This window comes from Macaca nemestrina, chromosome 1, assembly GCF_043159975.1.
Source record: "Macaca nemestrina isolate mMacNem1 chromosome 1, mMacNem.hap1, whole genome shotgun sequence".
In the NCBI taxonomy this organism is placed as follows: Eukaryota; Metazoa; Chordata; class Mammalia; order Primates; family Cercopithecidae; genus Macaca; species Macaca nemestrina.
In genome coordinates, this window is record NC_092125.1 from 177034692 (window position 1) to 177178870 (window position 144179).

Below are 144179 nucleotides of genomic sequence, written 5' to 3' on the forward strand. Positions count from 1 at the left end.
ATTATGTGCCTTCGTTTGGGCCATGTGCTTGTGTGTGGGTATATATGTGTGTTTTTATTGGGTTTGATATTTGTTGAACTTCTTGGATCTGTGGGTTTATAGTATTCAAAAAATTTAAAACTTTTCCAACCATTATTTCTCCACTCCACTAGGATTTGAATTATATGCATGTTATATTGCTTGATATTATCCACAAGTCACTAATTTTTCATTATTTTTTGTTCTTTTTCACCTCTGTGCTTCACTTTGGGTGTATTTCAGTTGACTATGTCTTCAAGTTTAACCACCTTTTCTTCTGTAGTATCTAATCTGTTAAGCCTATTCAGTGAATTCTTTTATTTAGAATATTGTACTTTAGTTTCCATTGTACTCTTTTTAGAATATTTTTTTCTGAATTATGTTTGTATTTCTCTTTAAATTTTTGAACTGCTTTAAAATTCCTGCCTGCACGTGTTATTTCTGGATGATTTATATGAGCTTATTTTTCTCCTGATTATGGGTGACCTTTCTTTCTTTTCTTTTTTATTATTACTATTATTTTTTTTTTTGACAGATTCTCATTCTTTGTGCAAGTTGGAGTACAGTGGTGCGATCTCAACTCACTGCAACCTCCACCTCCTGGGTTCAAGTAATTCTCATGCTTCATCCTCCTGAGTAATTAGGATTACAGGCACGTGCCACCACACCCGGCTAATTTTTGTATTTTTAGTAGAGACAGGGTTTCACCATGTTGGCCACTCTAGTCTTAAATTCCTGGCCCCAAGTGAGCCACCTGCCTCGGCCTCCCAAAGTGCTGGGATTACATGTGTGAGCCATCACGCCTGGCCTATGGGTCATCTTTTCCTCCTTCCTTGTATGTCCAGACATTTTGATTGGACATTAGACATTGAGATTTTATAATCTCCAATATGTAAATTTTGATGTCTTTTTAAAAAGAATGCTAAGCTGTTTTGAGATCGGCTTACTTTTGAGGCTTGTTTTAAGTTTTACTGGGGTGAACCCAGTACTCTGTAGCCTTTATTCTAGGACTAGTTGAATTCTACTACTATGGTATGAGACTTTTACTACTGTGGTATGAGCCTTCTCAGGTTTCTATCATATGCTATAGGTGTTCAATAATGTCTCGGTTCTTTAGTTTGTTGTTACTTGAATATCTCTCTGCTCTTCTGTGGGATTTGAGAATCGTTCAGCTGGCAGGTCTTCAGTTATTGTTTTCCAGCCTTACGGAGTTTTACTCTATGTATTCAAAACTTAGTATTCAACAACAGACTCAGTCGGTTCCCATGCAGTTTACTGAAAATCTTTTTCTGTGTGGCCCCCTCTGCTTTGGTACTCTGCTACGAAAATTCCAGTCATTTTGGCCTTCCTTCAATTCAGTGAGACATCTGTGCTCCTTCTCCCTACTTCATATTCTGTAGAGTACCCCCAAGTAAAAAAAAAATGGGGCAATCATAGGGCTTTTCTCATTTGTTTCCCTTTCCTTAGGGGTCAGAGATTTGTTATGCTTATTGACCAAATTCTGAAAACAATGGTTTCATATATTTTGTCCATTCTTCTAATTTTTTTTAATGGCAGGAGGGCAAGTCCAATTACTAGTTATCCCATTATGATGGAAGTGGAAGTTTTGTATAGTAAATGTTTTGATAGATATAGGCAAATAATTAATCCAACCACATAGGTCTTACAGTAGTCTTGCAAAAAGACTTTCTAGAGAAAAGAATGCCTCCTTTAAAAGAGAAGCCAAAAGGAGAAGGGGTAGAGGATATTTTAGGCTATTTCAGATAAGGAAATAGCATACACAGAGGCAGAAAGGCATGCTAGAACTATCAAAAATATAGCTGAAGCCTACAATAAGACTTGCAGAGAAGCAGGGAGAGAAATAAAGAGAGATTATTTAGGAGGACATCAATCATGAATATTTTCCTTTTGTATTTAATATAGCAAAGAGGACTAAAAAAGGATGCTTAATTAATTAAGGTATAGGCAGTGATTTGAACATTGTAACTTCTTAATTACATTGTAATTCTAAAGTGATAGTTATGAAAACTGTATGGCAGTAAGGGATGTTTATAATATGTTAAACGAAAACAACAGAATGTAAACATTTGTATAAGTACTAATATCATAATTTTAAAAAATCAGATGCATAAGAAATAACATCATAAGGAAATGTACTAAAAAATAATTGTACAAATGTGGTAGAAAATGAATAATGGTTGGCCAGGAGCAGTGGCTCATGCCTATAATCCCAGCATTTTGAGAGGCTGAGGTGGGTGCATTGCTTAAACTTAGTAGTTCAAGATCAACCTGGGCAACATGTTGAGACCCTGTGTCTACCAAACAAAATAGAAAAATTAGCCAGGCATGGCGGTGTGTGCCTGTGATCCTAGCTAATAGAGGGGTTGAGGAAGAAGGATCATTTGAGCCTAGGGGGGCAGAGGTTGCTGTGAACTGAGATTGTGCTACTGCACTCCAGCCTGGGTGACAGAGCAGACCCTGTCTCAAAAAATATATATAAAAATAAAAATAAAGAATAATGGTAGCTGGGCATAGTGGTGCGTGCATGTAATCCCAGCTACTCAGGAGGCTGAGGCAGGAGAATCACTTGAACCCAGTAAGTGAAGGTTGCAGTGAGATGAGATTGTGCCATTGCACTCCAGCCTGGGCGACAAAGCGAGACTCCATCTCAAACAAAAACAAAAACAAAACAAAACAAACAAACAAACAAAAGAATAATGGATAGTGAATAGCCACTAAAATTTAAAAAAAAAAAAAAAGAATAGTGGATATTGGTATGATCCTTCTCAGGAAAGAGCACAGACCAAGCATAGATGTTTCACTGAATTGAAGAGAGAAAGAGATCAGAAGTTAGGGAAGCTGAGCTGGCTGGAATTTTCAGAGCAGGGTACCAAAGCAGAGGGAACTACACAGAAAACGGTTTTCCCTCACTTTGTAATGTTTTAGATACAGACACACTTTGGAGATATTGTAGACTCGGAACCAGACCACTATAATAAAGCTAGATCTCATTAACGCAAGACACACGAATTGTTTGGTTTTCAGTTATGTTTAGACTATCTGGTAGTCTATTAAAAGTGTGCAATAGCATTATGTCTAAAAAAGGCTCATGATCATCTGAGGTTTCAACAAGTTGTAATCTTCGCTTGTGGAGGGTCTTGCCTCAATGTTGATGGCTGCTGACTGACCATAGTGGTGGTTGTTGAAGAGTGAGATGGCTGTGGCAATTTCTTAAAGGAAGACCAGAATGAAGTTTACTGCATTGGTTGACTCTTCCTTTCATGAAGGATTTCTCTGTAGTATGTTAAATTATTTGATAGCATTTTACCCACAGAAGAACTTTTTAAAAAATTGGAGAGATGGCAGCCATAGCATCCTAAAATGTATTTCTTAAATATCATTATTCCTTACTCCATGGACTGCAGACTAGATGTTTTATTAGCAGGCGTGAAATCAGCACTCATCTTCTTGTACCTCTCCATCAGAGCTCTGGGGTGACTACATGCATTGTTAATGAGAGTAGTACTTTGAAAGAGAGGTTTGTTTGTTTTTTTCTCTCTGAGCAGTAGGTCTTAACAGTGGGCTTAAAATATTCAGTAAGCCATGCTATAAACAGATGTGCTGGCCTTTAGGCTTCGTTTTTTCCATTTATAGTGCACAGGCAGAATAGATGTAACATGAATTTTAAGGGCCTTAGGATTTTTTGAATGATAAATGAGCATTGGCTTCAACTTAAAGATACCAGCTGCATTGGTCTCTAATAAGACAGCCAACCTGTCCTGAGAAGCTTTGACGCCAGACATTGACTTCTCTTCTCTAGCTAGGAAAGTCCTAGATGGCATCTTCTTTCAATAGAGGACTGTTTTATCTACATTGAAAATCTGTTATTTGGTGTAGCCACCTTCATCAATGATCTTAGCTAGATTTTCTGAGTAACTTGCTGCAGCTTCTCCATTAGCACTTGGCTGTTTCACCTTGCACTTTCATGTCCCGGAGATGGCTTTTTCCTTAAACCGCATGAACCAACCTCTGCTAGTTTTGAACTATTCTGCAGTTTTCTTACCTCTCTCAACTTTCATAGAGTTGAAGAGAATTAGGGCCATGTTCTAGATTAGGCTTTGGTTCAAGGGAATGTTGAAGCTGATTTCTTATTTAGATCACTAAAACGTTTCCTATATCAGCAATAAGGCTATTTTGCTTTTGTAACATTTGTGTGTTCACTGGAATAGCACTTGTAATTTCCTTCACAAGCTTTTCTTTTGCATTTACAACTTGGCTAACTGTTTGGTGCAAGAGGCCTAGCTGTCAGCCTATCTCACTTTTTGACTTGCCTTCCTCGCTAAGCTTAATCATATCTAGCTTTTCATTTAAAGTGAGAGATGTGTGACTCTTCCTTTTACTTGAACACTTAGAGGCAATTGTAGGGTTATTAACTGGCCTAATTTCAATATTGTTGTGTCTCAGGGAATAGGGAGGCCAGAGGAGAAGGAGAGAGGAGAAGGGAATGGCTAGAAAGTGGAGCAGTCAGAACATACACAAAATGTATTAAGTTTGCTATTTTATACGGGAATGGTTTGTGGTGGTCCCGAAAGAATTACAATAGTAACATCAAAGATCACTGATCACAGATCATCTTAACAAGTAATAATAATGAAAAAGTTTGAAATATTCTGAGAATACCGAAATGTGACATGAAGACACAAAGTGGGCACATGCTGTTGGAAAAATGACATTGATAGCCTTGCTTGATATAGGGTTGCAACAAACTTTCCATTGCAAAAGTGTACTATCTGTGAAGCACAAAAAAGTGAAGTGCAATAAAATGAGGTATGCCTGTATTCTGTGCTTTGATACTAAAAAGGATGGTGTTGAGGAAATGTCAATGCATATACATATGTGCATACCTACATACATACAACTCTTCCCCTCAGTGCTTTGGTTTTCTACTCTGTAAAGTGGAAATTTTAATAGTATGACTCTTATTTAGTGTGTGAATTAAATGGGATATAATGTACTTACATAAGCACTTAGCAGCACAACCCTTGAACCACATTCAGGGTGTGTATTAGTCCATTTTCACACTGCTGATAAAGACATACCCGAGACTCGGTAATTTGTAATGAAAAAGAGGTTTAATGAACTCACAGTTCCACGTGGCTGGGGAGGCCTCACAATCATGGCAGAAGGTGAAAGGCACATCTTACATGGCAGCAGACAAGAGAGAATGAGAGCCAAGTGAAAGGGGAAACCCCTTATAAAACCATTAGATCTCATGAGACTTACTCACTACCACAAGAACAATATGGGGGAAACTGCCTTCATGATTCAATTATCTCCCACTGGGTCCCTCCCACAACACATGGGAATTACTGGAGCTACAATTCAAGATGAGATCTGGGTTGGAACACAGCCAACCCGTATCAGTGTGTCATTTGTTTTTCACCAGGACCACTGCTGCACCTATGTGGGATATTTATTATGCTGTATTATGCAATATTCCCAGGTCCCAATCACTATGTACACGTAGTAACTAACAGTCATAGTGACTACGAAAAAATGTTATCACACACTTCCAAATACTTTTGGTTGAAAACTACATGTGAAAGAGTTATGAATTTAAAAGTATAGGAATAGATATACGAAGGTAAGGGTTCTTTCTTGCTTTCAATTCTTTGGTAAAACACAATCCTACACAGGAAACAAAACAAAAGCAATGTGGTGTGGTGGAAGGTGCACAGAACTGGGAATAAGGAGACTTGGGATCTTCATTTTTCTCTATCGTAAGCAAATTCCTTAGTCTCTCTGGGTTAATTTCCTTCTTGTAGAATGAGGCTGTGGTCCAAGCTACCACCAAGAGTCTTTCTAGTTCTAAGAGTGGATCATTTTTATGTATTGAAGGAATAATTTTTCTGATGTGCCTTTTTTTATGTGGCAAAGGTGGTCACAGAGGGGAGTGTCGTAGGCCAAACAATTCCTTTCAAATGATGAACTTCAGCACCACCCTAACTCATGTGTCTGAACTCTTTCTTTCTTACCTGGGGATGATTTTACCCCATGTAAAAAAGAAATTGTCATTATTTCTCCCCCCCCCTTTTTTTTTGGTTTGTTCCTAGGACTGAACACAGGCTAAATGTCTAATCAATGTTTATTTGAATAAATGGATAAATCCATGAAACATAATATTTATGTAACATAAGAAAAGTTGTGTAGTGCAGCCTTTATGTATTTAAATATACCTATGCAATACATTTGCACATTTTTAGACATTATGATTTATTTATTGGGGATATGTAATTTTTAACAAAGTATAAGCATACCTTTGTTTCAAAACACTTCTTATTGAAGACTGAAATACAAATATTTTTCGTTTTTCTTTTCTTTCTTTTTTTTTTTTTTTTTTTTTTTTGAGATAGGGTCTCACTCTGTCACCCAGGCTGGAGTGCATTGGTGCAATCTTGGCTCACTGCAACCTCCCCATCCCAGGTTCACATGATCCTCCCACCTCAGCCTCCCAAGTAGTTGGGACCACAGGCACATGCCATCACTCCCAGCTAATTATTTTTGTATTTTTGGTAGAGATAGGGGTTTCACCATGTCGCCCAGGCTGGTCTCGAACTCCACCCACCTTGGTCTCCCAGAGTGTTGGGATTACAGACGTGAGCCACTGTGCCCAACCGAGATACAGACCTATGTTAAAAAAATGACATGAAGAACCTAGGTCAAGGAGGGATTAATCCATATCTATACGTATCACTCTCTCTGTATCTAGTTAGCTATAGCCTCTCAACTCAATCTCTCTCTCTCAACACTTTTTTTTTTCTTTTTTTGAGATGGAGTCTCACTCTGTCACCCAGGCTGGAGTGCAATGGCACAGTCTCAGCTAACTGCAACCTCTGCCTCCCGAGTTCAAGCGATTCTCCTGCCTCAGCCTCCCAAGTAGCTGGGATTACAGGCACCCGCCATCACACCTGGCTAATTTTTGTATTTTTAATAGAGATGGGGTTTCACCATGTTGGCCAGGCTAGTCTCTAACTCCTTACCTCGTGATCTGCCTGTCTCGGCCTCCCAAAGTGCTACAGCCACTGCGCTCGGCCTGACTCAAAACTTTTTCTTCATGTTTTTAGTATTAGTAATGACAAGGAGCGACACACACAGTTTAATAATTTATTATAAATATCACTCACAGAATGTATTAGGTAATCTGTGCTAGGTCTCTCAATTATTCTTGTGACTAACTGCTTGGATGACCACGAGGACCACTGTGCTGTTATTGGAGACTGTGTGAATAGAGAACCCGAGTGGTGCAGCCACATGCAGCAACCCTAAGCATACATTTCTAAAATTTTTATGGACATATTTTTCTATCTCCTCATTTGAAAAATCATAGAGCACAACTCTCAGGTTAGATCAATATCATATCTTAGCATTAAACTGGGAGTCTGCTAAATTATTCTATTTAAGAATTTGATCATTTTAACAGTAAAAATAATATAATAGTAGTGTGTCTTCTCAGAAATTGTTTTCTTTTCTTTTCTTTCTTTCTTTTTTTTTTTTTTTATTAAGAGACAGGGTCTCTCTATGTTGCCCAGGCTGGTCTCGAACTCCTGGGCTCAAAACAATCTACAATCTCAGCCTTCCAAAGTGCTGAGACTCCAGGCATGAGCCACACTGCCTGGTTCAGAAATCTTTTTAAAGATATTTTAATAGAGTCATTTTAGTCTACAAAGAATTTCCACATTCATTATTTCATTGTGTTTTTACATTAACCCAGTGTATAAGATCTGTAATTCTCACTTTATCAAATTGAGAACTGAAGCTCAGGGAGGGATAGCAACTTACCCAAAGTCACACAGCTACTTAGGGACAGACTTAGGATTCTAATTGCTACTTTTAATAATCTGTTCATTATGCTACTTTTTTAAAAAATTAGAAATAAGTTGCATGTGCCAGAGATAATTTCAATGACCTCATAGGTGGGTATGAAATCAAAAGCTGTTTAATGATATTACATAAAAGTTCAAAACAGCAGAAAATCTACCCACAGATTTCAGAAAGGTCCTTCCGGGAAATTGAATTTTATTGTACTTTATATTTTAGAAAATTTTTTTATTATTATACAATTGGTTTATTGACTCACTCATTAATTCACCATACATTTTTCTAGTGTTCATGATTGATAAGGTATTTACCTGAACACTCTGTGACTGGCAAAAATGAGTCAGAGACAATCACTGGCATCATGAAATGAAGTATCTCAGAGTCCACAAATATCAGTAACAGCAGACAGAATGTTACAAATGCCATACCAGAGGTATGAGCATAATGTAATGATAAATTAGCAGAGAAACACAAGAGGCAACATAATTTGAATTATTGTCCACATTAAATAGGTATTACTCTTGTAATAATAATAAAATATTATTTGTTGTTTAAAAAAGAGAGATTATTAATTTCATGTAGGAAAACAATGGTATAAAAGTGGCCATGCCATACTGCCCAAAGTAATGTATAGATTCAATGCTATCCCCATCAAGCTACCATTGACTTTCTTCACAAAATTAGAAAAAACTACTTTAAATTTCATATGGAACCAAAAATAAGCCCATATAGCCAAGACAATCCTAAGCAAAAAGAGCAAAGCTAGAGGCATCACACTACCTGACTTCAAACTATACTACAAGGCCACAGTAACCAAAACAGCATGGTACTAGTACCAAAACATATACATAGACAAATGGAACAGAACAGAGACCTCCGAAATAATGCCACACATCTAATCTTTGACACCGTCTAATCTTTGACAAACCTGACAAAAACAAGCAATGGGGAAAGGATTTCCTATTTAATAAATGGCATTGGGAAAACTGACTAGCCACATGCAGAAAACTGAAACTGGACCCCTTCTTTACACCTTATAAAAAAATTAACTCAAGATGGATTAAAGTCTTAAATGTAAGACCTACAACCATAAAAACCCTAGAAGAAAACCTAGGCAATCAGGACATAAGCATGGGCAAAGACTTCATGACTAAAACACCAAAAGCAATGGCAACGAAAGCCAAAACTGACAAATGGGATCTAATTAAGCTAAAGAGCTTCTGCACAGCAAAAGAAACTATCATCAGAGTGTGCAGGCAACCTACAGAATGGGAGAAAATTTTTGCAATCTACCCATCTGACAAAGGACTAATATCTAGAATCTACAAAGAACTTAAACAAATTTACAAAAACAAAAACAAAAACAAAAAAACTGCAGCCCCATCAAAAAGTGGGTGAAGGGTACGAACAGACACTTCTCAAAAGAAGACATTTATGTGGCCAACAAACATACGAAAAAAAGCTCATCATCACTGGTCATTAGAGAAATGCAAATCAAAACCACAATGAGATACCATCTCACACCAGTTAGAATGGCGATCATTAAAATATCAGGAAACAACAGATGCTGGAGAGGATGTGGAAAAATAGAAAAGCTTTTACACTGTTGGTGGGAGTGTAAATTAGTTCAACTATTGTGGAAGACAGTGTGGAGATTCTTCAAGGATCTAGAACCAGAAATACCATTTGACCCAGCAATCCCATTACTGGGTATATACCCAAAGGATTATAAATCATTCTACTATAAAGACACATGCACTTGTATGTTTATTGCAGCACTGTTCACAATAGCAGAGACTTGGAACCAACCCAAATGCCCATCAATGTTAGACTGGATAAAGAAAATGTGACACATACACAGCATGGAATACTATGCAGCCATAAAAAAGGATGAGTTCATGTCCTTTGCAGGGGCATGGATGAAGCTGGAAACCATCATTCTCAGCAAACTAACACAAGAACAGAAAATCAAGCACTGCATGTTCTCACTCATAAGTGGGAGTTGAACAATGAGAACACATGACGCAGGAAGGAACATCAGACACTGGGGCCTTTTGGGGGTTTGGGGACTAGGGGAGGGATAGCATTAGGAGAAATATCTAATGTAGATGACGGGTTGATGAGTGCAGCAAACCACCATGGCACGTGTATACCTATGTAACAAACCTGCACGTTCTGAACATGTATCCCAGAACTTAAAGTATTGAAAATAAATAAATAAATAAATAAATAATGAAATAAAAAGTGGCCATGGAGGGACAGGCATATATAGACACAAAATTCTTGTTTCTTTGCCCACTGAGTTCACAGGAGAAGGAAAAGAAGCTGCCTTCCCCAGTAAAATTCCAAAAATGCTGTCACCTTGAGAAAATCAGTTTTCAGTTAAGATAAGTAAAATGAGGAATTTTTAGGGCTGCAGGGCACAGGGTGGGGTGGAGTGGGTCTTGGCTCCTATCTTGCACAACTCCCCATTTTAAAGTTGAAGAGGCCAGGTGCAGTGGCTTACACCTATAATCCCAGCACTTTGAGAGGTCGAGGCAGGTGGATCACTTGAGGTCAGGAGTTCAAGACCAGCCTGGCCAACATGACGAAACTCCGTGTCTACTAAAAACACAAAACTTAGCCGGGTGTGGTGGCACATGCCTGTAATCCCAGCTACTCAGGAGGCTGAGGCCGGAGAATCGCTTGAACCAGGGAGGGGAAGGCTGCAGTGAGCCAGGATCGCGCCACTGTACTCCAACCTGGGTGACAGAGCGAGACTCCATCTCAAAAAAAAAAAAAAAAAAAGTTGAAGAGAGTAAGGCATAAATAAGCAAAGATGCTTGCTCAAGATCGCATAATCAATCACAATAGAAAGGGAACTCATACTCAGATCTCCAGACCCCACACTGCTCTCATTGAAATACGTAGAATACCATCTGAGGCAGAGTTAGGTTACCCTTATTAAATGTCTACAGTTGGTCGGGCACGGTGGCTCACGCCTGTAGTCCCAGCACTTTGGGAGGCCGAGGCGAGCAGATCACTTGAGGTCAGGAGTTCGAGACCAGCCTGGTCAACATGGTGAAACCCTGTCTCTACTAAAAACTACAAAAATGTAATCCCAGGTACTTGGGAGGCTGAGGCAGGAGAATTGCTGGAACCTGGGAGGCAGAGGTTGTAGTGAGCCGAGATCACGCCATTGCACTCCAGCCTGCGTGACAGAGCAAAACTCTGTCTCAATAGAAAGAAAGAAAAAAAAATCGACAGTTACGCCTCAAAATTAAATTAACAACACTGGTTATTTAATGTTACCAGGATGATATTTATTATATATATAAGAGATGTCATATATATGTGTAGATCCTCTTGGATCCACTTTCAAAATATATATATGTCTACCCGACATCTTGACACTTAGATATCTAATAGATATTTCAAATGTAGTATGTCCAAAACTGATTTTTTGATCTTTCCTCCCCAGACCTGCTTCACTCTCAGTCTTTCTCATTTCTTTTTATGGCAACTCCTCTATTCTTGTAGTTATTCAGGCTAGAACCCTTGGAGTTATCTTTGATGCCTCTCTTTTTATCCTACTATGTGCCGATTCTGTCAACAAATCCTGTGGAATCTGTCTTAAGAATATATCCAGGAACTGACCATCCTTACCACCTTCTCTACTGTGACCACCTTAATTCAATGGACAGTCATCTCTCTCTCTTGGATTACTGCAATAGCCTCTGAACCACACTCCTTGCTTCTACCTTTGTCCATATCCAGTTGTTCTCAAAACAGCCAGACTGAGCTTTTTAAAATGGTAAGTCAGATCATTACTCCTCTGACTCGAGTCTAAAATGGACGTTCATTTTGTTTAGAGTCAAAGCTGAAGTCCTTTCGTGGCAAAAATATTTATAGCAACATTACTCATTATAACCAAGAAGTGGAAAAAACCAAATGAACATATAAACGAAAATGTGTTGTATCCATATAACGGAATAATATTTAGCATTAAAAAAGAGAATAATTGATATGTGTTACAATTTGGATGAACCTTGAAAATATTATGAGGCCAGGCACGGTGGCTCACGTCTGTAATCCCAGCACTTTGGGAGTCTGAGGCGGGTGGATCACCTGAGGTCAGGAGTTCGAGACCAGCCTGGCCAACGTGGTGAAACCCCGTCTCTACTAAAAATGCAAAAATTAGCTGGGCTTGATGGTGGGTGCCTGTAATCCCATCTACTCGGGAGGCTAAGGCGGGAGAATTTCTTGAACCCAGGAGATGGAGGTTGCAGTGAGCTGAGATCGCACAACTGCACTCCAGCCTGGGTGACAGCGTGAGACTCCATCTCAAAAAAAAAGGAAAGAAAAGAAAAGAAAATGTTATGCTAAGTGAAAGAAGCCAGTCACAAAAGATCACACATTGTATAACTCTATTTATATGAAATGATGAAATGTCCAGAATAGGTAAATCTATGGAGACATAAAGTAGATTAGGAACTCCTTAGGGCTAGAGGGGTTGGAGGAAACAGGGAGTTTCCTCCTAATTGGTACGGGGTTTCTTTTAGGGATGATAAAAATGTTCTAAAATGGATTGTGGTGATGTTACGGGTCTCTGTGAATATACTAAAACCACTGCATGGTGTATGTTATGGTATGTGAATTACATTTCTATATTACATTGCCATAAATCTGTTTTTTTAAAAAAGAGAGTTAGGTAATAGAAAGGAGGGAAAGAACATAATGAAAGGGGCAGCGTATGTTAAGGTCCCATATTAGGAAGGAACTTAGTATCTATGAGTTGATAGATATCATGGTACCTATGATATTAGAGAGAAGGCCAATATCCTTAAGGTGTATGAACAAGTTGGAAAATAAGCTGCAGTTAAATAAGGACCATAGTATGAGGATTTTAAATTGTATCAGAAGTCCCAAAAGAAAGATTTAGAGGGATTTAAGCAAGCAAATGACATAATCAAATTCCCATTAAAAAAATCATTCTGTCTGGCTGGTGTGGGGAGAATTAGAAGTAGGAAAGTGTAGAAACCGGGAGAGCAATTAAAAGTGATTGCAGTGGACTAGGAAGAAAGGATGGTTGAATTACAGGCAGATATAAGAGATGGAGTTTGGTGTCTACTTTGGAGAGAGAATCAATGAAAGTTGGCAAACCGAGTGGATGTAGGGCATGAAGGATATGAGTAGATGGAGATCCCACTTACTTAGATTGAGAAACCCTGGGGAAGAGTCATTTTAGGCGTAGTTCTGGAAACGCTAAACTTGAGATGCGTTTGAAAATAACCAAGTAGACACATACATCAACAGTTTGACAGATGGTTTAGCTTGGGTTTAAATATTGGCTCTGCCATTTACTAGCTATGTGACACTGAAAACCATTATTTTTCATGATTCCTTCATCTGTAAGATGGAGGGAACATAAACTGCAGTAGCCAACTAATAATCCACTGGCTTATTATAGCTTGTTGGTTTAAGGCACAGACTCTGAACCTCCAACTGCCTGCATTTGGATCCTGGTTCTGCCATGACTATAGTTGTATGATCTTGGAGAAGTTACTTTATCTCTTTAAGTCTCATTTTCTTAATCCCAAAATGGGAATAATAATAGCACCTATCTCATAGGGTTGTTAAATAAGATACGCATTAGATAATGCATGAAAAGTGCTTGGGGCTGTCACATAGTAAGCAGATATAAGTGGTAGTTAATGTTATTATCTCACTGGGTTGACATAAAGAGATGAGATAATACATACGAAAGGAACCAGCACGTATTAGATATTCAAAGAATGTTACTAAAGTTTCCTTCCTCATTTTTTCACCTGAATTTTGTCTTAATTAAACTTTCCACTTTTATTTGGACTAGGCTAACCTAGACATTTTCTTAGTATGCCCACCAGTTTAAGATGGGAGATAAAGGTCAATGAACATTGCCACAGGAGGGGAAAATGGAGAAAAGAATGTCTAAGTGGGGAGGCACAATCCAGGTTGGGGAGACAGAACGCAATCAGCAAATATGAACAGTGGACCAGACTGTATAATTCCTGAGAAAAGTGGGGTTGCTTTGGAAAATTGGCTGTTATGAGACGAACCCCACAGCTGTGTGTTTTATCTAATGAATAACAATGAAGCAGGCCTCCTCAAATGACAACACGACTTCAACAGTATCTAAAAGCATCATGCACTCTGCCTGAGACCTTTGTGTGTGTGCCATCCCCACTGGTCCTTCATTCATTCATTCACTTGCTTATTTGTTTATTTTCTAGTTTATTCAACAAATATTTACTGAGCAGCAGGCATCAGGGAGACAGAAGGGGGGAAAAGGCGAATGTTCTTAGCTGAATGGAGCGTGAAATATACTGGGGGAAGACAGGAAAGAAATGAACAAGTAGAATATACAGTGTCAGGCCAGGCGCGGTGGCTCACGTCTGTCATCCCAGCACTTTGGGAGGCCAAGACGGGTGGATCACCTGAGATCAGGAGTTTGAGACCAGCCTGGCTAACATGGCAAAACCCCGTTTCTACTAAAAAATACAAAAAAAAATTAGCAGGCATGGTGGTGTGCGCCTGTAATCCCAGCTACTCCGGAGGCTGAGGCAGGAGAATGGCTTGAACCAGGGAGGTGGAGTTTGCAGTGAGCTGATATTGTGGCATTGCACTCTAGCCTGGGTGATAAGAGTGAAACCTTGTCTCAAAAAAGAAGAAAAGCAGAAGAAAGGAAAGAAGGAAGGAAGGAAGGAAGGAAGGAAGGAAGGAAGGAAGGAAGGAAGGAAGGAAAATGTCAGAAAATTTCTGTGGAGAAAAATAAAGCAAGGTCATCAGGGGAGATGCAGACATGGTGAGCAAAGTAAAGGTCTGAAGAAGGGGAGTACTCCAACAGAGGGAACATTTCGTGCAAAGGCCCTACTCATTATGTCTCTGTCATTCTGAATCCCATTTTTCCATCCTCCAAAATGTAAAGAAATAGAAAAGGTTCACTGGGCTGAGGAAGATAATGCTCTTAGTATTAGTTTCTAGGGCTGCTGTAACAAATTACCACAAATTGGGTAAATTATAGCAACAGAAATATGTTATCTTACAGTTCTGGAGGCCAGCAGTCCAAAATCCAGCAGGGCCACATTCCTTCAGGGAACTTCTGGAAAGAGACCAGTCCTTGCCAATTTCAGCTTCTGGGGGTTGTATCAGCATTTCTGGCTGCATCTCTCCAATCTCTGCCTCTGTCTTTACATGGCCTTCTCTGTGTGCCCATGTCTTCTCTTCTGTCTCTTATAAGGACACCTATCCTTGGATTTAGGGTCCACCTGAGTAATTCAGGATGATCTCATCTAAAGATCCTTAAGCCGGGCACGGTGCTTACGCCTATAATCCCAGCGCTTTGGGAGGCTGAGGCGGGCGGATCACAAGGTCAGAAGATCCAGACCATCCTGGCTAACACAGTGAAACCCTGTCTCTACTAAAAATACAAAAAATTAGCTGGGCGTGGTGGCACGAACCTGTAGTCCCAGCAACTCGGGAGGCTGAGGCAGAAGAATTGCTTGAACCTGGGAGACGGAAGTTGCAGTGAGCCAAGATAGCACCGCTGCACTCCAGCCTAGGCATCAGAGCTAGCCTCTGTCTTTAAAAAAAAAAAAAAAAAATCCTTAATTTAATTACATCTGCAACTTTCCAAATAAGGTCACAGTCACAGATTCTGGCCATTAGGATGTGAAAATATCATCGGGGGGACTACCATTCAATCCACTACACTCAATAAAGGTGTTTTAGTTCTTCTTTGTCCATGTTATGGACTTTCTCATGTTCCTCATCTTTTTTCTCTAAGTTGAAAAGTTGTCTTCGAGAAATGTTTTTTCTTTTCTTGTTTCTTTTTTTTTTTCTCTCTCTCTCTCTCCTTCCTTTCCTCCCTCTCTCTCTCTTTCTTGGAGTGTCTATACAGACATAAGTGAGGGAGATGACTGAGAATCATCTGAGATAGAGACGTTCATGTGACCACAGCCATTAATGTGGTTCAAGGGCAAAATCATGTTGGCATTTGTTTGGGAACTGCAGTGAGTAGGTTAAAATTTCAGAATAATTAATTATTTCTCTGTTGGCCAAACAGGAAATGGATAAATATAATCAATGTTCACAATTTGGAAAATTGAAGAAATTATTCTATTTATCCCTTTTCCCATTCATACCATACACAGCTAAGTTATGTTACCATCCTTATTCGTACTTTCATTTATCTTTTTCTACTTTTTGACAGTTTGAGTCTTTGTTGCAGTATAACATATGTGCAATAGGTACAAAAGCTTTATGTTCACATATTCATCTCACACTGTTTTTACATATCTGTTTAACCGTGTAACCATCATCCAAATCAAACATTCAAAAGGCTTCTTCCCACTTAACAATTCCCTCCCCAAAGGTGACCACTATTCTATCTAGTTCTATCACCATAGACAAGTTACCTGTTTGTGAACTTCTAAAGTGATATAGTATGCACTCTTGTGTAAATTTCTTTTTTTTTTTTTTTTTTTTTGACATATGTCTGAAAGACGCATCCAAGCTCTTGTGTGTGGCTGTGGTTTATTTTTTTCAGTACTGCATAGTATTTCACTGCGTATCACTGTATGATATATATTTATTCTAATTTGTGTTGTTTCCATTTGTGAGTTGTCATGAATAAAGCTGCTATGAACCTTATTGTACAAGTCTTGTGGCAGACATATGTCATCATTGTTGATGGGCATATCCCTAGAAGTGGAATTGTTGGGCCGTCGAATAGACATAGGTTTAGTTTTAGTAGATTTTACCCAAGACTTTTCTAAAGTAGCTATACCAATGAACTCTCCAGTTGGTCCATATCCTCACCATTTGATATTGTCAAGCTTCTAAATGTTAGCCGTTCTGATGGGTATATAGCGGTGTGGAGTGGTATTTCATTGTGGTTTTACTTTGCATTTCCCTAATGACTAATGATGTTGAGCACTTTGTCATATGTGTATTGGTCACTCGTATATCCTCTTTTGTTAACTGCCTATTCAAGAATTTTGCCCCCCCCCTCTTTTTTTGAAAACAACAACAACACATTTTTGGTTGTCTGTCTTTTTCTTATCGGTTTGTAGGAGTTCTTTATTTACTCTGGATATACATCCTTTTAGTGAATATCCTTTTTGGCCATGCATTGTTCCAATCTGTGGCTTACCTTTTTATTTTCTTAATTTTATGTTTTAGGGGTCAGTAAACTTTTTTCGTAAAGGGCCAAATAATAAATATTTTAGGTTTTGCAGGTCATGTGGTCTCTTTTGCAACTACTCAGCTATGCCATTTAGTGCAAAAGCAGCTACAGACAATATGTTTACTGAATAAGCATGGCTGTATTCCATTAAAACTTTATCATTCTTTTTTTGATTATTTTTCACCCATATCAAAATTTAATAATTATTCTTAGCTCACAGATTGTACAAAGACACTTGACAGGCTGGGTTAAGTTTATAGTCTGATACGGTTGGGCTATGTCCCCACCCAAATCTTATTTCAAATTGTAGTTCCCATAACCCCCATGTGTCATGGGAGGTACCAGGTGGAGATAATTGAATCATGGAGGTGGCTTCCTCCATCCTGTTCTCGTGATAGTGAGTTAGTTCTCACAAGGTCTGATGGTTTTATAAGGAGCTTCACCCCACCACTCACTCTATACTTCTCCTTGCTGCCTCTATGTGAAGAAGGACGTGTTTGCTTCCCCTTAAGCCATGATTATAAGTTTCCTGAGGTCTCCCCAGCCCTGTGGAACTGTGAGTCAATTAAACCTCTTTCCTTTGTAAATTACTCTGTCTTGGTATGTCCTTATAGCAGTGGGAGAACAGACTAATATATAGTCCATAGTTTGGCAGCTCAGGTGTATTTAATAAATACAAATTATGAATTTTAATGAATTTCAGTTTATTAGTCTCTTCTTTTGTCATCAGTGCTTTTTTATTACTATTTAATAAATATTTGCCTATCCCCAAATCATGAATATATTATCCTTCACCTTATTCTAGAAGTTTCATTTTATTATTCATGTTTATGTCTATGATCCATCTGGGATTAAGTTTTATGAACAATGTAAAATAGAGGTTTCACATATTTGCTTGTATGTACTTAAGTTATTATAAATCTTTTTCAATTTTATTATGCAACTATGACTTATCTGTTCATTGAAGCTTTCTCTGATACCCTTACCTTGCGCTTGTAACTTTCCTATAGTCATTCTTTCAAGAACTACTTTTTGAAGCCTTATTATGTACCATGTTAGGCACATGGTGTGGTTTGTGTCTGAAGAAAGTTATAGTTTTTTGAAGAAAACAATTTAAACTATACAATGAAATATGATAATATTGCAAGTATTTGTTCACATGTTTTTCTTTCTTTTTTTTTTTTTTTTTTTTGAGACGGAGTCTTGCACTGTCCCTGGACTGGAGTGCAGTGGTGTGATCTCAGTTCACTGCAACCTCCGCCTCCTGGGTTCAAGCGATTCTCCTGCCTCAGCCTCCCAAGTAGCTGGGATTACAGGTGCCTGCCACCACACCCAACACATTTTTTGTTTTTTTCGTAGAGACGGGGTTTCACCATGTTGGCCACGCTGTTCTCAAACTCCTGACCTCGTGATTCGCCTACCTGCTTTGGCCTCCCAAAGTGCTGGGATTACAGGCATGAGCCACCGTGCCTGGCCCTGTTCACATGTTTTTCTAAAAATTAGTCATTTGAAGAAAAAAGCCATAAGCATTAATTTTACTATCTCTAGCACCTAGCATAAATCCTAGCGTAGAAAAGGTGATCATGAAATTTGATGAATGATTAAATGAGCAAGTAAATACACATATACATTGAATATACACATATATATAGTGAGTATATATATACACATATATTTTAATTCAGTGAATACACATAAATGTTTATATATATGTGCCCAACACGCACACAAACAACCTTCCACTCTTTCCTTCCAGATGAACATAATTAAAGTACCACTTCAGAAACCACTAATTTTTTTCCTTTGTGCCTTGGACCAGGCATCCCCAACCCCCAGGCCACAGATCAGTAGTGGTGCGTGGCCTGTTAGGAACTGGGCTGCATAGCAGGAGGTGAGCCACCAGCCAGCGAACAAAGCTTCATCTGTATTTACAGCTGCTCCCCATGGCTCACATTACTGCCTGAGCTCTGCCATCTGTCAGATCATCAATGGCATCAGATCCTCATAACAGCCCAAACCCTACTGTGAACTGCGCTCACAAGGAGGAGAATCTAATGCCCGATGATCTGTCACTGTCTTCCGTCATCCCCAAATGGGACCGTCTAGTCACAGGAAAACAAACTCAGGGCTCCCACTGACTCTACATTATGGTGAGTTGTATAATTATTTCATTACGTATTACAATGTAATAATAATAGAAATAAAGTACACAATAAATGTAATGTGCTTGAATTATCCTGAAACCACCCCTGCCGACCCCTTTCCCTGGTCCATGGAAAAATTAACTTCCAAAAACCCAGTCCCTGGTGCCAAAAAGGTTGGGGGCCGCTGCCTTAGACAGACAAAGTTTATTCACTATAGATTAATGACTAACGTCTTAGCCTTTTCACAAGATGGTGCCAAAGATGAAGAAGGAAGGTCTTGCCCCTCCGAAGCTGATGCCAAAGCAAAGGCTTTCGCCACAAGAAAAAGATCCATATGTCACCCTCTTTCTAGTGACCCAAGGCACTGTGGTTCTTGAAGCAGCCCAGATATCCTTGGATGAACGCCCCCAGGAGAAACAAGCTTACTCACTCTGCCTCATCAGTTCCGCTGACCACTGAGTCTGCTATGAAGAAGACAAAAAACAATGTCCCAATCGAGATGGATTGATGGATAACAGAATGATAGATTCAGAGTCTTGCTCTGTCACCCAGGCTGGAGTATTAATAATAAAGTATTAATGGCAGATTCTGGGGAGTGGGCATATGAATGCTCACGGTAAATTATTTTCAACTTTTCTGTATATTTGAAAGTCTTCATCATAAACTATAAAGGAAGTAATGTGCAAAAACAGAAAAGAAAACAATGATACACTTGGGTTCATTGTGGATGTCAAAGTCAACAAACAAGCACCGATCAAATAGGCTATGAAGGAGCTCTATGACTGATGTGGCCAAGGTCAACACCCTGATCAGGCCTGGTGGAGAGAACGCATATGTTCAACTGCCTCCTGATTTACGTTTCGGATGTGGCCAAGAAAACTGGGATCGTCTAAGTTGAGTCCAACTGGCTAATTCTAAATATTCACCAGAAAAATCATCATTTAAGAATAATAGTAATAAAGACTTGATGGCTCCTATCTCAGACTGCCTGGGTTCAAATCCAGGCTCTATCACCTAGCAGTTAAAGTTACTTAACTTTCCTGTGCCTCAGTAGCCTCACCTGTAAAATGAAAAAATCTTCCTCACAGGAATGTTTGGAATATTAAAGGAGTTAACACATATCAAATAATTAAAGCCTAAAGGTTCAATGAGGACAGGAATTTTTGTGTTTTATTCATTGCCATATCCCTAGCTTATAGAAGAGTGTTTGGTACATACCAGATGTTCAATAAATTTCTACTGAATGAATAACCAATATCTGGATTGTCAAAACTGAATAACTGTTGGCTATTATTTTATGTATGCTATAAAAGTTCTTAATTCCCATTTCAATAATTCCCTATCCACCAATTAATGCCATTTTCACTTTGGGAGCCATGGCACTTTCCTATAATGACACAAGATGGCAGCATCACTCTCCTTTTAAGTTATCAGCCATGCTCTAGTTTGACCAATTTTGGAAATTCTCTGAAGCATTTTTATTTGCAAGTTCCTCCATCCATTCTACTTTTTTTTTTTTTTTTTTTTAATGAACAACATTAACTGTTTGAATTACCATAAGATTACCTCCTAACTGCTCTAATTTCTAGCTAAGGAAAGATTACTACTTGTAAAAAGGTAAAAATGTTGACATGAATCCAAGACTGCTTTCCGGTGCCACTACGATTTTGTGTCCTTAAAGCTCCCTTTCTGTAACAAAAAGTTGCTTGACAAATTATGAAGCCAAATGCTGTTTCAAAGACACACGGTGCAACAATGCTGTTCCCTTCCAAGCCTGTAAGAAACTACAAACAAAATACAACTTCCCCTCTGTCTCTTTACTAAAGACATGAAGCTAATTCTTCAGTCCCTCTAAGTTACTCTGTGAATTCACTGTTGAACAGCAGAAATTTCTGAGCACCTTTCAGTATGAGACCTTGTGGGGTAAAGAAAAAACCTTTAGTTTAGAAATTAAGAGACCTGGATTCTAGTGGCTCTTTAGAAATCTTCTCACCTCCAACTTTAATCAAATCTCCTATCTTTCCAAGATTCAGTTTCCTTATTTCTAAACCAAGGAAAATAATATCTGCCTTACCTATTCAGAAACGAGATCAGTAAATGTAAACGGCATTATAAACTGTAAGGAGTATAACTGTATTATAAATATTATAAACTGTAAAGCATTATACACTTCACCCTGCATGACCTAATGTTAGAATCATTTTCATTTTACCTATGGGGAAAACCAGTTCTATCCAGTTAAGTGAGCTTGCCTCAGTTTTCTCATCTGTAAAATGGGACTAATGAAAGCAACTCCACCTACTTCAGTGAGTTGTAAGGATAAAATAAGATAATAGAGGTGAAAGTGCTTTTAAAATGAAAGTACTTTCACTTGTACTCTCACAAGATTATTAGCTTAAGCAAATGGCTTTTCTTGGATTTCACAAACAGTTCTGAAGGAAACAACGTATAAGTAAATCGTTCAAGAAAATAAGTATTTTGAATTATTACTTTCTGAAACCTCAAGAAATTGCATATTTTAAAAAGACAGGAGTTGAGAGGCTGAAGATGTTATTTTATGTAGGGAAAGATGACTACAATTAAGTGGTTATATTCAAGGTGGTACTTCATAAATGCATTTTAAATAGCTGTATTTAAATGAGGTATTTTGTAGAAATGAAGTGTTCATTGAAAATATTAACATTCAACTTGCCAGACGCAGTGGTTCACCCCTATAATCCCAGCACTTTGGGAGATCAAGGTGGGCAGACCACTTGAGGCCAGGCGTTCAAGACTAGCCTGGCCAACATGGCAAAACCCCGTCTGTAGTAAAAATACAAAAATTAGCCAGGCTTGGTGGCCATGCCTGTAATCCCAGCTACTTGGGTGTCTGTGGCATGAGAATCGCTTGAACCCAGGAGGGCTGCTGCGAGCCAAGATCGCATCACTGCACTCCAGCCTGGATGACAGAGCAAGACTCTGTCTCAAAGAAAAAAAAATTAACATTCAACTAATATTTATTGATTGCCTATTGTGTACCAAGCATTTTCAAATGTACTATTTCATTTTATACTTTTTAACCATCCTCAGAACTAGAGAAAAATGCCAGTCCCATTTAAAAGTTGAGGAAACTGAGGTTCAGGGAGGTTATTCAGTTTGCCTCAGGTCAAACAGCAGAACCAAGGTTTTCTGACTTCCAATCCCCTGCCCCTTCCTGCCTTTTCTCGTGAGTATTACTGTAAATGTTTCCATTCAGTCCTCTGGAAGCATTCGTGATATCAAATCCAACACTTACAGCAGCAAACTAGCAATTTTTGTTTAGTAAAAAACCAGAGGTGGAATATGAATGTAACAGTTTGGAAGAATCTGGATAAATAGACACTTCTTAGCCAAAACGTCTATGTCTTCTTAATTTCAATGGCTTAAGAAACTTAGGCTCTTACCTTTTGACTATACAATTTTATATAAAGGGATTCAGCTACTTTCCTCTTAAATATTTCTACTTTCCTCTTAAATATTTCTAGAGCCAATTCATATCTTTTCAAAACTAAAAATAATTAATTATTAAATATTAGGAGTCAAAAAGAGAGAGAGAAAATTATGAGGTAAAGAGAGATCTTAGAAATGAAAGCCATTTAAGTCTGTTAGGAGGTATCAGTTATGTAAGAATGATGTGCTGTTGTTGCCACACATAATAAGTCAATCTTAAAAAAGCATTTATCCCCGCTGATGTTATAGTTTTTATACAGACCAATTTAATGAACTGGATGTCATTTTAATGTGTGAATTTTGGTAAGTTTGTTTGCCAGAAATTCTAATTACTTAATTACCTTGAAATGACACCATTCTTAATTATCAAGTCTGTTTTGCTGCATTTTATTTGCTGGTAAGATTATTCAACTTTAGGATTTAAGGCAAAGAGGCCTTCAAATTTATATGTCTGGTTAGTTGCTTTATTTCCCATTATCCAAAGAATGATATTGACACTATATTTTATTAGCTGTTCAAATCAGTTTTATAATAACAAGTATTTGTAGCGGTCCCTTGAAAAGTTATCCAAATATAATACCTGTTTACATAGAACTACATACATCAATGAACACTATGATCTTTTAGTTACGGAAAAATAGCCCACAGAGCCTTATAAATGGAAATATAAAACTCTTATTTAAACATCCATTTATTTTCCCTTTTATCTGCTTTTGGAATAATAGACTTTATGAGACACAGTCTCCCTCTGTTGCTCAGACTGGAGTGCAGTGGCATGATCTAGGCTCACTACAACATCCACCTCCCCAGTTAAAGCGATTCTCGTGTCTCAGCCTCAGGGAGTAGCTGGGACTATGGGTCTGCACCACCACACCAGTATTTTTAGTAGAGATGGGGTTTCACCATGTTGGCCAGGCTGGTCTTGGAGTCCTGGCCTCAAGTGATCTGCCTGTCTTGGCCTCCCAAAGAGCTAGGATTATAGGCGTGAGCCACTGCACCCAGCCAGTCTGACTTTTAGAAATATATGTATTCTTAAATTAATAAAAGTCATTTCACAGATAAGGAAAAGCAGACAGGAAACATACAGGGAGGTACCTATAAAATTCATGTAGTCACTATTTCTTTCTTTGGCTTAGGATTTCACCTTTATTTATTGCGGTATCAAGGTCAAGTCTCTCCCCTCATGGAGCTAACAATCTTTGAGGGACAAATTATGACCACTTGCAAGTAAGACAAGCCACTATATTCCACTGCACATGACACTGTCTTATTATTTCACTTTGCAAGTAATCTCATTATTTGCAAAGTGAAGCAATCAGACAGGGCCGTGTCCAGTGGAATAAGACCTTGAGTGTCTACTCAAGGTCTTTTAGAGCTCAAAGGAGGGAAAGATCAGAGAGGCCTGCAGTTTCAAGAAAGCTTGCTTTTAGATTGGAATTCCAAAAGCATGGTTTGGTGACTAAGAATTTCAAGGATAATTATAATTGTTGAGTAGGCAAAGACCCTGAAATCCTGAATTCCTCTTAGAATGTCAATAATTATGAACCTGGCCTTGTTTTGTTTACACTCTTTTAACATTTCAAGAGAAGGTGTTTCTCAATAAAAAGCTATCTCAAGAATCTATCTTCTGAACTACCTTGGCTTTTACCTGTGCTATTTGAATTGAGAGGTGCTGTGTCTGATTTGCAGTTGGATGCTTCAGCTCCAAAACTTCTTGGGAGAGTCAGATCTTCTTACTTCCAGAAGATAGCAATGTTGTCTTTCTTCGCAAGCCCCACTTACTAATTGGTCCCAACTTGAACTTAATTCAGTACACAGCAAATCCTGTGCTAGGTACCAGAGAGATGCCGTGGCGCGGATAACCTACACAGCTTGCTAGTTTTTAACCATCTGTAACACCAAATCAGGCCGAGGTAGGCTCAGGCCTGTAATCTCAGCACTTTGGGAGGTCAAGGCGGGCGGATCATGAAGTCAGGAGTTTGAAACCAGCCTGACCAACATGGTGAAACCCCATCTCTACTAAAAACACAAAAACTAGCTGGGTGTGGTGGCGCGTGCCTGTAATGTCAGCTACTCAGGAGGCTGAGGCAGGACGATCCCTTGAACCCGGGAGGCGGAGATTGCAGTGAGCCAAGATTGCGCCACTGCACTCCAGCCTGGGCAACAGAGTGAGACACCACCTTAAGGGGGGAAAAGAAAACAGTTATAAGCAAAGTGAAGTTAATTCTGTGCAGGAGTCAAGAAAGTACTCAGAGAAGAGGTGACATTTCAGAGGATACTAAAGCAAGAGAAGCACTTTCCTAACTAGAGGAGGAAAGGGTATGCATTACAGGCAGAGCATGTAGGAGAGCAGGGGTGTGTAGTGTGAAAGGATTGTACCAGAAAGGGCAATTGTACCAGAAAGGGTTGATGGTGGCTGCATATAAAGTTATCAAAACCCAAAATAAGTCAGTGTAAGAAAGAACATGATTTGTGTAATCTATCAAAAAGCTACAAATATTTCCATTTCTGGATGCACACAAACAGCCACCTGGAGAAAACAACCATTTATTGTCCACTGTGCCCAGCTCCATGCTAGGCACTATAGAAGATACAAGGGAAGGCAGGCCCTTGCCCTGGAAATGTTTATTCTCTTTCTAGAAAAAAGATTAACTCACATAAAATAATTAAAAATAAGATGCCAGCCTCTAAGGAAAAGTGTTAGATTGTCTGAAACTCAAGCAGGGAGCATTTTAGCTGCCCTGGAATTCCCCATAATAGTGCAAGTACTCTTGGGGCCAGGAGAGGGGTTGGATGGCCTGACTCCTTCACCCAGAAAAAAGGTAATGGCTAACCCTCATAGAGCACTTCCTACGTACTGGGCACTGTTCTAGGAGCTTACACGGACTAACAAATTAAGTCTTCACAACCACTCTATATGAAAAGGAATAGTTATCTCTATTTACATATGGGGAAACTGAGGCACAGAGTCACAGAATTGAAATCCAGGAGATGTGGTTCCACAGTCGTGCAGTCTTTTTCATCTTAGCATTCTCAAAATCTAGCACAGTACCCGGTGCTGGATGTTAAGATCTTAAACAAACAAAAAACTAGTTTTCCTTAAAAATTATATTTTCAGGGTAATACAATTCAAGTCACAACAAAGACGTGAAGGCCTCACGTTTGTAAGGGAGGAAAAATGCATTTTAGTCGTACAGCCCTAACTTTTACTTGACCCAAGGCCAGCAAGAAAATGTTTCTTTTTATTTATATATATTTTTTCTTTGGTGACAATTTGGTGTTTCTGAACGCTAGGGGCTCCCGGTTTCTCTGGTTTGAGAGCAACTTTTCCTTTTAGGACTTTTTTTTTTTTTTTTTTTTTTTTGAAGGGGGTGGGGGAAAATGTGGCCTTAATTATCCTACGTCTTAGGCAGCTTAAGGAAGGGGCTGTGCTTTCAGAATCCCATCCGAGCCAAGTAAGGAGGTCCCTCTTTCTCTCTCCCCCCACGTCTTCTCTTTTTAAAGGACCTCGTGAAATAGAAGTGCAGAAAACAAACCCAGGCGATCACAGCAGCAGCCGCCGCGGCAGCAGCACCAACAGCAGGAGGAGCAGGAGGAGCAGGAGGAGGAGGAGGAGGAGGAGGCAAAGTTGGAGTTGGGGCTGGCGCTCCGGAGTTGCTGGACTCAGCGCAGCTCCCATTCATTAAGGAACCAGCTGCGGAGGAAGGTGGCCGAGCGCCCGCGCTGCCCACTCGCTCGCTCGCGCACTCAGACGCGCGCCAGCCCAGCGTGCCCCAAGCTGCGCAGCTCTGCAAAAGTTTCTGCTCGGGATCTGGCTCTCTTCCTCTTGGACTTTCGAACGATTTGGGGTTGAGATAGGAAAGCAGAGGCGCGCAGGAGGAGCAGAAAACACCACATTCTGCAGTTGGAGGCAGGCAGCCCGGGCTGCACTCTCGCCGCCGCGCCCGGAGCCGGGGCCGACCGGCCACTCTCCGCAGCAGCCTCGGCCAGGAGGCGACTCGGGCGCCTGGGTGTGTGGCTGCTATTGCGGGACGTCTTCGCGAGGCGGGAGGCTCGCGCCGCAGCCAGCGCCATGCAAAACTACAAGTACGACAAAGCGATCGTCCCGGAGAGCAAGAACGGCGGCAGCCCGGCGCTCAACAACAACCCGAGGAGGAGCGGCAGCAAGCGGGTGCTGCTCATCTGCCTAGACCTCTTCTGCCTCTTCATGGGTGAGCCCAGCCCCGCTGTCCCTCGGCCCCTCGGCCCTCGGCGCGCGTCCCAGCCCAGCCTGGGGCCGCGCCGCGCCGCGCTGTCAGCTCCGGGGGGGCCCCCGCAGCCTTCCTGGGGAGCCTTCGCGCCGCCCGGGCCCGAAGCCCCCGCCCTCCCCGATCCCACCGACTTCCTGGCCTGTACTTGAGTGGGTCTGGGCATGCTTAAGCGTTCGTGGGCAACTGTTAAACCAGCTCGATAAAAGTCGTCTCCAGGTTGGAAGCCCGGGCGGAATCCCGCGGAAGGTGTGGGTTAGTCCTTTTAGCGTAGGGGAAGTTGGTTGAGCCGTGCTCTAGGGCCAGCGTATAGCTGGTCGCCCTCCATCCGAGTGAAATGGATCGCCCCGAGAGCCGGGCTCCTGCCTGGAGCCGGGCTGCCTTACCGCGGCTGTGTGTAAACATCCAACCCTTCCGCCTTTGCTGCCCAGGCTCGCCAGACTGGCTAGCCGGCCTTTTCACTTGCTTCTCTCCTGGAGGTGCTCTCCTCGGGCTTGGTGCTGGGCACGGCTTCGGCAATCACTTGAGTGCCTACTGTGTGCCAGGTGGTAGGCGGCTTCACGGGCATCAGTTTTAGCTCGCCCACTCCCTGACTTGGTGCAGCAGGGATGATGAGCCCCATTTCCCTGATGGGCACGTTGAGGCACTGGGAAAGCCAGCTGCGATCTTGTTTGGGGACCACAAATTTAATTGCACTCCCAGAAAGTTGAGGCGATGATCCATTTCTGTTTTCCAAGGTCGTTGGGAGCCACAGCTGGAAGAGCGGTGGGAGTTAAAGGAATTGGAGTGGGAGAGTGAGGAGGATTTATGAACTCGGTAGGGGAGGGAGAAAGCGCTTCACACGAATGAACAGGACTTCCAAGGTTGAAGTCAGCCTAGGATTTTTTTTTTTTTTAAAAGCGAATCATGGTGTAATGGAAAGCGCACAGTACTTGTCATCAGAACACTGCCGCTCTTGCCACTTGCTGGGTGTGCCACCTAACTGCCTCATGGGCCTCAGTTTCCTCTGAGTTGAATGAGTGGGTTGAAGTAGATGCTCTCCGAGGCCCCTTCCTGCATTAAGAACTCGGATCTGGTCCAGGAGCTGTTCTGCCAACTCTGCTAACTGAAGAAACATCTGTGTTCCCAATTCAGTTTCCTTAAAATAGAACTCCTGCACGGAGACCTAAGTCCCCTTTGAAATGGATTTGTCCATGCAGATTTTGCAGACCAGAGACTTCTTAGGCTGGAGTTACACCTCCCTGGTGTTCATGACTCTTGCTGTAGCACTGACCTTATTGTGCAGTGTCCTCTTGATGGTCCATAGTAAAGAAAGATAGGATTCTTAGAGTTTAAAAATAAGGACAGTCCCCTTCAGATAAGGAGAGACAGCTGAAGGTATAATTGTGTTCTGTGGAGGAGTGGAAGGGAAGAAAGGTCACTGTAGTTCAGGTGGCACATCCCATTTCCACATCTCTCAATATTAATTCAACATTAAGATGCTATGTAAAGGAATTGTCACTGGGGGGCCTACCTTCCTGAAGGCAGCTGGCTTATTATCATGCACAGTGTGACAGATTACTACTTAAAGTCTTGTAATCAAGCTGTTGAATTTTTAAAAGACCCTCCTTGGTCCTAGGGGAGTATAAGGAAGCACTAAACACATGGAAGCTGTTTGCTGTAAACTTGACTGGAACTCCCTGTGTTTATTCAGTGTGTTTTGTTGGTGGCAGGGAAAGCTCTTTCTAGACTGCCTGTGCAGGATACTCTCCTACCTCCTACTTTGTGATTAAGAAAGCAGAGCTAGAACATGCTTGACAGCCTTTGTACAATTTCCTTTCCACCCTTGTGATTTCAGAAGGCAGTCCCAAGAGGTGGTGTCTTATGAAAGGGAAAAGGAAAGAGATGTAAAGGAATTTGCAAAAAGACACATCCATCAGCTATAGTTTAGCCAGGGATGTAAAAACCCAAGCTACTCTGTTGTACATAGAAGGTGTAAAAAAGGTGTGTGTGCGTGCATACGTGTGTGGGCACACGCACATTTCAGTTCTTCATTTGCCCCACCTATCTCCCATCCCCCCAAAGCTAATATTCTAACCTGTTGATTATATTTATTCACTGTTGGTCCTATGTTTGAACAAAATGATTTTGTTTATCTCCACGTATTTTATTATAGAGGCACATAGCTACTTGTTTTAAGGGGTGCTTTGCCATTAAAACCATGGCAACATTTTCAAAGTGACTTATTGATCAGTGTCTCCCCTGAGCACAGGCCAATCACAGTATCGCTAATTAAATGTCTCTTAAACACCTTTAATAGGAAAAATTCTTTGCAAGAGAAACATTATTTAGGTGAGATATTTATGCAGGAGAACTCTATCTGGCTTCCAAAAGAAAAATTAATAGTACAACATGTGATTTTAATATTCCACACATCACTGTCCTAAAAAAAATTGTTTCCACTTTTTGCCTAAGACCGTCAGTATGATTTAATTTTTATATAGTTTATTGATCATATGGTCTGGATTACAGAGCACTAATATATTAAGAAGAGAGACAGTTTTCTGTTTCTTCTCCCACAAGAATATACACCAAGCTTCATCTAGTATCTGGAAAAAATAAAAGTTGATGTGCTATGTCAGTGTTATGTAAGTGGAAATATGCAAGTAGTTTAACTTGTTTCACATACCTTTTTAGAACGTTAAATTCTTGGTGAAAAGACAGAAGTCCACTCTCGTTGGAAAGCCAAGACAATCTGGTGTCAAATAACACCAGTGGGAGTTTACCCTTCATTGGACAGCTATCTTTGCAGATTAATTGCTTTTAAATACAGTTATGAATCTTTGCGTGATAGGTTTTTCTGAAATTGATTTTGTTTTCCTTTTAATTAAGTAATGTTTATCACCTCCTGGTTGTTGTACATTGATTGTGGTGGATGGGGTTACAGGAGAGCGACAAACAATTCCCAGGTAAGAAGGGAGGAACAATTATTGTCTTTCTAAGCTCTGTTAGTCTCTTTTTTATATAAATTCATATATACACTCTTTAATGCAACCCCTATGAATAGATTATCTCCGTTTTATAAACCAGAAACCATGTCTCAGAAAAGGGAAGGATAGATTAACAGTGAAGTCAATTTGAATTGATCCCCAATTCTCAGTTTAGCGTGAGTGGAGTCCTTTCCCCCATCTGAAGAATCTTGAAATTGAGGTTCTCATCAGAAAATTCTGAAGCTCAGTTTGCAGAAAAGTTCTGCGTCTCCAGATTTCCCAGTTACCCATTTGCAACAAAGCAGAAAAATAAAGTTGGTCCCAGTCTTCCGGTCAGTGAAACAGAATTTGGGTGGTCAGCAACCATGCTGTTTAATTTGGTCGCTCCACCACGTTTTTGGATGTTTTTTGATTTCCAACTAAATGGTTGAGCTAAAATTCTAGAACTGGTTCTATATATGGGATACATAGAGTCATAATTTATTATTATTTACTTTTAACAGTGAGAGAAGGGCAGCATGGTATCGTGAAAAGAGACACTTAGAAGCTTCAGGTTTCAGGTTGGCCAGTTGCGTTGTGTGGATGAGTTGGTTTTCTGTGTGTCTCAGTTTTTTTCCATCTGCAAAATGATTGTGTGGTTTTATGTCTAATGTTGCCGTTAAACATGCGGTGACCGATTTCTAGTAGAGACTTGACATTAGAGACTTGACATATGCTGAATGTCTGCCTTATGCATCTACTCTGCTGAGCTCTTCATTATATATTAGCTCTGTGAATCATCACGAACTAGAGACAGGCATTAGAGTCTTGTACTGCCACTGCACTGTACAGCTTTGGAGAAATTCATTAAAATTTTCTGAGTCTCAGTTTCTTTATCATTGCAAAAAAAGGGAAGGAACTAGACCAACTTTCAGTGTCCTTCTAGCTCTAACAATTTTATAAGCCTAGGCTGGTAGATATTGTGATGTAGAAACCTACTCACTGCCTCTCGTGGACCATTTGTCATTAATTGAATTGTTATATATGTATGACCAAAGAATTGATGTTGAAAATTAGCTTAAGTTGCTGTTAATTCTGGAGGGGAGGTAAGCATTGCTTTTACTAAGGTTAAGGCAATACCATGAGAAACTGATAAGGTTTTTCCTTGGCTAGATGTGTCCTTTCACCTACTTCCTGAAATTTATATATTTTCATTAATCAACTGGTAAACTGCCTAGCCAACCATCCTACACAGATGAAAATAAAGAAAAGAGCCTCAGTTGGGTACAGTGGCTTACTCCTGTAATCCCAGCACTTTGGGAGGCAGAGGCAGGAGGATTACTTGAGCTAAGGAGTTCGAGATCAGCTTGGGCAATATAGTGACACCTTGTCTCTACAAAAAAATCAAAAATTAACTGGGCGTGGTGGTGCAAGCCTGCAGCTGTAGCCTCTCTTCTTGGGAGGCTGAGGCAGGAGGATACCTTGAGACTAGGAGTTGGAGGCTGCCCTGAGCCGTGATTGTGTCACTGCACTCCAGCCTAGGATGATTTAGTAGGTAAGCCCTGTTGACTTTTCTAGTATGGTTAAAAACTTTTTCCTCACTGTCCAAAATGGTTAGGGTGTTTTTTTTTTGGTCTGTTTGTCTGTTTGTTTTTTTGAGACAGATCCTTGCTCTGTCACCCAGGCTGGAGTGCAATGGCGCGATCTTGGCTCACTGCAACCTCTGCCTCCCGAGTTCAAGCGATTCTCCTGCCTCAGCCTCCTGAGTAGCTGGGACTACAGGCGCGAACCACCATGCCTGGCTAATTTTTTGTATTTTTGGTAGAGACAGGGTTTCACCGTGTTAGCCAAGATGGTCTTGATCTCCTGACTTTGTGATCTGCTCGCCTTGGCCTCCCAGAGTGCTGGGATTACAGGTGTGATTAACCCTTTTGATTGCCTGTCAATTTTAGATTCTGCCTTTACCGTTTCCTGTGCAGTTGTTTGGGCTAGGAAGCCCAGTTGGTCATAGCGTGATGCTAATGAGACCATAGTCAAGGGCTTCTTCCCTGTGTAGGCAGTTATATTTATGGAGAAACCCTGTCCTTTGTGTCAGTTCAATCCAGTACACATTATTTGAGGAGTAATACTTTATTTTAGGGTTGCCTATTGCACCAGTATTTCATAAACTCACCTAACATGGGGCCTATCTGGTATGAAATACAGATTCTTGGACTCCTCTCCAGGATATTCAAATTCAGCTGGCTTTGAGCCAGGACCTGGGATTCTGTATTTTATAAACTCTGCTGGTGATTCTTATCAGGCCAATTTTAGAATCACTATGTTATTTAACAGCTGATATCTTAAGGGCAATTTAATTATGTAGTGGGCTTTTTGTCCCTGTACTGAATGTTCTGGCATTTTCTGCATTGTTAGGTTGTCTCTACTTTTTTGTTTGTTTGTTTGTTTGTGACCAGTGCACTTGTCTTTTTCAGAAAAGGTAATCAAGCTTGCTAGAATTCTTTCGAACGGAAAATTACCTCTGGGGGCAGACCTGAAGGTGTCCCGTGACTTTCAGTGCAAAGACTTGGTGTTGTTTCTAAAGCCAAGAGGCTAAAATCTTTATGTATTTTCTGGTTGTAAACCGAACTCTACGTAGTTGAAGTTGCCAGCCATGTGACCCCTTTGGATAAATGAGGTGTTAATTTTAAATATTTTCTTCTGAGATATTGAAGTTTGTGCATGAGTGCAAGGTGAAGCAGGAATAAATTAGATTCCTAAATAAAGCCTTTAGAAGATAAAATAAGCTTAGCAAAGTAGTGTAGAAACAATACAAGCTTTGGATTTCCCCAAATCTGAGTTTGAATCCTGACATAAAGCTAACAGCCACCTTTTGCCAACGTGTAATTTGGGCAAAAATTATTTAACCTCCTCCAGGCTTTAGTTTCCTCATCTGTAAAATAAACAAGCCTGGTAATACCTGTTTGTTGTGAAACTCAGGTAAGATAATGAATCTAAAAGCATTTTGAAAAGTTCAAAGTCACATTATCATCATCAGGTAGGAATTAAGTTGCTATTGTTCTTCATAGAGTCGAATTTTCATTTTCTTCCCAGTTTTCTTACTCCTCGATGGTTCTATAAAATCCTCTTTTATATCTTGGCAGCAAAGTTGCCTGAACTATATTAAGGAAAAAGATTCTGAGAAGAATCCCAAGAAAACACCAAGCAGAGTGGACACAAATGTTTTCCATTAGCTAAAGGAAAGCAGTGGCAGGTTTCCTGACCCTTTCTGGAAAAGTCAAAGTGCAGGAACCTCAATAGGCTTTGGTGGTTGCATTCTTCTCCTTTGAAAGGGAGAAGGCCATATTATCTTGAGAGAAAGACAGATAGGCCTTAGGAAGGGTGGGAGAGAATTTAGACACATGGTCTGTTTTAGGGTCAGCTCTTACTTATGTCATTCATGTCATTCAACAGCCCAGAGGAAAACCTAACTAAAAAGAACAGCAAAGCCAGGCATAGTGGCTCACGCCTGTAATCCTAGCACTTTGGGAGGCTGAGGCGGGTGGATCACCTGAGGTCAGGATTTCGAGACTAGCCTGGTCAACATGGTGAAACCCCATCTCTATTAAAAATACAAAAATTAGCTGGGCATGGTGGCGCTTGCCTGTAAATCCCAGCTACTCCAGAGGCTGAGGCAGGAACCAGTTGGCAGAGGCTGCAGTGAGCCGAGATCATGCCACTGCACACCAGCCTGAGTGCTAGAGGAAGACTCTCTCTCAAAAACAACAACAACAACAACAACAACAACAACAACAACAACAAAAGAACAGCAATGATTGGAAATGATCCAAATGCTGGTCATCTAGGGGACCCTCTGTATTTGCTGAGGAAGGAAGGCACTGAGCTAGGCTCCCATATTTATTATACAGGCCAATCATGTGATATAGAGATTAGATCCCTTTTATAGATGAGGGAACTGTAGCTCAGAGATGTTAAGTAACTTGCACAAGGGTACCCAGCTAGAAAGCAGGCACCAACTTTTCCAGAACTCTTGTCAGTTTACCTTGCTGCCCCACTTTTCAATGCAATTAATGCACTCAAGGCAGTCTTTTTCATTTCTTTCCATTTCGTTTATTTCAGAGTTTTAACTCAAGGATATTATTGGGCCATGGAGTAGACAGAGTAATATGTAAATAATTGCAAAGCAGCTTAAAGTGTGATGCATAAGCTTCTCTGTAGACATAATAAAGAGAATACCATTGGAGCAATTCCTCATCACCTAGATTCATGGAATCTTTAGAATTTGGAGGTACCTTGGAGATTTCATTAACAACAATACCAAGGTCATTTTTTAATGTCAGTTAGAAAAATAGGCCTTTTTGAGCTGGGGAAGAGAGAGAGCTGTGAGGGGAATAGCACAGGCTTTGGAGTCAGATTGGAGTTTGCTCACTATTATTAGCCATAGAAGCTTAAGCAAGTTTACTTGATCTCTGTGAGGCCTCATAAATCCTCATTTATGAAATGAGATTCTGTGTGCACTCTGACGTGGTGGGGACATGTCTAGTACAGTGCCTGGCACATAGAGACACTCAAGAGGTAGTTGCTGCTGTCATTATTGTCACCACGTCCTGGTCAGTGCCCTTGGTTCACAAACGGGAACTGGAGGTCTTGGTTGGTTAGTTAATTGTTCAGTGATAGTGAAAGAGCAGGACCTAGAACCAAGGTCTTGCCTTTCTACCATTCTGCTTTTCGGATGTGTTCTTGTTGATGTGAAATTTGATATTATTCACGAGGTAGAGTTCTCCGGAGCTCTCTCTCTCTCCTTCCTGCGTCAGTAAAAAAAAGAACAAGAGAAACAGGTTTAACTTTTAATCCATATCAGTGGATGTTGGCTGAGTGAAGCCAAAGACACATGGGGCAAATGTGAAGGACTAGGCAGTGTTTTGATATATTACTTTTCTTCAAACTGGTATTTTTTCGGGAAAGTGCTTATTACCAAGATCACTGCTGAATGATTTGAGCTGGAACAGTGCCACCTTTTTCCAATGATGTATCTCAGGGGAGAAAAAAGAGAATCATGTTTTCGAAGTTTTTGCTTTTTATTCTATTTATTTATTTATGTATTTTTGCTTTTTAAAAGGCTCTCAACAAATTCTTCTTATTCTCATGTGACTGAGGATGAAACAGTCTCAGATTAAACAGGCTTCTCATGGTCATGCATTAATTGTCAGTGCCAATGTTCAAAAGAAGGCTAGGTCAGGTTCTTGAACATTCTCGTAAAACTATTCTTCCCTTAAGTCTGGGTTAAATTATAAATTATGATCTACATTTAAATTCCCAAATTTAAAACAAACCAAACAAAACAACACACATCAGACTCTTTTGGAAACCTTTGAAAGCAACTTGATTTCTTGTGTGCTTTGAAAGTATATATTGCAATCAGGGTATTGGTAAGTGTGTTTTTGAGGTTTGTCACAAATTAACAAAATTATATGCCTAAAGAGTTTTGCAGAGAAATGCAAATCATTGTAAGCGCCTTGTCATAATAAGTAGTGTGCTTTGGTTCCTGTTTATGTATCCCTAAAACACATAATACATATGATTACATTGACACGAAGGAAGCCATTCTCATTGATGGTTTCTTTGTATCTAGCCCCCAAATTAGTTTGTGGTGTCAATCAGTATAATTTCTAGAGAGCCTATTAAGCCTGTGTTTGTACCTGTCTTTCAGGTATAAGCCTTGTCTTCTGCAGATGATTCTTGAGCACCTACTATGTGCCAGGCCCCCGGGTTTCCGTGGCCTTAAGGAATTCCCAGGCTGGTGAAAGGGAAACAGGCTTTCCCCAAATGACAAACACTATGTAAGTGATGACTCTGGAGCCTTAGGGGAGGGCCTATTCTAGCAGCACAGTGAAGAGTGATGAAGCTTGCCTGAGGGTGTGGAGCTGGGTCTTGCAAGATAAATAATACCTCACAAGCCAGGAAGAGGGAGAAAGTATTGCAGCAGAGTGAAGCACAGGTGCTGAGACTTGGAAGCAGGGACCTATTTGGGAAGGGTGAGTAGCTGGAGGCTGGAATGTCAATATTGTGTGTTTGCATTGTGCAGCGGAAGAAAGGAGGTCATTGGAGATGAGGCTGGAGAGATAGGTTAGAGCTAGACTATGAAAGGGGACTGGGTATGGCAGGCAGCTAAGGAATTTGAGCTTTATTTTGGTGAACCAGGAGAGCAAATGGAGTTTTTTCTTTTTCTTTTGGAAGATTTCACAGAGAAACCTACCACCTAGGAGTGAAATTGCTGGATCCTATGGTAATTCCACATTTACCTTTTTGAGGAACTGCCAAACTGTTTTTCATAGTGGCTGCACCATCCATTTTAGAAATATCTTAAGGTGGCAGGGCGCAGTGGCTCACACCTGTAATCCCAGCACTTTGGGAGGACGAGGCAGGCAAATCACGAGGTCAAGAGTTTGAGACCAGCCTGGCCAACATAGTGAAACCCCATCTCTAATAAAAATACAAAAAATTAGCTAGCTGTGGTTGCAGGCACCTGTAATCCCGGCTAAGCAGGAGGCTGAGGCAGGAGAATCACTTGAACCTGGGAGGCAGAGGGTGCAGTGAGCCGAGAGAGCCATTGCACTCCAGCCCGGGTGACAGTGCGAGACTATATCTCAAAAACAAAACAAAACAAAAACTAAACTAAAGGCTAGTTATAATATGTAAGAAAAATACAAGAGTTTTGTAAAAGACCTTTCGAATGAACATATTCATGAAAAGATTGGAGGAGGGAATGAATCTAATCTTATTCGGGTTTGGGAGAGATGACTGGATTTGAGAGTAGGCAAATGGGAGGCAGAGGCGCAAAAGACCAGTGGGGTAGCAACTGCAAGCTGAACCGAGGGTACTGTGGCGGGAGCAGAGAGGGCTGGATAAGAAAGACATGACAGGTATTTCCTGAACTCCAGGTTGGGAGCCTCTGAACTATGGTGAGGCTACTCCTTCTAGAAACACTTTAAATGCAGGATTTATAGGAGATTTACGAAATCCATTAGTAAATGCTTCTTTATGTGCATAGCCTTATTATGAAGACGAGGCTATGAGTTACATTCTTTTGTTGTTGTTCTGGACTTCTTTAATTTCTCAAATGCCCCTTAAAATAAGTGGGCTACAAATCCTCTTGGCTTAGAGAAAGGGTTTTTCCTGGGTTGCAATGGTATTTTTTTCAAAGAGCTTTATTGAGATATTCACATACTATGCAATTCATTTATTTAAAGCACACGATTCATTGGTTTTTAATATCTTCATGGTTAGGTAACCACCACCACAACCAATTTTAGAACATTTCATCACCGCAAAAAGAAACGGTACCCACTACCAATCTCTCCCATTTTTCCTCCGCCTTCCCACATCTTACAGCAACCAGGAATCAAATTTCTTTCTCCATAGATGTGCTTGTTCTGAATATTTCATAAAAGTATAATCATATGTGGTCTTTCGTGACTGGCTTCTTCTGCTTGGCATACTGTTTTTAAGGTTCATTCATATTGCAACATGTATCCTTCATTTCTTTTTATTGTCAAATAATATTCCATTATATAGACATACCACATTTCATTTTTACCTTCACCACTTGATGAACATTTGGGTGATTTCCACTTTTTGGCCATTATGAATAGTGCTGCTATGAATATCCATATAAATTCTTTCAGTTCTCTTGGGACTATATACTTAGGCGTGGAATTCCTGGATCATATAGTAACTCTATGTTTACCTTTTTGAGGAACTGCCAAACTGTTTTCCGTAGTGGCTGCACCGTTTTAGAAATACTTTAAGATTGGGCCGGGCGCGGTGGCTCACGCCTGTAATCCCAGCACTTTGGGAGGCCAAGACGGGCGGATCACGAGGTCAGGAGGTCGAGACCATCCTGACTAACACGGTGAAATCCCGTCTCTACTAAAAATACAAAAAATTAGCTGGGCATGGTGGTGGGCACCTGTTGTCCCAGCTATTCGGGAGGCTGAGGCAGGAGAATGGCGAGAACCCGGGAAGCGGAGCTTGCAGTGAGCCTGGATCGTGCCACTGCGCTGCACTCCAGCCTGGGCGACACAGCCAGACTTCGTCTCAAAAAAAAAAAAAAAAAAAAAGAAAAGAAAAAGAAATACCTTAAGATTAATGCAAATATGTAAGGGAAACAATGCCAGAATTTTCCGGAAGATTTGGAATTAACATATTCATAAAACCACTAAAGTGATACTTTGTTTTTAGAGGGATTTTTCACAAAGAAACACGATTTGAATCAGTTTAGTGGTGCCGCTGGGTTTAAGATGAGTGAGCAGAAAACAATAAGCTGACTGGGAAATCGATGCTGGGTGGTCAGCTAGACCCGCTCACCCACTGAGTAGCGCTTCCACAAAGCAGGCTGTAACGTACAGACTCTTGTCTCAGCAGAAAAAAGGATGGATCTTCAGAATAGCTTGGAAACAGTTAAACATGCAAATAGTAAAACCTATATATCCCTAGGATCTGCTTTACAGTATTTTAAAGGCATGAAACCGAAACCCATCTATTCAGTTCCTGTTTAGGCTGATTTTTTCACCCTTTTCTCCCCTCTGGATATATGGCTGTTGATCTATAGTTGTCATCTTAGGGACTAAAATTACCATGTATCTTTTAGACTCAGGTGCTGGGTGCCAAGAAATATTAAAGAATATAAGACACAAATACAAATCCTGAATAATGAGTTGAGCTATAAATGCACGAAAAAATCAAGTTGTAAGTGTGTGAAAATTAAATCTCAAATATTACAAAAAGGTGAGGAAAAGGGATCCACATTTATTGTTAGGTGCTTCACATGCTATCTCATTTTAACCTTTTTAATAACAGAATAAGGGAAATGTTTAAAACCTGGTGTTGCAGCTGAGACAGGGTAAATGATTTGCCCAACTTCTTACAGCTGATATGTATTGGGGCTGGAATTTGGACTCAAGCTTGACTAAATCATGACCAGTGCTGACACTGATTGAGTGCTAGCTAGGTACCTCTCACCAGGTTAGGCAGCGTGTGTACATTCTCTTATTTGATCCTCCCAATGAGCCTATCAAGTACTTGTTACTATTGTCTCCATTTTACAGAATTGAGGTAAGAGAGGTTGAAAATGACTTACCAAAGGTGGTGCAGTGAGTGAGTCTGAGAGGTGGGGTCAGACATCTGCCTGGTGAGGTCATTCTTAACTACTAGGCCCTACTGCCTATATTCTCCACGTGTTTCTGCATCCCATGCTTTTCTCCATCACTCCATGCTGGCTTTCGCATTGGCAACCCCTGAAGCATCATCCAAAATGAGTTGGACTGGTGGTTCTCTGGACCTGTGGAGGTCTTTTAGGTCAATCATGGGGCATCCTCTGCTATTTTCAGTACTTCAGAAATATCTAGGCATACTGAACTTTCACCAGTGATTAACTTGTCAAGCCTAACTCATCAGCCTCTGCCTAGACTGGTCAAAGTATTAGCATGCTGTGTTTGTGATGTGAATGACAGCTGTCAGTTCACTCTGGTCTTGTTTATTTCTGCTAATCGTAAGATGAGACTGATACTTTTTGTGCTTTGATTAGCAAAAATAAATAAATGATGTGGAATATAGTTTACTTGGTAAGTACAGATGTCTTCTAGATGTGTCATAGAGGGGCAAGAATTAACCATGAGGGATTTTTGTGGGTGAAAAGGCGGGACACCCTAGAATGGACTATTAGCTCTGAATTTTGAGGTGAGGAATACCACTGGGTCCTGGATCCTATAGAAGGCTTTCTAAAGAAAGGAGGGACTTTAGGCCAGGCGCAGTGGCTCACGCCTGTAATCCTAGCACTTTGGGAAGCTGAGGCAGGCGGATCACCTGAGGTCAGGAGTTCGAGACCAACCTGGCCAACCTGGCAAAACCCTGTCTCTAATAAAAATTCAAAAATTAGCCAGGTGCGATGGCAGGTGCCTGTAATCCCAGCTACTCGGGAGGCTGAGGCAGGAGAATCGCTTGAGCCTGGGAGGCGGAGGTTGCAGTGAGCCGAGACGGTGCCACTGCAGTCCAGTCTGGGCAACAGACTCTGTGTATCATTAAAAAAAGAAAAGAAAAGAAAAAAGGCGGGACTTTAGGCCTTTTGTCATTCACATCAGGCAGTGGTAGTGGGTCACTCTGTGACCCTTTTTGTACCTTGGGCTGGAGCTACTGTTCTTGTGGTTTGGTGTAACCTTTGAGTCACATGCAAAGATTTTGAGCTTCTCTGGTTAGTGGCTGCGGATGCAGCTCCTTCATTAAATGCAGTACATGGAACTTCTACCAGTAGCCTCTTCCCCACAAATGACCCACATTGTTGTAAAGTTAGCAACCACTGACAGGAAGTGGCAGAATGCATCTCAGCCACACAGCAGATTTCATTAGACACTCTCCCAAAGTAGCTGTTTGGGTCAATTTGGCCTCTGTAGGTTTCTAGAGAAGAATGGCCTAATCCGTTATTTCTCATCATTACATTTGTCTTGCTGTCATCTTAGCCTTAATAGATGTTTTGATTAGAAGCACAGTGTCTTCTTTGGAAGCAAGTGCACATATGATCAGAGAGAGGAACTTCCAGCAAGCTGAGATTTTAAAAATATTTCCAAAGTTGTTACCAACTTACTGGAGAATCTTTTGTTTAGTGGGTTTGTCATTTAAATCTGTCTGGAGAGTAGCAGCTCCAATGACACCGCAGGAGGGATGGTGGGCTCCACTCACCTTTGTGACTGATTGCTTTGAAAGATCAGCTCTATAGATGTTATATGAAAGCAGAATTCCTAGGGAGTGGCTGGGAAATTAAAATATGCTTCCTGAATTGAAGCATTCAAAATACAGGGCTTTCAATCCGAGGGGAATGATAAGCTGTCTTGATTTTAGGTTTAATTTTCCTAACGCTATTAATGGAATTGAGGGACCTTTACTTATGATTTTGCCATAAATTTGTTGTTTGCGGTTGTGCTTGCCCTAGCTGTGAAATCCAAGGATTTATTATTAATTAATAATCCCTTTTACTGAACAGTTCTACCAAATGATAATGTTTGCATCTGAGCGTTTGAATTTATATATTCTTCCTTGCCTCAATTAATTTTTCTCATTGTAGAACTCCAGTTACCTAGCCCCTCAAAGCAAACAAAACATCAGTACCACCACATGCAAAATGTCATTGTTCACATGTCAGTTGGAAAAAAGCTGGGAAACGAACATTTTTGAGCACTGACACTATAGTCAGACACATCCACGAATCTCATCAAATCATCAAGCCTGAAAGGGAGGTATTCCTCTAACTGATTTCATAGATGAGACAGTTGTTGTGCAGAGAGATTGAGGGTCTTGCTCAGGATCTTGGGACTAGAAAACGGTGGTGCTTGTGGGCTATGAACCAACCAACACCTATGCTCTTTCCTCCAAGAATTAAGATTGCAATTTGAATTTTCACTATTAGTTTCAATAATGAGCATATGAAGAAAGCAAGCATGTCAGAAAGTTTAAAAATGAAATAATCATGCCTTGTAAAGTGTTCAGATTTGACTTGAAGTTTAAAGTCTTCTGTCAATTTCAGTATTTCCTGTTTCTTTGTAAATCCCTGGAGGATAGAAGTGAACTCCAAACCTTTACATTGGAAGGGAGAGGCATGAACTTTACTGAATACTTAATATGTGGCAGGCAGTGAGCTAGGGGCTTTTCATGTATTATTAACTCACTTGGATTTCACAACAACACTATGAAGGAGGAGGTTGAAGTTCATTCCGTTTTTCTCAGAACTTGGTCAGCAATGTCTGCAGCAATCCTCATTGATGGGTTAGTGACACACTGTTAATAATTCAGCTCATCAGTAGCAGAGGTCATTTACTAACATTTCAGGGAAAATGCTCTGCTAGAATCTGCTTTCAGCTGATCACTTGGGCCATGAATCCACTTTTACTGAAAATATATCAGAAAGAATCTCAGTTCCAGTTCTGTAGAGCCTTAGAAGAAAAGGTCAGGAGCCATGGTAGGAGAATACTTGGCCAATTTTCTACAGAAATGGAATATCTTGTCTGCAGAGAGAGAGCAATATCAGATTGTATTGCTAATTCTTCTTCTTATCAGTCTTCTCCAAAGGAGTTAAAAAGCCAGGGAAATGAAACATTTTGAGTGAAGGAGCTTGCACTTTGGAAAACGCTCCGTGTATTTCCCAGGCTATTGTGGGGCCCTATTCAGTTGGGATTTGAATGGTGGTGTGATTAGCATGAAAGCAAGTATATAAAGTAGGTCTTTTCTCCCTTTCCTAAAAGAAGTTTTGTGGCATTTCTTTTTCTGACAGAGTTGGCATGAAGCTTTGACAAACACAGACCCATGGAAAAGTTAAATAGGACTTAGAGTAGATCCATTTTGTACAGATCCTTCACACTTAGAATGCAGAGCAGGAAAGCAGCTGGCAAGAGGCCCCTCAAACCATAGGAATCATAGCAAGGGCTCTTCCTTCACTGTGGACCCAGGATGAATGGGAAACACCCACAAGACCAATGGGAAAGTATATCCTGGGCTGTTGATCATTTTCTCTATTACCAGAAAATGACTGATAAGCACATGCCTGTGAGTCCACTGCCTATCTTATCTTTCTCCCAGTATTTGTGGAGATAAATACACAGTGCTGAGGGAAAGTCTAAGAAATATAAGAGGTGGAACCTGCCCTAAGGAAGCAGGTGACAAGGTGAGAAGATGGACACACAGATGGGAAAAACACGGCCAGGTGTCGTGAGCTGATAATTAAATGAAATTTTTAAAATATAGTCTAAGAGATAGCTTGATGCCAATCTTGCCTTCAGTCTCAGCTTTGCTGTATTAGTTGAGTGACCTTGGGCAAATGTTTCCTACCTTACGAATGATAAAATGAGGATGATGATTTGTTCCCTGCCTACCTCACAGAGCTGCTGAGACCAAACGGTATGTATCCCACAGGTATAGAAAAATATTTTGCAACTGCAAACTCATGTTTGTACAATGAATATATTTTTTTTTGTTTCTGATTTTGCTCTCTCTTCTCCATTCTTCCCATTTTGACTCCATTTTAGGCACATGCCATCATTTACCCAGATCTGAAAAAAATGTCTTTACAGATTTATTTCTAGGGCGATAGTCTCTCCTCCCTCATGTATTCTTTATGCAGTGAGTCTACAGAGTTATTTGTTACAACTACAATCGCGATCACATAGGCCTGTCTCTTCAGAACAGGACTTTCTGACCCCTTGTTGACTACAGAATCCATTTCTCAGCATATTTAAGACCCTTCAGAATCTAACCCCAACCAAACCTTTCGATTTCTTGCTTCTCATCCCCTCTACCCCACTCTCCCCCGACCCCTCCACACTCTTCTCCCGGACATCTCCACTCTGGGGCTATTCCACATCCTTTTCTACCATGCCATTCTTTCTTTTTGCTTGGTATGTGCTACTTAATAACTTTTTTTTTTTGAGACGGAGTCTTGCTCTGTCGCCTAAGCTGGAGTACAATGGTGCAATCTTGGCTCACTACAACCTCCGCCTCCCAGGTTCAAGTGATTCTCCTGCCTCAGCCTCCCGAGTAGCTGGGATTACAGGCGTGTCACCACGCCCGGCTAATTTTTGTATTTTTAGTAGGGGCAGGGTTTCATCGTGTTGCCCAGGCTGGTCTTGAACTCCTGACCTCAGGTGATCCACCCACCTCAGCCTCCCAGAGTGCTGGGATTACAGGCATGAGCCACTGCGCTCGGCCAAGAAAGAAGCTACTTACCTCTTGATAGTCACTTCGAATCCTGCCTGCCTCCCCTCCGAAACCTTTTCTAAATAGATTTTGAACTCCTTGTACATAATAGATGCTGAAAAAATTTTATTGAGAAAAAGTATATAAAGATATTTTAGAAAATATAAACAAGAAGTAAAAAGAAAAATAAAAATTTTGTTGCCTATAATACCACAATCCTGAGGTAGCCACTGGTACAGTTTATCTTTTCTATAAATAGCTGAATTATTATTAAGTATAATTATAAAGCTAAACTCTGGGTGCTTAAGGCCTGCTTCCTAAAGTCAGTATGATGAAATGGAAAAACCCTTTACTTACTAGAGTTTGCAACAGTCAATAATAGAGTGTTAACTAACCTGAGAGAATTGGGAATATGTACTAACTTAAGAACAACTAGGTATTTACATTCAATTTTGCATTCACGTAGTATTTTGAACTTGGTTAACAAAATTTGTGCTAACTCTGATAGCGTCTATTTAAAAAAAAAAAATTCTAACCTACCCTAAAAGCTAGGGCTGTATTTAGAAGGCATTACTTTTTTCATCTTCCTCTCGTGCCTTAAAGAGGGCTCTGGGCCGGGCGCAGTGGCTCACGCCTGTAATCCCAACACTTTGGGAGCCGAGGCGGTTGGATCATGAGGTCAGGAGATCGAGACCATCCTGGCTAACATGGTGAAACCTGGTCTCTACCAAAAATACAAAAAGAAAAAATTAGCTGGGCATGGTGGCAGGCGCCTTAATCCCAGCTACTCAGGAAGCTGAGGCGGGAGAATGGCGTGAACCCAGGAGGCAGAGGTTGCAGTGAGCCAAGATCGCGCCACTGAACTCCAGCCTGGGCAACAGAGCAAGACTCTGTCTCAAACAAAACAAAACAAAACAAAAAACAACAAAAAAACCCGGAGGACTCTGAATGAGTAGAGGAAACCCCCATGAAGGGAAAACATAGGCAAGCTGGGAGACAAGAAATCTGAGTTTACGTCTTAACTTTGTTACTAACTGCTGTGGTCTGAATGTCTGTGTTCCTCTAAAATTCATATCCTGAAACCTAATCACCAAGGTGATGGAAAGTGGGGGCTTTAAGAGGTAATTAGGTCATGAGGGCAGAGCACTCATGAATGGGATTAGTGCCCTTATAAAACAGGCCTGAGGGAGCTTTTTAGTCCTTCTGCCCTTCCATCACGTGAGAACACAGCTAGAAGGTGCCATCTTTGAAATAGAAAGCAAGCCCTCACCAGACACTACTGGCACATACTTTCAGTGATGGTGAGTTTATTCCATGGAGGCAGTTCTAATTGTTCAAAAGGTTATGTTGATATAAAATCATCCTTCCCACAATTTTAACCCAACATCAGCTATGTTTGCTACCGTTTTGGTAATTAGTAGCATTAATAATAATATCTATCAATTTTATAATTAAAAGCACATGAATAAATGATGGTGAGGAGTCATTTCAACAAATATGCATTGAGCACCTTTAATGCACCAGGTACTGTGCTGGGTGTTGAGGTCTAATGATGAATGGGGAGAGGTTTCAGTCCTTCAGTCTTCTGGAGTAGATGTTGGGCAGGTGCAGTACTAGAAATACAATGTATACTCTATATAGAGGTAGCCAAGTTGAAGGGATTATTAACCCTATGTTTGAGGGGCTCTGGGGGAAACCTTCTGAAAGTGGTAACATCACAGTTGTTTGGACAGACAAATTAGTAGAATGCTTTTAGGCACCATTTTCAAGGAAGGGACTGAACTGAAGAATTCCCTTTAGCAGAATGGTTTCTTTGCCTCAGCTCTGCCCAGTACCCGTGACCATCCTTTAGAATAATCTTAGAATACAGGAGATGGAGGGGCTAAGCATCAAAAGTTCTCCCTTCCTCATCCCCGTTTTCCAGATGGGAAAACTAGGCTCAGACAAATTAAGTGTCTTGGAAAATGGGTAAAATATAGAAAACTCTTATCTTGTGCAGGTTCAAGTTCAAATCCAGTAAATACTGTAGTTTTAAGCATTCCTTTACACAATGGATTTGGTTATTTTGCAAGTCAGATACTAGCCCCATGTGTCAATAATCTACAAAGTCATTTGTACCTTGACATAAAATTCCAAAGCACAGTAATATATTCTTAGTGTGAAAAAAAAAAAAAAATTCAAGACTGGGTGTGGTGGCTCACACCTGTAATCCCAGCATTTTGGGAGGCCAAGGTGGGAGGATCACTTGAGCTCAGGAGTTCAAGACCATATGATTATGTTAAAAGGGAATAGCCCCTTGTGTAGTTACTGTTCCTCCAAATTGCACTCCCCGGAGCATCTACTGTTAACAGGTTTTGGTTCTGCCATCCTCATTTTGAATGCACATGTATTCTCATTGACATCCACCTTTATCCATATTAGTCTCCTTGCTTCCTGGAAACAACACACAGAAATCTGTATTCCAGCCTTTGTTCCTGCTCTTTCCTCTGCTAACGCACCCTCTCCTTCTCTGCCTATACGAAGAGTATCCATTCTTTAAGCTGGGTTCTGCTCATCCTACCCCTCACTACTCCAGCCTGAGGTAATTTCACCTCCTAATCTCAAGCCATTCCAGCTCCGACACTAGTTAGTGAAACAAGTCAGTTGCACTCTGTTGGTTTAAATTTTCTTCCCTAAATAATGAGGCAGTTGAATTAAATGGTTTTTCAGAACTGCAGAGGGCATCAAGTATATAAGACTCTAGGACAGTGCCTGATAGTTGGAGGTCTTAACTGTGTTGAATTAACCATGTCACAAGGTGCAAATAGGAGGAAAGGCGAAGAGATTCACCATCACAAGCTACCACAATTTTAACCCAGAATCAAAGTTTTGAAGTTTAGGAGACAGTGGAACACAGTGGAAAGAGGATATGTCTTAGGGTCAGACAGTTCTGGGGTCCGATCCTGGCCCGATCACTTGGTAGCATATAACCTGGGTCACGTGTTATAGTAAACTTCAGTTTCCTCACCTATAAAATGGAGACAATAATTTCTACTTTACAGGTGTCCAGAGGGAAAAAAATACCTCAGAGACGGTGGGCTTTTTGACACTAATGTACCCTGACCGTTAAGTGTTTAGAAACTGCTATCTGTCATAAATAATTGGCAAGCTTTGGAACAAATAAATGCATAAGAGAGTACTACCTGGATGTATAGAATGTGTAAGCACAAAGTATGGATTAGACATAGTTTATCCGATCTTTGAAAAGTTACCTTGGAGTCCTGCCAGAGAATCCTATGGCAGCTGCACAGATGGAGCTACCTTTCCATTTGTGTTTACTAAAGAATATGTTTTCCCATTGGGAAGGAAGATGCTGGAAATTTGTCTTTAATGCATTCCAGTGTTGGGAAACGAAACCTACCTGAGAGATTGAGCAGAGCTTATTAACCAATATCATTTCAAGTTGATTAAAACTATCATCTTAATTAAATACCAGAGAACAAGAAGTTCTCAGTCTTCTGGTAGCAATGAAAGACCAAAGAGTCAATTTGAAGTTGTTTTTGCAACTCTTAAAATAATACTCCCTCTCCTCCCTCCCGTGAAAAGAGTTTCTTAGCTATAGACATGCCCTCACATTGAGGTTTCTGAAAGCTGTTAAGGACCACAAACCTGCTGGCAAAGCCTGCTGCTGCCAAGGCATCAGAGTTCTCAAAAGCAAGGGGGTTCAAGCTCAGGATACGCTGATTTGGAAAGAGAGCCCAAACAAAGGGCCTTTTGAGGCAGGAAACTGGGCTTTGGCTGCAGCACAGAGCAATATGGGGTTGGAAAAGCACCCCGGGGACTTGCAGAGAAGAAGGACTATGAGATCGATGGAGGAAGTATAAAGTTTCTCCATACAGTGAGGGTTTAGATTTCAAAACCCTCGAAAGTTAGTTTCAGAAGCTATCTTTCCTCTGTCAGCTTCACCAGCATGTCTATAAAATGTGGACTTGACAACGTTATATGTCTTTGAGCAGAAAAGGGAAATGATCCATGGAGGTACATACACATTACCATTCTAGTAAAGATGTCTGACCTGAAAGCCAGTGGTTTTCTTACAAGACCCAAAGCAACTGCTTTCATTAGTGCATTCATTCACCCACTTAATTATACATGTATCAATTGGCTACTATACGCCAGGTTGATATAGCTATGAAGTTAAAAGATACGATTCTACCAATTCTGATTCAGCTCAAAGAACTCAAAATCTAGTTGATCAAATCTGGAGGATTGAAATAAAGGAGACAAACTTTCTTTCTCTTGCTTTCTTTTCCTTTCCTTTCCTTTCTTTTCCTTTCCTTTCCTTTCTTTTCCTTTCCTTTCCTTTCTTTTCCTTTTTCTTTTGAGAAGAAGTCTCGCTTTGTCACCAGGCTGGAGTGCAGTGGCGTGACCTTGGCTCACTGCAGCCTCCGCCTCCCCGGGTTCAAGCGATTCTCCTGCCTCAGCCTCCCGAGTAGCTGGGATTACAGGTGCCTACCACCAGGCCCAGCTAATTTTTGTATTTTTAGTAGAGACGGAGTTTCACCATGTTGGCCAGGATGGTCTTGATCTCTTGACCACGTGATCCGCCCGCCTCAGCCTCCCAAAGTGTTGGGATTACAGGTATGAGCCACTGTGCCCAGCCTCTTTCTTCTCTTCCCCTCCCTCCCTCCTTTCCTTCCTTCCTTCCTCTCTCTCTCTCTCTCTCCCCCCCTTTCTTTCTTTCTCTCTTTGCTCCCCTCCCCTCCTCTCCCCTCCCCTCCCCTCCGCTCTTTTTCTTTCTTCTCTCACTATGTTGGCCCATCTGGCCTCAAACTCTTGACCTCAAGCAATCTATCCACCTCAGCCTCCCAAAGTGCTGGGATTACAAGCGTGAGCCACTGCACCTGCCTGCCCAGGGACAGCCCTTCTTGATAAATACTTTACACTACATTCACCTATACTGACGCTCCCTGAACCACCCAGACCAGTTTTTAAATTCGGACTTCCCTGAAGTGAAACTTTTTGTTTTTCTTTTGAGACAGAGTCTCAAAAACCCAAGTCATTTTTGACACTAGCATAAAAATGTTGCTGTTTTTCTAAAGGTAAATTCATTTATCATTATTGATGCTTTAAACTATACCACCTAGGATTTGGAAAAGACAGGGAACATCACCCATAATCTACCACAAATACTATTGCCATCTTGGCATATTTCTTTTTACTCATGTTGATTTTCTTTCAGTTATTTAGGTGTATATACGTATGATCTTCTATGTTGCTAATAGTCTTCATAATTAAAATTGTTTTATCATTACTTGATCAAGGACCCTTTAACATCATTCAGAATTAAGTATTCCTGTATCTTTGTGTAATCTCACCTCTATATGTATCTCTGTGACCAAATTCCCTCATTTTATAGGGACACCAGTCATATGGGGTTAGCCTGCCCTAATGGCCTCATTTTAACTTGATTACCTCTATAAAGACCCTATCTCCAAATAAGTTTGTACTCTGAGGTGCTGGGGGTTACCATTTCAACATGAATTTGGTAGGAGAGGGCACAATTTACCTTTAAACTTAACTCTTCTCTCTACCCCTCAAATTATATTTGAGGAAATTGAAGCCCAAGCCAAGTAGTTTGATTTGAATTTAGGCCTAACTCTAAAATGGTACATTTTCATCACATCCTGTTTCCTACTCATGAATAGAAAATACTGTGAACCAAGGGGGAAAAAATGTCTTCCTTGATCTGAATTTGATTAGTGTGAGACTGTTTGATGGTTATTAACTGCTAAATTTAAGTAAGTTTGGCCAGTTGAAGCCTACATCATCATGTTATTTAAAAAGCAGGTTAGGCAAACCCACTAGACTTACCTAAAACTTTTTATTGAAATTAAAGTATGTGGCTCACACCTGTAATCCCCAGTGATTTGGGAGACTGAGGCAGGAGGTTTGCTTGAGCTTAGGAGTTTAAGATCAGCCTTGGCAACATAGTGAGACCTTGTTTCTACAAAAAATTAAAAAATTAGCCAAGCATGATGGCCCTTGTTAAGCATGTTTCACAAATTGTTTCATTCAGGGACACAGTGACCTAGAGGCTAACTGGCATGCCAATAAATCCCTGGTAATTGGACCACATTCCATAGTAAAAGTAGCCAGTATTGGATACTTATCATTGATTTTTCTCTTGTTACTTCATCTTGGGTTTTTGGGTGTTTTTTGTTGTCGTTGTTTGTTTTTGGTAGTTTTTTGTTTGTTTGTTTTTTGTTTTTTTTAGTGTTTGGCCTTCCTTCTCCTGCATAAGTGATTATGGCAAATTGCACACACACCCCAATAGGCACTAGGGAAGGCCAGAACCAGTATAACAATAACGAGCTAATGTAACCAGCCAGCCCATGGTCCTTATGGTGTCCATGTGCACAGGACAGATAAAAGCCCCTCGGGAAGTTGCTAATCAGGAGGGATTGGATGGGGCCAGTTCAGCTGCTTCCATGATGGAGGAGTGGAAATGGCAACAGCATTGGTTTCAGCCCTGAGATTGAAGCCTGTGAGTGGTGTTCCTTGGAATTGTGCAGGGCATGGTCACCTCTGTCCCTTTTCACTAAGTATCATTTGGCAAATTACAACTCCTTTTCTTAATTTCCTCACATGAATACAAAATAGCATTTGGACTGTGATCACCACATATACCCCATTGCTCCTAAGTCTGTGCTCTGTTCATTGTAGGTGCTTCATAAATATTTATTGGGAAAAAAATGAATGAAGGGAGAGTGAAAAATACTGTGGAACAGAGATAGGGATTGACTATGAGTGTGAAGTGAACTTGGGAAGTTCCAGGACACATTTTATTTAAACCAGTGTGGAGTGCTAAGAAACTCCCCAGTATTTTCCTTTAGCTGGAAATAATGGAACATTGAAAAGACATTGGTATCCTTAAAACTCTACATAGCCTGTTGCCCTTGCCTGCTTTAAAGGGAGGGAAATACTCTTATACAGAGACAAAGAGCTACCCTAGTCATCTTTCTTTATTCTGATGTATTTTGTAGAGAAGACCATGAATAATAACAATACTTTGCTTGGGTTGAGTACACTTTATATATGGCGCTGTATTTCTAAACTTCACAGTAACCCGTCAAGATTGGTTCTGGCCCGTTTTACAGATGCCCTAGAGAGGTTAGCAGCCTGCTTAATGTCACAGGACTAAAAAGAGGTAGATCTAAGCTCTAAGCTTTAAACACAAATCTATTTGGCCCCAAAGCCTGTGCTTTTTCTGCTATCCATATTCTCAATCACCCACTCGAGTCTCAAAAAAAAAGCCAAAGTGGGGGGAGAAAGCCAAAGGCTTGGCGACTTTCATAATACATGGTCAATATGTAAAATAAATAATGGATCTCTTTATGGGCCAAGACAGCGCTTGTCTCTTTCCTTCTTACGGAAGGCACACCATTCCATATTCATAAGAGTAACATTTACTGGCATTTTCTGTGTGCCAGGCATTGTATGAACCTTCTTTGCACACGCTATTTCATTCCTCCCACATCACTGTGAGAGGTTAATCGACTTGTTTTAGGTTAAAATTAGGACCCAAGTGTATCTGACGCCAAAATCCACATACACAGCTGTATATGTGCTACTGTTTGCCATTGTATGTCAGTTGCCAGCGGATAGATTGCCCTCCTCTTGCTATTTAGTTCGAATTTAGTCTTAGGTGTGGTTCTGAATATATGTGTTAAGATAACCTGAGGGAGTCTATGTAGGGAAACTCCAGCAATGAGTTTCAGAAAGGTGTTTAAAGGAAAGAGGCAACCAGTCCCAGATGCTCTTGGAGAGCAGGCAGTGTTTATTTGAGCTGTGCTGTCCAGGACCTGGTGTGGTATCATGGCTGTGAGAGGCCTTAATGCATCTTACTCAGGAAGGATGGGATGTGTCTCAAAGTGCAGAAGGCTTTTCCTTGGGAAGGTGATTGGTCACACCTGGGTTAGCAAGAGCCAGCTAACTAAAGCTTCCATACCCCAGTTTATCTTCCACATGGCTGGCCAGCAGGGTGTGCTTTCTAAAACACAGCCTTGCCATGCCACTCCCTTCCCCACACATAGTCATATTTTGAGTCCCTGCTGGGATATCCAGGACTGTGGAGAGGATAGTTATTAAACCCTGGCCCTGCAGCTTGGAAATCAGTCTTGTTTGAAAGCCACACACGAATCATATTTTTAGGGCTGATTAGAGGTTATTTAGACCAGCATTTCTTAGAGAATGCTCTGAAGAACCCAAGTTCTTCTGGGTTGCACATCTCCCTGGTAAAACGTAACAGTAAACTCTGATGAAGGCCCTAGGGTGAAATGTCCATGTTGAATTTGCTTTGGGACATGACCAGCGAGTCCAGCCTCTTCTCTTTAATAGAGGCTCAGCGACGAAAAGGGACTTTCTTCTTTCACAGAAGAATCCAACCTCGAGCTCCTGACACCCCCAGCCCAGGACTTTTTCTGCTGCACAGAGGGCCTCTGCATTTTACTCCCCTCTTCCAGTTTTTGTGTTTAGGCAGTCCTGAGGCGCATATTTTCTCAGGCTTTTCTCCTCTTCTAAGATAGGCTGTTGAGGTTTAGCATCTGAAATCATCCTGTTTCTTCCTTAAAGTTGTCCCGGGAAAGATATTGGAAAGCTGAGTTCCCAACTAGGCTGATGAGAAAGGGAGGGGAGAACTGCAGGTTTGAGTCTTCACAGGGTCCCTGTAGAGGAAAGATCAATTTTTCTATGAGAACCAGGAGCTCTCTGAGGGCAGAAACCCTGTTTCACTCATCTCAGTATTTCCCACTCCTGGAACACAATAAGGTGCTCAGTAAACATTGTATATTCAGCGTGGTTTAAAATTGTGTTGACTTGGTATATGCATATATAAATTGCATGTTATGTAAATTATATATCAATTTTTTTAAAGCCCTTTTATTTAAAAATGAAACTTCGAAGTGTTAGAGTAGTGATTCCCAAATCACCTTGGGATAAAATCACTTGGAGGTCTTATTACAAATCAGAATTCTCATGCCTTTCCCCTGAAATTCTGGTCAAGTAGGTCTAGGCAGGGCCTGGAATCAATCTATCTATCTTTCTTTCTCTCTCTCTTTTTTTTTTTTCCTCATAAGTGCCTCTGATGGTGAATGGCTAAATCTGAAAATCACTGTCCAGAGGATAAACTTGTTCAACCCCCAATTTTACATTTAGGAGGCAGACATGAAAATATGCCTTAGCCTTCAGGTCTGGAACCTTAAAACAAACAAACGAAAACCGGTGTGCATAGGAATATAGAAAGAACATATCCGGAACAGTCAGCCAGTAATACCTTGTGTCAGATGCGAGGGGCTATGGAGAGAAATGATTTGCAAGCCTAATTAGACCTGCTCCCCAGTTCTCAAACCTGCAGCTCTAAGCCTTCTGCTAATTGGCAGTCCCTTAATAGATTAGGACTTGGCATCGGGTTTGCATGTTATTATAAACCACACACAGAAAAACCCAGTGGCTGAGGAACTCCTGCCAAACCCCGGCCTGGGTTTTGTGAGGCTTTTGAAGTGCACTGGTCTTTCAGTATTTTGTATAGTCAGTGCACTGAAAGGCATCAAACCATTTCTTTGGATGGGATTTGTGAAGGGCAAGTTTGTTGAATAATTAATTCCCCAAGACCCATTCTGTCATCTTGATGGACAAGTAGGAGCTCACATATGCCATTTGCTCTCAGCAGTACTTGGGGTATGATAGGAGAGATTGTTTCTCACGGATCCTGTCCTATTCCCAGGCATCTTCTCCTTCCCCTTCGTGCCTTGAGTGGGAAGGGGAGGAGGAAACATGCCTGTGCACCTGTTCCGAGGCAGGCTGCTTACCACGCCATCTCTTCTGCCATCCTCATGTCAGCCCTTCTAGACTGCAGGACCTGTCTTGAAGACAAGCAAACTAAGGTCCTGAGAATTCACTAATCAGGTGTCACACCACCATGACTTGGCAGAGGTGGAAGGGAGGGACTTGTATCTAGGTCTGCTAATTGCACACCACCACCAAACCCGGAAAGCCATTTTTGATTTCTCTGGTGTTCGGTTGATATGGGCTGTGAAATGGTTTTCTGCAGTTCACGTTGTGTGCAGGGATACCTGTGTACATCTGTGGATAATATATATATATATACTGTAAATGCTTCCCTCCCCCTCACATTAATATTATAGAGTTTCCATTTTGAGGTGAGGCTACCCACGACAGAGTGCAACATTGTGCAGTAGGACAGGGAGGGAGGGTGGAGAGCAGGGCTTTGCCAGAGCACGCAAAGGCCTATGGGTTCCCAAAGCCACAGTCAAGTATTCCTCAGGCCTTTGAACAATTCCGGGGGCCTTGCTCTCCCCTCTTGTCCTTTCAATTAGATTCCAGTTGGGGATTCTTCCACTTCTTTTCAAGGCCACTTCTACAAATGGGGAGCTGTTGTGGAAGCTGATATTTCCATGAAAACCTTCCATTTCTCAGGCAAACATACCAGGCAGCTCTCATGGCAATACCATGGTGAAGGGGAATAATGTTATTTGGCATTTCGCCCTTTAAAAAAGTGTATGTGTGGGGGTGGGTGGGAGGAGGAGGATGGGCAGAGAGAACAGTGGGGGCTTTGTAATTTACTGCAATAGAGGGGTCAGGTGGGCAGGGTTATGAGGGAAGGAGGGGCATAGAGAAGGCCTGAACCCCACTTGGGCTTCGCAACCCTCTTCCTCCCCTCTGCCTGATTCACACGTTTTGAGAGGTTGTAAAGGGGAAGCTGGGGAGTTTTGATGTTTTGATTTGGAAGAGGGACTCTAGACATTCTGTCCCTCTGAGAGAAGCTGGCTCCTTGCTGCTTTGCAAGGATTAAGGGCCTGGCTTCCAGAACCATTGAAGAAACATCCCTGGAACTACCCTTTTCTCTCAACAGCTGAAAAATGCATTACCCAGCAGTGGCTTCCTGGAGCGTTCTGGCAAAAGAGCCTCCCTCTGGAACAATAGGGTTCCTATAGCAAACCACCTAGGAGTTGTTTACTGTAGCCAGTTCTCCCAGTGTATCCGAATGCCTTACATTTTGTTATTCCCATTCTGGTGGGGGAAGGGGCAGCGCTGCAGGAGCAACTGAGGATGGTCCCGGAGTACCTGGATTTCTGTTTACAGGAAGCAGCTGCCCAGTTTGTGAGTGGCTCTCCTCCTTAGCGCCAGTGAAAAGCACCTAAAGATAGAATATCTGGTGGCTTCACAGTTCCATGGAAAGTCAGCCAGACCCAGCGTCCTTTTCTGGCCTACTTCTCTGTGGCCTGATCACTGTTCTTCATTTCCAGTCTTTGTAAAATCAAGCTCATACTCCTTACCTGGAAAGGATCATTGGGCAGGATAAGGGAGGTGCAGCAATAAAGTGACCAGGAAAGTGTCTAGCGGTAGCTAATGTTAATCCCCACCTCTCTCTAACCCACCACCCATTTTTGCTGATGCCTACTACTTCGACAGAGCCAAGAGCTGCCAAACATTCGTTCAATTTTTATCTGAAGGTCTGCAGATATTGGGGTTTTTTCTGGAGCTGTTCTTTATAAATGAGCATCTTTGAAGTCCAGAGGTCTCTGCTCAGCCAGTCTGCCTTCACAAACGTAAAAGAAAGTTGTGTGCTCCTCAGTTACCCTAGCTAGGGTAAAGGTAGGTGGTGAAGGCCCTTCATCATGTAAAGATGCCATGGAAATGAAACCTTCTTGCTTACAAAATACTCTGCACTCCTTAGATAAAGATGAAAATTCTTAAAATTAGTAAGGTCCACAAGACACCTGGGAAAACCACCCCATTCATTTTGCACATGAAGAAAATGAACCCCAGAGAGCAGACGAGGAAGTGTGATCCTGTGATCACACTGGTAGTTGGTTGGCAGAGCTAAGACTGATGGTGGTAATAACATTAAGTTATTACTGAATCCCAGACTTGCTTGTGCAGTCTTACTGATATCAGACATGTCTTCATTGAACCAATAACGTGTTGACTTACTTTCCCTGATCCAGCTTGGCCCACTTGAGGCTTCCATTACCCAGTAGGCAAAAAGAACGGCCACGCAGGGCAGGATGACTCCAGTGGATTTCAATTTGTTTCATTTTACAACAATCCTAGTGACGATTAAAGTAGACACCTTTTTTCCCCAAGTAAGAAAATTCTTCTGGATTTAACAACATTAACATCTTTCACTGCCAGTTCGCTTCCTTTTTAGCAAGCATCTTTTCAGCATCTATTGTTTTAGGAACTAGACGGGCTCCCTCAAAGTACTTTTCTAATTTTTTTCCTTAGCATTAAAGGTTGGAAGAGCTGAACAAAGCAGCAGTTTTATCAGCTTCTTGGAAAGAAAACCTTCTCAGTTCTGGATTTTTTTTTTTTTTTTTTGGTATAGCCTTAAATTGGCTATACCACTTGGCATTCAAATGACATGGCATTCAAATGACAACAAGGAGTATTTCAAATTCATTTACTGGATTAGTCAGTAAATAGGTATTGCATGCCAGCTGGTCATGTGCTGAGGGCGTCCTCAGTGGTCTCACTTTAGTAATGCCGCTGTGGAAGTTCTTGTCACATTCCTGGTGGGTGGTTGTTCCCAGAGCACGCATCTTTAGGGGGGCAGAGACCACATCTTATTAACTTCTGTAGCTCATAATTCTCCCAGTGAGGAGTTTCCCCCTTCAAAGGAGAAATTTTCTCCCTCATTTTCCTGCCACCCATTGCCATTTGGAAAACTCAGTGGGCCGTGGAGAAGCCTTAGATCTCTGGGAAAAGAAGTCTGAGTTGTACTTCAATTGGGTATTTTGTAATGCCGTTTACTCCCTGGATACTTCTAAAATGAAAATGTAGCCTGTAAGGACAGCACATAGAGAGGAAATCAACTACAAATTAAAAAGTGATTAGTGAGTGTTTAGGCAGAAGGTCAAAGGGATTAGTTTGGACTTCAAACTTTTCAGCTTTCAAGGTTTGTATTCAGTTACAAAATTACATCCCTGAATTATTTGTGCAGGTGGCAGCTGTCAGATTTGAAGAAAGTTTCTGTGTTTTACAAAAGGAACATTGACAGGACCGGGAATGGGGAGTGTGCTCCCAGGGTGAGGGTTGTCCTATCCACAGCACCCTGGAACGGCTCCAGTCTTGCTCAATGCAAGTGACAGTCCTCGTCTGAGCTGACACAGCCCTGTCCAGGTTACCCCAACCACCTTAGTGAGGAAACCAGTCAAGCCAGTTGATTGGCATCATGTAAACAGCTTGATAGTAGATTTTCAGGACCGGGAAGGAAGATAACTCATCTTTGTTAAATTTACCTGCCTTCTGATATTTCATCCTCACAGCTTTTCAAAGTGGATATTGGCATCCTTTTTTTATAGTTGAGGCTCAGAGAAATGAGGCAATTTGCTGAAGATCACATAGAGCGTCAGTGGCAAAACTGGTTTTCAAACCCAGGGCTGAGTTGCTTTCTTGAGATCTTTGCTCTTCCTTACTTGGAGCTTTCTTTAGGGCAGAAATTCCCAAGAGGATCCCAGCAAATGGGGTAGGGGTGTGCTGAAATGGATCCCTTCGCCCTTGGGCAGCTGGGCCGGGTAGGGCATGGCAGCTGAATAACTGAGCAGCAGTCTGCTCAGCTTGCCTAGGAGTGTCCTATAGAGTATTTTCTAATATTATCATTATGTGGAAAAGGCTGGAAACTGAAGGTAAGTGTCTTATTCTTAGCCATCCGGCCTAACCACCCATCTGAGACTTGAAGCTGGTTAGGTTCCCTGTAAATAATTCCTCATGGAATTGTCTACTCTTTATTAGGGTATGGGATGTTGTGCTGTTTTGGGGGATTGCATTAAAAAACAGGATTTGGGATGTGGGAGACATTAGGTTAAAATTTAGAAAGTAGGGAGAAAACAATCCACAAGTCCTAGAGTGTATTTGGTAGGGAGCCAGGTCTTCCAGATTTTGGTTTGTTTCCTATACATTTATTCAATACACATTTGTTGAACTCCCACTATATGCCAGGAATCTTTCCTTGTTTCAGGGACACAGAGATGAATAACATAAACCCTTTTCTGAGGATCTTAGCTAGTGCAGGAGATCTTTGGGACAGGAATAATTACAATGTTAGACAGTGGGAGCCCTCAACATTCCCATCTATTAAATGAAAATAAATGACATTAAGATCTCTTACAGTTCTAAACTTTCATCAGGATATTACTGATATGTGCCTAACTCCATTTTAGTAAGATTTATGATGCCAACAAATATCGGATGGGCTTTAATTTTTAACTCCCTTCTCACCTTGCTTTTATTTTTTATTTGTTAGAATTAGTGGGCTTCTATCAGAAGATTGTTTTTGTTTTGATTTTAGATAGCTATTGCTTTTAAAAACACAACTCTCTGATATTCCCATTTAGTATCACATAGAGAGCTATAAGTTGGGTCCACTGTATCTTCTGAAGGGTAACCATGCAATTTATTAAGATAAGCTGTTTACCTGACCAGTAAGGTAGGTGTTCATTTTGACCTAACCACCAGCCTCATGGAATCAACTTGCTAAGGGCTTTCTAGTTCAGCAAGACTTTGTTTCAAATCCCTGTTCATTTTACTGTATGACCTTCGGCAAGTTACTTAGCTTCTAAGCCTCGGTTTCCCCATAACTAAAATGCAAAAATGAACTGCCTTGCCCTGACTTGACATGGTCTTTGGGTTTATAGTTGAAAACATAGATAGGAGGCTCACTCTTGGTTAAGATTAAGACATACACACAAATCCATACACACACATAACCATATACACATAGATATACATGTCTAATGTGGCCATTACTTACTATGGGAGATGGTACGGAATCAAGAGTTATTTTCTGTTTTCATAGGTTTATCCAAGAGTCATTAACCAAGGACTCTTACTCTCTGCAGCAAGGATAAAGTCAAATGTTTACAAAGCCAGGCAATTAAACATGAATGACTAAAGTAGACCAGGTATAAGAAAATTGACAGCGCAAGCTCAATGAGAATGGCAACCCACAGGCAGCCTGCGTGTCAGGGAGACAGTGAGGAGTGGGTGGCTCCTGGAGGATGTGTATATGTTGCATGCAGGAAGGCAGCCGCTGTTATTACTGCCTGCATTACCACACACTTTAGAGCTGGTTTAAGAAGCTGGGAATCTGGATGTTATCTGCCTGTTATTAAATGTTAACAACTAATCTAAAACATTTTAAACCCTGGGTGGGACAAACGGAACATCTCTACAGGCCAGATTTGGCCGTGGGCTGCCAGCTTGTGACCTTTGACCTAGATCATGGGCCATGTAGCTCGGTGGTGTACCTGGAGTGCCCGTGGATTGCTCACCAGGGTGATTTTGTTCTTGCAAGGCCTCCCATAATGCTCACCTCTTCGCTTTTGGCACTGCATCTGGCTCCAGTCTTGCCTTTTGACTATCTCGGACTTTGGCTATCCCTGGTGTCTGATGTCCTGCCAATCCACAGGTTGTTTATTCTGCCACGTGGACGGGGTGTTTTGTGTACATCTGGGTAGCATGGCTTGGGTGGGAGTGCACATGCTGAAGAATGAATGTTTAACTGCTGGAAAAATAAAAATAAATGTATTTTTCTCAACCTTATTATAGACTTGCCTCCCATACAGCCTCATGTGATCTTTTGAGAATATATGGCAGGGTTCCCACTGTGATATTTCTTCCCTATGTCAGGGTGCTGGCTCTTGCTAACCACTGTTGAAGCCCCATTTGTCTACCCAAGAAGTCCCTGGAATTATAGGACTTCATGAGCATGCTTTTCCCTGGAGATTAGATTGCGTATGGGAAGTGGCTGGTGGACCCATGGCTACTTGCATGAGTTTCAGACAGAAATCTGGTCACATTCTACCCGCATGTAAAAGCTTTTGGTGGCTCCCTGTCACATATAAGAGCAAGAACTAACATATTTTATAAACTACATCTTAGTCCTCCTAATCAACTCTTTACATTGGGAATTAATGTGCCAAGTCTTATTGTACAGTGATAAAAATAAAGTTCACAGAGTTAAGGTCATACCGCAAGCATGTCAGTTGATAGGAATGGAATATGAAATCTTGTCTGCCTGACTCCAAAGATCATGATTAAATTGGAAAAAATAAAGAAGCAATTAATGCTGTTAGAGTGGGTTACATGGCTAAGTAAATCCTTTGTGGGTGAGATATTTAAGTCTTGAAGGATAAATAGGAGTTGTTTTAATTCAGATGTTAAAGACATTACTTCATGGAGTTGTTAGGAAGATCAAATGTGATGGTTTATGTAAGAACTCAGAAATACTTTGCATGGATGGAACTATTGCTGTGTCTTAACTCTGGGCAGCCATGTTGCAAATGAACACCTTTGGGTCATAAGGGAAGCTTATGAGGCAGAGAGAGAGTGGCTGGATCTGTATGGTTCTATCTTAACATCTAAAGAGGAGCCTTGGTTTCTGCCCTTGTCCAAGGCCAACATACACTTTCAAGAGTTTCGTAGCTGACTTTCTAGGTTGCTAATATGTGCATAGACATAGTTCATGTGTACTTAGCAATAAAGGCTAACTGGTCCCATCTCTGAATGAATTCTAGAGCCAGACCGTTCTATTACATATCTTGTTTATGCCTCTTCTCCTCAGAGTGGATACTGAAACAAATTACAATCTCTCTGACCTTCGATCTTTTGTCTATATCCTAATAATTAATTTAGAAAATTGTTTTGAGAATTAATTGATGTATCCAAAGCTCCTGGCACATAGTAGGTGCCCAATAAATATATACTTACTGTCATCCTTATTTAAAGAGGGATCAAAAAGAAGGAGGTCTTGGGAAGTGACTCAGCTTTACCTGGGATAAAAGGATTATGAGTCCTGTTTGCTCTGGTAGTTGTGTTTCACTAGAAATAAAGCACCTCATTTGTGAAATATATAATGATGACAAAAAGAGATTTGGAGCTCTTTCAGTTAAAAATATGAACCATGAGTTGCTGGTCAGTTTGTTTTATTTGCAGATGAATGTAGCAACCCTTTAAAAATCCAACTGAAAGGGCCAAAACAGCCAGAGCTGGGGGTTTTAAGGAGGCTGATGTTAATTATTTTTACAAACAAAATGTTTTCACTGTAAGCACTTTCAAATAAGAAAGGACACCCAAAGTTCTTTTCAACACCCATGGTTAAACTAAAACAGGTTTCTCTTTGTCATGGAAGCTGAGACATTCAGAAGGCAGGGAACTCAAAAGGACTGCAGTATTTTACTCACCTTTGTTTTCCCCAGCACCTAACACGGTACCCAGTACTTAGGAAAGAGCCATACTTGTGTGTTGAGTTGGACTAAAGACCTTGATTTGGGGTCAGGAAACCCGAGCACTAGGACTAGATCTGCCACTGGTTTCTTCATTTCTACCACGTAGTTGCTTTTGGTTCCAACAGTCTTCTTTTTGTGGAGAAAGGGCCTGAACTTTCCAGTACTGAAGAATGAGCAATTGCCAAGGAAGACCTCCAGACCCAGAATATTGCGTGTTCACACCAGCCAACAGCAAGTGTTTTTCATGGCAGCCTGTTTCAAAGGTAGAAAAATGCCTTCATAGTAAACTTAGTTTTGTCTCATCTGGATTGTGTCCAGTCTAAAAATCTGGACAAATATCGTAAACCAAAGAAAGTTTGCATGCTTCTAAGACCAGTAGCAATTAATTACTTTAAAAAGAAGCCCTGTCACTTACAAGCAATGTAAATATTTGTATTTTGAACCTCTAAGTAATAGTTGTGTTGACCATTCTGGCCTTAAGTGATTTAAAAAAATCAGTGAGTGATATTTTAACAGGGAATATGTTTATAAAGAAAGGGAGGGTCAGGTCATAGAGTAAGAAAATATGAGCCAAAAGACAGACAGATGTGGGTTCGAAACGCAGTGACCAATTTACTCACTTGGGGGACCTTGTACCAGTTATGAAACTTCTGGCCTCAGTTTTCTGTTGAGTATAAATGAAAATAATAACCCACAACATTTCATAGCTATTGTGGATATTAAGTTAATTAATTCCTCAACTCTAAACTCCTTCAAGGTCCAGGGTCTCCAGTCTATATTTTGAATAGCTGGTCCAAATTGGGACCATTGCTAGCTCTGCCTTTTAGGTGGACTGATGAACATTTCTGATCCTCAGTTTTTCCATTTGTAAGATGGGTAGAACAGTGCCTACTCATAACTCTATACTGTAGGTAAGATGTACAGAGTTCTTTTTTTTTTTTTTTTTTTTTTTTGAGACAAGGTCTGGCTCTGTCACTCAGGCTGGAGTGCAGTGGCACAATCTTGGCTTACTGCAACCTCCGCCTTCTGGGCTTAGATTATCCTCTTACCTCCTGAGTAGCTGGGACTACAGGCAGGTACCACCACACTCAGCTAAGTTTTGTATTTTTGGTAGAGATGGAGTTTCATCATGTTGCCAAGGCTGGTCTCGAACTTATGAGCTCAAGCAATGCAACTGCCTCAGCCTCCCAAAAGGCTAGGATTACAGAAATGAGCCACCGCAGCTGGCCTTGTCACAGAGTTCTAATAGCTGCCCGATTTGAGTAATTATGCTATACCAGATGCCTACTTTTGTGCAACCAGTATTATTTTGTGGGTAGATGTGTAGGCTTTCTGCAGATGTTAGTTTAATTATTATTCTCGCAGATCCTGGACTTCATGTATTTTATAATGACTATAGATTGTTTCGAGTGGAAAAATTGAACAACTCTGGAAAAGGACATGAAGGACTTGGTATGTAGGAGACATGAAAGTGCCTTCCTGGTGCTCTGATTTTGATCAGGCAAAAATGCAAAGATTCCTTCCTCACTCTTCCCCTCATTCTCTTCTTAGCCTCACCAAGGGCTTTCTGAAAAGCACTTTGTGAGAAGGTGGCTGTGTTTAATTTTGTGCAAAGGTGAACTGTGGCTGCAGGGAGCAGGGCTTTGGGGCCAGGTCACTTGGGTAACGCTTCCCACATGAGTTTATCAATGGGTGGGCCTCAAAACTTAGTCTGTGTTTTTTTACACTCCACCCCCAAACCACCCAACCTGCCCCAGTGTTAGTTTTTCAAAGCCAGAGAAGTTTCAAAGGCCTGAACCCAACACAGGGGCCTTTCTTCATGCTTTGATTTTATGCCCACTAAGTGTTTGTCAGTGAGTTCATATTTCACCTCCTCTGCAACCTACACATCCCAAGAAATCCCCAGAGGTATAAGAAGTTAATTGATCCTTGATTAAAGGAAGGAGAAATGCTTGAGTCTGGGTCTCGGTCTGCACTCACTAGATATTTTTGTTTTGTTTTTTATTTTTGGTCATGCTTTGCAAAAATTTTGTAATGCACCTTTTATTACAAATAAATGTAAATTCCAGGCTATTGCCTTCAGAGCTTGATGAAATTAGTTACCTAACACATGTGTGATACACAGTGAAAGTTCAGTGAACTTGAGCCAGTGCCATTCCCTTGATTGTTCTGAACAGTGCCTTTTTCATGAGAGGCCATGAGATTTGCTGAGCTTCAGTTAATTTACTAATACTTATAGGTGCTTCCTTCTCTGAAGAGTGACTCACTTTATAGAAAGCACCCAAAATCAAGAGTCAGATCATTTGAAACCTGTTCAGCTCCATAACTTACTTGCAGAGTGACTGGTAAGTCACTTTAATCTCTTTGAACCTTAGGGTGGCTTAATGTATTAGTTTTTATGACTGTTTATCCTATTAGCCTTTGGACCACTTGAAGGTTGGAACTTAGCCTCTTTCATTTCATTGGCCCAGTCAATGCCTAGACCATGATAGGCAGCCAGGTCTGTCAGTCTACAATAGTTTATGTGGGGACCCTCAAGACAGTTTGGGCACATAATAACTGTTTAGTAAATGTTACCTATTATTATTCTCTGTGCTGTTTTCCCCTTTCTTTCCTTCATTCCCTTCATCTCTTCTAGCTCTATAGCAAACTTTAAAATTGTATTTGTTTAATACCATCAGTTTTGTAACTGGCAGTATTGAAATCCCTAAACTGCACTGATTTTTTTTGTGTGTGTGATTGTACTTAGCCTGTGGACTCTAGAAACCCCTCCTACTATATAAGAGTTAACTGAAGTCTCCCACCCTCTGTTGGACACCTTGAAAGACTCTAGTAAAATGGTCTTTGTGTCCTTTTTACTCTATGTGTATGTCAGTCATCACACTAGAAATAATTCAGTGTTCTTGCTTTTTTGACTGTCTTACAGCACTGTGAACTCCTCCAGGACAGGTACTATGATGTATTCACTTCCAGAATTCCAGTGTCTAGCACTGGGAAATTTCTCGAAGTGAAGTGATAAGGGACTATAGTGATTGGTAATAAAGATGGTGACGGTATTGGAAATAAAGATCATTGGAGAAGAACAGCCTCTTCTCTGTGTCCTGGAAGGGCAAGGCACAGTGTTATATCTCTTAAGGACTAGTTGCCTAGTTGGGGGGATGTTTATGCTTTTCCCATCAACTGAAGGAAATCTGTGGTTACTCTCTCTTCCTGGATCAAAATCAAGATTTGACTGGCATCACCCTCAATAATACCACAAGTTTATAGGGGAGACAAAAAAAAAAACAAAAACCATTGGGTTTTGTAAATGCCATCTCCATGCCTTTCAAGAAAATAAACAGAACATATTCAGCTCCAACTTCTTGTCTGTTTGTGGTCTTCATCCACATAATCAGAACTGGAAACCCTCCCCAAGCCATAGGCAAAGAAAGAGGAAAAAGTATTTGGACTGTTCTCAGTTTAAAAGTGGGCAAAGGACTGACCAGATTTTCTTCCCTTGCCTTCTCTGTGAGGCTTTCTTCCCCTGCCTTCTCTGTGAGGCTTTCTTCCCTTCTCTTTTTAACATTCATTGAGTGTCCTCAGTGTGCCCCGGACTCTATGCTGACATTACTCAGTGCTATTGCCTTGACTTTTTTCTCAACTGATTTTGATGATATGTGTCTTCCCCTACTGGATTGTAAGCTTCTTGAGGGCAGGGTCTGGGTCATCTTTGTATTCCTTGTAACTTAATATATGTAGTTAAGACTCAATAAATATTTGTTGAATGAATGAATGAATGGATGCTTTAGTTTTTATATAATCCCAACCATGCTAAAGTTAGATTTCATTCTTCCCATTAAACAGTTGAGAAAGGGAGTTTTGGAGACGTGAAATAACTTAAGTAGTAGGGAGCAGAGTCGAGATCATTAACCCAGTTCTGTCTAACTCCAAAACTCTTTTATATGTGTTTTATTGTCCATAGAAACATATGCTTTACAGGCCTATCATGTGAACACTATTAAATATAGAAGCTGGAGGCCTAAGAGTGGAGTGCAAATGTAGGGAACTTGGGGTCTGTTCCCTTCCTGAGTTTATTAGCAACACTTTGGCTCCTAGGCACCAGAGCGACTGCAGCTCAACTTTTAAATCTCAATATGTGGAACTTTAAAAGCAGACTATTAATAATATCATACTGCTGGCTTCTCAGCTACTTTTCATAGCCAACTGGGTTGCATTTCAAAATGTTTAGGCAGTGGCACGAAGATGGTTCGGCACCATATGGTATCTCTCCCCGGCCCCTAAACCCTAAAGATCATTTCTAAGCCAGAACATTTATCCACTGCCTTTCCCTGCCCCCTCTCCTCCATTGCAGAGACAAAGTTTTAAAACCTAATGGCTATTGCCTGTCAGGGCCCCTCTGTGTTTACTTTGAGAAGGTCAGGCACAATACTGTGGTGTGTTGCTGTTCTTTCTTTTCAAAGCACCAGTATGAATTTGATAAAGTAAATTGTTGTTCTAGCAGGAAGCAGTTAGGGGTCACAAAATAAATAGCCATAGAATTCAAATAAATCCAAAGAATAAAACCAAATAAATCCATGTGTTTATGCACAGTGATACATAAATACACTTTTTAGAAAGTGAGCATTTTTATCACTGCCGGTCTGAACCAAAGTAATTGAAAAATTGTGGAGTTCATGGTACTTTTTTTTTTTTAGAGGTGGTCTGGGACTTTAACCAACATGACATGAATTTAATTCTTTTTGAAAAACATGAAAAATGGGATTTTATCTTTTAAACAACTGTTTATGTTGGGATTTTTCAGCTAATGAAATTCACATTTGGATGAAATCAATTTGCAAAGTTAAATTAGAGATTTCAGCATTTGGAGGTGGACTAAGAGATCCTGAATGAGCTCAGTATTCTCTCTGAGTCTCTGTTCCCTCCACTTGAAGGTGGGTGATAGTGCTTAAATAATACTTCAATGCAAAAATGGATATAAAGAACCCAACACATTGTGAGTGTGCATTCAATAGTGGCTGTATTCGCCACTGTTTTGTTTTGTTTTTTACAGTCCAGAAGTCTTTTATTTATTTTATTTTTTTAACACCTACTATACCATGAATTCATAGGGAATATGTTCCAGCAGCAGGCTTCTTCCCATTGGTTCTCACAAAGTGTGCTTCTCTCGGTAGAGCAGGCTGGCGCTTCAGTTGAACTCTTTGGCTTCTTTCTTTTTCTGATCATTTTCCTTCATGTTTTTTAGGAAGTGCTTGAAGTGCTTAATGTGCTCAGTAGGCACATTAATTCTCTTGGCAATAATCTTGCCCTTAACTTGTTTGTTTACAACAATGCCAACGGCATGCTAGGGAACGCTGCAGACTCTTCTAGTTTAGCCATGGTAACACTTGTGGGGCATTCTTTTTAGAACAGTACCCATTCCCTTAGATGTCTACAACATCGCCTTTATCACAGATTTTCATATACATGGCCAAAGAAACAACCCCGTATTTTCTAAAAGGCCTAGAGAACATCTGTTGGGTGCCTCTCCTCTTTCCCTTTGTGTTCGTCATTTTGGTGAATTACTGGAAGATGGCAGTTCCGGCTGAAAGGCCACTGTGTTTCTGGTAGTCTTCCCTAGTTCCAAGATTTGTAAAAGAGCTAGTCATTTTACTTTGCGAAGTGTCACTGGAGCTTGGTATTGCAGTTAGGTAGTTTGGGAGGAAGAGGTATTTTGGTCTAAGAGAACAGCATGAATTCAGTCTCTGTGTACTGGTTTCTTGGAGGCTTACTGAAGAGGAGCAGCAGAGCATGAAGCTGGAGAGATGTCCAGGTCATGGGAACTCCTAAAGTCATACTTAGAGGCTTTATTTCACCCTGTGTCATGGGGCGCCGTTGAAGAGGCTTTAGCAAGGCTTTGACATGCTCATGGTCCAAGCCCTTCAGGAAGCAAACTGGTGGCTATCTGTAGAAGGGAATGGGGGCCATGAGCCTGATTAGGAGGCTCTTGTAGCATCCAAACGAGAGTTATCATGGGCCTTTGCTTTTTGAGTCAGGGTTTTGAGGGACTTTTCTTGGCAGGTGATGGAATCCATTTGTCATGACCTTTGAGAGAATAGTCTGAACTGGTCACTGATAACCAGCAGCAGCTGCAAGAGCCACTTGGTGCTCCTGGGTGCCCTGGGCCCTCTATCCAGGTCTGCAGGCAGCAGGGCCAAGCTCAGCTCTGCTCGCTCTTATTGGTAGTTCTTTGAACAGTGAAAGAAAAGCCTGGGAAAATGGCATTCATGAAGCAGCTACTTTGTGCCAGGCACTGTGCTAGAGGTTGTGTGTGCATTGATCTCCTTTAGTCATCACCACAACTCATTTTACTGTGGGAAAAAACTGGGACTCAGGGAAATGGAGTGGGAACTAGAGGTCAAATCACTTAAGAAGTGGTGGATCTGGGGTTCACATCCAGATTTTTTGACTCCAAGGCCTTCACTACCCCAGGCAGCACAGTCTTAGTGAACTTCTCAAAGGGGAAGTGGTTGAGAGCTAAGAAATGAATGCACTTGGAGGCATAAATCATTAGATTTGGGGCTATATTAGTAAATGTTACGATTTGGGCTTTAATTTTAGCAGGGTATCGTAGAACTGTGGGAAAAGCCCTGCTCTGGCTCCTTCACTGCCTACCTCCAAGCTCTTGGGGAAGAGAAGAGGATAATGCCTCTCTCCTCATAGGGGTGTGGAAAGGAGGAATGGCGATGTGCATAGCAAAAGCTCTCTCTAGGCTGTAGATCTCTACAAATGGAAGGAAAGATTAGCACTCTCAGTGATATTTAGGATGGTCTTTGCTTGAGGTTCCTCTTTGGCACTGATGTTTTCCCCTTCCTTTTTTTTTCTCTCCTGGTATATGCTGTGGGTCCACCTGGACCAGCGGGCCTCCCCTTCCTTATCATCGAGACAAGCACCATCAAGCCTTACCACCGAGGGTTTTACTGCAATGATGAGAGCATCAAGTACCCACTGAAAACTGGTGAGACAATAAATGACGCTGTGCTCTGCGCCGTGGGGATCGTCATTGCCATCCTCGCGGTAAGTGTCCAGACTCTGCTGTGGTGGATCCTGTCTGACTTCTCCCTGTGTTGTCATATTACAGAATGTCTGAGCCAACAGAGATTTATACCAAGTAGCAGCCAACTTTCTCTGGCCTGTATTTAGCCAAGAAGCAAGGTAGTTAATCCTAAGAACAGTAAATGTAAAATAAGTGCTAACACCCCCATTATACAGATGTGAGAGTTAAGACATACTCAAAGTCTACAGCTACAGAAAATTTGGGTTCAGCCTGTGCCCGGCTGATTTCAAAGAGACTTACAGTTCAGGAAGGCTAACCTGTCCAAATGAACTGCTCAAGGGGATAGGCAGTTAGCTTATCTTGCCTACTCTGGATCAAATGTAAGCTGCTGATGTTACGGGTACCACATTTCATGTAGTTTTCTTTTGACTTGCCTACTCTGGAGGTTGGTTGTAAACTTTGAGACCCCTCTTTGTTTTTTAATAACATCATAAACCAGGCACACAATCAACAGCTTGAATTTGGGGAGGGGGAAGGGAGGCTAGTAGAATTCTTTCCAGCCTTTAAAAGAAAAACAGTTCGTTTGGCAACTGTAGTAGTTTCTTAAAGGTGGACTAAGGATCTTTGTGTTCAAAAACTGAAAAATGAAAGGTCTAGTTTTCCCATGTGCTCCAAATTGACAGTTGTGGGTTTCAGTTTCTAGGAAGAATGGCTTTCCCTGAAAAAGGTGTTTGTCAGGGAAGGCAAATAATTGCACAGTATCATGTACTGAGGTTTGAACAGGTGTTTTTGAAAGTTAGAGGATCAGTTAATTGAACACTTCAAAGGAGCCCACTATACCCAAGAGTGTGGTGAGATAAGAAAAGCACAGGGACAGGAATGTCACATGCTCGTCACTCTCTGTGGCATTATTCCCAGCTTGCCTAGTGGGCTGCTCCCAGGCACAGGGCAGTGGAAAGAGACACTCCTCAGAGCCTCTCCTAGCTATGTGAATTAGGTGGATCTTTGATTTCTTTAACCCTCAATTTCCTCATCTGTAAAACGAGATTGCTGTTTGGATTCCCTCAAGGGGATCGCTGTAAGAATCAAATGAATGCCATAAGACCTGGAATTGCACTTTGCAGCAGTGGGCTCACTGGAACATTCAGAGTCTTTTAGTTGGGAATGGTTCTGGTTTTCTCACCAGGCCCCAGGATGGGCAAAGGAAAATGCTAAAGTAACTTCTTTAGAGTTCACGTGTCTCCTCCCATCTTTCCTTCCCCCAAGCAGAGCTTCAGGTCAGCAGCTCTTTGCTTGCTGCTTGCCAAGGCCTGTCCCTTTCTCCTTAAGGGATGTCACCTTTTCTTAGAAAAAATGTGCTTTTGAGAGCTTCACTGTGGCTTGCCCTTTCCTTGTTTCATGTTGATATTTTAATTACGATGTTTCCTGACCTCCCAGGTTTTCTTGAAACAGTCATGTGCTGTGGCCTTGTTATACAATGAGCAACAGCATTGCTTCCCCAACCCATACAATGGCAGCAAAATGGATTAGATAGTGCTTTCCTATAGTTCCAGAGAAACATAAGCCAAGAAATTACTGCAATAATTGTTATCGCTTGTCCAGTGCAACTGTATATGGGAGATACACTTGAACAATGTGGATGCATTTCACCCTTGAAGAAACCCCAAGAGCTAGGTATTCTTGTGGTTTTCAGTTTAGCACAGGGTTAAAGGCACATGCCCTGGTTCAGACCTGAACCCATCTGCTGTGGACCATGTGGCAAATTACCTTTATGGCGCCCTGCCTCGGAAATACATCTGTTACATGGAGATACTATGTCTACTTACTAAGGTTTTGAGAATTAAATGAGCTAATGTATATAAAGTAATTCAGTGCTTGGCACATACGGTATGCCCAGTAAATGTTAACTATTTTTATTCTAAATGAGTAAACAGAGTCAAAAAATGGTGAAGTGACAGCCAAACATTATATCTGGCAAAAATATAGTAAGGAGGCCGGGCATGGTGGCTCAAGCCTGTAATCCCAGCACTTTGGGAGGCCGAGACGGGTGGATCACAAGGTCAGATAGAGACCATCCTGGCTAACACGGTGAAACCCCGTCTCTACTAAAAAAATACAAAAAACTAGCCTGGCGTGGTGGTGGGTGCCTGTAGCCCCAGCTACTTGGGAGGCTGAGGCAGGAGAATGGCGTGAACCCGGGAGGCGGAGCTTGCAGTGAGCTGAGATCCGGCCACTGCACTCCAGCCTGGGCGACAGAGCGAGACTCCGTCTAAAAAAAAAAAAAAAAAAAAAAAAACAGTAAGGAAAGGAACCCCAGCTTTAGCTACACATCCCCCACTCTTTTCTTATAGTGATTTAATTAGAACCCAGGTCTCTTGACTCTCACTCCTCTTTGCAATTTGGATGGTCTCCACAACAAAGGAATGGAATGGCAGTGGAGGAGACCAGTGTGGTTTAGAGATGCAAATCATCAGGCGTTATGGAGAAAGCAAACACCTTTCAATGGCAGGAGATATGGAAAAACCTAGTCATGTTGACCTCTTTTTCAGATGTATCTCAGATTCTGGAATTATAGCATAATAGGAATTCCTTCCAAATCCACAAAGCAATGGTTCCTATCCCTGCCTTGCAAAGGCTTAATGACTCTAGCAGCAGTAAGACTAGGAGCAAACAGTAAAATATCATCTCCTATCTCTCAGTTTTGTCTTGCACTGTATTACAAAGAGCATCATGGGCAAAGATTTAAAATGGGAAGAAATGCTAAGTATTCATTTTAAATATACATGGGCTCAGTGCTTGCCTCGCTCAGACCCTAAAAGGGGTTTATACAGAGTCTTAATATCTAATAATTGATGTATGGTTGAGTCATAGATGAATCCCCTCTCTCCCTAGCCATAAAAATGCTACCCCACTTGAATCTGACTTCTGTAATAATATTCCTAACTAGAGAAAAAGTCAAACTTAGGCATCATCTGACTTAGGTTCATGTCCCAACTTCCGTGCTTACTCGTTCTGTGACTTACCCTTCAACCTCAGGAGAGCCATTGAACCCCTTGGAGCTATACTTTGCTTCTCTATAAATTGGTCACAATAGTTCACCAATGCTATAGGCTTGTTTTGGTTGTCAAATCATGTGATATTATGTGTGTGATAAGTGAGAATCATCCTTCATATTTCTGTAGTGTTGTACAGTTTACAGCATGGCTTTTATGTGCACACTCTTCTTTGCACCTGGTAGTAATCCTGGGAGGTTGATTCTTACAGCTAAGTCAACCGGGGCTCAAGGATATTAAGTGAGTCTCTCATAACTAAGTAGTGGCATGGCCAGACCAGGAGTCCTCTGATTCCTGCTGCTGTCTTCTGCAGCCTACCCTCCTTCCACAAGTACTTATCAAGTGCCTATGATGTGTCAGGTACTGGGGACACAGTGGTGAACCTCAGCCCAACCAGCTGCATGTTGTCTCTGGTCATGAAACTCAGCAGCTACCCCACCTCGAACAGCAAATAACACCTTTAATACATACTGTCATAGGCCGAGCGCAGTGGCTCATGCCTATAATCCCAGCACTCTGGGAGACCAAGGTAGGTGGATCACTTGAAGTCAGGAGTCTGAGACCAGTCTGGTCAACATGGTGAAACTCGGTCTCTACTAAAAGTTTCAAAATTAGCTGGGCTTCATGGCACGTGCCTGTAGTTCCAGCTGCTTGGGAAGCTGAGGCAGGAGAATCGCTTGAATCCAGGAGGTGGATGTTGCAGTGAGCGGAGATCGTGCCACTGCACTCCAGCTTGGGTGACAGGGCAAGACTCCGTATCAAAAAAAAAAAAAAAAAAAAAAAAAAAGCTACATAATAGGTTGCTGGAAGACAGGGGCCAGGCCTTTTCCTCTGGGCACATGGTAGGTACTTAATAAACACCAGGCAGACATTTCTCCAGGAAGCATTCCTTAGCTGTCTCCTCTCCTACCTTCCAAAGGTCACAGAGAACCCTGGGCTTACCTCTGTGGCTGCAGTCACTGTGCTGATTCTCATGTCTGTTTACTTGTCTATTTCTTGGCTATCCTGTTAGCTGCATGGGGGAGCAACAGATCTGATTTGATTTGGTATTGCTAGTGTAAGACATAGACCTTGGTGCTCAATATATGCTTGTGAAAAATCACTGAAGAAGTCATAAACAGGGGGCAGAAAATCAAAAGCATTAGGTCAAAAGATATCAGAGGATTCACGGAGCAGGGAAAAATGTCCTGTTTTCTTCCTTAAAATCTCAACTATGCTCCAGGAGGCACACGGGAACACACTCTGTACCACATGCAGATTTCTTGCTGGAGAGACAAGAAGAAGAGCTTAGTACCTGCAAGACTTGTTTATTCAGTATCAGGCTTCAGTTTGCCCACATCTGGACTTCATTAGTTCCTCCCCACCCCTCCATCTCCCTTTATCTGCAAGAGCCCTGCCAAGAAAACAAGGTTCCCCAACATTGCCTCCTCATTAAAGACTAGTCGAATTTTCAACTCTGAAAAATGTGCAGTTGTGCTGGCCCAGTGGTGCGTTAGTGGGAGACCCAGTCCCCCAGTTTACAATCCTCTACATCTGTGCAATTACCAAGACCACCAACAGAGAGAGGCCACATTAATCCTTCAACTGTGTTGTCCCCTGATCAGATGGCTACGGAGTTCTTCTGAGACCTTATTATCCCTGGGGGAACAGTGGGAGGGGGCATCTATTTGTGATTTAACGAACCCAGGCATGGAGATTGCACTAAATTTTCATTTGTTCCCTTTCTCCACCACCCGCACTCACTCTCATGTCCTGGAAGAAGTGAGAACAGCAGCAATTCTTCCTTAGTTAGGTACAGCTCTTAGGGATTCATGACTATTTGAAAAACTAATACAAAGGTGATGATATTGTCCATTTGAAGTGATAAAGCTTAGGAGGCCGAGAAATACTTTCTGTGAGGGGCAGTGTGTGTTGGGGATGGGGTGGAGAATCAGATAACATTTATGAGCTATTTAATGGACCGGAAACTCATGTCTTATCTTAAATCCTCTTCAACAGCTGTGTGAGGTTGCTATTATTTACCGCATTTGACAAATGAGGGAGGACACTGAGGCTTATAAGGGTGAAGTGACTAGCCTGAGGTTACTCTGCTTAGTGAATGGGGGAACACGAATTAAAACCTAAGTCTGGCTTTCAAGCCTAAGTGCTTTAACAGATGCTAATGACGGCCCACTCTGGTCAGTGCTAAGTAGAGTGCTCTTTATTTAGTTAGCTATAAAAGCTTTTAGTTACTGGGCTTGGAGAGCTAAATGTATGGAGGAAGATAAAACATCTAGAACACTGGGCAGATGACTGCCTAAGATTGACAGTGTGCATCAATGGTTTGAAGAGATGGTGATCACCTGTTGTGTGTAGGTAGGTACAGGGTGATACCTCCCTTATAACAAGCAGCTTTGTGATAGGCACCTTGGCCTATAAGCTGATGTGTAAAATACAAATCTTGCCTTTGGATCTTACAGTTTAAAGGGAATTCAAGGCAAGTACAAGACTGACTATAGGATTAGACCCTCAAGGAAAGGAAATAATTAGTCTGAAAATAAGAAGAGAGTCAGGGCAGTGCATGGTGGTGGCTGCTAGGGAGGGGAGAGCTTCAAGGACAAAACATGTCAAATGCTGCAGATGTCTGAGGCCTAAATAAAGTGCTGTGGGAGTTCAGAGGAAGAGCACTTAAGGCTAACGCTTATGCCAAGACTTCATCATCATCAGCAGCATTCACCAAGCACTTGTCCCATATAATTTTCACCACAACCCTGCTTCTGATACTGTCATAATCTTCATTTTTAGAGATGAGGAAACTGAGACTTAGAGAGAGCTCAGTTGTACAAGACTCAAGTCAAAGAGCCAAACTCTAACCCAGGACACTAGTTGGCACTTGAGCTCTACTTTAAGGCATAAGTGGGATTTTCATCAGAGAACCTGACCTGGGCAGAAGGCGTTGCTTCAGCAATGTTAGAGACTTCAAAACAATGAAGTGTTTTCAGGGAATGTAGAGCAGACCTGTTTGGCTGAATGAATGGAATATAAGGAAGTAGACAAGGTTACAGTAAAAAAAGAAGATTGTGGCAAGATTGTGAAGATCCTTGAATGCTGAGGAATTTTTACTCTGGCTAATTGGCTAGAGGTTGGTGAGAGTATTTTAAGTGAGCTTGGTCAATTTTCTAATCAAGGTAAGGATGAGGCCTGAACCACAGTGGTGGCCATGCAAGGGGAATAGAGAGAAAAAGATAGATGCAAGAGACCTTGCAAAAGCCAGATGGACAAAGGGATGAGAGAGAGGAAGGAGTCTAAGATTGCACATCTTTGTCAGTCATATGCTTGGTGGCACCTTGAGCAGAAATAGAGGGAAGACAAGTGAAGTTTGGGATAGGAGTGGGAATGGGTGTGACTTTAGACTTGGTTAATTTGAAATGCTAATAACATCTCTAGTTGGGAAGAGTTAGCAGAAGACTGGAATTGGGCCAATTAGGGGAAAAGGGTAGGCTGAAACGAGAGAGAGAGAGAGAGAGAGAGAGAGAGAGAGAGAGAGAGAGAGAGAGATGGCCTTTTGAAGGTCATCTTCACAGAGCTAATAATTGAAGCTATTGAAGCAGCTGAGATCACAGCAGAACGCCAGGAACAAAGTCCTAGGGAAGACCCACATTTATTTAGAAGTAGTAACAAAAGCATGCTGGTGTGATATTCAGGAAGCCTAGGACATTCAAGGTAAAAAAAAGAGTAAGAGGTTTCAGTAGGCAATGCTGCAGAAAGAACAGCCAGGAGATTCTTGCCTGAACTGGCAGAGTTGGGCAGTCAGGAGGCCCATGACTCTGAGTCCCTGACTTTTGGGAAAATAATGATGCTTTATGCTTCAGACTCTCTTCTTCATGAGACTTATAGGCACAGGGCAGCCACTGCTAATTTCAACCATAAATAGCTTCTGTAGCCCCTCTCTGGCCTCTTTGCTGTCTTTATTCTAGATATTGGAGTTCTGACTTACCCATAAAACCCAGAAATTACACTGGTATCTTTGGACAGATCTCTGTCTTCATTACCTTTCCCAGATGGTGAGGCACTGATCTCCTGAAAAAGGCTGAAAATGGTAACCAAGTGACAGAAGAATCAGAGAATAAATTTCTAATCAACTATTTCTAGTTACTTAAGATGCCTCACTTTATTGCAGTAGATGGAGCAATCAGCTCCAGAGAAAATACAGCCATACATCGGTCTCCATCCTTAGAAACAGGACCCAAATACATTATATTTTTCCTTTCCTTTGGGACTGAGAACTAAAGTGAGAGATGTTATTCTCCCTTCATGATTCTCCATCATCAATGGTTTGTTGAATTAATCTTTTCTGGGCGAAAGAAGTTCATCAATTCATGTAACCGAGATGTAAAAGAACAACTTGACCCTCTGTGGCTACCAGGAACTTAGAGGTGCAGGTGCCTTTCAAGATGGCAGGCGCTTAGTGGGCGTTCTGTGAACATCTGTCTCTCTGGAGACATACATGCTACCACCTAGTAGGACTTCTAAGAGAAGGCCAACTCGATGTCATTGGGATCAGCACAGGAATTAGAATGAGGAAGTCCCAGCTGCAGTGATGGTCTTCCTGCTGTCTCATTTTTATCAAGAGTGATTCACTGCCCTCTCTGGCCTTCATCATACTCATTTATATAAGTGTTGGTAATAATTTAGTAATTCATATGGTGTTGTGAGAAGCAAACAGTATAGTGGATGTGAAAGTACTTTGTAAGCTGTAAAGTACTAAGCAAATATTATTAAAGCAGATCAGAGTATAGGAAAGTTTGTCCTTCAGACTCAGCAGTGGAAGATGAGTTCTCAGTCTCTGAAAGAGATTGTTAGGCTGCTGTGCAAAGATACTACTCTTCTTGCGATAGTTTATAAATACAGTGGAATGTTAAAAATAACACAAAACAGTAGAGTAGGGTTGTCCCTTCTGCTCTGGGTTTAGACTTTGCTTCTGTCTTGATCAGCTGAAAAAGACATACTAGATGAAATGATCAGAAGCAATGTCATCTGTACACACATTTTCTGGTCCTACCCTGGAGGGGTGGTAGTTCCAAACTCTTCAGTTAGGTATGGTATCGTCCAGGGAGCTCTTGGAAGAGATATTCTCTACAAAACATGTTTTTTATTTGTTTGTTTGTTCGTTGTCTTCTCCAATGGAGGGAATAAAAAAGTTAACTTTTGTGGGGCTCTCCTGCTAGGTGCCAGGTGATTGACATATCACCTTATCTAATTCCCTGGCAATCCTGCCGGGTAGATATTATTAACCTTACTTTATAGATGAGGACACCTAAGCCCAGAGAGGTAAAGTCACATGCCTAAGGTAATGGACAAGATTCAGACAGGTTTTTCTGGCTACAACGTTGTTGCTTCTTTCACCACCTCATGCGCTATCATTTCCCAAAAGTCTATCCTAATTTTTCTTCATATTTCCTCTCCGTAACAGTTAAATATTTGTAAATATGTGGGCAGTTGAGGTCTTTTTCACCAGAGAAGACAGGAAGAGGAGCTGTCTTGCAGTTGGAGCCAACCTGTCTCCAAACTGCAGCCCTTCTCAGGCAAGGACTGATCCCTTTCTGTCCCCTTGTAGCTTAATTGCAATGCTTTCCCATTTTATTAGTTTCCAGATTCTGTGCCAAGTGCTTTAAAAGGCAGGTAGGGGAGAATTCTCTGCTTGCCTGGCAGCCTGCCATCACCCCCAGAATCTGTTGCTTGCTGTTTCAGAAAGGGATCAACATTGAAGGCATTTTTCTCAGCAGTGAAATTTACATATCAGAACCTTGCTGACTGAGGCAGAAATGAGGGCTCTGGGGGCAGGAGTCTGGGAGTGGGGACTGAGTCTTTGTAGGGGGAGGGGGAGGGAAGAGCTTATTTTATTACCCAGGAATAAAAACATTGTGAGTAATGAATAAAGTCCGAAAGCAGTAAATCTGGGACTCCAGAGTTAGGTGTGTAACGTGTCGGAGAACAATTTAAGCCTTCGCCTCGTCTGTGGAGGTGAGGTATTCAGGCTGCCTTTCACAGCCCAAATTTCATTAAATAGACTTTTAAGGGTTAGGATTACAAGAAGCCAAGTCCGGCTGGTTCATAATGATGATTTATGGCTGTGTTGTCGACTCCTCGACCCTTCTATACAAGGGGATAGAGAAAATGCATAATTTGTTGCTCATTCACTCTAAAATCTGTCAAGGCTGCCCCAAAAGCCATGTGGTCCTGGAGTCATGTGTCTGCTAAATGGCTTCAGCCTGACCCTCTCCTTAAAAATCTGCAATTGCTCTCCTACGGTGGAAATTGGTTTTAATAACAATAGAAATAATAAAATTATCTCAATGTAGCCTGCTGTGGGTCTTTGAGCTTAAGTCAGAATACCTGGGCTCTGCTCTTAACTCTGTCACTTACTGGCCTCAAATCCTTCAGAAAAGTCACTATCTCCCAGAGCCTTAGTATCTCCCTCCATAGAATGGAATATCTTCTTCACAGAGATTAAATGAAACTACAGTACAAAATAAATGTAGGAGATGGCTGCTGTTAACATTATTATTAAGAATTTGAGGTACTCCAAAATGTTCTTTTCATCTGCTTGTCTTCCCATGAGTGAAGGAAACATTTCACCTTGCAATTTACTATCTTAAGACTGACACTAAAAATGGAAGTTTTAGAGATGGGACATTAGAGCTGAAAAGAATCCCTGAATTGTAGTCAAACCCTGTCTCCCTGAAAGTGACTAGAGCACAAAGGTGACTCATCTGAGATTAATCAGTAAATTCATGCAAGAGATGCTAATTTGTAGTGGAAACTCACATGTTCTTTCTCAGCATCAAACAGGAAATTGTGTTGACTGATCCTCAGGCCACACCTGCTTAGAAACAGTTCCTTAATCTGTAGCAGTGCCTGGTTCAGAGAACCAGGGAGCAATCTGAGGTCAGGGATTTTGCCTGGGGCCTTGGTTCTGCTCCCTGCTTCTGGTGTCATCTCTGAGCAAGTAACTTTCCTCTGCTATTGCTTATTACCTGTGCTTGGTTGGCAGGCTAGTGGTGGATGGTGAACATAGCCCAGGAGAGTTGAGAATAAATGTCATTGCAGTTATGAAGTCATCAGTCAGTCTAGCACCCTCATTTTACAAATGCAGAAACCAATTTATCCTAATTTCACTAAACAAGTAGGGACTTGAACCTTGGCTACTTGACTCCTAGTTCAGTGCTCTTCCTGCTGCATAAAAAATCTCGTATGACTTATAAGTAAGGAAGAATAAAAAAGATTGTGGTAATAAACATCTGGAACTTGTTTGCCTGTGAGGTTACATAGGGTAAATGCATAAACAGGTTCAAAAGGGGAATTAGATCATGAATGGTAGGAAAGAATGCTGGGCAGGGAGTCAGTGCACCTGGGTTTAATCTTTAGATGGGAGCTCATTTGGACCTAAGTTTCTTCTAAATATAATGGTCCCTTTCATTAATGACTTGCCATGCTTCTCGGAGTTTAATCTCTGCAACGTGTTATCAAAGCATTCTTGGTAATGTTGAGGGGATCCTTCCAATTTTGTAATAAGGCAACTTTGAGGACTACCGTCCTGCTCCCTTTCATTCATTTGTTCCTTCAACTTATAGTCTTTGAGCATCTATGCAGGGTCACATACTAGTTTTACTCTCTCAGGAAACGGCTATGCCAAGATGCTGGCTAAAGTAGCCTTTGACTGTGTTCCTCTAATACAGAATTGTACTCAATATGATCTGGGAAAACGAAATGTAGCTCTTATATATAAAGCATTTATAAACACAGAGTCACTGTGTCAATGTTGGCAGTGATAGTAGCTGTTCTCGCTGCTGCACCTGTTTGTCCCTGGGCCCAGCTGGTGTTTCCTTCCTACATGGTCGTCCTTCCCCAGACTTTGGAGCCCTTGAGGATCTTGGTCAGACCTCATGCCTTGATGCTTTCCTCCACTGTAAAAGAATATTGGGAGCCTTTGCAAAGGAGTGTCCAGATATGCCAGACTATTGCTTCCCTTGTGGTTGTGCACATGCCCTCTTCCCTCTGAAAGGGCAAGTGTAGCTCATCATCCTGCCCTGGGAGGAAGTGTGAAGGGACTTTTGTGGTGAGTGATGAGTTGACCATCACTGTCTCTGGGCTGTGGTTACAAGCAGGAAGTGCCCATGGCTGGGCTGTGGAGTTAAGACAAAGGCAGCAGGGTGTGTGGTTGTACACATCATAGGCATTTACCTTATAGAACATCAGCTGTCCCCCATCCTTAATGTAAATGATGTCACTATATCTATCTTGAGCATCAGGATTTCATGACACAAAGAATCTAAAAGCAATGTCTGGCATATAATAGGTAATCTGTAATTGGTGGATTGTTTTCAGTAGTGATAAATCTCTACGCATCGTATCATAGATACAGTGTGAAAATCAAGAAGGATTTGAGAAGGGTCTTCAGGATCAGAGAAGACCACACAGGCTGACTGGAGGAAATTCACAAACACTGAAGGGCATCGTACTACAAGTTTCTTAGTTTTTAGACTGGTATTCTATTCATCACATTCTGCTTCTAAAAAGTAAAAGTATCATTCTCTATGGTCTAGGTCATTTCCCATTCATGTTATCCTATTTGAACCAACAGCTGCAAAGGTGAGCAGCCTCCTTTTATGGAGCGGGAGGCCGAAGCTTGGAGGGCATAGATTATTGCTGAAGGATACCAGATTGGTGGTAGAGTCTGGATTCCCCAGGACTTAACCGTGGTATATCCACCTCTTCATACAGAAACTCTCACCATGGCCAATGTCAGCACGAGGCTGAGGCCCTTACTAGAGTCAGGTCATTGTCTGTGATCCTTTACCCCAAATCCCAGAATCCCAAGATTTGCTCAGACCCTGTGACATCATAGCTACCCTTAACCTTGTCCTTGATTCTTCATTTAGTATTTCTTTTCTATAGTTAAGTTCTTGTCTCTCCCTTAAAAATATATATATATAGGGAGAGAGGGAGAGAGATACACACACACACATACGTATATGCATATAAATATATTATAAATATATTTGTATATTTTTGTTGTTACAAAGGTATTACATGGTCATGTAGGGCTTAAAACACCCAACTCTATTAGCACTTTGATCTTTCCTTCTGTGCATATTTGTGTCTGTATATTTCATAACTAGAAAATTAGGACACTCCTTTGCAAATATTGAATATTCTCTTATGTTGTTAAATATCCTTTACAGCATCAGTGTTAATGGTGAATCTTGATACCATCTAATTCCCCTATTGGATTCCTTTTAGATCATCACGGGGGAATTCTACCGGATCTATTACCTGAAGAAGTCGCGGTCGACGATTCAGAACCCCTACGTGGCAGCACTCTATAAGCAAGTGGGCTGCTTCCTCTTTGGCTGTGCCATCAGCCAGTCTTTCACAGACATTGCCAAAGTGTCCATAGGGCGCCTGCGTCCTCACTTCTTGAGTGTCTGCAACCCTGATTTCAGCCAGATCAACTGCTCTGAAGGCTACATTCAGAACTACAGATGCAGAGGTGATGATAGCAAAGTCCAGGAAGCCAGGTGAGACACCACCTCCCCATGGCCAGAGCCTGGACCCCTTTGATACAGTGCAGTTCAGTGAGCACTTACTAGCTGGTCCCTAGTTTAGATGGGTGAATAAGGCATAGTTCCTATTCTTGAGGAACTCATAGTCAGATGACTGAGACAGATATGTAAATCAATACTTCCAATATAGCATTGGTAAGTACATTCATTTATTCATTCTTTTGTTTATTCATGCATTCATGGGTGCCTGCTATGTTCCAGGCGTGGGTCCAAAGCACTGTGAAGGATGCAAAAGTGAACAGGGCATAGTGCCTACTCTCAAGGTTACAGTCTGGGGAGGGAAGACAGACAGACAAGTGTGTATCAGGGATGTGAATACGGCTGTTTCATGGCCCTCTCTTGCTCTTACAGGAAGTCCTTCTTCTCTGGCCATGCCTCCTTCTCCATGTACACTATGCTGTATTTGGTGGTAAGTACCCACCCTTTGATCTGAGTAGTGCTCAGTTCCAGCTTCCATCCCTTCTGATATCATAGCCCTCAAAATAGTTAGGAGCATGACATCACTGTGAAATCCTTGAAAAAGAGGTTAGCTAGAAAAGTTAGGTTTAATTCTGAGCTCTGCCACTGCCTTAGCAGAAGTTATTTTACTTTCCAGTTTTTTCCCCCCGTTTTTCAAATAAAAGTAGTATTTGCCATAGCTGCTTGATAAGCATTGTGGACGCATTTTGAAATTTTAAAGCAATAAAGACACTTGTATTAGGTTGGTGCAAGAGTAATTGAGGTTTTTGCCATTACAAAAACCCCTGGACTATATTACTTAAATGGCAAAAACCAATTACTCTTGCACCAACCTAAATATAACATTTTAGGGTACAAGCACTGTTTCTGAAAATCTGTTGCGGGAAAAGATTGCTAAGTAAGGCTCAGAGAATTAAAGTGAACTGCCAAAATGTACATAAACACCAGGACTGTTGCTAAAGCCCAAACCGTCTGATAAATTTTTTTGCAACGTTCACGTGTCAGTCGTCCGTATTCTACGGATGGAAGGGCTTTAAGGATTATCATTACCTAAGTATTTAGAATAATTTTGAGTTTTGCAAAATACTTCTGCTCCATGAGGACGCATGACTTCATAACAACACTGTGAAGTATAAAATCCATGCCCCATTTCTCAAATCCACAGATCAAGGCCCAGAGAGGATAAGCAGCATGTTTGAGTTCCTTCAACCAGTGGTGGAACGATGATTTGATTCTCATGTTGCTCTTCTCATGGCCATGTCGGCTCTGATTTCCTGGAGACGGTTGGGCAATGCAGGTGAAGTGCCCTGCTTGCCTCCAGCTGCCCGGCAGATAGAGAGCTAGTCTGTTTTTCTTTGTCAGTTACATGTGGGTTTCCCTGCCTTTCCTCTCCCCTTGAATGAGGTCCGTGTGTGCCAAGGCACTTCCTGCTTTCAGCCGCTTTGATGGAATTCAGAGTGAGAAGGTGCTGAGAGGTCAGACATAGCTCAGAGGAGCACAAACTGTTTGAAAAAAGAACATTTTGATTTCTACTTATTTAAAAAGCATAATTAGGAATTGGGAAAAACAACAGAAAGTTTGTTTGATTTATTTATCTTTTTCCCCTAATCCTTTCCAAGTTTAGAGGCCTCTCAACTAAGCCAACATTGGCTTCCCATTACCGAGGATGCAGAGCTGAAAGATGGGCCCCAACCTATGACAACATGAAACGTGGATGTTGTGTGTTCATGAATAACACTTCCCTCCATTCTTCATCTTTTTGTTTTTGTTTTGCTCTTAGAAAGGAAAATTTAGCAAAGATATTTAGGTTCCTGCTCCCTGTGTATATTTTACCCAGGGCTGGAAACAATTTTAAAAATGTAATTTCGGTGTTTTATAAAAGTGCTTAGAGGAACTGGGTATGTGTTCACTTTTTTCATATCCCTTCATTTTATTCCGAAAGAAAAATACTGGATTGTTTTGAAGCCAGCACTGTGCACTGTGGCCTTCACAGCTGCACAACAGGTGAAGATGCTGACACGCTTTGGATGCCTTTTGTGTGCCAGGCACCATATCTACTTACTCTGTGGCATTTTCTTTTCAGTGACCTGATGAGGTGTATTTTGATTATCCTATCCAATTTGAATCTAAGCAGTTTAGTAACAAAAATTCCACCATCAGTAAGAGGCAGAAAAGGTATTTGCAGGCCAGACTCCAACATTGTTATATGTTCTTTTTGTTGTACTGTGCTGCAAAACCCACAAACAAACAAAAACCAGACCTCTTCAGGATGAACTTAAGGAATATTTCCTTTTAACCCTAACTTAAATTTTGCCTGAAGGAGACCTGTCTCCTTTTGCTTTGATGGTTGAGATGTCCCCTCCCTCCCGTCCCCAACTCCGATTACCTCCTTACCAGCTAGAGATCTCTATGGGGATGATGGGTGAGATGTATATTTTGACTGAAGGTTTATTTGCATCCCTCAAAGGGAGGAAAAAGTTGTAGTTCTTCCATATTGCTGGAAGGAAGGAAGAGAAGGAGGGAAGGAGGAGGAAGGGAAGAGAGAGGGAAGAAGGAGAGCCTCCTTTGGCTGGGCACGGTGGCTTATACCTGTAATCTCAGCACTTTAAGAGGCCAAGGTGAGAGAATTCCTTGAGGCCAGCAGTTTGAGACAAGTCTGGACAACATAGGGAGACCGTGTCTCTTTAAAAAAGTAAACGACAAGAAGAAAGAGAGCCTCCTTAATCTATCCTCTTTTCAGCATAGTATTATATCCCTGACCTCCTACCCCACTGTGCACATACATTCTTCAGAACTCTTGTACAAACCCACATTCAACACTCACAACTCACATATACAACACATGTGTACACAGCTGTGTTTTTAGCTCTAAGGTTATCTTGCCCTAAAACAACCAGTGAAGATAAGGGCCAAAAGTAAGGATGGCACTCTTTGCCGGGGCATGTGCTTATGTGATATTTACAGAGAAATCCCAACTCTTCTAACATCTGATCTGCAAAACTTTCTTTGTTGCTGTTGTTGTTCTCTCTCTCTCTTTTTTTTTTTTTTTTTTGAGACAAGATCTCATTTTGTCACCCAGAATGGAGCACAGTGGCACCGTCTTGGCTCACTGCAACCTCTGACTCCTGGACTCAGGTGATCCTTCCACCTCAGCCACCTGAGTAGCTGGGACCACAGGCGCATGCCACCACACCCAGCTAATTTTTGTATTTTTTTTGTAGAGATGAGGCTTTGCCATGCTGGCCAGGCTGGTTTTGAACTCCTGGGCTCAAGCGATTCAACCACCTTGGCCTCCCAAAGCGCTGGGACTACAGATGTGAGCCTCTATGCTCGGTCGATTTGCAAAACTTTCTCTTTTTTTTTTTTTTTTTTTTTTGAGATAGAGTCTCGCTGTGTTGCCTAGGCTAGAGTGCAGTGGTTCAATCTCGGCTCGCTGCAACCTCCGCCTCCCAGATTCAAGCAATTCTCCTGCCTTAGACTCCCGAGTAGCTGGGATTACAGGCGCGTGGCACCACAGCCAGCAAATTTTTGTATTTTTAATAGAGACAGGGTTTCGCCATATTGGCCAGGCTGGTCTTGAACTCCTGACCTCAGGTGATCCACCCACCTTGGCCTCCCAAAGTATTGGGATTACAGGCTTGAGCCACTAGACTTGGCTGATTTGCAAAACTTTCTTAAGAAAGTTGACACCATTTAGGCCCCTCAGAGGAGGTGGGAAACTCTGCTGTCAGTCCGAGAAGCCCTTAGACCCTCCCTCAGGGCTTTTATGTTGGGCTTCAGGAAGTGCTGGAGTTGGGCAAATAGACTGGCCTCCCCGGTGCACCCTGTGCTGTTTTTTTGTTCATGCAGCCTGTGATTCATAGCTTCCCTGGGGTGCTGGGGAGAATCACATTTGAGTCAGCCAGGTTCAGCATTGACAGCTTTTGTCTTTAGAATCAAGCAGATGTGGAATCAAATCTGGCTGTATCCGTGACTAACTCTGAAGCCATGAGTGGGTTACATAGCTTTAGAGCCTCAGCGTACTCATCTGTAAAGTGGAAGTGATCTTGTCTATTTTGCAGAGTTGTTGCCACTTTTCCTCTCTGGACCCCACTTTCCCCGTCTGTCAGATGAAAGAGTGGGATGAGATGGCCTGTCTGTTTATCTCTCAATCACTATGGCTCTATTTGAAAAAAGTTTGAACTGCTCTAAGTGCTAAAAAGGAAGATGGGGAGCCATCAAGACAAACTTATGCCTACATTACCATCGAGTTCAGAGAATAGCAGACCGGAAGCACCAGCCAGCTCCACTCCAGGTCTTTCAGCAGCAGCCACTTCTGGAGCCTCCATAACTTTAAGAGCACTTCATGTTAGGTCAATGAATAAATTTTGCCAAATGATGAGCTTGGAAAAACCATGCCCCAAACACCAAATTATCTCTGCACACAGAAGCTTAAGGGTGAGGTTAAGGCTTGTTAGAGATTAATGCAAGTTCTAATTAAAACACACACACACACACACACACACACAAACCCACAGCATATATAAACATAAAGTATGCTTTATACCTCTGAGCCCTGGCTTGAACCCCAGAGGACCACATCTGGATTGACCCTGCAGCTCCATGGTTGGAGATTGAGGATGACATACTATCTGGATAAAATGTCAACACCAGGGCAGACACCAATTCATGCAGCACACCTGGTGTCTGCTCTGTTGTGCTGGGTCCTGCCCTTAAGGAACTCACCTGTGCATCCAACATTCAGCATTTGGTACTTGCTTAGTGAGGGACTATGATGCACCTAGCACCAGGCTAGGAGTGGGAATGGGGAGATGGTTACCGCCCTGGCATAATTTAGTCTAAAGAAACAGTACACAATGATAATAGTCTGATACATTGTCCCTCGGGGCAAGGGGATGCGTAGGTTATATTATGGACTCTCAGAATTGTGACCCCTAGGCTAACCTGGAGCAGAGAGTGGCAGTAGAGGTGGTTAGTCACATGAAGACAGAGGAGACTGGAAGAACTGCGTATGTGAAGGTGAAAAGGAGGAGGTGATTTGGAGAACTGCAGGTATTCAGTTCAGTACAGCTTGGATGGCTGCTAGGAACCAGGGAATGGAGGGCACGCTTGAGAGTGGAAAATACCTTTGGGATCAGTCCCAGCTCCTCATTTTGCAGGTGCATTAGGCAGCCACTTTGTGTCAAGGCCTTTCCTTAGCTGCTGTTCTCCCCGCACCCCACCCTGAAATCTGCACCTTGCCCCCTCCCCTTCTTTAGAAGCCTTTCCTGACTATCCTGTTTAAAATGACAACCCCCGCCTCTGATACTGTTCTCCCTATGCCCCTTTGCAGCCTTACTTCTCACCATCTGACATACTACATTTTGACTTGCTTGTTTGTTTCTTCCAACTAAATTATAAATTCTGGCTGGATGCAGTGGTTCATGCCTATAATCCCAGCACTTTAGGAGGCCAAGGCAGGAGAATTGCTTGAGCCCAGGAGTTCAGGATCAGCCTGGGCAACAGAGTGAGACCCTGTCTATATATATATATTTAAAAAAAAGTTTTAAAAAAGATTGTAAATTCCCTGGGGGAGAGATTTTTTGGTCTCTTGATTCACTACTATATCCTACTTCCCAGAACAATGCCTGATACCTAGTAAGTGTGCAATAAATATTTGATGAATGAATGAATTTCAGGTCTCCTGACACTCTCGGGCCATACTCCTTTCCATTCCAATCAGAACTTTTTTTGTCTCCTCATCACGGACTTGATAGATTGCTAAGGGCCTGTGTCATGTGGGCAAGGTCTTTGCTGCCTCTTTGCTGAGCTCTTTCCCTATTGACCCTTTACTGTGCTGTCCCATGAGAACTATTCTTGTGTCAGAGGGTTTGTTGGGTGCCAAGGAAACAGGGAAGTAGCTGTGCTCTGACAGCCCTTTCTCTGGGCTGTGCTTGTTAGTCATTGAGGTTTTGTTCAGCATGTTCGGCGCCCTGGAGCCTGGGGTCTGGTATGCCCACGAGGTGTACCCACAAATCCTGGGAGTGGCTATAGAAACTCCTTGGGGGAGCAAGATTGTTGTTTCCAAGGGGAATAAATCTCTACCAGATGTTTTTCCTCTTTTTTCTCCCTATATCATTCACTCGCCCCACCACACATCCATCTGTTTCTGAGTACCTATTCTGTGACAGACCTGTGTGAGTGCCTGGGGACACCAAAAGAGCTCATAATTTTGTGTGGAAAGCCAGAGAAGTAAATAATGGCCAAACAACTGGATGCATTCTCTGCTTAGGGGTGGACTGGGGGGATGGAAGTGGCTCTCACCTCTGCTATAAGGTGTAATGAGTCAGCTCTTAGACTCCCTTCTGCTTCAGATCAGGTCAGAGATTATTCCACTGTAACTCTTACAAAAGCTGTACATTTGTGTTTCAAATGTGGGGGTTGATGGAAGTGTGTGCAGGTGAATTAGAGGAGTCTGAAGTTCCAAATGTCCCCTGGAGGTTGTTCTTTGGTGTAATGCCCTCAAACTGCCTCTTTTCTCCAAAGACAGAGACCCAGTATAAAAAGACTAAGACTTTATGTGAAGCAGTAATTTCCTAAGGAGGCTAGGCCGTTCTGTGCTTAGAGCACAGACTCAGAAAGAGGCAGATATACTTAATGTAAATCACGTCTCTGTTACGTTGAGCAAGTACCATGGCCTCTTTTAGTTTGATTTCTTCAGCTGTAGAATGGGCACAGTGGTATCCACCTAATAGGATTATTGTGACAATTGCAGGTAATGTAATTTAAAGCACCTGGCCCAGGCGCTACACCAGTGCTCAGCAAAATGGTAGTTTTCTTTCCTCCCTCTGATAGTGACGGAAGACAAGATTTGATTTTCTTCTAAAGGAAAAGTCAATCAAAAATTCTTTTGTCCTGAGAGTAAAGAACATTCCAGAGAGAAATTCTAGTTCTACACTATGTTTGCAAGCTACCCACCAGACACATGAACCAGAGCCCAGTGAGAGCCATAGAGGAGATTAGAGAAGGGAGAAAGTTTCTCACTGGGTGTCAGTGGTCTGGCCTGGCTTCCAGGAAGAGGGTAGGCAGGGACCTAAGGAAGGACAAAAGCCTCCTTTTCACTCTTAGCAGAACTGTCCCAAGAGCAAAGGAAATGAAGTGAGAGGACAGTACAGACCTGTTCCACCAGTATGCAAATCATGTAATGAAACACAAATGACTTAGCAAGAACGAGAGTGTGACTCACCCACTCATCTGACTCTGCTGGTTCAGACCAGAGGAACAGCCTCAAGTTCAGTCGGGCGCTTTCTAAGGAGGTTTTGTTGGAATTCCACAAGACCCCAGTTCTGAAGCTAGGACAGGGAAGGAGAAGAGAACTCCACTGATAAAGTGAGTTCTACATTCCAGGGACTTACATACATCATTTCGGGGTATGGGAAACAGACATACACCTTTCTTTTTCTGATATCCACAATCAGCAGTTTTTTTTTAAGCAACTGAAAGTGAAATCTTAATACAAGAAAAGGTCTTTAAGATTATATGCTGTTCTAGTGAAGGGACTTTTTTACATCTGTGTCTTTCACAGTCTTGAATAGATGCTTCTAACATTTTAAAAAATAAACTAATCTTCTTACACTATATATGAGAAAACAGAAATTCATAGAAGCAGAGTGACTTCTCCAGGGCCATACAGCTTGTATGCAGCAGAGAAAAGGTTCCAATCTAGTTGCTCTGGCTGCAAATTACTTTCTGCTGTGTCATAGTGGTGCTTGGGAAGTAGTTTGAGAGGGCTGATTCTCTAGCCCAGAGGCCATGCAGATGGGGAAGTGAATGCAGATAAACCACAATGTCAGCAGTAGACTAGAAGAGGCCAAGATGATTTAGGCTTTCGGGTTTTATCCAGCTCTGCTTACCCTTTCAGGGCACCTAGGACTTTACTAAAGCCCCTGTGGGTATTCTGATCTGGGAAAGTGTGTTTTGGTCCAGAATAGGGGGATGGCATCATCTATCAGAAGGGTTTGACTTCCTTTCTTGAATAAGTTGTACCTGTCTCCTGTGGAGTGGGAATAATTGGAGCCTCCAGAGTTACTTGTCCCCAGCCTCCAGAATGTACTCCCTGATCCCAGTGAGGCCCAAATCTCCGGCCTGGAGTGGCTCGTGTGAACTGGGCTCTACACTGGCAAAATCCAATCCATTTAGCAGCAGTGAAATTGATGTGAGATGGAGAACGTCATTGTATCCTTTCATCAATCTCAAAGCCTGCTGCTACCAGCTTACTTCTCATATCAGATGTAGCCACTGGATGGAAAGTCATTGTGCAATCTTGTTCTCAACTCTTCTTTAAGTTTCACCAAAACTTACTTGTTTTGGTGAAAATTGCCACAGTCATTGAGTAAATGTCATTCACCAGGGCAAAAAGGTAACCTGGATTTCTGAAAAGTATCCTAAGTGCCCATTCTGTGTCAGACAGCTTCCTTTCCATATTGTCTCCTTTGATACTGGCAAACCAGAGAAGGAGATACTGTTCTACCTATTTTACAGATAAGGAGACTGAGGCTTATAGAAGTAAACTGACCACCCACTTAGTAAGTGATAGAGCCAGGACTGGAGTCAGGGCTATTATACCCCAAAATGCACTTTACTAATGCACCTCTTTCCCCAAAATCCCCAGCCGCAGACACCAGGATCAGTGCTGACCTTGAAGCATTTCTCCATAAATGTGTTAGTTACTGGTGGATATCAGGGAACAAGGTCCCATCTGCTTACTGTGATTCCGTGTCTGACTGACTGCTTCCCAAAGGCATTCTTTCCCCCTGGCTCCCTACTCCTTTCTCATTCATAAGCATTCTCTTCCTTTCTGGAGCTATTCTGATGACTGGTCTCTTCCTCTCTTCTCAAATTCTTCCAGTGTATTTATTTTTTTCTTGTATTGCGCTCCAACCTTAAGTATCTGAATCAGTGGAAGGGGAGATGTGGGCCATGTCCGGTTGGGAAACACGCCCTTCCTCTGCCCCACCCTCGGTTTCCAAGGCCTGTGACCTAAGCCTGCGTGCAGGGGCAGGGGGAATGGTCGGAGGACTCGTAACAAGCATGTTCCGAGGACCTACCGAGTTTTCAGCAAGGGAAGTTAGAAAGTCTTGCCGCTCCAAATTAAGAAATGTGATTAACGAATAAAATCACCTATTTATTGAGTAGTATTTCATGCCATCCTCTTGATCTACGTTATCAACCAAACTGGACCACAGCCTCTAAGACAGTGGTTGCTACACTTATTTTATATGCGAGAAAACAGAGGCTCAGGGAGGTTTTCCTGATTAAAATCTGTGCTCTGTACCCCACCCTTGTCCACTGCCTTCACCCTTGTCCACTGTCCACCCCACCCTTGTCCACTGTCCATCACCCTTGTCCTGATTAAAATCTGTGCTCTGTACCCCACCCTTGTCCACTGCCTTCACCCTTGTCCACTGTCCACCCCACCCTTGTCCACTGTCCATCACCCTTGTCCTGATTAAAATCTGTGCTATGTACCCCACCCTTGTCCACTACCAAGAATAGCTGAGGGAAGGCCAAACATACTGAGTACACTGCAAGTGGATGATTCCTTGTTCCTTGAAGTTGCCATTGTCCTGAAGACTTGTGTTGAGTTGGAGCTATACTAACACCCTCTTCATCCCCATTTCCAAAAGGAAGCGTCTTTTCATCCACTGGTAGGTTATTAAGGGAGTAGTCTTTGGCCTATAGCTCCAATTCACTGACTTTGGTATTGCCTATAGTGACCCAGTCTTGCCTAGTTTAGTATTGCCTGTAGTGACCTAGCCTTGCCTAGAGCTCTTGAAAAGCACTGAGAGTGTGGTGCTCAGTATTTTGCATGAAATCACTTAATTTTTCACCATGCTTATAATAATATTTTCCAATTGTGATTCAAATAGGTAGGTGTTCTCTGAGAATAGTGATGAAAGGTCAAATAAGTATTCTTTCCTGCAGGACTTCTCAGAGCCTTTAGTAATCTTATAAGCATGACAAGTGACAAAAATAAGGATTTAGTATAGATCATTCGCCTACCTTTTTTGAAGAAGCCCTTAATATTCAGTGGAATACAGTTTGGGAAAGACCGGCCTGCAAAATAAGGTCTGGGTTGCTTAGTTTGACACTGAAAGCCCTTCATGAACTAGGCCCTCCTTGTCCCTGCAGCCCTATTTCTCATCACTGCTCACCCCACTTCCCCAACACCCTCTTCTCCAGCTATACTGAACTATTTGAAGTTTGGGGGAACTTCTATGGCAGGCCTCTGAGCCACCCTCTGCCTGGAATATATATCCCCCATTCCTGCTCCCTTAAACCCAGCAAATACTCATTCACCTTTAAGATTCAGGTCAAGTATCCCTTCCAAATAGTAATTGACCCTGGCCTCTAACTTCTTTCATAGCTCCTATAAAACACATTAGTACACTTATTTATTTTCTTGTATCCCTCAACTGTCTGCTCTATACGTCAGGATTTATAACTCCTCATTTTTATTTGTCTTTAGCATTTTTCTTAGTGCCTAGCTTCTTTCTTTTTTTAAAATTTAATTTAAATTATTATTATTATTATTTTGCCTACTGCTACAGATTTGGTCTTTTAGGTTATCTTTAGAATAATTTTTTCTCCAGATCTTTTTAGGATGTCCATGGCAATCTAACAGTATTTACATATCAACTTCTGAATTTAAAAGTTGAGTGTTCTAAGTAAAATTCTCACTCTCTGTCTCTTCAAATTGTCCTTTACCTCCTTTATTCCATAAAGGCTCTGTGCAATCTTCTTCTACATTTTTAACTGGTGATTATATATGAGAAAACCATTGTTTTTATCCCTTGTTTAGCAGACAATGGCCTCAGTGCGATCTTTTGTCAGTATTCTTATTTTTTCCTCTTAAGTTTTTCCAATAATACATTTATATAATTTCAAAATGATTATAAAGTTGTCTGCTGTCTTCCATGTCTGTTTATTTGAAATCGTTTTCCATATAGTTGAGGATTCAGTCCTAGACACTTATGGCTAAGAATGATTCTGGGATCTCCCACTCTTCTGTCTCGTCAAGACTGACCACTTGCTTGCTCTTTTCTTGCCACCGAAGGAAGGTGTCCATTTGTCCCAGGAAGGACAAACTCATGTCTTCAGCACTGCCGCAGGTCTATCTTTAGGCCATCAGCCTCCTCCCCTCCACTCTCTTCCCTTCTCCTGCCTCTCCAAACGCTTTGATTTGTAGTTGGAAGTTCCTCTTGTCCACTTGCCTCTTCCCCCTCACTTCCCAAGTTCCCACAGGAACCTGGGAATAGGTTGTGCCCAGAGGTTAGAACGGAAACTGCAGCAAGATAACTCTGAGGGGACAATGCCCAGTTGACGTCATTTCAACTACTTTGCTTCAGCTAGAGGTGGTTTTTTTTTAAATCTTCCATTTTACTTCAGGTTACTCTTCTACTCCACCCTGTCTAGTGTCTGTCAGCTTGTATTTGAAAGTTCCCTGGCATTGTCTTGTTGGTTTATTGTTTCCTTATATTCTCATTCAATATCCATAGTTCCAAGTGCTGACTTAGAAATGTGTCCTTGGTAGAGCTGCTTTCTTCTGAAGCAGAAGCATCTCATTGGGGATGTAATAACTTCCTCTTATCATTGCATATTTAATTTCCATGCTGAGACCAGGTAGTATAGCCATTATATAGCCATAATCCCCAGGGAAATACACAAATGTGTTAAGTAAGTTGTCATCAATTGTTTAAAAAAAAAAAAAAAAAAAACCTTTGCAAGCCCTGGTTACTGCTCTTTAATTATTAGTTTCACTCAAGAGGAAGATAAAGGGAAACTATCATTTATTAAGTTCCTACTATGTGGCAGTATGCTAAGGTCATTTACACATATTATTTTGCTCAGCTTTCCCTAGTTTGTCTCCCTAGATAAACTATTTGTCCTGTTTTCTAGTGTGAAAACTAAGGCTCAGCATTTATTTATTTATTTATTTATTTATTTATTTATTTATTTGAGAGAGTCTCGCTCTGTTGCCCAGACTGAAGTGCAGTGGTGTGATCTCAGCTCACTGCAACCTCCGCCTCCTGGGTTCAAGTGATTCTCCTGCCTCAGCCTCCTGAGTAGCTGCGACTATAGGCACACGCCACCACACCTGAATAATTTTTGTATTTTCAGTACAGATGAGATTTCACTATGTTGGCTGGACTGGTCTCAAAGTCCTGACCTCAGGTGATCCGCCCACCTCAGCCCCGCAAAGTGCTGGGATTACAGGTGTGAGCCACTGCGCCTAGCCAGGCTCATCATTTAAATAACTGGCTTGAGGTCATCTTCAAATTGCTCTATCTACAACATGCCACCCAAGGTCTAGATAGTCCCAGTTCGTAGAAATGTAGTATGTGTCACCTGGGGTTATAGTGCATGTGAGTGGGGAGTCACATAATGTCTGTTCTCTTTGTCTCCTTTCTCCAGCTATACCTGCAGGCCCGCTTCACTTGGCGAGGAGCCCGCCTGCTCCGGCCCCTCCTGCAGTTCACCTTGATCATGATGGCCTTCTACACGGGACTGTCCCGCGTGTCAGACCACAAGCACCATCCCAGTGATGTGCTGGCAGGATTTGCTCAAGGAGCCCTGGTGGCTTGCTGCATAGTAAGTAGCATTTTGTCCTCAGTATGCAAGGGGAGCCCTGGACTGTTGCTTGTTAAATGTTTCCAGCTCAATGACTAAAGCTAGAGAGCCCTCGTTCCTGTTCCCTGCTTGGGGTCACCTGGCCTTAGGCCTTAGGACTCCTTCAGTAAAATGAGAATAATTCCAGCTTCTTCCCAGCCTGCGAGTTTTGATCCGATAGGGTCAGTAAATCTTCTCTGTAAATACAGAGGGTTTGGACTCATAGAATGGAACTGGAAGAGAGCTGAGATATTATCCAACTTGCTCATGTTATGAATGAGGAAATTTAGGGAAGAAACTTACCCAAGGTCATGTGTCAGCAGGTCATGCTTAGTGTCATGCTAAGTCTGTTGACCTAGTAGTAGCAAGATCTAAGTCTCCTGACTCGAGTGCTCACATGCTGTTTTGGTGGACACTGAGTATGCAATGGGACTTCTCGGCTTCTTGGAAAATGCCTCCTCTTCCCTCTGTGACCTTAGGAGTGACTCAGACAGATGCTAAACTCAGTGTTCATTGGAGAAGAGGAGGTTTTCTGAAGGCTGAGCCCTCCCTCAGGCTGACGGCCTTGTACATCGAGTCACAGACTTCCTAGGGATAACTTGGGATGGACCACATACTGATTTGCCCCAAATGAAATACTTCATCTCTGACTCCCGGTGAAGGTGGGAGAAGGCATTGCACTTCTCTGAGCCTCCATCTCTAGGCGCTGCTTTTCCTGCCTGCTAAGAGTTTTGAGGGGCTTGTTCCGCAAACATGACTGAGCACCTACTTTGATATTGTGACTTCCTGGGCCCTGCTGAGGGGAGCTCACCCCAGCCCAGCAGGAATCCCAGAATACAATAATGGCTGGATATTTAAGCACCACACATGTAGGTTGTATTGTTGTTAGTATTATCCTTGCTCATTCACAGTAAGAATTATGAACAATAGAGAGATCTCAACCAGCTTCTTATCCTTTCGTGGTTTGTGAGCCTGGCTGCAGGCTCATGTCTCTATACAGCCTCTCCCCAGCTCCTCTGTAACAGCACTAAACCCTCTGGATTGAAATTGTGATGGGTGTCTTCCCTTAGGCTGTGAGTTCTTGGGGGCAGGGACCATTTGTAACATATATGTTACTCTCCCTGTCTTATCAAGGCCTCTCAGGGATTCTAGCTCAGACTAAGCAAATGTGTGCTTAACAAGCAAAAAGCCAGAATCAATGAGTGGATCTAACCTTTTTTGAGAACACTGTAGGGAGTATTCTCTTGAAGGTATAGGGATGAGTAAGGCTCAGCCCTCCCAAGGAAATCCCATTCTTGCTCCTCTCACAGGCCAAGCACAGGAGCTCGGTGCCATGGGGGCCTGTCATAGTGACATGTGCAGGGGGCTTCAGCAGGCAGGGAAGCACCTGAATCCATTGCACGGGTCAAGAAGAGGGAGAAGGAGTTGCAGCAATCAGAGTGGGCGCCACGAAGAAAGCAGCGTGTGAACCGCCTGCAGCCTTTGACATGGGAATCCCAGCCTACGGGACTGGCTGTTTTAATGGCTTTCTCCCTTGCTTTATTTTTCTTTTTTCTTTGTAAAAGTAAAGGCCAAAAGGGAGAGAAACTAGGGGAGCAAACCGTTAATGAGAGCAGCTGTCACTGACCCGCTTGTTCTCTGGTGCCTGGCCCTTTAATGTGAGGTGACAGTGGGGGATGGGCATTTGCACCGAAGGGTAACCCTTTACTGACTGTGCCCTCCTGAGCTTTGCTCTCAGCAGGAGGACAGCCTGCGGGGGCCTGCTGTTGTGGTTCCTTCTTGGCGCCACTGCCCTAATTGGACTCCTCTGCACCCCCAATTAAAAAAATTAAAAGGTTGGGGGATCCTTACTAGCCTTCCTCTCTTTTATATCCTAAAACATGGGCCATAAGCAATTAGACAGAGTGTTTGGGAGGACTATGGCTTATTTTCAAGAAGTGAAATGAGGGTTCTGACTTGTGTCCTGTTTGGCTCTTGCTGACTGTAGCACAGTATAGGAATTTGATTCTAATGTTTACAAAGACCTACTCTCTGCTGGTGCCATTCTGATACTTCACGCATTGTCTTCTTTTTTTTTTTTTTTTTTTTTGAGTCTCGCTCTGTCACCCAGGCTGGAGTGCAATGGTGCGATCTCGGCTCACTGCAAACTTCGCCTCCCAGGTTGAAGTGATTCTTCTGCCTCAGCCTCCCGAGTAGCTGGGATTACAGGCATCCACCATCATGCCCAGCTAATTTTTGTATTTTTTGTAGAGACAGGGTTTCACCATAGTGGCCAGGCTGGTCTTGAATTCCTGACCTCAGGTGATCCGCCTGCCTCAGCCTCCCAAAGTGCTGGGATTACAGGCGTGAGCCACTGTGCCCGGCTGCCTATTGTCTTCTTTTAGCCACATTAAGCCGTTGTACTCCAGCCATTTTACAGAAGTAACTAGGCCCAGAGAGGTAACTTAAGTCATCCAGGGTCAGAGAGCTAATAGACAGCTGCACCACGATTCTCTTGGACTCAAAGCTATGCCCTCTGCACTCTGCAAGGAGAGGAGGGGGTCCCTGAAGCTGAAGGCCCTGCAGTTAACCCAAAACAAAAGCTGCATAGTTAGCTGCTTAAAGAGTATCATTTAATTGTGTCACAGAGTCCTTCCTAACCCTTTGGGTGGATCCAGTTATTGCTTTGAGTTTGAAAGCCTGATTTACAATGTAAAGATGGTTTGGAAAGGGGTGATAAATATCTTTCCCTGCCTTTCGCCCACTCACCTGTGAACATGCAAGAACAGGGACTCAATCTTACTTATCATTTTTCTCCAAATGCCTGACACCCAGCCTTGTGCTCAGTGGGACCTCATGGTCCAGAATGGCTTGGAATCGCAGCACTGAGAGATTCATTTCACTGAAGCCATCTGAGAGGCCCATTCAGGGAAGTGCCTGGAAGCTGTAGCTACTCAGAATAAAAGTTTGGGAATGTTCAGCTGGGAGAAAAGAAGGTAGTGTCTTTTCCAGTCATAAGCTCCCAGGATTCTGTTGTCCTGGGTTTGATTGTGAGAGAGACAGAAGCAAAGCTCAGGACCCTGGATGGAGCAGAGATGGGTAGATCTGTGGGGAGGTGTGGGGAACCAGAGACCACGTGATGAAGGCACCAGGTATCCGGGAGAGGGAACTGTGAGGAGGATCATGGGCATCTGCCTCATGGGTTTTGCAACTTTATCAGGGTTGTGCAATGTAGCTGTCACGTGCCAGGCAGGAGTCTGTGACCTCTGCTCTGCTTGTGCCACGTTACAAAACTTTTCCCCACGAATCAGGGCCGCTGTCCCAGTGAATCCCAGGAAGGACCACGTTCTCTTCTTACTGACGACTATGGCTGTACTGAATGCTGTTTGAAACACAGAGACAGCCGGGCGCGGTGGCTCAAGCCTGTAATCCCAGCACTTTGGGAGGCTGAGACGGGCGGATCACAAGGTCAGGAGATCGAGACCATCCTGGCTAACACGGTGAAACCCTGTCTCTACTAAAAAATACAAAAAGCTAGCCGGGCGAGGTGGCGGGCGCCTGTAGTCCCAGCTACTCGGGAGGCTGAGGCAGGAGAATGGCGTGAACCCGGGAGGCGGAGCTTGCAGTGAGCTGAGATCCGGCCACTGCACTCCAGCCCGGGTGACAGAGTGAGACTCCGTCTCAAAAAAAAAAAAAAAAAAAAAAAAAAAAAAAAAAACACAGAGACATCACCTGAGGTTAAGAGGATCATAAAAAAGCAGCACGTATGGCACAAAAGCCACCGCTTGAGGTGCCAAGAAACACAGAATCCATTTTCCAGTCTGCCAGATAACCTCCTGAGCCGAGCCTCTACGGACTCCCTGTTAACTGAGATGTAATCTTCGCCACATTTGCCAAGAGCCCAAGCACTTAGAAGGTAGCAAAACTGGAGTTGACCCCAGACAGTCTGACACAGAGCTGGCACTCCAAGACTCAGACTTTGGCAGGCCTCCTCTCATCTCTCTACCCCTTTACCTCCCGGCATGTCAAACATTTCAATATTTTCCAACACCCAAGTTTCTATATTAGATAGCTGTTCCCTTTAATGGAACACAGTTCCAGTTTCACTTCATCTCGGATAAAGCCTTCTGTGTTAGTTGCCTCTGGCTGCTGTAACAAATTACCTCACATTTAGTGGCTTAAAAGAATGCAAGTTTATTTTCTTACAGTTCTGGAAGCTGGGAGTTGGAAAAGGGTCTCACTGAGCTAAAATCAAGGTGTTGGCAGGGCTGTGTTCCATCTAGAGGATCTAAGGGGAGATCTGTTGCCTTGCTTTTTCTAGCTTTCTGGAGTTACCTGCGTTCCTTGGCTTATGGCCCCATTCTCCACTTTCAAAGCTAGCAGCATAGAATCTTCACTTCTCCCTCTCTCTCTCACATGCATACACTTTCTCTGGCCTTTGCCTCCATTTGTCACACCTTCTTCTGTGACTTTTGTCCTTTTGCCTCCCTCTTTTACAGATGCTGGGACGACCTTGATAACCCAGGATGATCTCTCCATCTCAAGATCTTAGCTGAATCTCATTTTATCATGTAGCATCATTAATTGCTTCTGGGACTTAGGATGTGGGCGTCTTTGGGGGACATTGTTCAGCTTTCCACAACTTCCCCAGTCCCTGAAGACAGTATTGTCTCACTTCCTTCCAGTCCCCCATGGCCCTTTGCGCTTTCTTCCTGCCATGGCTTTAGGCCTGATCTATTCACTGCCTGCTCTGTGTGTCTCCTCAGCTAGATTGTGGGTGCCTTAATAGCAGAATCCGTGGCTTAACCTTCTGATTATTTATTCTCAGTGCCTAGTATAGTAGCTGACACAATAGGTGCTTCATCAGCGTTGGATAAATGGTGAATGATGTATTAGCTGGTGGCTTCAGGCCAGACACTTCTCTTTTGGGCCTAGTTTCCTTACCTGTGAATTGAAGCTGGAGGCCTTGTAGCTCCATGACCTTTGTGCACAGGCATTCTGTGGCACAGCTGACTTTGTAGTAACTGAAGTACCGTGCGTTACCCTAGAATGTTGGTTCCATAACTGCAGAGCCTTGGGCAACAGGCATGACAGCCAATAACTTTTACCTGGGTCTGTTGAGGGTAGATCCTGTCACAGCAGGCAGACTTGTCTAGACAAAAATCACATGTCAAATGGATGTCTGGTTTCCTCCTCCATTGCTTACTAATTGAATGCTTTCCAGAAAGGGAAGACAATGGAAGCCAGCACAGACGGAAGACCTATACGGTGTCATGGACTCAACACAAAGACACAAGCACTTAGGGTCAGATAGGCCTGCCTGCACACCTTCAGAGATCTGTACAGGGGTACACAGGACAAAGGAGAGAGCCACAGCCCAGATAGACCACGAGGTGCATGGGCAGACCCGGTCATACCCAGATAGACAGAGGTCCATTCTGTCTGTCTTGCCAGAACTCAGAACGACAAATTAAAAAAAAAAAACAACACAGGCTCATATCGACTCTCCCAGCCCCCCTCCCGCTTACACACTCACTAAGTCACCCTACCAAGGATGTGAACTTTACAGCTGGACTCACCCAGGGACTAGGATGAAGGAAGAGACATCGGTTCATTTCCTGTCTGGTGACAACTTGCATATCTGGTCACCTCCTCCCTGACCCTCTAACAGATGGCAAATTAGGGGCCCCTGGGAGGGGTCAGGGGAGGGCCCGGCTGCCATTGCTGTGGGTTCAGCAGAGGAAGCAGCTGCTCATGGATTGCATAAATACACAGCAGAGGCTTTCCTGGTTTTCCTCTTCCCGGGGGTGTGGCTCCGCTCGCCGTTGCTCTTTTGTGTGCTGCTATCTTCCTCCAGATGTAGGGAAGGGCAAGGGCATTCTTTGTCTCTTCCCCAGTGAGGTGACCTTGGGAAAAGGCACCAGCAAGAATGCCAGTGTGAAGAAGAGTTCAGCGATGACAACCCCTGCAAAAGGAAACTGCAGTGCAGGGAGAGGCCAGGACACGCCCAAGGACACACAGTAGCAGAGTAGGAACCAAATCCCCAGTTTCTTGATTCCATCTAAAGGGCTAAACAGTAAATTCCAAGCATGCCTGGCCATGAATTTGCAAGGCCTCTTCCTTCTCTAATAGGAGAGAGTCCCATCTATTCCCTTCTGACGTACTCCATTGCTGCCTGGGCACAGGGGAATGGATGAAATGAGCTCCCAAACCTCTTCTGGCCCTGCAGAAGTCTAGCTCTTTGCCCAGTAATGTGACCTTAAGTTAATGTGACCTTGCCACTGCTGGCCCCTACTCTTAGGCAGGTAGAAACATGGATGTGGGAGAGAGAAGGAAGCAAAGGAGTAAACTTTGGCCGCTAATAGATAATGACAGTATCTTTGTAGTGCTCTACATCTGGTCAAAATACAGTTGACCTTGAACAACATGGGGACTAGAGGTTCTGACCTCCAGCACAATAAAAAGTCCAAATAGAACTTTTGACTCCCTCAACACTTAAAGCTACTAATAGCCTACTGTTGACTGGAAGCCTTGCTGATAACATAAACAGTCAATTAACACATATTTCGTATGTTTTATGTATTATATACAGTATTCTTACAATAAAGTAAGCTAGAGAAAAGAAGATGTTATCAAGAAAATTATAAGGAAGAGGAAATATATTTACTGTGCACTAGGTGGAAGTGATCACCGTAAAAGTCATGCTGGTTGTTTCCATGTTGAGTAGGCTCATGAGGAGGAAGAAGAAGAAGGGTTGGTCTTGCTGTCTCAGGGTTGGCAGAAGCAGAAGAAAATTTGCATATAAGTGGACCCATGCAGTTCAAGCCCATGTTATTCAAGGATCAACTTTACTTCTAAAACTTCCTTTCTTGGTTCCCTGCTAAGATGGATGGGCTGACGAAGCAGAGGCTCAGAGAGGGAAGTTATATTCCTGCCACTTGCTAGGTAAGCTGTCAGGATAAGTCACTTCACCTCTCAGCCACCTTTTCCAATCCCATGAGGTGGGGATGATAATACCTAACATGATTTTTGGATTGAGGATTTAGAGAATTAAAGATGCATCATGCTTGGCACATGCAATGTTGATAGTGAATTGTACATTAAGTACTATGCTTCGTTTAAAGATTCAGAGCTAAAAGGAGTTGGTCCTTAAAGAGCTTATCTAGTGCAGTAGCTTTCCAAGACTTGACCACCATCTATAATAAGAAATACACTTTATATCATAACCCAATAGAGTCACCCACACATAACTAAAACAAATAACATCACAAAATAAGACTTGCCCTTACTGCGTGAGACATTCTAATATTTTCTATTAGTCTTCAAAAATGCTGGTGGTGACTACCTAGTTGATTTTGTAGCTTGCTAATGGCTTGAGAATGATCTAGTAGGAACAGACATGTAAACAGAGAAGTATAATAGAAGGGCACAGCTGCTGGGATGGGATACACTACTGAGGACAGTGCGGTTACAAGAGAAGAGGTGATTAATTCTTCTTGAGGGTGTTGTAAGACTAGAAAGAATTTTTAGAGTAGGTAATTCTTTAAAAATGAATGGCCATTTGCTGTAAGATACAAAAAATAAGGAAGGGAATTCCACGCAGAAGGAATAGCACAAAGACATGGAGATGGGTGAGAACATGATGTGTTTTGTGACCCTAGAAATGCAGAACAACGGAATTTGTGGGATAATGGGGAGAGGTGACCTCAATGAATAGTAGCCTGCTTCTCCCTTTCGGCTTCAAAATTGGATGGTTTCTGGGAATGGGGTCCCCTGCCTTTGTCAAACCTTGGTCATCTTTGGGTACTATGTTCCTAAGCTCCAGCTCCTACTGCATTTAGCGCCCCATAGACAGAGCTGTCAGTCCCCTGGGTCCTCCTTACCAGACACCCTCCCTAATAGCCTATGAATATTTTCCTGGAAGGTTCCTTGGCACAGATTCTTGCTCTCCATCAGTATTGCCCACAACTTTCTTTAAAGGGATGGGGAGAGGGCCGGGGGCGGGTCTTGCTATGTTGCCCAGGCTGGCCTTAAACTCTTGGGCTCAAGCCATCCTCCCACCTCAACTTCCTGACTAGCTGGGACCGCAGGCACACAGCAGCATGCTCTGCAAAATTGCTCTCAACTTTCTTTGCTTCTCTAAACCCTCTTTGTTCATTTTGTGGGACTAATTTCCTTCACATTCCTCAATAGCAGTGATGATTTGAATAGTCCTTCATAAGGCTGGATGTGCGGTGGCTTATGCCTATAATCCCAGTGCTTTAGGAGGCTGAGGTGGGTGGATCACTTGAGTTCAGGAGTTCAAGACCCGGCCGGCCAACATCCCGTCTCTACCAAAAACATACAAAAATTGGCTAGGTGCGGTGGTACACACCTGTAATCCCAGCTACTCGGAGGCTGAGGCACAAGAATGCTTGGACTAGGGAGGTGGAGGTTGCAGTGAGTGGAGATGGTGCCGCATTCCAGCCTGAGCGACAGAGCGAGACTCTGTCTCAAAATAAATAAATAGATGAATGAATGAATAGTTCTTCCAAGTGTTTTCACATATATTTCATGTAAGCCTTACAGGAACCATAGGTAGGTGAATTTTTTTTTTTTTTTTTTTTTTTTTTTTTTTGAGACAGAGTTTCACTCTTGTTGCCCAGGCTGGAGTGCAATGGCGTGATCTCAGCTCACCACAAGCTCCATCTCCCAGGTTCAAGTGATTCTCCTGCCTCAGCCTCCCAAGTAGCTGGGATTATAAACATGCACCACCACAACCGGCTAATGTTTGTATTTTTAGTAGAGACGGGGTTTCTCCATGTTGGTCAAGCTGGTCTCAAACTCCCAACCTCAGGTGATCCACCCACCTCGGCCTCCCAAAGTGCTGGGATTACAGGTGTGAGCCACCGCGCCCGGCTGGTGGATTTTAAAAATAACATTTGCACACAAATACAGGGCAGACCCATCATCTGCAACTGTAAAACCTTTTCATCTTGTATAAATTCAAGACAAGTGTGACAGCTTGGATCACACACCAGTAGAAATTTTGGGATGATATTCTGCTGTCTGATTTCCAGTGTCACACTCTTTTCCATCTCATCATTTTCCCTCTCAGATATACTAGAAAGTCACTCAACAGAAATGCTCACAAATTCCCAGGGCCAAAAGCCACTGAAAGCCCTTTATTGTGGTCAAAAAATAATGATTGCAGTTGGATAATCCCATCTAGTTAAAAAACAAGGCTGCCAAAGATGGCTTTTCTTTAGATAGCACTTACTGTACTTAGGGCATGAGGGTGAGCCAGGTCCCAAGGCTTTCTCCTCCAAAGAGAGTTATTCCTTCCTTAATCCATGAGATTGTTCAGTGTGGTAGACCAGAAAGCTAAAAGGAAATCCCAGGGCCAGAGCACAGAGGAATATGTGCATCATGTATCAAAGCCTATGGCCTAATGCTAAGATGGAAGGTTATTAAAAGTTCAATATGGGTACCAAAGAGAGAAGAGTCGTTCAAAGAAGATAATTGTGTGCTCAGTGTAGATTGTCTAAGACAGACAGCCATGCAATGGCGGGTTTGGGATTTGAGCGCATCTGTTAATCTCTACAGACTGTCCACTAATGGCTCTCTTAACTGTTGTCTGCATAACAAATAACTGTAGTGTTTGCTAAAATGCAGATTCCAAACAACACTCTCAGTAGGTGTTAGATGGACCCAGGAATCTGCTATTTCAGGAAGCTCCCAGGTGATTCTGAAACAGATGGTTTGAGGACAACACTTTAGGAAATACCAGAATAGATGACGCTCAGTTTTCTTGAGGTTCTAAGACTCAAAAAATCTTTTTCTTTTATAGTTATCTACCTTTTGCTAGCATTTCAGATCAATGTGTTATGTAAGGATGGGATTCCTATTTTCAAGGAGTTCACTTACACTCAGGGACTCTAGGAACATTTAAAGGATAATTTTATTGTTATAATCTGCCCTTAACAAAATTAACAAAATGATCCTCAAAATTTGCTGATTCAGCCATTCCTAGCAATGAAAGGAGGAAGCTGGCTACCTACCAGACTTCTTGTTTCTGGTGTACTTGGTTCTTGGTGACCTCTAGGCAGGCAGCACCCCAGCAGGGCTGGACTGTTTGTGCTTCCTGGGAGGTTAACATTTCCAGAGTGTGAATGCTGGTATAAGCCATCGGAAGCGTCTTCCTCTTTGAGTGTGCCAACTCTTGGCCAAAGATAGCCCTAGAAACTGTAAGAACTTTGAGAGCAGATTCTGTTTGTCCCATAGAAAACTCCCATCAGCATATTGCCTCTACGTCCAGTCCAGCTAGAATGTGTCAGATTTCACATGTTCGTTCACAGTCTCAACCACTCTTTTTTCCCCCCTCTCTCTCTTTTTTCTTTTTCTAGTTTGTTTTTTCTTATCTCCTCATCACAGTGAATGGGGTTCTTACAGCTTAGCGTTGTCTTGTGTGTACTCTTGCTCTTGAAGGAAGGAGCTACATTGTCCACAGTGCTTGGGTAAATTAGATCATCTTCCACCCTGGGATCACGGAACAGTTGACTCCTTTTGACTCAGGAGGAGGTCAGAATCACTTCCCCACAGATAAATCCATAGAAACAGAAAGCAGATTGATGGTTACCAGGGGCTGGGGAGAAGAGGGAACGGGACATGGCTGCTCTAAGTTTATGGAGTTTTATTTTGGGGCAATGAAATGTCTTGGAATTAGATAAAAGTGATGGTGGTACAACACTCTACAGTACCAAATACCACTGGGGTGGGGGGGAATCACTCCCCCAAGACAACATCACAGGCAGAGGAAAGCAAGTTGTATATATATTTCTTTCCTAGCATAGTTACCGAAATTTTAAGTTTTTATGGGAATAAGTGCAAAGATTTCTAGAGTTGAAAACAGAACTAGGAAGAAAAATATTGCCTCCCTCGCACACATACCCACCCCAAACATATCACCTCTACCAGTTGCAGTCCTATACTCAACGTTTCAAAATCCATCTCTTCTACTTTGTCTTTACTGCATAGGTGTTGTTCAGGACTCATCCTCTCCTAGACTCTTTAATCCCTGCCTCCAGGCTCACTACATACTTTCTGACTCCATCTCCATTTTAGTTACCATCGTGATTTTTTTTTTTTTTTTTTTTTTTTTTGGTCTGAGACAGAGAGTCTCCCTCTCTCGCCCAGGCTGGAGTGCAATGGCACCATCATGGCTCACTGAAACCTCCACCTCCCAGGTTCAAGTGATTCTTCCACTTCAGCCTCCTGAGTAGCTGGCATTATAGGCACCTGCCATCATAGCCACCTAATTTTTGTACTTTTTTAGAGGGGGGGTTTCACCGTGTTGGCCAGGCTGGTCTCGAACTCCTGACCTCAAGTGATCCACCTGCCTCAGCCTCCCAAAGTGCTGGGATTATAGGCTTGAGCCACCACGCCCGACCTCCAACATGATCTTAATGCAGGTCTTTCCAATGTGTTGCTTCCCCACTTTTGCCTTGACAATGATTCCTAGAGCTAAAACAATGAGATCTGAACTGCTTAACATGTCCCAGGAGGCTTTTCAATATCTAGTCCTCTCCTCTCCAGCCTCTTTGACTGCTCCACGTTAGATATACTGAGGTTCCTGCAGCTCCCGGATGTGCTGTACTCCCTTTTTTCTGTGCCTTTGCACACACTATTCCCTTTGCCTGAAACAACATCCTAGCATTCACTGTCTGGTTAACTCCTCCTTATCCTTCAAAGCCGAGATCAAATAGACATCCTTTAGGAGAAGCCTTCTAAGGCCTGCTTCCCACTCCCCTTCGGTCTGGGTTAAATGCCACATTCTCTGTGCTTCCTCAACACCCTGGCTTCCCTCCATCATAATCCTTAATATGCTGTATTGTGGTCATCTGTTTACCTGGCTCTCTAACTCACTGGCCTACAAACTCCCGGAGGGTAAAAGACTGTCTTAATGTATATTCATCTTCATATTTTTGGAGTTTAACACATAGCAGGAATCCAATAAGTATTTATTGATTGCATTCGTTCATTTTCCAAAAAAAAAAAAGTAATGTTTAAAATTCAAAGCATTGGAGAAACGGAATTGAAAACAAATGTTCGGCACATTGTAACTTAGATCTCTTCTTGGTGCTTAGGGTATAGTTTTTCTTGTTTGCTGGAACTGTATTTATTGTCGAATGTGTCCTTTCGCACAGCAGAGATCTGTGGAGTAGGATTGTGGGCTGGGAGTGGGTTTATCCCATAGACCTAAGACAGCCACTTAATTTGTATAGACCCTTCCCAGCCTGGGCCTCTGGGTTTTCTTTCTGGGTGGAGATCATCTTCTGTAGGAAATGGAACTGCTCCAAGCCAAGAAGCTTTTACTTTTGCTAGGTCTTTTTGTGTTCTGCTGTTCAAATATTAGGAAGACTGAACCCTGTTTCAGTCTTGACAGTATTATGTTTCATGATCCCAAAAAAAGTGTTTGTGTAACCTCAAGTCATGCTGAAAGTGAAATACAGCTTAAAGTGGGATTCTGCTGGACCTCACTCAACTTTTCACCTCGCCGCTTGGCTCTGAGCGGGCAGTATTTGAGTATGTGGTTCCCCCTCAAGTCTGTAGGAGTTGTATTGTCAATAAGGTCCAAGGCCAGAGTGCTTGCTTTCTATTAAGTAAAGAGAATTTTTGAAATTCAATGACAAACCTTTATTAAGCCCTTGTTGTGTACAAGGCTCAAAGCTAAGTGCTTTGGGTGATTGAGGGTGATTAGGGTTAGGATTCCATCTTCAAGAAGCCTCTCGTCTAGGAAGAAAGGCCGATAAGCAAAGTTTTGGACACATGGGAGAGCATGGCTTTCTCTGGGTCCAGTAATTACTTTGGTATCCAGATCATTAGAGAATGGAACACCTTCTATTGAACTATGCAACAGTCACAGGTTTAGATCTTCGCAAGTTATTATTGCCTTTAATCTTCATATGATTCCTATCTTGCAGTTAGGAAATGGAAACCCTAAGATGTAGTGACTATGAGCTCAGAAAATTAGATTGGGAGATAAGCCAGTAGATTGAGGTGGTAGATTGTTCAAGATCTTGAAGGGGAAGGTGTTTGCTGGGGATGGGGGAGCTGTCCCCAGCTATATTTGCCCTTGGCAGATGGGATGGATTCTGGGAGAAAGAGCTCTAAGAAATTAGACCTGTATGACTTATTTTCATGAATCTAGCTGCTAAGCTGGGATAAGTGAAGTTAAAAGTAGTGATGGGCCAGGCGCAGTGGCTCACGCCTTTAATCTCAGTACTTTGGAAGGCCAAGGCAGGCAGATCACGAGGTCAGGAGTTCAAGACCAGCCTGGCCAGCATGGTGAAACCCTGTCTCTACTAAAAATATAAAAATTAGCCAGGCACAGTGGCACGTGCCTGTAATCCCAGCTACTCAGGAGCTGAGACAGGAGAATCACTTGAACCTGGGTGGCAGAGGTTGCAGTGAGCCGAGATCGTGCCACTGCACTCCAGCCTGGGTGACAGAGTGAGACTCCGTCTAAAAATAATAATAATAATTAAAAAAAAAAGAAAGTAGTGATGGAGAGATTGATCAAAACCTCTTCCTCTGAGACAAATTGAAGGATAAAGGGGAGGATAATTTTGAGCTACAGATGAGGACATTGTTGTTTGCACCTCTCAGATGATAACATCATTTTAGTACAAAAAGAAGTAAGGCCACTGGGGGAGATCAGGGAAAATGTGGGGCTGGGGCTGGAGTAGAGAAGAGTTGAAAAGTTTAATTATCTTCACATTGAACTTTAATCGAGTCTGTTTCCTCATACTGGGGACACTTGAAAACCGTTTCCCAAACCAACTACAAATAATTTTCTGGCAGCGGAGCCTAGAGCCTACTGGCAGGTTGTGCACAGATCTTTTTTCTCCTGATCCCCAAGTTTGACTCTGACTAGGAGACAAATCTTTTGGTACCATGGTTTTCACTGTTCAAACCTCCTGACAAAAGAAAGGGAGAAAAGACTGAATTTTTTTCCCTTGCAAAGTGGTACATCCAATAGCACTCAAACTGTGAATGTATTACGATGTTATACTTCTTGGCTAATACTTTATTTTCTTGTAGTAGCATAGAAGTAGCCTAGCTTTATTTTTTTTTAACAACAAAATAATACTTATTAAATGTTTTGGTAGGTAATATATGTAATGGGTACAAAATTCAAAAGGTACAACAGGTTTTACAGGGACCAGTAAACATCTGTTTCACCTTTGCCTTCTAGCCACCCAGTTCCCTTCTCTTGAGGTAACCAGCATCACCAGCTTCTTGCTGTGATTTTTATAGCATTTTCTTGATTGCTGTGTTGCTACAGAAGGGACATTGTGAAAATGAGTTTAACAAATAATGCAAGTCCCTACTGTGGCCAGGCCCTGGATCGCTGGAGCCTTAGTTTTGGTAAAATCTTATTAAGAACTTTGTTTTCTTGCCTATAATGTGGCCAGAGTGAAGCCATAGTGCTGTCATTAGTAGTGAGCACATTACCATCTGCAGGACAAAGACCCATCAATTCAGAAAGCTGTTGGATATAGGAACTCTGATAGTGTTTTACTTGCTATTTTGAAACCCAGCCATGTGTTTCCTATTAAATTACATGACTGATAGCTGCCGCTTATGGTTACTTAGTAAAAACTCCTGTTGCTAAATGGCTCAAATGGATGTCTGTATTTATTTTGCCATCTAATACAAAGCATAAATTTTTCTTACTCCAGTAGCTCATCAAGCCCTTGGATCTTTCATCATAAGTTCATTGAGGCAGGAACTATGCCTGTGCCATCCTCACACTTTTGCAAGTGGCATTCAATAAATGTTTCTCAGGTATTATAAGAAAGACTCAGTGAGGTCACATTCCCAGGAGGAAAAAGGACGCTGGGAATAAGTGATAGGAGATTTTTCATTAACCTTTCCTCCAGGTTAGTTGCCAACTTTCTCAGCAACGAGAACCCGGTTTCTTGACCCCCATCAAATAGTTGATATCAGTAGGTTTTCAGGAAAAATAGTCACCACTGCCTGCCTTCAGCTCTTGCTGATAGGAGTTCATGTTGGCTGATCTTTTCTGGTTACACCCTGGATTCCTTTGTGAGGAAAGGGAAAGTAGTGTGAATTAATGACTATAACTAATTATGACCTGCTTCCTTTGTTTAGGAACTTATCTTTCATTGCTATTCGTTTGCCTTGAGAAATAAGGAAGTGTGGGTTGCAGATACGGGCACTGGACTGAGAGTCGTTAGAAGTGGATTCTACTGAACTGGTGTTGTGCAACCTGGAGCATGTCACTGCCTTTTCCTGGGCCTCAGTTTCCCTATCTGTACAATAAGCCTTGACGATATGATCCCTATCACCCTTCCCTATTCAAAGAGTTGTGATTTGAGGCCCCTCTTCCTGCAGTCTGTGCTCCTCTGACCTTCCTTTATCCTGTGTACCCAGACCCCAGATATCAGTTACTGACTTCCATCTCTGATTTGTGCTTCTAGGTTTTCTTCGTGTCTGACCTCTTCAAGACTAAGACGACGCTCTCCCTGCCTGCCCCTGCTATCCGGAAGGAAATCCTTTCACCTGTGGACATTATTGACAGGAACAATCACCACAACATGGTGTAGGTGCCACCCACCTCCTGAGCTGTTTCTGTAAAATGACTGCTGACAGCAAGTTCTTGCTGCTCTCCAATCTCATCAGACAGTAGAATGTAGGGAAAAACTTTTGCCCGACTGATTTTTTAAAAGGAAAAAAAAAATGTTTTACTTTGTGGCCTTCCAAAATAGGTAGTGTTCGCCTATGTGGAAACAACAGCAAACTAACACCAAGTGCCAGAGTCCTGGATGTGCAATTGGTTTAAGTGTTCATGTTCTAGTGAACACGGCTTGTTCAGGAACAAACACTAAAATTATTTGAGTAGAGGCTGCTGGTCACCTTTTGTGATCTGAGGAATCCCAGGCCTGTGAGAAAAGCAAAAATTCACATTGTAGCACACGATGCCAGACATAGCACTGAATCAAGAAAATAGCCATTGCAGAGCTGCCCTCTTGAGTCTTTCTGTCCATCCCATTCTATTCTGTACTGTGACTTTAGTTCAGGAAGTTTTGCTTTGTGTTTTAAATAGAAGGAAAGAGCAAGTTTGCTCAGTCAAGTGATCAGATCCCGAATCCAGATTCCCAGTGCTAAGGCCTTACCACCTCCCCTGCCCATAGGCCAACAACCATAGTTCCTCACATTAGTGATTAGCAGACTCTTTGTGGACGAGTGAATTTCACAAATAGCACAATTTCAGAAGAAATCGAGGGCACAGGCCTTCACTTTTCTTCTTTTGACGCACCATCCTGTGATGTTGAAATGTCAATTGCAGGATGCTGATGTTGTGCACGTCAATCACCGGGCACTTGCACACTCTTAGAAACAGTTCGACTTCGGTTACTGCCTTCTCCCTTGAAATCCTTGCTGCGTGCCCACCAGGATTTCCTGTGAGGGCCCGGGATGAGCAAGGCATGGTCTGCCACCAGCTGATGGAAAGCAGCCTTCTGTACAACAGATGGGAGAGTGAAGGGGGCAGAATGAAAATCGAACCAACCTTTTAGCTGTTGCAAATCAGAAGGAGCCAGAGAAGCAGGCAGTCTCATGCCTGAGAGGTTACCCTTCAGGATGACAGAGCTGAGGGTCTTTGTAGGAGTTGCTCTTGCTGTGTAAAGCACTATTGTCTTGGGGTTGACCCCTAGGGCAGTTCTTGATAGGTTCTGCTGGGCAGAACATATGGGTTAAATCTCGGTAGAGAGTTTTCCTCATCCTCTATCCATAAGTGTCCTTCCATGCAAGGTCCTACTCTAGGTGATAGACAGGGACCCCTTCTACTGAACCTTTTGAGGAAAGGAGGAAGGAAGAAATGCGTTTAGATCTTGGATGCAGACCTTTCAAAGGGTTACATGTAACCATATGGATCAACCACATGCACATCCTTACTACAGAATCCGTCCTTTCATTTCAACTTATAGCAAGCTATGATTTTTATATATAAATATTATATAAATAATGTATAAAACATTAAAAGTTAACTATGTAAGATATTATTTCTGAAACAATTTTAGCTATATCCACTATGATTATAAACTGTGTCTCGACCTGTGTTATTTACATTAGCTGCTTAAAAAAGCATTGAGTTAATTTTTTAAATATCAACTAAAATATCATAGTTCTGTGGTAGACATTGTTTTATAATGAAAGAAATAACTGCAACTAGAGAAAACTGTATAAAAACATTAAATTGTCAGTATTTTTGTAAGGTTCCATTTTGTAAAGAGAATAATATTCAAAGACTTTTGTAGCATACAAAGTGAAAACTTGTATCTGCGAAACTATACTTGTATTAAATGTGCTTTTTAAATAAAAGCTCGTAACACAACTAATTAAGGACTTGCAAGCCTGGAGTGTTTGAGAGATGTTTGTCTCAGGTGTGCGGGTAGGAGAAGGAAGAATCACAGGCTGGCCTCTTTGAGTGGGCTTGCCTCATCTCAGGGCACCAACTCCTGATTTTTTTCAGTGGGAAATGTGGTGGTCATAGGGTAGATACTGATGTCTGCCCTGCTCTTTCATCTCTGAAAGCCTGTTTGCAGAATGAGGCCCTGGCTCTACCCTCATCTCAGGCTCTTCTAGAGAGCTTTTGTATTCTAAAAGGGATTTTTCCATCAGAGAGGTAGGAGCTGTAGGAGCCCCAAGGGCAGATAAGCAGCCTTCACTCTAGATAAGGTATGCTGGGGGAGCTGTACTGAGGGAATCCTGTACACAGTCCACATCAAAGGAAGGTGCAGGCACTGCTGAGAATGGCCTGTGGCTCCTGCTTCCCTTCCTTGTGTTCCTCCAACCTGGAAGAAAAGGGGAAGCTAGAAATTCACATTTATCGAGCACCTGTGTGCCAGGGATTTTTGCCTATTTGTTCTGTCTGATCTTCACAGCAGTTCTTATTTTTAGAAAGAAGGAATACTAAGGAATGCAAAGATGAAATGATTTGTCTAAGATCCTAGAGCATTAAATTGTAGGACAGGTCTTATGTTAATTTACTATGGCAGCTGTAACAAATTACCACAAACGTAAAACAACATAGATGTATTGTCTTACAGTCTTGAAGGCTGTAGGGGAGAAGCTATTTCCTTGCCTTTTCCATCTTTAGAGGCCACCCACTTTCCCTGGCTTGTGGCCCTCTTCCTCCATGTTCACATGGAGGAAGCAACACTGGGTCGAGTTCTTACCTGCCATCTCTTTGGTTCTCCTCGTCTGCCACCCCTTTCACGTGTAAGGGCCCTCCTTGGTGATTACACAGGCCTGCTCATAATCTAGGATAATCACGTATATTAAAGTCAGTTCACTGGCAAACTTAATTCAATCTGCTGCCTTAATTCCTCTTTGCCATGGAACATATATTCACAGATGCCATGGATTGAAGACATGGACATGTTTCGGGAACATGAGGAGTACCAGAGGTCACCCTCTGACCCTCAAAAGATTCATACCCATCCCACATGCAAAACCTATCCCCACATCCCCTAAAGACCTAGGATATGGCAGTATCAAGTCAAAATCCTAAATCTTAACAACGTAAACACCCCAAATCTCATCATCTAAACTAACCCATTCAAATTAGGTAAAGAGGCTCCATGTTTAATCCACCCTGGAATACATTGTTCTCTATGAACTTGTGAAACTTAAGAAACAAGTTATCTGCTCCCTAAGTTCAGTGGTGGGACAGGCATAGAATAACAGTTAAAGACATTCCTATTTAAAAAGGGAAAGAAGCCGGGCGTGGTATCTCACGCCTGTACTCCCTGAGCTTTGGGAGGCCAAGGCAGGCAGATCACGAGGTCAGGAGATTGAAACCATCCTGGCTAACACATTGAAACCCCGTCTCTACTAAAAATACAAAAAAAAATTAGCTGGGCGTGGTGGTGGGCGCCTGTAGTCCCAGCTACTCGGGAGGCTGAGGCAGGAGAATGGCGTGAACCCGGGAGGTGGAGCTTGCAGTGAGCCGAGATCATGCCATTGCACTCCAGCCTGGGCAACAGAGCCAGACTCCATCTCAAAAAAAAAAAAAAAAAAAAAGTGGGGGGAGATAAATAGAAGGAAAAAAGAAGTCATCAATCCCAAGCAACTTCAAAATCCAGCCAGGGACCAGGCATGATGGCTCACTCACGCCTGTAATCCCAGCACTTTAGGAGGCCGAGGAGGGCAGATCACTTGAGGTCAGGAGTTCAAGACTAGCCCGGCCAACATGGTGAAACTGCATCTGTACTAAAAATACAAAAGACTAGCTGGGCATTGTGGCACATGCCTGTAATCCCAGCTACTCTGGAGGCTGAGGCAGGAGAATCACTTGAACCTGGGAGGCAGAGGTTGCAGTGAGCCGAGATTGCACCACTGCACTCCAGCCTGGGCAATGGAGTGAGACCCTAAAAAAAAAAAAAAAAAGAAAAGAAAAGAAAAAGAAAAATCCAGCCAGGGGTGCTCCATTTGGCTTCAAGTCCTGGAAATAGACCCAAGTGGCTCGTGTCTTCTTGACACCAAGGTCAGCCTGCTCTTTACTGCTAGACAATGCAGCCCCCTCCAGCCCCTGGAATAGCTCAGCAATTTCACAGCATTTTTCTATAAGTGGTGATGTTTCTTTGGGCCCCAAAATGTAGCTAGGAAGATCCTTAAGGCCAGAGGCCAAATTTTCATTTCAAATCTGAAGAACCAATGTGCAGAGGGGCAGAACAACTCTTGTTTGTGGGGGTGGGAGAAGGAAGGCACCCAGGGAGTGGAGGGACTGGTGAGACCGGAGCTCAAGCCTCCTGATCCTAGTACCCCAGTCTTTCCATTTTACCTTCCAACAGTACTTGACAAATGGAACTTGAGAAGTAGCCCCGTTTCATGCGGACTTAAGGAAACAATGGAGCTGCATGCTATTGTGAGGAGCAGCATGATGTGGAGAAGGAAACTAGGACCTGGGGACTCAGGCCCAGGTTGCAGTCTTGTCTCTGACACTTACCAGCTATGTGTTGTGACTTTGGACACATTTCTTAACCTCTCTGAGCCTTGGGGTATTGCTCAGTAAAGATGAGATTTGCAAGATCTGTTTTTATACCTCTTTGCTCATGGCATTCTGTGGGCCTTGACTTGCTTCTTTAAATGTGGTTCACAGACTAACAACATTTGTATCCCTGGGGAGCTTGGTAGAAATACAGACCTAGGAGACCCTTGCCCCACCCCAACCTACAGAATCAGAATCTTCCTTTGGGTAAGATCCCTAGGTGATTCATATGCACAATAAAGTTTGAGAAATACTCCCACTCTTTGCTCCTTAAATCTGCAGACTCTGTTCAGGTGTGCTGCCCCCAAGCTACACTCCTCCGGGGCTTGGCTCGGAGCATGCTGGGTGCAGACATCAGTAACCCCTTAGCTTAATGTACCAAAATTGCATGCATAAAGGTCTGTATCAAGACTGTCAGATTATCAGGGGCAGAAGCAAGTCTTACCCTCTGCAAATCCTGCATTTCTGCCTGGCACTGAACAGTTCCTGGCAATTTTGAACCAATTAATCATCATCCAGGTCAAATAGTCATGTGATTCTTGGTAACCATCCAATTAAACAGGCCGCAGGGATATAGAGAATTGCAAAACATTGACCCTGTCCTTAGGAATTAATGAGGACTTACATTTTCTCTGACGTAGAGATAGAAGGAAAAAAACAAAAAACTTTAAAAGCTAGAAATCTGCATAAGATTCCTGCCAGTTAGAGTAAATTCATACATTCATTTGTTTATTGTAAAGTATTCCCAAAGAACTGTTGATGTGCAAAATCCTGACCCAGGTATTTTCATGCAGTCTGCTTCATTTAAATCTTCCAAAACAACTGTTAAAGTAGATATGATTGGGGGAAAATGAAGAGAAGTTGGTTGATAGGTAAAAAAATACAATTGATAGAAGGAATAAGTTCTAATATTGCATAGTATATTAAATTGCAGTTAACAGCAATTTATTGTATATTTCAAAATAACTAGAAGAGAAGAATTGCAATGTTTCCAACACAAAGAAAAGATCAATGTCTTAGGTGATGGATATCCCCATTCCCCTGATTTGATCACTATATATCATATACATGTATCAAAGTATCACATGTACTCCAAATGTGTATACAACTATGATGTATCAATAAAACAATACAAAATAAAAAGGTAGCAATGAATAGCCCCATTTTACTGAGTGAGAAAATGAAGCTGTTAAGAATCTTGTTTTAGTTCACACATCTCATACGGGATAGATCTGGGATTCTGATCTAAATGATTTCAGTCATCCATTGACTAATATTTGTTAATCACTTCCTGCGTACCAGGCACTGGTAAACACCTGAAGTAAAATAGTAGATAAAATGGGATGCCAGCTTCAAGGAGCTCATAGTCTAAAGGGGAATACGAACAGTCAACTTACAAATACGTAATTAAGAACTGGGATGAGTGTTCTGAAGAAAGAATGCAGGAGGAGCTATGAGAGCTCTCAGCAGGAGGACCTGCTATTAAGGAGGGCTCCCCTGAGACCCACCTAGGGCTAAAGTCTGGTTACAGCACTGACTCAGCGAAATGAATGAAAAGAGCCCGGTCTTTCGTGAGCCTAGAGCCTAGAATGTAGTTCTAGTAAATAATGAGTAAATAATCCCAGTAGTGTGATGGGGAGGAGGGGCCTTTATGAAGTGTTGTGACATGGAAGGAATCAGAAAGATCTGGATCTGCTCCCTACCCTGTGTAAGCATCCCTTCTAGAACATCTGACTCTGACAAGAAATGTCAGGTTTGTTTGTTTGTTTGTTTTTGCGTAAACCCCTCTGATATGGTTTGGCTGTGTCCCCACCCAAATCTCATCTTGAATTCCCACGTGTTGTGGGAGGAAGCCCGTGGGAAGTGATTGAATTATAGGGGCGGGTCTTTCCTGCACTAGTCTTGTGATAGTGAATACGTCTCACAAGATCAGATGGTTTTAAAAAGGGGAGTTTCCCTGTACGAGCCCTCATCTCTTGTCTGCTGCCATGTGAGACGTGCCTTTCACCTTTTGCCATGATTGTGAGGCCTCCCCAGACATGTGGAACTGTAAGTCCCATAAACCTCTTTTGTAAATTGTCCCATCTCAGGTAGGTCTTTATCAGCGGCATGAAAGTGGGCTAATACAGTAAATTGGCACCAATAGAGTGGGATGCTACTGATCCAGGCTTCCTGCTTTTTTATTTTTTTGAGACAGATTCTCGCTCTGTCGTCCAGGCTGAAGTACAGTGGCTCAGTCTCAGCTCACTACCACCTCCACCTCCCAGGTTCAAGCAATTCTCCTGGCTCAGCCTCCCTAGAAGCTGGGATTACAGGCACATGCCACCATGCCCGGCTAATTTTTTTGTATTTTAGTAGAGACAGGATTTCACCATGTTGACCAGGCTGGTCTCAAACTCCTGACCTCAGGTGATCCACCCTCCTCAGCCTCTCCAGGTCTTCTAAAAGAAGACAGCAAATGAGTGAATTATCAGAGATAAATATTAGTATCAGGGAGGCTTTGGTGGTATTGTTTTGATTCTCAAACTGTGTAAATAATAAGAAAAAGAGAGACAACCTATTTCTAAAACTTCATGACAGGATATACAAGCGGGAGATAAACATGTAAAAGCATGCTCAACTTTTTAGTCTTGAGGAAATGCAAATTAAAATTACAATGAAATATCATTGCGTATCTATGATATTCTTGTCTGAAGTCAAGAAACAGCCGATAGTGGATGTGAAACAACTGGAACTCTCATTCACTGCTGGTGGGCATGTACATTTGTACTATCACTTCGGAAAACCTTCCCGGTATCTACTAAAGCCATTAATACACATACCCTATTCTCCAGAAATTTCACTCCTAAAATACATATCCAACAGAAAGAAATACGTGTGTGCAACAAGACATGTGCAAGAGTGAGTGCTCATGATAACACTATCCCAAACTGGAACAAACCCAAGTTCCCATCCACATCTGAGCGCCAATTAAATAATGGAATTAAATATTCACATGAAGAATACTATTTAGCAATAAAAACCAACAAACTCTTATACATACAACAATGTGAGTGAATGCACAAAAAGAATATTGAATGAATGAAACCAGGCACAAAACAATACATACTATATGGGCTCATTTTCATAAAGTTTAAAACAGGCAAAACTAATCTATGATGATAGAACTCTGATTTGTGGTTACCTTTGGGGCTATACATTGACTGGGAGAAGACATGATCTGGGTGGTGGTCACTGTGTGAAAATGTGTTAAGCTGCATACTTATGATTTATGTACTTGTCTATTTGTAGGTCATACTTCATTGAAAAGGAGAAATGAGGGAAGCTTGTATAAACAAAATTTTTTTAAACACCAAAAGAAAAAGGAGACTGGTAGTATATTGGCAATATTACCTCTTAAATAGCTTTCAAATCCATCCCTGACCACTAACCTGTGCCAGACCTCATTAACTCTTTCTTAGCCTATTGCAAACAGCCTTCTTACCGGGTCTTCCTGCCTCCATTTACCCTCTGCTAAGACGTCCTCCATTCAGAGGTTGGGGGAGCTTTCCAAAGCACAAATCTAACCACATCACTCACTTGCTTAGGGAATAAAATGCTTAGCATGGAATTTATTCTTGTTTTTAAATTTTGTTTTATTTTGAAAATATACTATAATACAGAGTACAACATGAGACCCCTGTGCCTAGCACTCAGCTATAACAAATTAGCATTGGGCACTATTTTTCTGGATCAAATGTTGTTGTTAGGAAATGAACCATGAAGATGCCATTTAAGCCCAGTCACTCCATTCCACACAGTCCCTCCCCAAGGTAACCATTATCCTGAATTTTGGTATGTGTCTTTTAAATTCAGGTTTTCTTACTTGATCCAAAATATGTACGCATCCACGTGCCATATAAAGAACCAGTTGTGAGTTTTATATGCATACACATGTAAATATTATTAAAGTAGTATGTATTTTTACGATGTAGTCTGATCATTCCATGTTGTATTTTGCACTGTATACGTGATGGCACACAGACCTGGTGTGATTCATTTTAGCCACTCTGTGGTGGCTATAACTCATTCATTATAATATTGATGGACATTTAGGTTGTTTCCAGTATTTCACTGTTACAAACAATGAGGTAACAGAGATCCTATGTTTTCTCCTTATCCAAGTAAGAGAGAGTTTTAGTCTCAATGGACTTAGCAATGGAATCACTGTGTGGTAGAGTATCTACATCTCAACTTTAATAAATATTGCCAAAGTGCTCTTCACAACAGTTGTATCAAATTTATACTTTTAGCAGCAGCATCTGAGATTGACAGTTGACTTCCATTCTCGACTATTTGAAAGTATGACAAAGTTATTGTTATACTTTAAAATTTTAACAGAGTGATAAGGATGAATAAGAAAAATCTTTTTGGGCTTTCATTTTCATTTTTGACACTAAGTAGGTTGCACTTGTATGGCTTATAATTTTTTATTGTGAGCTTATCTATAGCAGGGCTTGTGTTTTCTCTGCGAGTCTCATATGGCCCGATCTCTAGAAAGTAGTTTTGTGTTTGCTCCTGTCAGGAAGGAGACACAGTAGTTCCTTTGGCCCTGGGCTAGGCAAATCTAATCACGCCATTCTCTTTCAAAACTCTTTGCAGAAAACTTTCAAAAAATAGTTCAAACTGCTTTGATAGATACACAGCACTGAATGATTTGTCCTCTACTTCTCCAACTTCAACTTCAGCCTGAAGGTATTACTTAGGTTTTTGTTGTTGTTGTTGTTTTGAGAAAGAGTCTTGCTCTGTAGCACAGGCTGGAGTGCAGTGGTGTGACCTGGGCTCAATGAAACCTCTGCCTACCAGGTTCATGGATTCTCATGCCTCAGCCTCCTGAGTAGCTGGGATTATAGGCACATCCCACCATGCCTGGCTAATTTTTCTGTCTTTAGTAGAGATGGGGTTTTACCATGTTGGCCAGGCTGGTCTGGAACTCTCAGCCTCAAGTGATCTGCCCCCAAGGCATGAGTCACTGCACTCGGCCTTACTTTGGTTTTTTACTCCTCTTTTCTTTCTGATGTATGAAACTTCTTTGGATCTGATCATACATTAATGGAAAGAGAAAGTTGTTTTTCTATGTTTGTTTCTGGTTTTTTTCTTTTTTCTTTTTTTCTGGAGAAGGTAGTTCTGGATTAGCTAAGTCTGCCATCTTATTACATTTGGAGTTTCAGGCCAGGTGCTGTGGCTGCTGACTATGATCCCAGCACTTTGGGAGGCAGAGGTGGAAGGATCACCTGAGGTCAGAAGTTCGAGACCAGCCTGGCCAAGATAGTGAAACCCCGTTTGTACTAAAAGTACAAAAATTAGCCATGTGTGGCACATGCCTGTAATCCCAGCTACTCAGGAGGCTGAGGCAGGATAATCGCTTGAACCCCGGAGGCGGTGGTTGCAGTGAGTGGAGACTGTGCCATGGTACTCCATCCTGGACAACACAGCAAGACTGTCTCAAAAAAAAAAAAAAAAAAGATTTGGAATGTCAGCATGAGATTCCTTTCATGATTTAGAACTTGCCTATCTCTCTACCACTATTTCTTTCAACACATCCTCCTTTCCTTTTGTCCCCTAAAATCCAGCCATTCTGAACTACTTGCAGTTTTCCCAAACTCATACCACTTTGCTTTGGCATATGTATTTACTTCTTCCTAGTCCTCTTCAAGGATCAGATCCACCTCCACCTTCACCAGGAAAACTGAGCCCTGAGGTTAGATTGGATGACTTTGCTGGCCTTCTACTTCTTTCTTGCTCTGTAATTGATTATCTATCTATCTATCTATCTATCTATCTATCTATCTATCTATCTATCTATCTCATCTATTGACTGTGAACTCCTTGAGGGCAATGACAATGATTTTTTTCCACCAACTTTTATTTATTTATTTAGAGACAGAGTCTCGGAGTTTTGCTCCATTGCCCAGGTTGGAGTGCAGTGGCGCGATCTTGGCTCACTGCAACCTCTGCCTCCCGGGTTTAAGCGATTCTCTTGCCTCAGCCTCCTGAGTAGCTGGGATTACAGGTGCATGCCACCACGCCCAGCTAATGTTTTGTATTTTTAGTAGAGATGGGGGTTTCACCATGTTGGCCAGGCTGGTCTTGAACTCCTGACCTCGTGATCCGCCCACCTTAGCCTCCCAGAGTGCTGTGATTACAGGCATGAGCCATCATGCCTGGCCACCTAACTTTTATTTTAAATTCAGGGGGTACCTGTGCAGGTTTGTTACCTGGGTATATTGCATGATGCTGAGGTTTGGGGTACCAATGATCCCATTGCTCAGGTATGAGCAGAGTACGCAACAGTTTGTTTTTCAAATCTTGCCCTCTTCTATCCCTGCCTGCTCTAGTTGTCCACAATGTCTATTGTTGCCATCCTTATGTTCACGAGTACTCAATGTTTAGCTCCCACATATCAGTGAGAAGATCTGGTATTTAGTTTTCTGTTCCTGCATTAGTAACTTAGGATAATGACCTCCAACTGCATCCACGTTGCTGCAAAGAACATAATTCCATTTTTTAAATGGCTGCATACTATTCCATGGTGTATATGTATCACATTTTCTTTATCCAGTCCACCATTGATGGGCACCTGAGTTCATTCCATGTCTTTGCTATTGTGAATAGTGCTGCAATGAACACGTGAATGCATGTGTCTTTTTGGTAGAAAGATATGTTTTCTTTTGGATATATACTCAGTATTGGGATTGCTGGGTTGAATAGTAGTTCTAAGTTCTTTGAAAAACCTCCAGACTGCTTTCCACAGTGACTGAACTAATTTACATTCCTACCCACGGTATATAAGTGTTCCCTTTTCTCCACAGCATTGCCAACATCTGTTTTGTTTTTTTTTTTTTTACTTTTTAATAATACCATTCTGACTGGTATGAGATGGTTATCTCATTGTGGTTTTGACTTACATTTCTCTGATGATTAGTGATGTTGATCATATATTTTCTCATATATTTGTTGGTCACTTGTGTGTCTTCTTTTGAGAAGTATCTGTTTATGTCTCTTGTCCATTTTTTAATGGGGTTATTTGTTTTTTGTTTGTTGAGTTGTTTAAGTTCCTTATAGATTCTGGATATTAGGCCTTTGTCAGATGCATAATTGGTGAATATTTTCTCCTATTCTGTGGATTGTCTGTTTACTCTGTTGATCATTTCTTCTTGTTGTGCAGCAATTCTATAGTTTAATTAGGTCTCACTTGTCAATTTTTGTTTTTGTTACGATTGCTTTTGAAGACTTAGTCATCAATTCTTTCCTAAGGCCAATGTCCAGAAGGTGCTTCCTAGATTTTCTTCCACAATTCTTATAGTTCGGGGTCTTACATTTAAATCTTTAATGCATCTTGAGTATGGTGAAAGGTAGGGGTCCAGTTTCAATCTTATACATATGGCTAACCAGCTATCCCAGCACCATTTATTGAATAAGGAGTCCATTCTCCTTTGCTTATTTTGTCAGCTTTGTTGATCAGATGGCTGTAAGTGTGCGGCTTTATTTCTGGTCAACGACAATGTCTTATCCTTCATTTTTTCCTTAGGCTAGAACATAGTAGCTGGCACAGAGTAGGTACTTGTTAAATACTTTTTGATTGAATAGATGACTGAAGAGTCTCCCCTTTAGTTTATATGCAGAAGTGTATGTGTATATTATGTTTCTATGTGCGAATATGTTTATGCACTTGTAAATATATTATGATTAGATATCCACGCAACTTTGTGTGTCTGTGTGTGTGTCTAAGTATACATGTCTATGCATATGTTCACTCTGCTTCTCCTGAGTGGGTGACACAAACTATTAGGTGGCATTTGTGGAGATGCTGCATGCAATGTTTGTGGTGAAAATGGAGAAGGGAAATAAAGGATAATTGCCACTTTAGTGGCCAAACCATGGAATATGTGGTCCAAGCAGCTCTCATTCAGAAACTCTTGCTATGGAAGGTGCCTGTTATGGAGGTGGGGGGTGCAGAATTATTTGTATCTACATAAACACCACACTGCTCTCGGGTTCAGGGTGTTGGGAGGACAGGGTGGAATGAATTTTGACACAAATAGACAGCCTTGGTGGACAATGGTTCCCATAGACCTGATCTCTTCAAATCCAATTAAAATTTATGTGCCCAGTTTTCACTTTTCATTTTCTCTTTAATCCTTTGAGGCCAGTTCCTGCTGCACACAGGGGTCTCTCACTAACCCATTAAGTCTCTGCCTTCTATTTCTGTGGGTTTTTCCTCTCATTCTCTGGCATGTGTGGGCAAATGGAAACTTACTGCTGGCACTCTCTCTTTCAGCTTGATTCATGGGATGCTGTCTGGGGGTCCACCACCTTTATTGGCAGAGGGGTTTCATGACCATGATGTTATGTCTGCTCAGTTGGAAAACTCCAATATGAATCAAGACATCAGAGGAAATGCGTGGTGATTCTCCAAGAAGACAAGCTCATGAAGTCATCATCAGTGACGGCAAAGGAAATTAAGGAAAACCAAGGTCAGAGTTATAAGAGTACAATCAGTGTTTGTTATTCATTCATCATTCATTCAATAGAAGTTCACTGGGTCCTACATTGAGAATTAGGCATAGTTCCTTCCCTTAAGAAATTTGCAGTCTAACCAGCAAGACTGACTTATGGACAAAAAGAAAGACAAAAGTAAGCCTAGGATGTTATGAAACACCCAGATAAGATGAATCTAAGATACAGGAAGATCAGAGAGGAAGCAAATTGCACTAATAAAGTGCATGGGCTTAGAGTGAGATAAATTTGATTTTAAATCTCCTCTCTACCACTTAACTACATAAGCCATTCACTAATTGAGCAGCCATTTCTTCAGTTGGACATTGGACATAATACCTACACAGAATGGTGGTGATGATTAAATAAAGTGAACTTTTTAGCATAGAAATTAACTCACTGCAAGTATTAAAATATTTTATTATATATTTTGTATAGACAGTGCTTAATGTTAAATTTTGAAGCAACAAGTAGAAATTGGCTAGATGAAGAAAATGAAGCATGATGTTCTAGACAATGAACACAACATCGTCCAAAGGTCTGACACATTCATGAGCTGTTATGCAGTTTGAGGTGGTTGAGGTAAAGGGCTCAGGTGCAGAAGTGGTAGAAGCTGATGTCAGAGTAAACAGAGGAGAAATCATGAATTGTATATATCTATCTAAGAAGTCTGAATTATTTTCTGAAAACTGTATTTAGAGATTTTAAAAAGAGAATCACATGTTTCGATTTGCATTTTTTAAAAGTTACTTTGAGGAAACTTGGCAAATTTACCAAGAACCTTTGATCTTAATTTTACTTCTAGGAATTTATCATAAGGAAATAATCAGAGATTAAGAAAATAATTGTGTACAAGAATTGAAACATTTTATAATAATGAAATTGTAAACAATTTAAATGTTAACTAATTGGGAAATGATTAAATGAATTATGATATAGTCAATTGATGTAATATTTTAAAGAGTTCAAATGTATTCAACAACATTTAAGGGTATAGGAAAGCATTCATGATAAAATGTCAACAAAAATTTTAAAGCTTCAATACAATGACCCAGTTTGGGTTTAAAAGAGAGAAAGAAAGAAAAAGAAATATCTATTTGCACAGCCAAACTATTAGAAGTAACAGTACAAAAAATTTTTTAAACCTGTAGTTACTTCTGTGTAGTGGAATTATTGGTGATTTCTTTTTTTTTCAAAAATTTTCTGCATTTTCCATATTAGAATTAATGTATAGCTTTTACAAATTAATCAAATATTTTTTAAAATGATCACCCTGGTAGGTGTTATACAGAATAGTTGAAAAATGGTTTACATAGGAGAGACAGAAAGAAATGAAAAATTAGATGACTATTGTAATAATTCAGCGGAGAAGTGATGAGATGTTTAGTCAAGGCATACCCAGAAGGTGTGGAGAACTAGATATGGATTCTAGAAATATAAAGAGTTAGAATTGAGAAGACTATTGGATACAGGTGAAAAAAGAACAAATCAAACACGTTGCCCATGTTTCTGTCTTGTCTGTCTCCTAGACTTGGTGGAGTTTGTACTGATCTCACAGAGAGAGGGAAAACAGGGAAAGGGTAATTTGGAGGAGAAAGTGGTAAGAGATCATTACTACTTTGGATATGTGGGATCCTAAGGTGGACAAATCTGGTAAAGAGTTGGATAAACAAGTCTGAAGTTTATTATTCATGTATTCATTCAAATATATGTATTGACCATCTAGCATGTGTCAGACAAACACAAATTCCGAGTTGCATTTGGACACACTGCAACGTACAAAAGAGAATAATGCTTGCATTCCAGTTTGGAGCTGGAACTTCCAGCTCACAATAGACATCTGGGATGGAGATAGGCTTTTTGGAGTCAACAACTCAGAGATGGTAGGGGGAGATAAGCCTTGAGAGGTGGATGAAACAGATGGCCCAGTATGGGGGTGTAAAATGAGAAGAGTGGGTTTAGTTTGGATCAAGTTCAGACAGGCTATTTCTTTTCTGTAGCTCAGAGGATTGAACTGCTTTGTTAAATATCTGCAAACCCCTTAACTATGATAACTACCTTCTGATTATACTCAACTCCCAACCTAGCTACCCCTTCGGTGAGAGGTGAACAAATCACTGTCTCTCTCCTAGACTTTGTTGCCACATCTCCAAACTAAGAAAACGATAACTTTTACCTGCTTCAATATGATCTTCCTGCCTCAGGGCCTCTGCACGCTCTGTGTCTTCTGCCTAGCATGCTCTTCCCTGTGACCTTCCCTTCCTCCATTCCTTCTTGTCATTCATATCTCGGCTCAACGAACACTTCTGCAGGGAAGAGTTTCCTGATCTTCCCTCTATAAAGCAGGCTGAACCCAAGCCCCTATGACTCTAGCACCCTATTCTAATAATTTCTCCTTGTGATATTTCTCTTATTATTTTACTTACCATTGGTTCTTCTAACCCCCAACTAGAATGTGTGATAAGAGTATGGATCCAGCTTGTTTTGTTCTTTGCTTTAGTTCTGTCTCCTGGAACAGGGCCTGACACATAGTAAGCAAGAAATAATTTTGGGATTATTTTAAATTTGAATTTTGAATTATTTGAATAATTTTAAACAAATGAATCCAGCTTTAGGAGTAAACATTAAAAAACAATTATTGAGCATTTGTAGGTGCCAAGCACCTTGTTAAAGACTGATGATATAGAACAAAGTCACAGTTGTTTCTTATTTGCAAAGAGCTTTACATCTCACGAGAGATACAGACATATATGTAGCCCTTATAAGGGAGCCGTTATGAAGGAGTGAGTTGGTGCAGGGAAGGATCTCAAGATGTGCTTGCATTCATGGACTCTGGAACTAGATAGTCTCGGGGTTCTAAGTTGGAACACTGGGATTTGGGATTAAGGAGCAAACTTGATATTCTGACCCACGGGCTCGTGTGATGAATTAAAAGATGGGACAGGAGAGTAAGTCTCCTTTTAAATATTTGCTAGATTGTGAGCTTTTTATCTTTCGGGTTCCCATTGTCCATCCAGAGATGTATATACACAAACACAGTAGGTACTCAGTAAACATTTGTTGAATAAACAAAAACCTCATTTCAGAGTGAAATAAAATTCAGACTTGGTGTACACATATAACAGAGTATCATTCAGCCACAAAAAGGATATACATTTTGACACATGTTACTCCATGGATGAACTTTGACAACATTATGTTTAGTAAATTAAGCCAGTCACCAAAAAGACAAATACTATATGATTTTCCTTATATGAGATATCCAGAACAGTCAAACTTATATAAACAGAGAGTAGAATGGTTGCTGCCAAGGGCTGGGGAAAAGAGGGAATGGAAAGTTGTCATTTAGTGGGATTAGTGTTTGAATTTTGCAAGATAAAAAATTCCCAGAGATTGGTTGCACAACAATGTGACTATGCTTAACACTATCCAACTGTACACTTAAAAATGGTTAAGATGGTAAATTTTACGTTGTGGGTATTTTACTAAGCTTAATAATACTAATAATGATAAAATTCAGAGTGTGTGGCTGATGATTTAGCTGCACCTGGATCTTATATGTAAGTTTATATTGAACAGTTTTAGATACAACTTACAAATGTGTGTTAAAGTACACAATTTTTCTTTTTTCTTTTCTTTTTCCCCTGCGAGACAGTCTTGCTCTGTTGCCCAGGCAGGAACGCAGTGGCGCAGTCTCAGCTCACTGCAACCTCCGCCTCCCGGGTTCAAGCAATTCTCCTGCCTCAGCCTCCCGAGTAGCTGGGATTACAGGTGCCTGCCACCACGCCCAGATGATTTTTGTATTTTTAGTAGAGATGGGGTTTCACTATGTTGGCCAGGCTAGTCTCGAACCCCTGACCTCGTGATCCGCCCTTCTTGGCCTCCCATAGTGCTGGGATCACAGGCATGAGCCACCACGCCCGGCCAGAGTACACAATTTTTCAAAATTCTCTTCTGCAGGCAGGTGAACCATGCAAGTTTGAAGCCCCTTAGCATAGACAATTCTTGAAGAGCTGTCCTATAAATGGGGGCTGAGAAATGGGTAAGTAGCTGGAGGAAGAAAGGGAGCCAAAAGAGACGCTTGTTTTTGGTTAGCTTTTGTTTTTAAGATGGTAGAAATGATAGTGTCTGTGCGCTGAGGAGAATGATCCAGACAGAGGAAAAGTGATGGTGCAGGAGAGAAGAGCTCTGGGAGGGTTTTCAGAGCTGTGAAGGGCTTGGGCGTGGAATGCAGGTGGAGTTTCGGCCTATGTGGCAGGGCAAGGCTGCTTTCACGCGAAATCACAGGTCAGAGGGCAGACAGGATGGCCACGGGGCAAGTCACGCTACAAATCAGGTGGTTGCCTGGGGGAAAGCTTGCAGAAGTTCTGACCTGATTGCGTCTATTTCCTCAATAAAATAGCAACAAGGTTAGCAGCAGTGAGGAAGGATGGGGGAGCAGAGCGGGGAGCTGAGAAAAGAGAAAATGTAAGATATTTGTTTAGAAGAGCGGAAGAGAATCCGCTGGGAAAACATAGTAGGGATGTAAGTCAGCATTAACCACCCATTAGGGGTTGGTGTCAAGAATGTATTGGGAATAGTCAGCAAGGTGTGCCTTGCCCGGCAGGCGCAGGTGAGCGTGGACAAGAGTTGAATTTACCCTGCTTTTTGTTTGGCAGGTGCGTACACTTATGAGTTCGAGTGGCAAGGAGTTTAGACCGAATAATTAAAATGACGGAGCATGGATTTCATGCGGAGGAAGCAGAGAAGCCGTCGGCAAAGGGATGAGTGGGGGGCAGTGGAAAGGCGGGTAGGATCAACGGATTGTTGTGTCCTATGGACTGTCGAATGCGGCGGCTGGAGTGTTGACTTTTATTTCGTAGATTTCAGCATATATACATGTTATGTTACATGTTACATGTTACATAATATGTTACATATGTTATATATTATATGCATATATACACACACATATTCCCAGAGGAAGTTAAACTTAACCTGGTCCCATACTACACATATAAAATCTGTATATACACATATGTATGTATACACACATAGACTTGTATACACACATATATACGTTTGTATATATAAAAATATATACACGTATTTTTAATTTCATGTATTTCCCCTCCCCTCCAAGAGCCCTTTCTGACCCCTGACTCCCTTCTTTAGCAGGCCCCAAATGGTTTCCGTGGGTGGAACATTTCGCTGCGTTTCGGAGGACATCAGCGCACGTGGTTTCTTCCTCTGCCGCCGCGGCCCACTTGATCAGTTTCCTCCTAGTTTTGGCCTGGGGCCCTCCCGCCCGGGCTCTGCCGGGTCTGCGGGTCGGGGCGGTCTTTTCACCCCGGAGGAGAGAAAGCAGAGGTAGGAAGCTCGCGCGCTCGGGCGGGGCCTGTCCACCGAGCCCGGCGAGGCTCGGAGGGCCTCGGAGGTGGACGCGCCTCGGCTGTTCCTCCTCGGCGGGGGCTGCTCCGGACGTCCCGCGTCTCGGGCCTGGGATTCAGCCTGCGAGGTGGGGGTGGCCGGGGCAGCGGCTGCCGGGAGGGGCTCATTGTTCTGCCGGCCGCTTTGACTTCATTCTCTGCTTTTCATCCCAGGCCGGGACGGTTTAGAATGCAAATGCGGGCTGCTTTTGTAGCTGTGCGTTTGTCTGGGAGCCGTGCGTTTGTTTGGGGTGAGATCACAGCAAAAGGGTTTTGTTTGGCTTTTTAAATTCTGGGGAGAGCAAAAGAAACTGGAGGAGCGCAGAGCGCGGAAGACCTCCCCGGCGGGAAGGCGGGGCAGGCACGGGCCCAATGGGAGCAGCTCTCGGCTTCTGCAGGCCTGGTTTGGAAAGGAACCGGGTCAGAAGGGTGTTGAACATTAACTCCTTGTGGCCTGGCGGATGGGGAGTTGGGGGTTTCCAAACTGCTCACCACAGAACACGCAGCCCACTAACACTGTATTTCGTGCTTCCTTTGTGCCACACCCTGGGGACATTTCCGAAGAGAAAGGTGACGTCCAGTCCTTTCACGTGACTGCATCTAAGTGTCCTCTGCCAGCAGTGGATATTCGGGCACTTCATCCTCACGACCCTGTGTTGTAGATATTACTGTCTCCATTTTGTGGATGAGGTAATTGAGACTTAGAACATCATCCAGATAGTATGGGACAGAGCTTTCTTGAAGCTCGGATATGCTTTCAAAGCCCAGGCGCTTTGTTACTTGGGGGACTGACCAGGCCCTCAAGGAGTACCCAGCTTGGTGAGCAGGGAAAGAACGAGGTAAACTAATGCAGTGGTAAGTCAAATTCAGAAGAGTGGTATCCAGGTAAATGCTCTGAGCACAGGAAGAAGCCAATGGGGTGTGTGTGTGTGTTTGTTTGTTTGTTTGTTTGTTTTTGAGGAGTCTCGCTCAGACTGGACTGCAGTGGCGTCATCTCGGCTCACTGCAACCTCCGCCTCCCAGGTTCAAATGATTCTCCTGCCTCAGCCTCCTGAGTAGCTAGGATTACAGGCACACGCCACCATGCCCGGCTAAGTTTTGTATTTTTAGTAGAGACTAGGTTTCACCATGTTGGCCAGGCTGGTCTTGAACTCCTGACCTCAGATGATCCACCTGCCTTGGCCTCCCAAAATGCTAGGATTACAGGAGTGAGCTACCTGTGCCAAGCCTGTTTGTTTGTTTTGAGATGAAGTCTTGCTCTGTCTTCCAGGCTGGAGTGCGGTGGTGAGATCTCGGCTCACTGCAACCTCCACCTTCCGAGTTCAAGTGATTCCCCTACCTCAGCCTCCCAAGTAGCTGGGATTACAGGCGTGTGCCACCACACCCAGCTGATTTTTGTATTTTTAGTATAGACAGGGTTTCACAATGTTGGCAAGCTGGTCTTGAACTCCTGACCTTAGGCGATGCACCCTCCTAGGCCTCCCAAAGTGCTGGGAGGCACCCGGCCTGTTTGTTGGTTTTTGAGTGACTCAGGGAAATATTCCCATAGGAAGTTAAACTTAACCTGGCCAGAGGATGAGAAGGGACTAGGTTTTCCACAAGCACTGCTAGACATATCAGATCCAGGGAGCAGTAGGTTCAAAGCGGATTCTGCATCAGAATCTCTGTACACAATTCTGGTACACAGAATGCAAGAACTAGAAGGCCCTTAGGAAGCTCCCACCCTTTCATTTTACTGAAGACATAAATGGAGACCCAGAGAGGGTAAGTAATTATTTAAGATCACAAAGCAAGCAAGTGACAAAACTGGAACTGGAACCCAGGTACTCTACCCTTTAATCTGTGGTATTTGTTAACTCAGTAGTCACACATACAATGTAAGCTAGTTCACACTTGTATAGCACTTCACAATGGGCCAAGTACTTGATATACTTTCCTCTCTTTTAGTCTTTGTAACAACTCCATGAGGTAACCACTATTTTAGAATGGAGAAAACTGAGACACAGAGAAGTAACTGACTCAAGATCACACTGCAAATCACGCCTCAGAGCCCATGCCCTTTCCTCCTCTGCCACAGTGCTGATAAGGAGGTAAGGAAAGAAGGGAGGCCCAGAGAGGGCAGTTAACAATTTTAAGATCATAAAACAGGCAAGTGAGGAAAAGCGATTTCAATGTAGAAATTTTGACGCCTGTATTCAGATGAGGAAACGGAGACTCAGAGATGTCCAGTGACTTGCCCAAGGACACAGTGAGAAAGTGGTGGACCTGGCATTGGAGACTATACCTGGATTCTTTCCACTCTGTCTAGCTCAGCCCCCACCTTGGATGGAGAAGCAATCAAAGCCCCCCTTCTCTTGGTATCTTTCAAATCTTTTACAGATAGCCCGAGTCCTGGTCCAGTTGCATGTTCAAATCTCCTTCGCCTCCTGGATGATAAATTACCTATGTAAATGACTCCTGTGTGAATAGCCGGGCAGGGATCAGAACCCCGGTTTCCCTGCTGCCAATGTGGTGATTTTCTATACTCTTCGCTTTCTCCTGTGCAGCATAGCATCAGGGAATCTGGATCACATTATCCCCAAGAGACCAAAATGTGAGTTGCTTTTGGCTCTTGGGGTCTTTTAGAGAAGCCACGTGGTACAGCAACTTTTTAGGTTTGCAGGATCAGAACTGAAGGGGCAAAGCTGGGTCAGAACAGCCTGCAGTGGAGGCATGGGACCTGCTTAAACTTAGTTAGCATGCCTGTTTTGTTGTTGTTGTTGTTTGTTTGTTTTTGTTTTTGTTTTTGTGATGTAGTCTTGCACTGTCGCCCAGGCTGGAGTGCAATGGACTGATCTCGGCTCATTGCAACCTCAGCCTCCCTGGTTCAAATGATTCTCCTGCCTTAGGCTCCAGAGTAGCTGGGATTACAGGTGCCCACCACCACGCCCAACTAATTTTTGTATTTTTAGTAAAGACCGGATTTCACCATGTTGGCCAGGCTGGTCTCGAACTCCTGACCTCGTGATCCACCCTCCTTGGCCTCCCAAAGAGTTGGGATTACAGGCGTGAGCCACTGCTCCTGGCCCAGCATGTCTTAATTCTGGGTGAAGAGTGACAAGCAGACAGAAATGAGAATTGAGGTAGAAAAATGAGTCTCCCTAAATATTTCTGTATGCCCTCACTGACCCGGCGAGTACGATGCATGAGAGTGTTCAAAATTAATTAAGTTCATCTGACTTGTCTTCACCACTAGCTAAGGTGTCTCTGAGGACTTGACTTCCAGAAGGAATATTTGGAAGGAAGATTTCCACTATGGAAGAAAGCTCTAGACTAGATTTCAGGAGATTTAGGGGGCTCAAGCCAGCTCTGCCACTTACTGGCTGTTTGACTCTGGAAAAGTCAGTTCACCTCTCTAGGCCTCACTCACCATTCATTCATTCATTCACTCTGTCATTCAATAAACATTTCTTGAACCCCTCCTGTGGGCCTGGCATGGTACTGATGCCTGAGAACTTCTAACCAGACAGCCCCTGCCATGGAGGAACTCACCGCCTTGAGAGGGAAACAGACAAGTCCAGAGATTGTGAGCGGACTCCAAACTATTCTGGGGTATGAACACAGAACCCCGGAGGAACTTGTCAACAGGACCACAGCTCTGATGGAGCTTTTGTGAAAATTTGAAAAAGACACCCCTTTTTGTGGGTGACTGTAGCTTCATGGCAGGATGCCCAGCTTGGCAAGCAGAGCACAAGTGGAGATTTTTTACCCTTAGTTGTCCCCTAGGCTGGGTGCTCTTGCCTGGTGAGGCATCTGTAGCCCAGAATGTCAAGATCGAGACATAAAGGTCCAATAGAGGCTAAGGTGGAGGAGCCCACTTCAGGCTGAGGAAAAAACGTGTAAAAACTGCAGGCTTGGGGAGGAGTTTCTCACACTTGGGCACCTGGATGCGGTTCAGTGTGATCACAGTCAGTGGCATATGGGAAAAGTGAAGAGAGATGAGATGAGGAAGATTGACAAGGGCCATTTATTACCCATTCACTAAATAAATAGGTATTGAACATCATTCCATGTTGAGCGTTGTAAACACTAGGGAAATAGCAGTGAACAAAATAGACAAAATCTGCCCTTGAAAGTCTCACATTCTGGTGAGATCCTGATAGGCCTCCAGCTATCAGAAGGGCATATTAATTTCTGCCCAGTGTTCCGTCTAACATTGTATGAGTCCCCAAATGAGATAATGAGTGTAAAATCTCTCTGAGAATTGGGAACATCTGGATTATTCGTATGAATAATCACTTTTAACTTTAATCTGAGTGACCAACATTAATGCCTAAGAATTTGGAAGCCTGTTCTTGACACCAGGCACCTACCTGGCCCTTCCTTCTGGGAAGAAGACACCTTTGGTCATGATGCTACAGGAACTGTCTGGGTCAGCTGAGATGGCTGGCTGGCCCCTGACTTCCCTGGCCTGTTTAGGAATTTACCAGCACATTCTCAGGGTATGGTACCTGCTGTGGTTAAAGGCTCTTTCTCTTCTGAGTGAAATACGGATGGAGATAAGACAGTCATTGAAAAATTATGAGCAACAGGGAAGCTCTCTCTACAGGGTAAAAGTGGGTTGAGGGACTTGAAGAAACCTTGTCGGGTTGTTTTCAGGTTAGGCGCTGGGTCTGGCTTGATCAGTAGGTCTGATTCAGGTGAAGGGCTGGTTTCTAGGCGTGGGGAACTTGGCCTCCCCCTTACTGTGAAACTTCGGGCAAACCACTTCCCCTTTCTGAATTCTAGCTCCTTCCTCTATTAACCAGGAGGCTGGACATATTTGAACTTTAACAACAGAGCCCTTTGAACTCTCCTATAAAACCCTAGTGTATACATTAGATTAAAGCAGTGGTGCTCTGGTTGAGGTGAGGATGGGGACCCAAGGTTCTCCTTCTTCCACCTCCACCTTGTCCTGCCTCCTGCTCTCAGGACTTCTGCCTCCACCAGATATTGCCCTGGAGTCACTGAGAAATTTCTTTTAAAACAATTGGATTAGATCATTTTTTTTTCTTTCTCTAATCGAGTTCCTTGGGCCTTCAGGCTCAGGGTAGGGATGAGGGCAATTTAAAAGTTCTGCAGTAATTTGTACCATTTTGTGTTTATGTTGAAATGATTACCCAAACCCCTTCTCATTCAATATAAAACAATCTGAATTATTTAGAGGACGCTTCCCCTCAATTTCCATTTATAGACATTAGGTTTCAGCAGTCCCATTTGAATTTGTATTTATGGCTCTAGCAGCACCATGAAAACATCTGGAGTATTAGTGTTTAACTTTTCATGTGGTGCGTTTTCCAAATTGGGGAATTGGAGAGTTTTTTTTTCTTTAAAAGGAATGAATTTGTTAGGAGACAATGGCATAAACAAGATAGGAATTGATTTCTCTCTCAAATATAAAGTCGAGGTAGGTGGTCCAGAGCTAGAACGATGGCTCCACAATCATCAAGGCATCCTCAGGGTATAGTACCTGCTGTGGTTAAAGGCTCTTTCTCTTCAGAGTGAAATACGGATGGAGATAAGACAGTCATTGAAAAATTATGAGCAACAGGGAAGCTCTCTCTGCGGGGTAAAAGTGGGTTGAGGGACTTGAAGAAACCTTGTCGGGTTGTTTTCAGGTTAGGCGCTGGGTCTGGCTTGATCAGTAGGTCTGATTCAGGTGAAGGGCTGGTTTCTAGGCGTGGGGAACTCGGCCTCCCCCTTACTGTGAAACTTCGGGCAAACCACTTCCCCTTTCTGGATTTTATCTCCTTCCCCTGTTAACCAGGAGGTTGGACATATTTGAACTTTAATAACAGAGCTCTTTGAACTCTCCTATAAAACCCTAGTATATACATTAGATTAAAGCTCCACAATCATCCAGACCCCTGCTCTTTCCCTCATGTTGCTCTGCAGTGCTCAACACTTGACTTCCACCTTGTGACCCAAGACTGCAGCTCCAGCTCCTGCCCTCAAGTCTGCATTCCATCCAGCAGGAAGGAGGAAAGGGGGAGAGCCTACTGTTTTCTTTCAGGGACAGAAGTTGCCCAAATCACTTCTTTTCACATCCTATAATTTGGTCATATGGCTGCACCTAGCTGCAAGAAATCTCTTCAGCTGAAAAGTCTTGCGACCAGCTAAAAATTGTATCACTAGTAAAAGAAGAGAACAGATAAAGGGGGCAAATAGAAGTCTCTTCTCCAAGGTCTGTCTGCTTCTCAAGCTTGAGAAACACTTATTCCTACCATTCTTTCCAGGTATGAGATTCTGTGATGTGAGTAGAATCAAGGGCTTAAAGCTGAAGGGGATCTCAAGAGGTTAGCTAATGCAGTCTCCTTCATCAAATGGTGAAGATATTACAGATCCATTTTGCAGATTACTGGGGGTCCAGAGAGGTGCAGTGACTCGCCTAGGGTTAACTCAGTCAATAAATAGCAAAGGGAAAGGTGAATCTTGTGGAGCTAATCACAGGAGTGGTGGAATTCTTTGGGCACCTGGACGGGCTCTTATTTCTGTTTCTTTTATTCTTATGAGGTCCTGGCTACTGCTTTTTGGACTATACTTTGCAATTATACCATCATTTGAGGGATAAACTGGACTCTGCCCTGGTGATTAGGATATTCTGAAAGGAGCACAAGCTTTGAAATCAGACGTAGCTGGCTTTGAATCCTCGTTCTGCTTCTTACTATCCGTGTGGCCTGTGTGAGACATTTCATCTGTTGGCTTTAGTTTTCTCACATTTAAAACAAAGGTAATATCCATCTTGTATGTTTCTTCCTTCTATTTCTTTTTCTACCTTCTCTTCCCTTCCCTTCTTCCCTTCCTTCATTTCTGCTTCTCTCCTTCTTCCCTCCTCTCCATCCTCTCTGCTCCCACCCCACACCTCTCTTCCCCTTCTTTCCTCTCTCCTCCTTTTCTTTCGTTCATGGAATAATATCAGTGAAGGGCCTGGCATGGAACAGAGTACATAGAAGTATAAACCAAAGTTACTTTCCTTCCTTCCTTTCTTCCTTCTCGTTTTCTTCTATCTCTTCCTTTTCTTTCTTTCTTTCCAGTATCATATGGTTTTGTATTTTTTTTCCTACCAAGCTTAACCATAGAACCTAGAAGACTGAATATATTTAGTAGTTGGTATGCCTTAGATTTCCTTCAGAATATTTGGTGCCCGTAAATAGTTTGCCCTGAGTGGTGAACTTCTACTTCCTTTTAACACTCGTGCGTATTTTTTAATCGGATACGAGCTACAGTACTTGTGGGTTTCCCCCTGTGACTGTCTCATCACTAGACGCTGATGTGGCTATTTTCCCCTTTCTCTACTTGACTTCCGAACTCTTTAAAAGTTATATAAATTGCATGCCTACTATGGGTTTTCCCCCTTGTCTTCAGCTACAATTTTTCTTTGAGCTTGCGGAGGACAGGGAATGTAAATCTATCTATCTGTGTAGCTTAGCTCAGGATCTGGCTAAGAAGAGGTGCTTGGTAATCTGTGCTGACTACATGTGTATGCATGTTACTGCAGAGAAATTGGTCAGGGGAGGATGTATCTGGAGAAGTTATCCATTCCCACTTTCACATTTTATAGATGAGGAAACTGAAGCCACCTGGAGATTAATTTCCTTTAAGCAAGGATCCTCTGTTAAATTTCTTTATATTCATTACAGTACTTGTTAAGAACAGAGGAAGAAAGAAGGCCTGAAAGCAAGGAAGAAGAAAAGAAGGAATAGAAAGAGGAAGGAAGAAAGGAAAAAGGTGGGAAACTAGCCATTATTGAGCACTATAAGTAACAGTTTTAATTAAATGCTGTTTCATTTCCTCTTGATAACACACATGTGAAATAAATGTTATTATCGCGTCTTTTGAAGAATGAAATTGAGGCTCAGGAGGTGAAGTCACTTGTCCAAGTTCACACAGTGCATGGGAAGCAGAATGAAAAACTGGAACAAGGTCTGAGAAGTGGAAGCAAGTTCTTCTTGAATCATGAGTCAGTCACTGGCACAGTCAATTGTGAGGATTGATGAAAGAATCCTTTTTTTTTTTGTAAATTTTTAAAGTTTTATTTTTATAGATTCAGGGGTACATGTATAGGTTTGTTATGTGGATATACTGTGTAGTGGTAGGGTTTGGGCTTTTAGTGTGCCTATCACCCAAACAGTGAACATTGTACCCAACAGGAACTTTTTCAACCCTCTCTTCCTCTGATGCTTCCCCCTTTTGAAACCCTCAGTGTCTGTTATTCCCCGCTAGATGTTCATGTGTGCCAATTGTTTAGCTCCCACTTGTAAGTGAGAACATGCAGTATTTGGTTTTCTGTTTCTGAGTTACTTCTCTTGAGGTAATTGCCTCTAGCTCCATCCATCTTGCTGCAAAAGACATTCTTTTTAATTGGTGGTGTAGTATTTCATGGTGTATATGTACCATATACATACATTTTTGAGACAGAGTCTTGCTATGTCACCCATGGTAGAGTGCAGTGGCATGATCTCAGCTCACTGCAACCTCCATCTCCCGAGTTCAAGTGATTCTCCTGCTTCAGCCTCCCGAGTAGCTGGGATTACAGGTGCGTGCTACCAGGCCTGTTTAATTTTTGTATTTTTAGTAGAGATGGGATTTCGCCATGAGGGCCAGGCTGGTCTCAAACTCCTGGCCTCCAGTGATCCACCCACATCGGCCTCTCAAAGTGCTGGGATTACAGGTGTGAGCCACCATGCCCAGTCATGTTTTCTTTATCAACTTAGCTGCTGACGGACACTTAGGTTGATTCCATGACTTTGCTGCTGAGAATAGTGCTGCAATAAACCTACAAGTACAGGTACAAGTACTGGGTAGATACCCAGTAGTGGGGTTGCTGGGTCAAATGGTAGTTTCATTTTTGGTTCTTTGAGAAATCTCCACACTGTTTTTCCTAGATGTTGCACTAGTTTACTAATTTCTTCCCTGCCGACAGTGTGTAAGCATTCCCTTTTTTCCACATCCACGCCAACATCTGTTGTTTTTTGACTTTTTAATCATAGCCATTGTGACTGGCGTAAGGAATACATTTAACAACAATCATCGCCAAGTTATATGACCTCAAGAAAGACAGTCACTGTCTCTGAGCCTCAGTTTCCTCTTTTATAGTGAAAAATGGACTCTGAGTGCCAAGGTCCCTCTCAGCTCTCAGGTGCTGGGATTCGGTGTAACTCTCCCTGAATTCCTCAGCCATCGTGTGAGCCATTTAAAAATAATAGATTCTTCCAGGAGGAGCGATGTCTCTTTAACTAGAATCGTCAGGGTCAGGCCAAGCAAACTTATTTGGGGTTTTTGATGGGATCGCTCTTAATTGATTGGGGTGAAGAGTTCAGAGCTAAGTTGGAGGATTGGCTTTTCAGCTCAGTGCTGGCAGAGACTGGGGCTTGACATGATTTGAGGTTGTCTGATGACAGCAATTCTCTTAAACAGCTGACGGGAGAGGCTTTCGTCCAGAACCCAGCAACACTTTCCACTCCCTGGAGAATAAGAAGGGAGCTGCTGAACAATGAATAAATATGCTGTCTTGGTCACCAGTGAAGCGATGTCAAATTTCTGGGGCTTTCCTATCTTTTTCTCAGCTAACCGCCTGAAGGGTTTTCAGTGTTCCTTGCGTGTATACGTGTGTATTATTCCTTTGTTTGCTTTTCTCTTTCTTTTTTTTTTTTTTTGAGATTTTTTTTTTTAATTCTAGGTTTGAAAACATTTAGGATCATATGAAATTTTGGATTACTTTGCTCTCCAGTGTCTGTGAGTAGTTTTTACTCTTCTGATATTTGTATTTTCTTTCTCCTTATTACTCATTTAACTAAGATTTATTAATAATAGTAAAAGTTAAAATTGGAAGAACTTAACCTATCAATGGATACCAGGCACCATTGTTTCAGATATGAGGAGGTACTATATTCTTTCCATCAGTAAACATTCATTGAACACCCAGCCATTTCTAGACATTATTTTAGACAACAGGCATTCAGCAATGACCAAGGCAAATTCTCTTTCTTCATGGGGTTTAGACTGTGGTGGGGAACACAGACAATATGCAAGTAAACAAATATTTGGTATATTTTCAGGTTACCTAAATATATCTTCAATGCAAAACAATGTTAACATGGCAGGTATTAGAAATTCATTTTTACATATGCAGAAATACCAGCGTGCGGATAATTAACTTCTCTGCCCAAAGAGAGATGAGAAATTGGATTTAAATCCAGTCTTTCCAGTACATACTGAGGCTGTTGAGGCTTTTTATTGTGATACATCTGTACTAAGCCCAGAGACAGATGAAGTATGAAGCTCTAAGGCTTGAACTCCAGGGTGTGCCACTTGCATGGACCCTTTCTAAATTCACTTTATACCTGACTTTTAATCTTTTTCCCAATGAAGGCTCACCACACTTTGTAAGCCTGGGGCAGGGAGGATGGGTCTCGCAAAATCTAGATGGACCCTCACTGAGCTACAGATTCTAAGGCATTCCAGGTTCCCTCAGAAGCCAGTGGAAGAGACAGATGTGAAAACGAATAATTTTTTACTTTCTTTTTTGTGAGATGGAGTCTCGCGTTGTCTCCCAGGCTGGAATGCAATGCACGATCTCGACTCACTGCAGCCTCCATCTCCCAGGTTCAAGTGATTCTTGTGCCTCAGCCTCCCAAGTAGCTGGGATTACAGGTGCCCACCACTGTGCCTGGCTAATTTTTGTATTTTTAGTAGAGACGGGGTTTCTTCATGTTGGCCAGGCTGGTCTCCAACTCCTAACCTCAGGTGATCCGCCAGCCTCGACCACCCAAAGTGCTGGGATTACAAGCGTGAGCCACGGAGCCCGGCTGAGAACAAATAATCTTAATACATAAAAATAAAAGCTATAATAGAAGCGTTACAGGCTTCATTATTCCCCTGCCCCACTTCATATGTTGAAACCCTAACTCCTAATGTGACTGCATTTGGAGATAAGACTGTTAGGGAGATAGTTAAGGTTAAATGAGGTCATGTTTAATTTCAATTATAACCCTAATTTAATAGTGCTCTTAAAATAAAAGGAAGAGACACCAAAGACAGTTGCACAAAGAAGGAGGTCCCTGTGAGGACATAGGGAGGAGGTGGCTGTCTGCAAGCCAGGAAGAGAGCCCTTACCAGGAACTGAATTTGCTGGCAGCATGATCATGAACTTCTAGCCTCCAGAACTGTGAAGGAATCAATTTCTGTTGTTTAAGCCACCCAGTTTATGGTACTTTGTTATGGCAGCCCAAGCAGAGTGATACAAAGTGGATGGATTTGAGGATGGGGGAAGCAATTCTGGCAGGGAAAATAGCCCCAGTAAAGGTAGGGAGACTTGAGCAAACATAATATATTTGTGGAACCATAAATAATAATAGTGTATTTTTGTGGAGGATTAAGGCAGAGCAGGAATGGCTGAAAGATGAGTGATGACAAGCAGGCAGGGAAAAGTCACAAAAGGCATGGCATGCCAGGCTGAAGAGGGTGGGCTTTATCTGATAGGTATGGGGCACACCTGATTTGCCTTTGAGCAGAGGGAGAGTCAGAATCCTTATGGTGGCAAAAGGGGTCTGCATGAGAAGAGGGAGATTGATTAGATGACTAATGTAAGAACTCAGGTGAGAAAGTGTGTGGCCCTGAAGTAGGTCAGTGGGGATAGAGATAGGGGTATGTTTTGGAACTAGAATGAGAGCAAGGGAAAGAGAAGGGAGAGAACTAGAACGACACATGGGTTGCTCGTTTGGATACCTGGGGTGGATAGTGCTTAGAATATTCTGACCTATGTCTAAAGTGATTTAAATATATTCATAGAATTCATTTACTTATGAGGACAAGAGCTTGGATTTCTCATATTTCAAAGAACTTTCGGGTGGAGGTGGGCTATTGTCCTAGATCTGCAGGTCAACAGCATGCTCTGCTGTTTGGGAGCCAGCAAAGTTGAAACAGGATGGCCAGGAGGTGTGGGAAAAGATCTACCAGCAGGCTTTCCTAGCAACATTACACTTCTTAATAGGATGCTGGTTTTGCCTCCTACTTTTTTTATTTCAATAAACCCAAAACTTGAGTGAAGGAGGTTACAATGTCTTGGAGAGAGTTGAAGTCAAACTTGGGAACTACTTGGCTCAGGGCAAAGAACACTTCTGTCTTGACCTGAGTCTTGACCCAACTTGCTGTATGCCTTTGGGTGAATCATTTACTGTCTCTGGCCTCAGAATCATCTTCTCAAAAATGAACCACTTGGGTTAAATGATCTTCAGTTTCCCTTTTAGTGCTAATATTCCATGTGCCAATGTTTAACTAACTTTATAAAAAATGTGCAGAAATTAAGAGTCAGGGAAGATTAAGGTCTCATTTCCAAAGACAATGCCTAATTCATTCCTGAAATGACAAGCTTTAGCTCTAAGTCCCATTTTATCTCAGTCTGGACTCATAGACTCATAGAAGACACTAGAGAAGAGATGATATTTGGAAACCATCCAGTCCAGCCTCTTTATTCTACACTTAAAGAGACTGCCATTGCACTCCAGCCTGGACAACAAGAGCGAAACTCCATCTCAAAAAAAAATAAAATAAAGAGACTGAGAAATGTGAAAAGCATCATCCAAGGTCATACAGCTAGTTAATATCAGAGCCAGGAATCAAACCCAGGTCTCCTGATTAGGGCCACTTGGGGTACATGGCCACCAGGTTATGCCCTGCATGACTCCATACACTCCTGTGTGACTGGTGCTCGCCTGGAGTAGTGTAAGGTGGAGCCCCTGCTCTTGACCCTAATTTTAGCACTCCTCTCACTCTATGTGTCTAATTGTATAAAGTGCCTCCTCCACCCACTGGATACCTGGGCATCCTCCTTCCTCCTTTGTACCTTCCTGGTGAAATTCTATTGATCCTTCAAAACTCAGTACAAATATGACCTCCATGATAACGCTTTCTTCCTTTGGTACATACCTCTGTCGCTGTGTATACTTAACATATCACAAAGGAATCGGGTTTTTCTCTCTCCATAGTTCACCTAATAAAGGTGTTAACCGTGTCTTACCTATCTTTTTACTTTTGGCATCCTGCCCAGGTGCTTAATTAATGGCCTTGGAATTAATGAGCACAACAGATAAGTGATGGAATGAGTATAAAGTGAGGTCCTGGAAAATATAGACTCAAACAGAAAAGGCCTAGGAAGCCACATCCCATGAGGTGTAAATAAGACCAGGGTTTCCGTCTCATCTGGTTATTTCTTGGACCTACGGGTCATCACCCTCATTAAGGACAGCTCCCCTAAGCTGTAAGCAGGAAATGCCTTGGTATCAGGCCCAATGGCCCATATTGAACACATAATCCCTTGGCCCATGACTCACCAATGGATTCCAGAAGGCACGGTGTGGGTGGCCTTCCTCTATCAATCAATAGTTGAGTGTCCTAGCCTGTGATTGGAGCTCCTTCTTGCCACCCAAGCTTATAGGTCTCTCAGATGCAGCCTGTATGGAGACCTCTGGCCATCAGTCCTGCTCAATTTCTAACCACCCACCAGGAGACACAGGGAAGCGTCCATAAAAACTAGCTTTTATGACCACTGACACCCCCTTGAGCATGGTCATTATGATTATTTACATTTATGAGACACCCTTGGTGCAGTGGGGGCAAGGGAAAGGCAGTTTGGCAGCCTCAACACAAGCGGATGTTTCTATATAACCCCCGAAGGTGCTCCCTCCCACCCAGATGAGTTCATTTGCATCTACATTCAGAAGCTCATAGAAGCCAGGGCAAAAGCCACTTAATGCATCTTGTATAATGTTAACCCAGGCATTTCCAAGGAAGCTCAGTTAACCAAAAACCAACAGAGGAGATGGGCAATTAATCAGATCTTGAGTTGTGTACTTCTATTGATTTGTTCTCTGAATAAGGTTGATGTGCAAAGTCTTTTATTCTTTCTTTCTTTCTCAGTAAAATATATAGACTTCTGACTTTATGGCAGACCCTGTGTCTGGTCTTGGCATTGTCTGGACAAATAAGGCAAGCTGTGCCCCCAGAGAACTCAAATTTGTGGAGAAAATAGGCATGAAAACAAAACTCTATTATTACAGGTGATGTGTAAGAGCCAAGTTTATAGAAAAGTGGAGGTCTAGAGGAGGGGGTGGTCAAGTCACCACTGGGCAGGGGTAGGCTAGGAAGGATTTTCAAGAGGAAAAGCTCAAATGATGTTTGATGGATGATGACAGTTTGGGGGTGTGTTTGTGTGGACCTTACTGGTAGAGAGAATGAGTAAGCAAAGGTATGGGAGGGTAAATGGTGTGGCCTGTTCAGGGAATCCTAAGCCATGCAGACAGGCTGGAACCCGCATTGTGAGGGGATGAGGTGTTGCCCATCATTGAAGAAAGGTAGCCATGACTGCAGCATTTGGAAGCACTGGTCACCTCTTGGAATGCACTCCTCCCTTGTTTTGGAGTGCACTCCCCTCAATGGAGCAGCTCCTACCTGTCTGGATGCTCCCCCTCTGCTATTTGTACGAGATTGTCTTTCTCTGCCCACTCTTTATTACCAGTGTTCCTCAGGGTTCCCTCCATGATTTTCCTCCTTCTAGACTCCTCTCTAGGAATTTTTCCACTGCAGCAATACCCCAAATGACATATCTCATCCAGATGAGCTCTATCCTGAACTCCAGATGTGTACATGGATCCAGCTAGTGGACATCTCTACCTGATAGGAGTGGCCATCTGCTCCCTAAACTTTCATGCATTCTCTGCTTCCCATGCTCGTGGGAAGCATTCATGGCCGGGCACGGTGGCTCATGCCTGTAATCCCAGCACATTGGGAAGCCGAAGCGGGTAAATCACCTGAGGTCAGGAGTTTGAGACCACCCTGGCCAACATGGTGAAACCTTGTCTCTACTTAAAATACAAAAAAATTAGCTGGGCGTGGTGGCATGTGCCTGTAATCCCAGCTACTCAGGAGGCTGAGGCAGGAGAATCGCTGGAACGCAGGAGGTGGAGGTTGCAGAGAGCCGAGATCATGCCATTGCACTCCAGCCTCAGCAACAAAGCGGGACTCCATCTCAAACAAACAAACAAACAAGCAGAAAGAAAGAAAAGCATTCATATCCAGCTATTCACTGTATCCTCAAACCTCGAGTTATCCTAGACTCTTCACTTTCCCTCGTACATTATACCAAGTCTATCAGCCATTCATTCACTTGCTTATTCAATATTTATTTAATTCTTTTTTTTTGCCAGGGCTTTGTCCAGCAGCAGGTGATATTGAGATGAGTGAAACAGAGTCCTGGCCCTTGAGGAGCTCACAGTCAAATGGGAACAAATGCACATGAACAGGTGGCTGTCACTCTTGGTGCACAGTGCAGCAATAGAGGATTATGGGAAAAGACACCTACACCAACAATGGGGGTTGGGGTGGGGTGACAGAGGTCGAGCAAAGCTTTCTCGAGGAGATGATGCCTGTGCTGATCCGCAAAGAATGAGTAGGAGTTTGGCAGGGCAACAGGGGGTGTGAGATGGTGAGGAAAGGGAGGCATTCCAGGCAAAGGGAAAACATGAGACAATGAATGGGGGTGATAAATGGTTTCTCTCCTGCAGCTCTGACTTTCTTTTAACTACAAGCAAGTCAGAGCTGCAGGAGAGAAAAATGAAAGGCAGAAGTGGCTGGGGATGAGGAGAGGAGACTGAATGATGCAGGGCCTCGTGTTCCCTGGTAAAGAGTTTGGATGTATCCCATTGGAAATAGTGATCCAACAATTTAAGCAGGGACTGATTTTACCAGGTTAATTGTTGCAGGAAGATCATGATAACAGGTAAGGAAGGTTGGCAAGGGGAGCAGGGCTGGCTGCAATGAGAAGGCCTAGGGAGCGAGGATCAGGCCTGAACTAGGGCAGGTGCTCCAGGGAAATTACAGGAAGTGATATTGGCGAGTGATACTGGGAAGACATTCCCCAAGTAGAGTTGACTGCCTTTGCCCATCATTGGAATGTAGGAATGGCACAGAGGTAGAATAAAGATAATGAGGTTTTTTTCTAACTGAATGACAGGTGAAAATCAGTGTGGTTTACTGAGAACACAGGTGTGGAAACAGGCTGAGCATAATGAGTGAGTACCTTTAATTTTAATCCAGTTTTGAGATATTATACCCCAAAATGCTTTGTGAGCTTGAAAGATATTTTTCACACAGGGGATGGGGCTGACTGCAGCTCCTGGATCTGACCTTGTCCTCTGGGGGTTGAATCCATACCCTTGAAGTGGGGACAAAAGCTCAGGGCAGACCGTAGACTATTAAGCAATGAGGATAGCCAGGATCGAAGTCACAGGGACTGTCAGACTGAGAGGAGTCTTTGGTAACTTTGCAGGCCGGCTGTGCTGGGCCTCCTGCTCTCTGCCTCTTTCTGCTAGGAATGCTGGGATGTTTGGGTTACACAACAAATCCCCCTCTGTACCAGAAGGGGGAGGAACCTCTTGAACTCTGCCCATCCTCGCCTTCATTCCCCTCCACTTCCACGTGTTTCTCATTAAACGACTGATAGAAGGGGCTGGGGTCGTTGGTAGATTTATCATCACTCTGTCCTCCTCCAACTCAATCCTCCAGAAGAGCTTATGGTCTTAAAGGAAAAGGGGCTTTGAAGAATAAAGTACAGCTATCAAGGAAAAATGATTTTAGGGCTATGTCTAGATATTGGTTTCCTTTTCTTTTTCTTTTTGCCTCTTTATTTTGTTTTAAAGGGCAGGTGTTTTCTGGTGTTTTGGAGCAGAACATAACTTCTCATGGCTTGCCTCTGACTTCTTTCAGGCCTCTGCTCAAAATGTCATCTCCTTATAGGCATTTTCTCTATGCACCCTGGTCACACTCCATCCTTTTACTTTGCTTTAGTGTCCTTTTTATTACTGAAATCGTACTATATACACTTCATGTACTTATAGTCTGTCTTCCCTGTTGAAACATAAGCTCTATGTGGACAGGGACTTTATCTGTCTT

The 144179-nt window shown here is 42.3% G+C and overlaps 1 protein-coding gene across 1 annotated transcript; it reads left to right on the forward strand.

The window, feature by feature from the left end:
• The first annotated feature begins 26163 nt into the window (after positions 1-26163).
• Positions 26164-110614, forward strand: LOC105495128 (phospholipid phosphatase 3). Its single transcript, XM_011764355.3, has 6 exons — positions 26164-26924; positions 67829-67986; positions 80302-80579; positions 80976-81033; positions 93036-93212; positions 108695-110614. The coding sequence occupies exons 1-6, from the start codon at positions 26786-26788 to the stop codon at positions 108818-108820; spliced, it is 936 nt and encodes a 311-aa protein (XP_011762657.1). The 5' UTR covers positions 26164-26785; the 3' UTR covers positions 108821-110614.
• The last annotated feature ends 33565 nt before the right edge of the window (positions 110615-144179 follow it).

Excerpts from the sequence above, each read along its gene's own strand:
- LOC105495128 (XM_011764355.3), top strand. The coding sequence starts at position 26,786 with ATGCAAAACTACAAGTACGACAAAGCGATCGTCCCGGAGAGCAAGAAC. Across the intron at positions 81,034-93,035 it reads ACACTATGCTGTATTTGGTG|CTATACCTGCAGGCCCGCTT; the intron begins GTAAGTACCCAC and ends TCCTTTCTCCAG. Across the intron at positions 93,213-108,694 it reads CCCTGGTGGCTTGCTGCATA|GTTTTCTTCGTGTCTGACCT; the intron begins GTAAGTAGCATT and ends TTGTGCTTCTAG.